We start from the raw sequence: 119,927 nt of genomic DNA on the forward strand, positions 1-119,927 counted from the left end.
CCAGTGCTCTGCACACTGTAAGCGCTCAATAAATACGATTGAATGAATGAATTTGAGGAATAATCCCAATAGCTGTGGGGCTTTACACGGGATTTATGAAAACGCAGAGAGAGAATGAGTTCAAAATGAGTTTATTTTGTAGCTAGTGGTGGCCCCCCCACCCCCGTACCCTGAAATTTCAACCCCTCCCCGACTACTGTGATGACAACCTCCCCTCGCCCCCAACCCATCCAGAAAAGTGACCCCCCGACGAAGTTCCCAGGCTCCATCATCCGTGTTGGATATCGGCCCCGAACAGCAGGAAGTTCTGGGGAGAAATCAGAGCGAGGAGTCAACCCCTGGACCGGAGTCGGAATGATGATAATAACAACCGAGCTATCTGTTGAGTGCTCACTACGTGCCAGGCACTGTACTAGGCACCGGTGTAGATCCAAGATCAAATCATCATCATAATAAGAACTCTGGTGCTTCATTCAATTCGATCGTATTTATCGAGTGCTTACTGGATGCGGAGCACTGTACTAAGCACTTGGGAGAGTACTGTTAAGCGCTTACTACGTGTGCTGTACTAAGCGCTGGGGTAGATAATAATAATAATTATGGTATTTGTTGAGCGCTTACTGTGTGCCAAGTGCTGTTCTAAGGGCTGGGGTAGATAGAAGACGTGGGGCTCACAGTCTTCATCCTCATTTTCCAGATGAGGTCACTGAGGCCCAGAGAAGTGAAGTGACTGGCCCAAGGTCACACAGCAGACGAGTGGAGGAGCCGGAATTAGAACAATAATAATAATAATAATAATGGCATTTATTAAGCGCTTACTATGTGCAAAGCACTTTTCTAAGCGCTGGGGAAGTTCCAAGGTGATCAGGTTGTCCCACGGGGGGCCCACAGTTTTAATCCCCATTTGACAGATGAGGTCACTGAGGCACAGAGAAGTGAAGTGACTTGCCCAAAGTCACACAACTGACAACTGGCAGAGTCAGTTGAACCCACAACCTCTGACTCCCAAGCACAAGCTCCTTCCACTAAGCCACGCTGCCAAGATAATAGTCAATAATCCGTGGTGGGGATTGTGTCTACTAACTCTACTGGCCTCTCCCAAGCGTTCAGTACAGTGCGCTCCACACATAGTGGACGCCGAGCTCCTTGTGGACAGGAGTCACGTCTAACTGACTGGAATGGACCCTTCCAGCGGCCCTGGGCCCCGAGGAGGGTCTCTGGGTGTTGGCGGGGAGTTTGGGGGACGGTCAGAAAGGGGGAACGGACGGATCCCGTCCGGATCCCCCCGCCTCGGGGTGGACGGAGTCTGCCTCACCTGCCGCGGCTGAAGGACGAGGTTGGACAGTCGGAGCTGACGGAACAGAGGTAACGGGAAGCCCTTCTCCAGCCTCTCTGTGGAGGGAGACATGGCGGCCCGTGGTGAGGAATGGCTGACTGAAAGGGAGAGGACTGGGGGGGCGGCCAGTACAGGGGCGAGCGGCCCCCCAACCCACCCCTCGGGGGGCTAGCTTGGCCTTCTCATCTCCCGCTGCCCCTCAGCGGCCTCGCTCTCCTCCTTTCTCTGCCTCTTTCTCCCTCTGTCTCTCTCATCTTCCCTTTTCTCTCCTCCATCTCTCCTTTCTCTGTCTTTCCCCCTCAGTCTCTCTTCCCTTTCCTTTTCTCTCTCTCCTCTCTCTCTGGGCCTCTTTGTCACTCCCTCTTTCTCCCTCAGTCTCCCCTTTCCTTTTCTCTCTCTCTCTTCTACTTCTCCTCTCTCTCTCTGGGCCTCTTTGTCTCTCTGTCTTTGTTCCTCAGTCCCTCTCTTTCCTTTTCTCTCCTCCACCTCTCCTTTCTCTCTCTGTCTCTCTCATCTTTCCTTTTCTCTCCTCCATCTCTCCTTTCTCTGCCCTTCCCCCTCAGCCTCTCTCCCCTTTCCTTTTCTCCCTCTCTTCTATCTCTCCTTCCTCTCTGGGCCTCTTTGTCTCTCTGTCTTTCTTCCTCAGTCCTCCCTTTCCTTTCCTCTCTCTCTTCTACCCCTCCTCTCTCTCTGGGCCTCTTTGTCTCTTTCTTCCTCAGTCCCTCTCCTCTTTCCTTTTCTCCCCTCCACCTCTCCTTTCTCTCTCTGTCTTTCTCCCTCTGTCTCTCTCGTCTTTCCTTTTCTCTCCTCCAACTCTCCTTTCTCTGTCTTTCCCCCTCAGTCTCTCTCCCCTTTCCTTTTCTCCCTCTCTTCTATCTCTCCTTTCTCTCTGGGCCTCCTTGTCTCTCCCTCTTTCTCCCTCAGTCTCCCCTTTCCTTTTTTCTCTCTCTCTCTCTCTTCTCCTCCTCTTCTCTCTCTGGGCCTCTTTGTCTCTGTCTTTCTTCCTCAGTCTCTCTCCTCTTTCCTTTTCTCTCCTCCACCGCTCCTTTCTCAATCTCTCTCCCTCTGTCTCTCTCCCCTTTCCTTTTCTCCCTCTCTTCTATCTCTCCTTTCTCTCTGGGCCTCTTTGTCTCTCCCTCTTTCTCCCTCAGTCTCCCCTTCCCTTTTCTCTCTCTCTCCTACTCCTCCTCTATCTCTGGGCCTCTTTGTCTCTCTTTCTTCCTCAGTCTCTCTCCCCTTTCCTTTTCTCTCCTCCACCTCTCCTTTCTCTCTCTTTCTCCCTCTGTCTCTCTTGTCTTTCCTTTTCTCTTCTCCATCTCGCCTCTCTCTCTGTCTTTGTCTCTCTTGTCTTTATTTTCCTCCATCTCTTCTTTCTCTTTCTCCCTCTCTCTCCTCTTCCCTTTTCTCTCTTTCATCTCTCCTTTCTCTCTCTGTCTTTCCCCCTCAGTCTCTGTCCCCTTTCCTTTTCTCTCTCCTCTCTCTCTCCTTTCTCTCTGGTCTCTTTATCTCTCCATCTATTTCCCACCCCTTTTCTTTTCTCTCTCTCCTCTAGCTCTCCTTTCTCTCTGGGCCTCGTTGTCTCTGTCTTCCTCCCTCTGTCTCTCTTATCATTCCTGTTCTCTCCTCCACCTCTCCTTTCTCTCTCTTTCTCCCTCAAGTCTCCCTCCCCTTTCCTTTTCTCTCTCTCCTCTATTTCTCCTTTCTCTCTGGTCTCTTTGACTCTTCATCCTCTTCCCTCAATCTCCCTCTTCTTCCCTTATCTCTCTCTCCTCTAGCTCTCCTTTACCTCTGGGCCTCTTGGTCTCTCTGTCTTTCTCCCTCTATCTCATCTTTCCTTTTCTCTCCTCCATCTCTCCTTTCTCTCTCTGTCCTTCTCCCTCAATCTTTCTCCCTGCGTGGCAGGGCGAGGAGGAAATGTGGTTGTGTGTCCTTTTCCCATTCCCCCTTGAGGAGCTGGATTGGAGAGGCCTGGCGGGTCTGGAGGAGGGATGGGGGTTGGGGGTGCATTGGAGGGGGGTAGGATTTGGGGGGAAAGGGGCAGGAGGGGGTGGGGGAAGCCTTGACCCCCTCGACTGGTTCCCAAGGGATGCCTCACCATTGGCCTTCGGAAGCAGAACAGAGGAGACATAGTAGTTGATGATGGCTTCCAGGAGGGTCACCTGTCGGGAGGACCAAATGGGGGAGGGGGGTCAGAGGGGGTCAGAGGATGAGAGAAAAGGTGGGAAGGGGTGAGGAGCAGGGGTGACATCACCAGGGGCCACCCAGGGACAGTGAACGTGACATCCACCGCTTAGAACGGTGCTTGGCACATAGTAAGTGCTTAACAAATACCAACATTATTATTATTATTACAACCATGGTGACCCATGACCTTCCCAGACTGATCCCCCTTTTTCCTCTCCTCCTCCCCATCCCCCTGCCCTACCTCCTTCCCCTCCCCACAGCACCTGTATATACGTTAGTACAGATTTATTATTAATAATAATCATCATCAATCGTATTTATTGAGCGCTTACTATGTGCAGAGCACTGTACTAAGCGCTTGGGAAGTACAAATTGGCAACATATAGAGACAGTCCCTACCCAACAGTGGGCTCACAGTCTAAAAGGGGGAGACAGAGAACAAAACCAAACATACTAACAAAATAAAATAAATAGAATAGATATGTACAAATAAAATAAATAAATAAATAATAATAATTAATAATAATAATGATGGCATTTATGAAGCGCTTAACTATGTGCAAAGCACTGTTCTAAGCGCTGGGGAGGTTGCAAGGTGATGAGATTGTCCCACGGGGGGCTCACAGTCTTAATCCCCATTTTGCAGATGAGGGAACTGAGGCCCAGAGAAGTGAAGTGACTCAGCTGACAATTAGCGGAGCCGGGATTTGAACCCCTGACCTCTGACTCCAAGGCCCGGGCTCTTTCCACTGAGCCATTTGTACATATTTACTATTCGATTTATTTTGTTAATGATGTGCATCCAGCTTTAATTCTATTTGTTCTGAAGACTTTGACACCTGTCTACGTGTTTGGTTTTGTCGTCCGTCTCCCCCTTCATTCATTCATTCATTCAATCGTATTTATTGAGCGCTTACTGTGTGCAGAGCAGTGGACTAAGCGCTCCGGAAGTCCAAGTTGGCAACATATAGAGGCGGTCCCTACCCAACAGTGGGCTCACAGTCTAGAAGGGGGAGACAGAGAACAATTCAAAACATATTAACAAAACAAAATAAATAAATATGTACAAATAAAATAAACAAATAAATAGAGTAATAAATCTGTACAAACTTATATACATATATCCAGGTGCTGTGGGGAGGGGAAGGAGGTAAGGCGGGGGGGGTGTGGGGTGGAGATAAATATTATTATTATTATTATTACTATTATTATTATTGGGGGTTACTTCCCGCCCTCTGACCCCTGCCCACGAACCTCGAAACTCCCACCTCCTCCCCCCCGAACCCCGAAACTCACGGAAAAAGGGCCCACGGCCGATTGTTTCAGCTCCAGATTCACCCTGCAATGAAAGAAATCAAGAGGCGAGAAGGATGAAAGGAGATTTCTCCTGAAATATCGCTCTCCGCCCCGCTGGCCTCTCCAATCAATCAATCCATCGATGGTATTTCGGCTCTCAGTGGAAAGAGCCCGGACTTTGGAGTCAGAGGTCGTGGGTTCAAACCCCGGCTCCGCCAATTGTCAGCTGGGTGACTTTGGGCGAGTCACTTAGCTTCTCCGTGCCTCAGTTCCCTCATCTGGAAAATGGGGATTAAGACTGTGAGCCCCCCAAGGGACAGCCTGGTCACCCTGTAACCTCTGCAGCGCTAGTAAGCACTTAATAAATGCCATTATTATTATTTATTGCATGCTCACCGTGCCGAGCACTGTACTGGGCACCAGGGAGAGGACACTAGAACAGAGTGGGTAGACACATTCCCTGCCCATAATAATAATAATAATAATAATGGTATTTATTAAGTGCTTACTATAAGAAGCTGACAATCTAGAGAAGCGGTGTGGCTAAGTGGAAAGAGCCCAGGCTTGGTAGTCAGAAGTCATGGGTTCTAATCCTGCCTCTGCCACTCATCAGCTGTGTGATTTTGGGCAAGTCACTTCACTTTTCTGGGCCTCAGTTCCCTCATCTGTCAAATGGGGATAATAATAATAATGATGGCATTTATTAAGTGCTTACTATGTGCAAAGCACCGTTCCAAGCACTGGGGAGGTTACAAGGTGATCAGGTTGTCCCACATGGGGCTCACAGTCTTAATCCCCATTTGACAGATGAGGGAACTGAGGCACAGAGAAGTTAAGTGGCTCGCCCAAAGTCACCCAGCTGATAAGCGGCAGAGGTGGGATTTGAACCCACGACCTCAGACTCCCAAGCCCGGGCTCTTTCCACTGAGCCACGCTGCTTCTCATCCATCTAGACTCATCTAGACTGATGGATAACAATAATAATAATAATGGCATTTATTAAGCACTTTCTATGTGCCAAGCACTGTTCTAAGCTCTAGGGAGGTTACAAGGTGATCAGGTTATCCCACGGTGGGTGGCTCACAATCTTAATCCCCATTTTCCAGATGAGGGAACTGAGGCCCAGAGAAATGAAGTGACTTGCCCAAAGTAACACAGCTGACATGCGGCGGAGCAGAGATTTGAACCCATGACCTCTGACTCCAAAGCCCGGGCCCTTTCCACTGAGCCACGCTGCTTTGGAGTAAGCAGTCAATTAACGCACCTGATGGATTGATAGACAGTCAGCTCCTCAAAGACAAGGGATCATGTCTACTGACTATTGGCCTCTCCAAGCGCTCAGTACAGTCCTCTTCTGCACACACTAGGCGCTCATTAAATACCATGATGGATAACAATAATAATAATAATGATGATGGAATTTATTAAATGCTTACTATGTGCAAAGCACTGTTCTAAGCACCGGGGAGGTGATCAGGTTATCCCACAGGGGGGCTCACAATCTTAATCCCCATTTTACAGATGAAGGAACTGAGGCCCAGAGAAGTGAAGTGACTTGCCCAAAGTCACACAGCTGACGTGCGGCGGAGCAGAGATTTGAACCCATGACCTCTGACTCCAAAGCCCGGGCTCTTTCCACTGAGCCACGCTGCTTTGGAGTAAGCAGTCAATTAATGCATCTGATGGATTGATAGACAGTCAGATCCTCAAAGACAAGGGATCATGTCTACTGACTATTGGCCTCTCCCAAGCGCTCAGTACAGTGCTCTTCTGCACACAATAGGTGCTCATTAAATACCATGATGGATAACAATAATAATAATAATAATAATAATAATGGCATTTTTTAAGTGCTTACTATGTGCCAAGCACTGTTCTAAGCACCGGTGAGGTTACAAGGTGATCAGGTTATCCCACAGGGGGGCTCACAATCTTAATCCCCAATTTACAGATGAAGGAACTGAGGCCCAGAGAAGTGAAGTGACTTGCCCAAAGTCACACAGCTGACGTGTGGTGGAGCACAGATTTGAACCCATGACCTCTGACTCCAAAGCCCGGGCTCTTCCCACTGAGCCACGCTGCTTCTCAACTCTCGCAACTCCTGCTCCCGGGACGCGAGCGACGTCTATGACCGTAAGCTCGCGCGGGCAGGGACCGTCCTCCCCCAAGCGCTTAGTACAGTGCTCTGCACACGGAAAGCGCTCAATAAATACGACAACGAATGGATAAGATCCGTCTCACCTGCCCACCGTGGACGTCCCGAAAATGGTCACTCCTCTCACGCCCACTTCGATGGAGGCGTTGGTGGACTGAAACGACACGGCAACGTGGGAGGATGCTCGGGCTCCTCCCTCCCCATCCCAGACCGACCCTCCCCCTCTAGACCGTCAGCTCCACGAGGAGCTTAGTCCAGTGCTCTGCACACAGAAAGCGCTCAATAAATATGACTGAAATAATAATTCATTCATTCATTCATTCAATCGTATTTATTGAGGGCTTACTGTGTGCAGAGCACTGGACTAAGCACTTGGGAAGTACAAGTTGCCAACAGATAGAGACGGTAATGGCATCTGTTGAGCGCTTACTACATGCCAAGCACCGTTCTAAGCACTGAGGGGACACAAGGTGATCAGGTGGTCCCACGGGGGGGCTCACGGTCTTCATCCCCATTTTACAGGTGAGGGAACTGAGGCACGGAGAAGTGAAGTGACTGGCCCAAGGTGGCGGAGCCGGGATTAGAACCCACGACCTCTGACTCCCAAGCCCGGAGTCTTTCCACTGGGCCATGCTGCTTCTCTCGAAAGGACGGATGAACCCGGGTCCTTCTGATTCCCAGGCCCCGGCTCCTCCTGCTAGGCAGCACTGCTTCTCTAAGAGAAGAGAAACGACTTGCCCAAGGTCACCGGGCAGGCAGAGCTAGGATTCTAGACTGTGAGCCCACTGTTGGGTAGGGACCGTCTCTATATGCTGCCAACTTGGACTTCCCAAGCGCTTAGTACAGTGCTCTGCACACAGTAAGCGCTCTAAAAATACGATTGAATGAATGAATGAATTCTAATAATAATAAATATGGTATTTATTAAGCACTTACTATGTGCAAGGCACTGTTCTAAGCACTGGGGAGGATACAAGGTGATCAGCTTGTCCTACGGCAGGCTCACAGTCCTCATCCCCACTTTACAGATGAGGGAACCGAGGCCCAGAGAAGTTGTGACTCGCCCAAAATTCTAGCCTGTGAGCCCGCTGTCGGGTAGGGACCGTCTCTATATGTTGCCAACTTGTACTTCCCAAGCGCTTAGTCCAGTGCTCTGCACACAGTAAGCGCTCAATAAATATGATTGAATGGACGAGAACCCGGGCCAGGGCTCTAGCCACTGCATGTTTACTATTCTATTTATTTTATTTTGTTAATATGTTTTGTTTTGTCATCTGTCTCCCCCTTCTAGACTGTGAGCCCGTCGTTGGGTAGGGACTGTCTGTAGATGTTGCCGACTTGTACTTCCCAAGTGCTTAGTCCAGTGCTCTGCATGCAATAAGCACTCAATAAAGATGATTGAATGAATGTATATATATATATATATATATGTATATATATATGTACATATGTTTGTACATATTTATTACCCTATTTACTTTACTTGTACATATCTATTCTATTTATTTTATTTTGTTAATATGTTTGGTTTTGTTCTCTGTTTCCCCCTTCTAGACTGTGAGCCCATTGTTGGGTAGGGACCGTCTCTATATGTTGCCGACTTGGACTTCCCAAATGTATATATACATATATATATATATATATATGTATATATGTTTGTACATATTTCTTACTCTATTTATTTATTTTACTCGTACATATCTATTCTATTTATTTTATTTTGTTAATATGTTTGGTTTTGTCATCTGTCTCCCCCTTCTAGCCCGTGAGCCCGTCGTCGGGTCGGGACCGTCTCTAGTTGTTGCCGACTTGGACTTCCCAAGCGTTTAGTCCAGTGCTCTGCACGCAGTAAGCGCTCAATAAATGCGATTGATTGATTGATTGATTGATTGAACGAACGGGCCGCACCGCGACAGTCGTGCCAATCGCCCCTTCCCCGAGCCCAAGAGGAGAAGCAGCGTCCGCCCGTCCACCCCCCTTGCCGCGGGCAAACTGACCAGGCCGAGGACGAAGAGCGGAACTTGGGCAGCGTTGGGCGGGAGGGCCAGGGCCTCCAGGTTGAATTCCGGCCGGAGGGTCACGCTTCCCGGCCGGATGGTCAGCGACGGAGCCGTGGCGGTCGACACGACGAGCTTCATGGCCGTGTTGGGGTACATCCTCGCCAGCTGAGGGAGAGAGGGAACGCGGCCCCCGGGGGGATGCTGGGAACGCTCGCGGTCTTAATCCCCATTTGACAGATGAGGAAACTGAGGCCCAGAGAAGTGGGTTTTTTCATAATAATAATGATGGCATTTACTAAGCGCTTACTACGTGCAAAGCACTGTTCTAAGCGCTGGGGAGGTTACAGAGTGATCAGGTTGTCCCACAGGGGTCTCACAGTCCTCATCCCCATTTTCCAGATGAAGAAACTGAGGCCTGGAGAAGTGGGTTCTTTAAATAATCATAATAATCATCATCATCATAATAATGAGCCCACTGTTGGGTAGGGACGGTCTCTATATGTTGCCAACTTGGACTTCCCAAGCGCTTAGTCCAGTGCTCTGCACACAGTAAGCGCTCAATAAATACGATTGATTGATGAATTGATGGCATTTATTAAGCGCCGACTATGTGCAAAGCACTGTCCTAAGCGCCGGGGAGGTTACAGAGTGATCAGGTTGTCCCACAGGGGGCTCACAGTCTTCATCCCCATTTGACAGATGAGGAAACTGAGGCCCAGAGAAGTGGGGTTTTTTAAAATAATCATCATAATAATAATGATGGCTGGGTTTTTTTCATAATAATAATAATAAGTGCTTAACAAATACTAACATTATTAATATTATTATTATGTTGGACGGAGTCCATCTCCTAGACTGTGAGCCCACTGTTGGGTAGGGACCGTCTTTATATGTTGCCAACTTGTACTTCCCAAGCGCTTAGTCCAGTGCTCTGCACACAGTAAGCGCTCAATAAATATGATTGAATGAATGAATGTCCTATGTGGAGCTCTCAGTCTTAATCCTCATTTTACAGATGAAGGGACTGAGGCACGGAAAAGGTTTTTTTTTCAGTGGTATTTGTTAGTGCTTACTATGTGCCAGGCACTGTACTAAGCGCTGGGGGAGATACAAGGTCATCAGATTGGACACAGTCCCCGAACCATGTGGGGCTTGCAGAATTCATCCCCATTTGACAGAGGAGGGAACTGAGGCCCAGAGAAGCTTTTTTTTTATTATTATTTTTATGGTATTTGTTAAACACTTACAATGTGCTGAGGTGGATACAAGCTGATCATCATCATCAATCATCATCAATCATATTTATTGAGCACTTACTGTGTGCAGAGCACTGTACTAAGCGCTTGATCAGGTTGAACTCAGTCCCTGTCTCATGTGGGGCTCAGAGTCTTCATCCCCATTTTACAGACGAGGGAACTGAGGCCCACGGAAGCTTATTTTTTTTTAACGGTGTTTGTTAAGCGCTAATTATGTGCCAGGCACTGTACTAAGCGCCGAGGCAGACACAAGCTGATTGGGTTAGACAGAGTCCCCATCCCCCGGGGGCTCATGCTCCTACTCCCCATTTACAGTTGAGGAGAATGGGGACCTGTATATATGTATATATGTCCTGTATATATGTATATATGTTTGTACATATTTATTACTTTTTATTTATTTATTTTACTTGTACATATCTAGTCTATTTGTTTTATTCTGTTAATATGTTTTGTTTTGTTCTCTGTCTCCCCCTTCTAGACTGTGAGCCCACTGTTGGGCAAGGACTGTCTCTATATGTTGCCAACTTGGACTTCCCAAGCGCTTAATACAGTGCTCTGCACACAGTAAGCGCTCAATAAATATGATTGAATGAATGAATATACGTCCTGTATATATGTATATATGTTTGCACATATTTATTACTCTATTTATTGATTTATTTTACTTGTACATATCTATTCTATTTATTTTATTTTGTTAGTATGTTTGGTTTTGTTCTCTGTCTCCCTCTTCTAGACTGTGAGCCCACTGTTGGGCAGGGACTGTGTCTATATGTTGCCAACTTGGACTTCCCAAGCGCTTAGTACAGTGTTCTGCACACAGTAAGTGCTCAATCAATACGATTGATTGATTGATTGATTGATTGATTGACCGGAGAAGAGAAGTGACTTGCACAAGGTCACTCCTCCCTCCGGCGGGGGTCTTCCCCAATTCATCCTCTAGACCATGAGCTCCTCGTGCGCTCGTTGTGGGTTGGGGTCCTTACCTGAGGGATCAGCCCCCCAAAAGACGCCGTGTTCAAACGGACTTTGAATTCCTTCGGAATCTGCAAAAACAGAGACACAAGAACAATCCAGGAAGCGTCTTCCGCCCCGATCCGCCATCCCTCCCTCACCCACTTCCTCTTCCTCAGAGCAGCAGCTGGAGTCTAAAGGAAAGAGCCCGGGAGTCGGGAGACCTGGGTTCTAATCCTGCCTTCGCCACATGTCTGCCGGGTGACCTTGTGCCAGTCACTTCCCTTCTCTGAGCCTCAGTTCCCTTATCTGTAAAATGGGGATTAAGACTGTGAGCCCCATGTGGGACAACCTGGTAATAATAATAATACTGATGGCATTTGTTAAGCGCTTACTATGTGCAAAGTGCCGTTCTGAGCGCTGGGGGGGATACAAGGTGATCAGGTTGTTCCACGTGGGGCTCACAATCTTAATCCCCATTTTCCAGATGAGGGAACTGAGGCCCAGAGAAGTTAAGTGACTTAATAATAATAATAATGGTATTTGTTAAGCGCTTACTATGTGCAAAGCACTGTTCTAAGCGCTGGGGGGGGGATACAAGGTGATCAGGTTGTCCCACTGGGGGCTCACAATCTTAATCCCCATTTTCCAGATGAGGTAACTGAGGCACAGAGAAGTTAAGTGACTTGCCCAAAGTCACCCAGCTGACAATTGGCGGAGCCGGGATTAGAACCCATGACCTCTGACTCCAAAGCCCGGGCTCTTTCCACTGAGCCACGCTATTTTAGTTCGTTAATCTGTTTTGTTTTGTTGTCTGTCTCCCCCGTCTAGACTGTGAGCCCGCTGTTGGGTAGGGGCCGTCTCTATAGGTTGCCGACTTGGACTTCCCAAGCGCTTAGTCCAGTGCCCTGCACACAGTAAGCGCTCAATAAATAGGATTGAATGGATGGATGAACTCACCATGTCGTCGGAGAGGGAGAGCGATAAGGCCCCGGCCTCCTGGTAGACGGAGAAGGCGGTGTTGAAGAAGTAATCCGAGACTCCGAAGTAGGCCATGCGGTCCGAAGCCGGAGGGATATTCAGCTCAGGGGGAGCGAAGGACGGAGCGGACCGGCGGTTCAGATTGAAGAATTCACCCTAGGGAAGGACCAGGGGGAGGAGAGGGTCACGCTGGAGTTCCTCGAGGACAGGGAATGTGTTGGACTCCCCCGAGCGCTTAGTACAGTACTCTGAACACGGTAGACTGAAAGCTCCTTGAGGGCAGGGACTGTCTCTACTGACTCTATCGGACTCTCCCACATCCAGTGCGCTGCATATAATGATAATCAATCATCATCAATCGTATTTATTGAGCGCTTACTATGTGCAGAGCACTGTACTAAGCGCAATCAATCATATTTATTGAGCACTTACTGTGTGCAGAGCACTGTACTAAGCGCTTGGGAAGTCCAAGTTGGCAACACATAGAGACGGTCCCTACCCAACAGTGGGCTCACACTCTGGAAGTGGGCTCACAGTCTGGATAATAATAAAGATGGTATTTGTAAAGCGCTTACTATGTGCGAAGCGCTGTGCTAAGCGCTGGGGGGAATGTAAGGTGATCTGGTTGGGGCTCACAGTCTTCATCCCCATTTTACAGATGAGGGAACTGAGGCCCAAAGAATAATAATAATAATGGCATTTATTAAGCGCTTACTATGTGCAAAGCACTGTTCTAAGCGCTGGGGAGGTTACAAAGTGATCAGGTTGTCCCACGGGGGGCTCACAGTCTTAATCCCCGTTTTACAGATGAGGGAACCGAGGCCCAGAGAAGTGAAGTGACTCGCCCAAAGTCACCCAGCTGACAAGTGGCAAAGACCTCCCAAGCCCTGGTTCTTTCCACAGAGCCACGTTGCTTCTCTAGTTGATTGTCAGCTCCTTGAGGGCAGGAAATGTATCTACTGACTCTACTGGACTCTCCCAAGCGCTCAGTACAGAGCTCTGCACTCAGTAAGTGCTCAATAAATTCCACCGTTTGATTGTTAGAGCTGAAGCTCCCTGTGGGCAGGGAACATGTCTATCAACTCTGCTATACTGTATTTTCCCAAATCCGGGGTCCCCCCGGCCCGGCCCGCTCCCCCCTGGAGGAACCCCGCACCTTCAGCTCGGCGTCCAGGGTGTTGGCAGAGCTCCTGGGTGGGTTGATCAGGGCATAGTCGATGCCGGCCACCTGGTCGATCTTGGCTGTCACTGGGTGACGAGAGGAGGCCTGTTGGATTGACTGATCGATCGCCCGTTCGATCCCGGGCCGGAGGGGGAAAGGAGGAGGAGGAGGAAAGGAGGAGGAGGGGAGGAGAGGGAGGAGAAAGGGAAGGAGGAAAAGGAGGAAACAAGGAGGAGGGGAAAGAGAAAAGGGAGGAGGAGGAGAAAAGGAAGAAGCGAAGGATGAGGACGAAGAGAAGAGGGAGGAGGAGGAGAAAGAGAAGAGGGGGGCAGAAGAGGAGGAAGAGCAGAGGAGAAGGAAGAGGAGGAGAAAAGGAGGAAACAAAGGAGGAGGAGGAAGAGAAGGGGGGAAGAGGAAGAGAGGAGGAGGAGGAAGAGAGAGGAGAAGGAGGAGATGAGGAGGAGAAAAAAGGAAAAGGAGGATGAAGAGGAAGAGAAGAGGGAAGAGGAGTAGAAGGAAGAGAAGAGGGGGAGGAGGAGGAAGAGAAGAGGGGAGGAGAAGAAAGAGGAGGAGAAAAAGAGGACATGAAGGAGGAGGTGGAGGAGGAGAAGAGGGAGGAGTGGAGGAGGAGAAGAGGGAGGAGAGGAGGAGGAAGAGGAGGAGGAGAAAGAGAAGAGGGGAGAGGAGGTGGAGGAAGAGAAGAGGAGAGAGGAGGAGGAGGAAGAGAGGAGGAGAGGGAAGAGGAGGAGAAAAGGAGGAAATGGAGGAGGTGGAAGAAGAGAAGAGGGGAGAGGAGGAGGAGGAAGAGAGGAGGAGAAGAAAGAGGAGGAGAAAATGAGGAAATGAAGGAGGAGGTGGAGGAAGAGACGAGGGGGAGGAGGAAGAGAGGAGGAGAAGGAGGAAAGGAGGAGGGGAAAAAGGAAAAAGAAGGAGGTTGAGGAGGAAGAGAAGAGGGAGGAGGAGGAGGAGGAAGAGGAGGAGGAAGGGAAGAGGGGAGAGGAGGAGGAGGAAGAGAGGAGGAGAGGGAAGAGGAGGAGAAAAGGAGGAAATGAAGGAGGAGGTGGAGGAAGAGAAGAAGGGGAGGAGGAAGAGAGGAGGAGAAGGAAGAGATGAGGAGATGAGGAGGATGAGGAGAAAAAAAGGGAAAAAAAAGGAGGACGAGGAAGAAGAGAAGAGGGAGGAGAAGGAGGAGGAAGAGGCTATAAGAAAACTTGAAAAGAGGAATTGAGTGGTGTGTATGTGGGGTGTGTGGGGCAGAGGCCGGAGGTGGGGGGAGGCTAGAGAGGAAGGAAGCGATTGCTCTGTGTGCAGCCCATGTGGCAGCTGCGGTCAGCGGTCAGTGGGGAGAGGCCGGAGGGAGGGTGGCCAGGGTGGAGTCACGCCAGCCCGCGGGAACAACCCGCGGCAGGCGGCAACCCGGCCCTAGACCATCAGCTCGTCGTGGGCAGGGAATGGCTCTCCTTATTGCTCTATTGTTCTCTCCCCAGGGCTTAGTCCAGTGCTCTGCACACAGTAAGTGCTCAAGAAATAGGATGGAATGAGAGGAATGAATGAATGAGACCTGGGGGAGGCCCGGGAGAGGGCCCTCTCTCCCTGCTCTCCGGCTTTCCTGCCCCCTACCCGCTTGCCCCTTCCCCATCTGCCCCCTGCCCACCTGGCAGAGTCTGCAGGTAGGGTTGGAGTTTGGAGCGGGCCGCTGACACCAGTTTTTCGCAGATCTGAGGAAGCAAAGAGAAATTCCGAGCCTCGGGCTTCCCGTCCCCTGCCGCCCGGCGGGGACACCCCTTTCCCACAGTCCTCCTGGGGAACCGAAGTGGACGCTCAGCGACTATTACCAGTGGCGGGATCCACCGGAAGCTCCTTGAGGGCAGGAATTGTACCTACCGACCCTGTTGGACCCCTCCCCCAGGGCTCAGTACAGTGCTCTGCACACACTAAGCGCTCAATAAATATGGGTACTGAGGAAGAGGAGAGGGAGAAGGGGGCGACCAAGACCCATGTGATGTCACCCACTCTCCCCTGGGCCCACAGCTTCACGGGATGGTGTCCTGCAGCTGCCATGTTGCGGCGGTTTCCCACTCGCCCCCCACGACGGCCCCGGGGACACAGGCGGGCGCCGTCTCCGAGCCGAGAGGGGGGCCGGGAGCTGAGGATTGGGAAGGGGGTGGGTTGGATGGAGAGGGGTCCGGGGTCCCAGCGGGGGAGAGGGAGGGGAAGGGGAAGGGCATTGACGGCCCCTCACCTTGCCTTCCATGGAACTGCGGAACCTGGACTCGATTTTTCGGTGGAAAAGATTCAGGATCCAGCTGCGGGGAGGGTGGGAGAGGGGTGGTCAGTGCCTCCTCCGGCCCCCGCCACCCCTTCCCACCGGTGTCCCCCACTGCCCCCCCGCCATCCCCCTAGACTGTGAGCCCACTGTTGGGTAGGGACCATCTCTATATGTTGCCAACTTGTACTTCCCAAGCACTTAGTACAGTGCTCTGCACACAGTAAGTGCTCAATAAATGCGATTGATTAATTGATTGATCCCCCAAAACCTCACGGGGACACTGGAGTGGATACAAGATCATCCGGTGAGACCCGATCCCGGTCCCACGCGGGGCCCCCAGTCTAAGAGGGAGAGATGAGGCAACCGAGGCCCAGAGAGGTGGAGCGACCGGCCCACGGTCACACAGCAGGGAAGAGGCAGAGCCAGGATTAGAACCCGGGTCCTCTGACTCCCAAGCCAGGCTCTTTCCACCAGGCCACACTGTTTCCCTGACTAGACTGGGAGCCCACTGTTGGGTAGGGACCGTCTCTATATGTTGCCAACTTGTACTTCCCAAGTGCTTAGTACAGTGCTCTGCACACAGTAAGCGCTCAATAAATACGATTGATTGATTGATTGACTAAGCAGAGCACGGAGTTGGTCCTAATCCCGGCTCCACAGCTTGTCTGCTGTGGGACCCTGGGCAAGTCACTGAACTTCTCTGTGCCTCAGTCACCTCATCTGTAAAATGGGGATGAAGACTTTGAGCCCCACGTGGGACAACCTGATGACCTTGTATCTACCCACCTTGTAACCTCTTCAGCACTTAGAACAGTGCTTTGCACATAGTAAGTGCTTAATAAATGCCATTATTATTATTATTATTATTACCCCAGCACTTAGAACAGTGCTTGGCACATAGTAAGCGCTTAACAAATACCATCATCATCATTATTATTATTACCGCTACTACTACTGTTGCTATTACTACTACTACCATTCACCTCTGACGCCCTCAGGCCCCTCCACCTCTCCCAACATTCATTCACTCATTCAACCGTATTTATCGCGGGCTTACTGTGCGCAGAGCACTGTACTAAGCATTTGGAGGAGTCCAATACGACAAAAAAAAAGGATGCATTCCCTGCATTCAGACATCTCATACCCCAAGCGAGGACCCCGGGAAGGGGGATGTGAAAGAATTCTGAGCCCCACGTGGGACAACCTAATGACCTTTTATCTACCCCAGCGCTTAGAACAGTGCTCGGCATATAGTAAGTGCTTAACAAATACCATCATCATCATTATTATTATTACCGCTACTACTACTGTTGCTATTACTACTACTACCATTCACCTCTGACGCCCTCAGGCCCCTCCACCTCTCCCAACATTCATTCACTCATTCAACCGTATTTATCGCGGGCTTACTGTGCGCAGAGCACTGTACTAAGCATTTGGAGGAGTCCAATACGACAAAAAAAAGGATGCATTCCCTGCATTCAGACATCTCATACCCCAAGCGAGGACCCCGGGAAGGGGGATGTGAAAGAAATCTGAGCCCCACGTGGGACAACCTAATGACCTTTTATCTACCCCAGCGCTTAGAACAGTGCTCGGCATATAGTAAGTGCTTAACAAATACCATCATCATCATTATTATTATTACCGCTACTATTACTGTTGCTAATATTACTACTACTACCATTCACCTCTGACTCCCGCAGGCCCCTCCACCTCTCCCAACATTCATTTACCCATTCAACCGTATTTATCGTGGGCTCACTGTGCGCAGAGCGCTGTACTAAGCGTTTGGAGGAGTCCAATATGACAAAAAAAGGACGCATTCCCTGCCCGCAGACACCTCATACCCCACGCGAGGATACCGGGAAGGGGGATGTTAAGGAATTCTGATACCCTAAGCGTCCGGAGATATGCACTTTGACTTTGGAGATGTGGCTTCTACAGCCAGAAGCTGAGACCGTAGGACGACCGCCCTGGTCACTGCCCAGCTGGACGTCAGTCGCGATGGATAAGCCTTCCACTTTCAGATCGAAGGAACCTTTGAGCTTGCTGGAGACAGGAGATGGAGACGTTTATTAATAATAATAATAATGATAATGATGGCATTTATCAAGCGCTTACCATGTGCAAAGCACTGTTCTAAGCGCTGGGGAGGCTACAAAGTGATCAGGTTGTCCCGCGGCGGGGGCTCACAGCTTTCATCCCCATTTTCCAGATGAGGGAACTGAGGCCCAGAGGAGTGAAGTGACTTGTCCAAGGTCACACAGCTGACAATTGGCGGAGTCGGAATTTGAACCCAGGACCTGCGACTCCAAAGCCCGGGCTCTTTCCACTGAGCCACCCTGCTTCTCATTTCCTAGGTGCTCGGTAATAATCATTCATTCATTCATTCAGTCGTATTTATTGAGCGCTTACTGTGTGCAGAATACTGTACTAAGCGCTTGGAAAGTACAATTCAGTAATAGAGACAAAGACAATCCCTGCCCACAATGGGCTTACAGTCTGGGGCGGGGGGGGGAGACAGACATCAAAGCAAGTAAACATGCTGTGTGTCCTGCACACAGCGTGGCTCAGTGGAAAGAGCCCGGGCTTTGGAGTCAGAGGTCATGGGTTCAAATCCCAGCTCTGCCAACTGTCAGCTGTGTGACTTTGGGCAAGTTGCTTCACTTCTCTGGGCCTCAGTGACCTCATCTGGACAATGGGGATGAAGACTGTGAGCACCCCGTGGGACAACCTGATTGCTTTGTAACCTCCCCAGCGCTTAGAACAGTGCTCTGCATGTAGTAAGCACTTAATAAATGCTATTATTATTATTATTATTATTATTGTTATTATTACAGCAGACACTCAATAAATCTGACTGACCAGTCGATTGATTACTGAGCACTCACTACCTGTAGAAGAGTGACGGAGCCAGAATTAGAACCCAGATCCTCTGTAGACTGTGAACCCACTGTTGGGTAGGGACCGTCTCAATATGTTTCCAACTTGTACTTCCCAGGCACTTAGTACAGTGCTCTGCACACAATAAGCGCTCAATAAATACGATTGAATGAATGAATGATTTCCAGGCCCCGAGCTCTTTCCACTAGGCCGCAATGCTTCAGCCCAGCGCTCTGCATCCACTGAGTGCTCAATAAATCCATCCTTTCACTCATTCAGCAGTATTTATCGAGCGCTCACCATATGCAGAGCACCATAATAATAATAATAATGCAGTCAATCGTATCTACTGAGCGCTTACTGTTTGCAGAGCACCGTACTAAGCGCTCGGAAAGTCCAAGTTGGCAACATATAGAGACGGTCCCTACCCAACAACGGGCTCGCAGACTAGAATGGCATTTCTTAAGTGCTTACTATGTGCAAAGCACTGTTCTAAGCGCTGAGCTCTCCGTAATGAGCTTTTGGGAGAGTCCAATTCAACAATAAACGGACACGCCATCAATGGACCGATTGGAAACCAAGCTGGGAATGGCCCAGCAGAGAAGGACTCACGTCTCCTCCTCTGGGTCCCCCCCATCCTCGGTCCCCCCCGGACTCCCTTCTCGGCCCCCCTCTCTGACGTGGACCCCCGGCGAGGGGGGTGAAGAGACATACATGAAGTTCTTGCGTGCTTTCCAGTGGCCGGAGACCTGGATGAAGGCGTTGGACATGGCCACCCTCAGCCCCAGCCCGGGCAGCAAGCTAATCTGAGACGTCGGCAGGCGGAAGCTGGTAACCTCCAGTCTGCCGAAAAAGAGAGAGAGAGAGATTCATCCGTTCATTCAATCGTATTTATTGAGCGCTTACTGTGTGCAGAGCACTGGACCAAGCGCTTGGGAAGTCCAAGTTGGCAACATCTAGGGACGGCACCTACCCAACAACGGGCTCATAGTCTAGAAGGGGGGAGACGGACAACAAAACAAAATATATTAACAAACTAAAATAGTATTCAAGATGTCTCTCCTTGGATGTCCTCCCGTCACCTCAAGCTTAGAGCGTCCAAAACAGAGCTCCTCATCTTCCCACCCAAACCCCGCCCTCCCCCTGACTTTCCCATCACCATAGACGGCACGGCCGTCCTTCCCATCTCTCAAGTCCGTAACCTTGGCCTTCTCCTCGACTCCTCTCTCTCGTTCAACCCGCATATTCAATCCGTCATTAGATCCTGTGGGGAACCTGCCCCGGGACCCCCGCCTCCTCCCACCCCCCAATCCAGGGAGGCGGGGGGCTCCTGGGAGGTGGCGGGGATCGTGGCTACTCAAGCAGTCCTATTTATTGAGCGCTTACCGTGCGCGGGGCACTGGGCTAAGCGCGTGGGAGAGGACAACCGAACAATAAAGGGATGCATTCCCTCCTCACCACTGGACTTCCAGGGGTGGTCAGTACAGCGCTCTGCCCCGCACGGGAGACTGGAAGCTCCACGTAGGGGCGGGGATTGTGGCCACTCACTCTACTGGATTCTCAGGAGCACTTAGTACAGAGCTCACCTCCTCCAGGAGGCCTTCCCAGACTGAGCCCCCTCCTTCCTCTCCCCCTCCCTATTCCCCACGCATTCCCCTCCCCACAGCACCTGGATATATGTATATATCAGTCAATCAATCAATAGCATTTATTGAGCACTTACGAGCACTGTACTAAGCACTTGGGAAGTCCAAGTTGGCAACATATAGAGACGGTCCCTACCCAAAAACGGGCTCACAGTATATATGTTTGTACGTATTTATTACTCTTATTTGTTTATTTTATTTGTACATATTTATTCTAATTACTTTATTTTGTTAATATGCTTTGTTTCGTTCTGTCTCCCCCTTCTAGACTGTGAGCCCGCTGTTGGGTAGGGACTGTCTCTAGATGGACTTCCCAAGCGCTTAGGACAGTGCTCTGCACACAGTAAGCGCTCAATAAATACGATGGAATGAATGAATAGTAGGTGCTCAGCATTTTTGGTGGTCCTTGCTTGGGAGGCCCACCCACAGGGTAGCTCTCTCCGGCCCCCTGGAAGTCCCGTTTCCTCCCCTCAAGGTACCTCACATCCAGGAAACCCCACCCCACAGGGAACTCCACTTCCAGGATGTGCCACCGCCCCCCCAGATACCCCATTCCCAGAAAGTCTTGCTCCCGGGAGCCCCTTCCCAAGATCGTCTCTGTACCCCACGACACCCTGCCCATACCTACTCAATCAATCAATCAATCATATTTATTGAGCGCTTACTGTGTGCAGAGCACTGGACTAAGCGCTTGGGAAGTACAAGTTGGCAACACATAGAGACAGTCCCTACCCAACAGCGGGCTCACAGTCTAGAAGGGGGAGACAGAGAACAAAACCAAACATACTAACTAAATAAAATAAATAGAATAGATAGGTACAAGTAAAATAAATAGATTAATAAATATGTACAAACATATACATATGTACTGGTGCTGTGGGGAGGGGAAGGAGGTAAGACGGGGGGATGGAGAGGGGGACGAGGGGGAGAGGAAGGAGGGGGCTGAGTGTGGGAAGGCCTCCTGGAGGAGGTGAGCTCTCAGTAGGGCCTTGAAGGGAGGAAGAGAGCTAGCTTGGTGGATCAATCAATCAATCAATCAATTGTATTTATTGAGTGCTTACTGTGTGCAGAGCACTGTACTAAGCGCTTGGAAAGTACAAGTTGGCAACATATAGAGACAGTCCCTACCCAACAGTGGGCTCACAGTCTAAAAGGGGGAGACAGACAACAAAACCAAACATACTAACAAAATAAAATGAATAGAATAGATATGTACAAGTAAGATAAATAAATAAATAGAGTAATAAATATGTACAAACGTATATACATACATACAGGTGCTGTGGGGAAGGGAAGGAGGTAAGACGGGGGATGGAGAGGGGGACGAGGGGGAGAAGAAGGAGGGGGCTCAGTCTGGGAAGGCCTCCTGGAGGAGGTGAACTCTCAGTAGAGCCTTGAAGGGAGGAATCAATCAATCAATCAATCGTATTTATTGAGCGCTTACTATGTGCAGAGCACTGTACTAAGCACTTACTGTGAGAAGAGAGCGAGCTTGGCGGATGTTGGGAGGGAGGGCATTCCAGGCCAGGGGGAGGAATCACCCATAGCCAAGCGCTTAGTACAGTGCTCTGCACACAGTAAGCGCTCAATAAATACGATCGATGATGATGATGATAGCCGGGCTCAGGGATCAGTTCTCTTTCCTCCCTGGCCTCCTTGCCTCCCATCCTGGCCACACTGACCTAAGCTTTAGGCCTTTAGATCTCTGCTCACTCTGCTTCCCCCACTGCATTTTCACCTTCGCCAAGCTGCCAGTTCTCCCACCCGGGAGCTCCCTGAACTTATCAGAAGTGACAGCCGAGTTGGGGCAAGCTTTTACTTTATGGGTCGGGATATTCCAGTCAGGTAACGTATTTCCTAAAGTGCAGAGAGGAACGAGTTCTGAACCAAACATTGTCTCTGAAGTTGTTGTACCCATTTTCCTCGGATGTTCAAGTGTATTTTATTTGCAAAAAGGATGCCTTTAGAAATCTGGCCTAGCCCTTATTTAACCTAATCAAGGATATTAGGCAACTCTGGAAACTATATATGTTGCCGACTTGGACTTCCCAAGCGCTTAGTACAGTGCTCTGCACACAGTAAGCGCTCAATAAATACGATTGAATGAATGAATGATGGGGGAAGTAGGGACTCCGGCTGCCGTCCCCCCCACCAGGCCGATGTGACCCCCCCTCAGAGGGACGAAGGGGCTCCCCCAGTCCAGCCCCCCGCCCCCAGCCGCCCCCCGGCCCGGCCTCACCTGTTGAAATCATAGTGGCCTTTCCCAAAACGCTTGACCTTGAAGCTGCCCGAGAAGTCGGGTAAACTGATCTTCGACAGCTCCTTCTCCAGCGCCACGATGCCCTCCTGGCGGGCTGCCGGGACATAATAATAATAATAATAATAATAATAATAATGGCATTTATTAAGCACTTACTATGTGCAGAGCACTGTTCTTAGCGCTGGGGAATTTACAAGGTGATCAGGTTGTCCCCCATGGGGCTCACGGTGTTAATCCCCATTTTACAGATGAGGGAACTGAGGCCCAGACAGGACATGGAGGGGGGCCGCCGTCACACAGGCCGACACCCCGTCACCCCCTTCACCTGGCCCCGGGGGGGCCCTGAGAGCAGGAACCTTATCTACAACTACTGCTACTACTAATAATAATGGCATTTATTAAGCACTTACTATGTGCCAAGCACTGTTCTAAGCGCTGGGGAGGCTACAACGTGATCAGCTTGTCCCACGGGGGGCTCACGGTCTTAATCCCCATTTTACATATGAGGTAACTGAGGCCCAAAGAAGTGAAGTGACTTGCCCAAAGTCACACAGCTGACAATTGGCAGAGCTGGGATTCGAACTCACACCCTCTGACTCCAAAGCCTGTGCTCTTTCCACTGAGCCATGCTACTAACCCTATTGGACTCTCCCAAGTGCTCAGTACAGTGCTCTGCACACAGTAGACTGGACGTTCCTTTAGGGCAGGGATCGTGTCTTACTATGACCCAGGAACTGTACTAAACACTGGGGGAGGTACAAGCTAATCAATTTGGACAAAATCCCTGTCCCTAAAGGGGTTCACGATCTTCATCCCCATTTTCCAGATGAGGGAACTGAGGCCCAGAGAAGTGAAGTGACTTGCCCAAGGTCCCACAGCAGACAAGTGGCAGAGCCGGGATAATAATAATAATAATAATAATAGTAATGACATTTATTAAGCGCTTACTATGTTCAAAGCACCACTCTAAGCGCTGGGGAGGTTACAAGATGATCAGGTTGTCCCACAGGGGGCTCACAGTCTTCATCCCCATTTTCCAGATGAGGGAACTGAGGCCCAGAGAAGTGAAGTGACGTGCCCAAAGTCACCCAGCTGACAAGTGGTGGAGCCGGGATTTGAACCCATGACCTCTGACTCCAATGCCCGGGCCCTTTCCACTGAGCCACGCTGCTTCTCCGATGAGAACGCAGGTCCTCTGATTCCCAGACGCGGGCTCTTTCCCCTAGGCCTCCTTCACGGCATAGATTTTACCTGTCACTTCTGTATGATTCTAGACAGGGATCTCTAATGAGATCCCGAATCTCATTAATTATTATTAATTATTATTAATATTTAATTTAAAATAATTTAATTTAATTTAAATTAAATATTAATATAATAATTATATTATTATAATAATATTTATTATTAATTATTAAGAATAATAATGTAATAATGACATTTATTAAGCACTTACTACGTGCAAAGCACCGTTCTAAGCGCTGGGGAGGTTACAAGGTGATCAGGTTGTCCCAGGGGGGACTCACAGTTTTAATTTCCATTTTCCAGATGAGGTAACTGAGGCCCAGAGAAGTGAAGTGACTTGCCCAAAGTCACACGGCTGACAACTGGCGGAGTCGGGATTTGAACCCATGACCCTGACTCCAAAGCCCGGGCTCTTTCCACTGAGCCACGTGCCTAATGAATTACAGTATTCGTTAAGCGCTACTTTGTGCCGGGCACTGTACTAGACGCTGGGCCACATAGAAGCTACTCAAGTTGGACACAGTCTCCGTCCCAAAAGGGGCTCACGGTCTTCATCCCCATTTTCCAGATGAGGGAACTGAGGCCCGGAGAAGTGACGTGACTCGCCCAAAGTCACATAGCTGATAAGTGGCGGAGCCAGGATTAGAACCCAGGCCTGGCTCTACCCACTAGACCAGCTCAATAAATAGCTCAATAAATGCATTGGTGAGCCACATGTCTGCTGTGTGGCCTTGGGCGAGTCACTTAACTTCTCTGAGCCTCAGTTCCCTCATCTGTAAAATGGGGATTAAGACTGGGAGCCCCACGAGGGACAACCTGATCACCTTGGGAAGCAGCGTGGCTCGGTGGAAAAGAACACGGGCTTTGGAGTCAGAGGTCATGGGTTCAAATCCCGGCTCCGCCAATTGCCAGCTGTGTGACTTTGGCAAGTCGCTTAACTTCTCTGGGCCTCAGTTCCCTCATCTGTAAAATGGGGATTAAGACCGGGAGCCCCCCGTGGGACAACCTGATCACCTTGTAACCTTCCCAGTGCTTAGAACAGTGCTTTGCACAGAGTAAGCGCTTAATAAATGCTATTATTATTATTATTGTATCCCCCCAGCGCTTAGAACAGTGCTTTGCACATGGTAAGCGCTTAACAAATGCCATCATCATCATCATAAATGACTATAGTTTACCCTTGAAGTTCTGCCGTGGCGTGGTTCAAAACAGCTGTTAAATGTAAACATTAGGACAAGTGTTTGATGGTGTTTTAGACGCTTTGGGGAAAGCGCTATGTAAATAGGGCAGCTTTCTATGCAAAAGTTCAAAGCAGTCACTACTGACACTTTTGTGTTTTCAAATCTCCCGTCTAATTGAAAGTTTATCAAGCGGAGATAAAAGACTTGGGAGACGTCAGTTCTAGCTGATAATCCTGATGGGAGGCTTTAGATAAAGCTCTGGAATAACAATAATAATGGTATTTGTTGAACGCTACGATGTGCCAGACATTGTACTAAGCGCTGGGGTGGTTACAAGCAAATCGAGTTGGACACAGTCCCTGCTCCGTGTAATAATAGCCAAGCTAGCTCTCTTCCTCCCTTCAAGGCCCTGCTGAGAGCTCACCTCCTCCAGGAGGCCTTCCCAGACTGAGCCCCTTCCTTCCTCTCCCCCTCGTCCCCCTCTCCATCCCCCCATCTTACCTCCCTCCCTTCCCCACAGCACCTGTATATATGGATATATGTTTGTACATATTTTTTTGCTCTATTTATTTATTTATTTATTTTATTTATTTGTACATATCTATTCTATTTATTTTATTTTGTTAGTATGTTTGGTTTTGTTCTCTGTCTCCCCCTTTTAGACTGTGAGCCCACTGTTGGGTAGGGACTGTCTCTATATGTTGCCAATTTGTACTTCCCAAGCGCTTAGTACAGTGCTCTGCACATAGTAAGCGCTCAATAAATACGATTGATGATGATGATAATAAAAATAATAGTAGTGATGGCATTTGTTAAGCGCTTACAATGTGTGAAGCACTGTGCTAAGCGCTGGGGTAGATACAAGGTGATCAGGTTGTCCCACGGGGGGCTCACGGTCTTCATCCCACCCTTCTTCTCGACTGTGAGCCCGCTGTTGGGCAGGGGCCGTCTCTAGATGTTGCCAACTTGGACTTCCCAAGCGCTTAGTACAGTGCTCTGCACACAGTAAGCGCTCAATGAATACGATTGACTGAATCCCCATTTTCCAGATGAGGGAACTGAGGCCCAGAGAAGTGAAGTGACTTGCCCAAAGTCACAGAGCTGACGAGTGAGAAGCAGCGTGGCTCAGTGGAAAGAGCCCGGGCTTTGGAGTCAGGGGTCATGGGTTCTAATCCCGGCTCCGCCACTCGTCAGCTGTGTGACTTTGGGCAAGTCACTTCACTTATCTGGGCCTCAGTTTCCTCATCTGTCAAATGGGGATTCATTCATCATCATCATCATCATCAATCGTATTTATTGAGCGCTTACTGTGTGCAGAGCGCTGCACTAAGCGCTTGGGAAGTACAATTTGGCAACATATAGAGACAGTCCCTACCCAACAGTGGGCTCACAGTCTAAAAGTGAATTCATTCATTCAATCGTATTTATTGAGCGCTTACTGTGTGCAGAGCACTGTACTAAGCGCTTGGGAAGTACAAGTTGGGATGAAGACTGGGACAACCCCCCACCGTGGGACAACCTGATCACTTTGTAACCTCCCCAGCGCTTAGAACAGTGCTTTGCACATAGTAAGCGCTTAACAAATACCATCATTATTATTAAGTGGTGGAGCCAGGATTGGAACCCACGTCCTTCTGACCCCCGGGCCTGGGCTCTACCCACTAGGCAACTCTGCTTCAATAAACGCATTGGTGATAAATGACTATAGTTTACCCTCGAAGCTCTGTCATCGGGTGGTTCAAAACAGCTGTTAAACGTAAACATTAGGACATGTGCTTGATGGTGTTTTAGACGCTTTGGGGAAAGCGCTACATAAATAGGGCACCTCTCTAAGCAAAAGTTCAAAGCAGTCACCAGTGGCACTTTGCCATTTGAAAATCTCCCGTCTAATTGAAAGTTTATCAAGCGGAGTTAAAAGACTTGGGAGACATCAGTTCTTGCTGATAATCCTGACGGAGGGCTTTCGATAAAGCTCCGGAATAATAATAATAATGGTATCTGTTTAACGCTGAGAAATGCCAGGCACTGTATTAAGCAGCGTGGCTCAGTGGAAAGAGCCCGGGCTTTGGAGTCAGAGGTCGTGGGTTCATCATCATCATCATCAGTCGTATTTATTGAGCGCTTACTGTGTGCAGAGCACTGGACTAAGCGCTTGGGAAGTCCAAGTTGGCAACATCTAGAGACAGTCCCTACCCAACAGTGGGCTCACAGTCTAAAAGGAGGAGACAGGGAACAAAACCAAACATACTAACAAAATAAAATAGAATAGATATGTACAAGTCAAATAAATAGAGTAATAAATATGTACAAAAACGTATATCCATATATACAGGTGCTGTGGGGAAGGGAAGGAGGTAAGATGGGGGGGATGGAGAGGAGGATGAGGGGGAGAGGAAGGAAGGGGCTCACACCCCGGCTCCGCCACTTGTCAGCAGTGTGACTTTGGGCAAGTCACTTCACTTCTCTGGGCCTCAGTTACCTCATCTGTAAAATGGAGATGAAGACTGTGAGCCCCCCCGAGGGACAACCTGATCACTTTGTATCCCCCCGGCGCTTAGAACGGTGCTTTGCACATAGTAAGCGCTTAACAAATATCATTATTATTATTACAAGCAAATCACTGGACGCTGTCATTGTCCCGTGTGGGGCTCCTTGTCCCAATCCCCATTTTCTAGATGAGATAACCGAGGCCCGGAGAAGTGAAGTGACTTGCCCAGGGTCACCTAGCAGACAAGTGTTGGAGGCAGGATTAGAACACATGACCTTTTGATGCCCAGGCCCAGGCTCTATGCACTACACTGTAATAATAATAATCGTATTTGTTAAGCACTTACTATGTGCCACGCACTGTTCTAAGCGCTGTGGTAGATACAGGGTAATCAGGTTGTCCCCTGTGGGGCTCAAAGTCTTAATCCCCATTTAACAGATGAGGTAACTGAGGCCCAGAGAAGTGAAGTGACTCACCCAAGGTCACACAGCAGACAAGTGACGGAGGTGGGATTAGAAACCACGACCTCTGACTCCCAAGCCCGGGATCTTTCCACCGAGCCACGGTATCAATCAATCAGTGGTATTTATTGAGCGCTTACTGTGAGCAGAGCACTGTACTAAACTCTCAGGAGAGTCCAGTGGAAACAGAGTCGGTAGAGATGTTCCCTGCCCACAGCGAGCTGCACGTCTACAGGAAAGTCAGTGGTATTTTTTGAGTGCCTATTGTGTGCTGAGCACTGTACTGAGTGTTTGGGAGAGTCCAGTATGATAGAGTCGGTTAAGACACGTTCCCTGCCCGCAAAGAGCTGACGGTCCAGGGGGCAGTCGGTGGTGCTTCTTGAGCGCTTACTGTGTGCAGAGCACTGTACTAAGCGCTTGGAAGAGTCCAAGGGAACAGAGTTGGTAATAATAATAATAATGATGGCATTTATGAAGCGCTTACTCTGTGCAAAGCACTGTTCTAAGCGCTGGGGAGGTTACAAGGTGATGAGGTTGTCCCACAGGGGGCTCACAGTCTTCATCCCCATTTTACAGATGAGAGAACTGAGGCACAGAGAAGTGACTTGCCCAAAGTCACACAGCTGACAATTGGTGGAGCCGGGATTTGAACCCATGACCTGTGACTCCTAAGCCCATGCTCTTTCCATTGAGCCACGCTGCTTCTCTGATGAGCTTACAGTCTAGGCGGGGAGACAAGTCAGCAACGGCACATAGTAAACGCTTAATAATTGTGCTATTTGTTGAGCGCTTTCTACGGGTCAGGCACTGCATTAAGCCCTGAGAAAGATGCACAACAATCGGTTGGACACAGTCCTCGTCCCAAATGGGGCCACTTTCTAGATGAGGGAACTGAGGCCCAGAGAAGTGAAGTGCCCTGCCAAAGGTCACCCAGCAGATAAATGGTGGAACCAGGATTAGAACCCAGGTCCTCTCACCCCCGGGCCTGGGCTCTATCCACTGAGCCACGTTGCTTCTCTAAGGGAAGCGAAGTGACTGGCCCAAGGTCTCACAGCAACCAATCGACAGAGTCGGAATAAGAACCCAGATCCTCTGACCCCAGGCCCGGGCTCTATCCATCATCATCATCATCAATCGTATTTATTGAGCACTTACTGTGTGCAGAGCACTGTACTAAGCGCTTGGGAAGTATCCACTAACCCACGTTGCTTCTCTGAGAGAATAATGATAATAATAATAATAATAATGGTATTTGTTAAGCGCTTACTATGGGCCAAGCACTGTTCTAAGCGTTGGGGTAGATACAAGTTTACCGGGTTGTCCCCCGTGGGGCTCCCAGTCTCCATCCCCATTTTACAGATGAGGGAACTGAGGCCTGGAGAAGTGAAGTGACTTGGCCCAAATCACTCATTCATTCGATCGTATTTATTGAGCGCTTCCCAAGTGCTTAGTACAGTGCTCCGCACACAGTGAGCGCTCAATAAATACGATTGATGATGATGATGCAGAGCACTGTACTAAGCGCTTGGGAAGTCCAAGTTGGCAACATATAGAGACGGCCCCTACCCGACGGTTGGCTCACAGTCTAGAAATCACCCAAATGATGAGTGGCGGAGCGGGATTGGAACCCGTGACCTCTGACTCCCAAGCCCGGGCTCTTTCCGCCGAGCCACGCAGCTTCTCAAGCTGCGAAGCGACCGGCCCAAGGTCTCACAGCAACCAACGGGCAGGGCCGGGATTAGAACCCAGATCCTCCGAGTCCCAGGCCCGAACTCTACCCACTAGGCCGAGCCGCTCGACGAAAACCCCAAGAGAAAGAGACGACGGGCCCAGAGAGCCGGGCCGAGACAGGGAGAGCCAGAGAGACGGGGAGAGGAGATGGACTGGACGCATTTTCCTTTACCATAATCCAGTCCCTTCTGGGAGATCCTGACCACAAATCCCGGATTCCTCGCCTCGACCCCGGCCGCGCCGAGGAGCAGCACGAGGGCCGCCCAGGTCCGTAGCGGAGCGACCATCCCGTCCGTCGTCCGTCTAGGCCGGCGATCCGTCCCCGGCTCTGAGGAGGCTCAGGGCGAGCGGATTTTATAACCGGCAGGGAAAAAGGGAAGTGAACCGGGCCCGGAAAAAGAGAGGAATCCTGTTTCGGCAATATCCAACGTGGATCTGGGGGGAGGCTTAATTATTAATGCTTAAATCAACAGCAGACGGTCAGCGTCCAGCCCAGTGGACCAACGGGGAGGGTGTCTTCGCCCATGGACGGGGAGGAGCGGTCGGGGCTCCAGCCTCCTCCCTCAGGGGGTCCTCCGGGCTGTGTCGGTCCATCACAGCTGACCGCTTCTCCTCCACCTGGGCCGACCTCGCCGGTTTCCCGGGAGACGGGCAGTGGTCCGGAGAAGGGAGCGGAGGTGGGGGTCACGGTAGCCCGGCTGAGGGGGATGATCGGGCCCGGGGACGGACGCAAAAATGCCTCGAATCGTGATGACGACGGAATCGGTTGGGCCCCGTCTACGTGCCGGGCCCTGTGCTTGTTGTACTTGTTGCCAACTTGTACTTCCCAAGCGCTTAGTACAGTGCTCTGCTCACAGTAAGTGCTCAATAAATGCGATTGATTGATTGATTGTACTGAGCGCTGGGGGCGGTTCATTCAGCCATTCTCAGGGCTCTCAGGCCCTGCTGAGAGCTCACCTCCTCCAGGAGGCCTTCCCAGACTGAGCCCCTTCCTTCCTCTCCCCCTCGTCCCCCTCTCCATCCCCCCCATCTTACCTCCTTCCCTTCCCCACAGCACCTGGATATATGTATATATGTTTGTACATATTTATTACTCTATTTATTTTACTTGTACATATCTATCCTATTTATTTTATTTTGTTAGTATGTTTGGTTTTGTTCTCTGTATCCCCCTTTTAGACTGTGAGCCCACTGTTGGGTAGGGACTGTCTCTATATGTTGCCAATTTGTACTTCCCAAGCGCTTAGTACAGTGCTCTGCGCATAGTAAGCGCTCAATAAATACGATTGATGATGATGATGATGATATTTACTGAGCGCTTACTGCAGGCAGAGCGCTCTACTGAGCGCTTGGGAGAGCCCCATAAACAGACACGATCCCTGCCCACAACCAGCTGGCCGGCTAGATGAAAGAAACTCAGGTCGGACACTACTGGGTAGGGACTGTCTCTATATGTTGCCAACTTGTACTTCCCAAGCGCTTAGTACAGTGCTCTGTGCACAGTAAGCGCTCAATAAATACGATTGATTGATTGATTGGTTGAACCATAATAATAGAAATGGCACTCGCTAAGCGCTCACTGCATGCCAAGCATTAATAATAATAATAATAGTGGCATTTATTAAGCGCTTGCTATGTGCAAAACACTGTTCTTAGCGCTGGGGAGGTTACAAGGTGATCAGGTTGTCCCATGGGAGGCTCACAGTCTTAATCCCCATTTGACAGATGAGGTCACTGAGGCCCAGAGAAGTGAAGTGACTTGCCCAAAGTCACCCAGCTGACAATTGGCGGAGCCGGGATTCGAACCCACGACCTCTGACTCCAAAGCCCCGGCTCTTTTCCATTGAGCCACGCTGCTTCTCTAAGCACTGTTCCAAGCTCCGGGGTGGATGCGAATTAATCAGGTTGGACACAATCCGCCCCCTCAAGGGGCTCCCACTCTTAATCCCCGTTTTCCAGATGAGGGAACTGAGGCCCAGAGAAGTAAAGTGACTTGCCCAAGGTCCCACAGCAGAGATGGGGCAGAACCAGAATTGGAACCCAGGTCCTTCCAACTCCCAGGTCCATATTCTATCCACTAAGGAACGCTGCTTCGTCCCACAGTCTAAGGGGGAGGGAGAGTAGGGATTGAATCCCCATTGGAGAAGCAGCCTGGCTCAGTGGAAAGAGTCGGGGCTTGGGAATCAGAGGTCGTGGGTTCTAATCCCGACTCCGCCACTTAGCTGTGTGACTCTGGGCAAGTCACTTCACTTCTCTGGGCCTCAGTTCCCTCATCTGGAAAATGGGGATTAAGTCTGTGAGCCCCATGTGGGACCACCTGATTACCCTGTATCCACCTCAGCGCTTAGAACAGTGCTTGGCATATAGTGAGCACTTAAAAATGCCACCATTATTATATGGAGGAGGAAATCGGGGTCAGGAGAAGGGAAGGGACTGGCCCAAGGTCTCACGTCGGGTTATTCGGACAGGTTGTTCTCCTAGACTGTGAGCCCAATGTTGGATAGGGACCGTCTCTATATGTTGCCAACTTGGACTTCCCAAGCGCTTAATACAGTGCTCTGCACACACTAAGCGCTCAATAAATATGATTGAATGAAGGAAAGACTTCAGGAAAGTTTAACCTGGGTTTTGATCCCCGCTCCGCCTCTTGTCTCCTGGGGGACCTTGGGTAAGTCACTTTATTTCCTTGGCCTCAGTTCCCTCATCTGTAAAATGGGGATGATGCCTCAGACCCCCATGAGGGGCAGGGATTGGGTCTTTTAGGTTTCTTTTGGGGGGGCATTAATGGCATTTATTAAGCGCTTACTCTGTGCCAGACATTTTACAAAGCACTGGGGTAGATTTACGCTAATCGGGCTGGACACAGTCTGTGTCCCACATGAGGTTTAGAATCAATCCCCATTTTACGAGCGGGGATCATCGTAGACTGTAAGCCCACTGTTGGGTAGGGACCGTCTCTATATGTTGCCAATTTGTACTTCCCAAGCACTTAGTCCAGTGCTCTGCACACAGTAAGCGCTCAATAAATACGATTGATTGATTGATTGAGTGAGGGAACTGAGACACAGAGAAGTGAAACGACTTACCCAAGGCCACTCATCAGACAACCGATATGAGAAGCAGTGTGGCTCAGTGGAAAAGAACCCGGGATTTGGTGTCAGAGGTCATGGGTTCAAATCCCGGCTCCTCCAATTGTCAGCTGTGTGACTTTGGGCAAGTCACTTTACTTCTCTGGGCCTCAGGTCCCTCATCTGTAAAATGGGGATGAAGACTGTGAGCCCCATGTGGGACAACCTGATTGCCTTGTAACTTCCCCAGTGCTTAGAACAGTGCTTTGCACATAGTAAGAGCTTAATAAATGTCATTATAAATGTCATTATAAAGTCACTTAACTTCTTTGTGCCTCAGTTCCCTCATCTGTAAAATGGGGATGAAGACTGTGAGCACCACGTGGGACAACCTGATCACCCTGTATCACCCCCAGAGCTTAGAACAGTGCTTTGCGCATAGTAAGCGCTTAATAGATGTCATTATAAATGTCACTATAAAGTCACTTAACTTCTTTGTGCCTCAGTTCCCTCATCTGTAAAATGGGGAAGAAGACTGTGAGCCCCACGTGGGACAAGCTGGTCACCCTGTATCCCCCCCAGCGCTTAGAACAGTACTTTGAGCATAGTAAGCGCTTAATAAATGTCATTATAAAGTCACTTAACTTCTTTGTGCCTCAGTTCCCTCATCTGGAAAATGGGGATGAAGACTGTGAGCCCCACGTGGGACACCCGGTCACCCTGTATCCCCCCCCAGCACTTAGAACAGTGCTTTGCACATAGTAAGCACTTAATAAATGCCATTAAAAAAAAAAAACCGGCAGAACCAGAATTAGAACCCGGACTGTAGCGACAGGCCGCACTGCTTTACAATAAATTCCGGTTGTGGATTAAGTGCCTTGGCACTGATCTCCTTGAGGGAATTGTCTACACTTGCCGTCTCAATGTCCTCTTCCAATTCTCTCTTCGGCCCCCTCCAATCCGTCCTCCGTCCCCTTCGGGCCCCAGATAACGCGCTCTCAAAGGTCACCGACGAGCTCCTTCTTGCCAAATCAAACAGCCGCTGCTCCACTTCAATCCTCCTCCACCTCTCAGCCGCCTTCAATCAATCAATCAATCAATCAATCAATCGTATTTATTGAGCGCCTTGACAGTGCGGCCCACCCCCTTCTCCTGGACACTTACCCAACTTCGGCCTCACGGACGCTGACCGCTCCTGGCTCTCCCCTCCTATCTCTCTGGCCGCTCGTTCCCACCTTGATTAATAATAATAACGATAATGATGGCATTTATTAAGCGCTTACTATGTGCAAAGCACTGTTCTAAGCACTGAGGGGGATACAAGGTCATGAGGTTGTCCCATGGGGGGCTCGCAAAGCCTGGTGGTTCTGCTAAGGTTCTGGAATGAACCAGGGCCTTAGCGGTAGGTTAATTTTTTTAATTTTGGAGCTGATCAAGTTGTCCGATCCGTCCCCACGAAGGAACTAGCAGGGCAGCGGTGGGCAGAACCGCCAACTTTTCCCTGGGACACTAGAGCCAACTTGCAGCAGGAATAGAGGGAAGATCAATCAATCAATCAATCAATCAATCAATTTTATTTATTGAGCGCTTACTGTGTGCAGAGCACTGTACTAAGCGCTTGGGAAGTACAAGTTGGCAACATAAGATGAGAGGCCTTCGACATGCTCTGCACACAGAGAGTCCAGTGCTCTGCACACAGTAAGCGCTCAATAAATATGATTGGCTGACTGACTGCTAAGCACCTACCGTGTGCAGAGCATTGTGCTAAGCACTTGGGAGAGTCTAGTAGAGTTAGAAGACTCTTCCCCTGCCCTCAGGAAGCCGACAGTCCGCCACGTGCAGAACATTCATTCATTCAATCCATCGTATTTGCTGAGCGCTTACTGTGTGCAGAGCATTCATTCATTCAATCGTATTTACTGAGTGCTTACTGTGCACAGAGCACTGGACTAAATGCTTGGGAAGTTCAAGTTGGCAACGTGTAGAGATGGTCCCTACCCAACAGCGGGCTCACAGTCTAGAAGAGCACTGTACTAAGCGCTTGGGAAAGTACAATACGACAATAAACAGTGACATTCCCCCCCCCACAATGAACTTCATTCATTCATTCAATCGTATTTATTGAGCGCTTACTGTGTGCAGAGCACTGTACAGTCTAGAGGCGGGGAGACACATCAATGCAAATAAATAAAATTACAGACATGCACATAAGAGAAGCAGCGTGGCTCAGTGGAAAGAGCTCGGGCTTTGGAGTCAGAGGTCGTGGGTTCAAATCCCAGCTCCACCAATTGTCAGCTGTGTGACTTTGGGCAAGTCACTTTACTCCTCCGGGCCTCAGTTACCTCAGCTGGAAAATGGGGATGAAGACTGTGAGCCCCTCGTGGGACAACCTGATCACCTTGTAACCTCCCCAGAGCTTAGAACAGTGAGCCCACTGTTGGTTAGGGGCCGTCTCTATATGTTGCCAACTTGTACTTCCCAAGCGCTTAGTACAATGCTCTGAACACAGTAAGCGCTCAATAAATACGATTGAATGAATGAATGAATGAACAGCGCTTTGCGCTTAATAAATGCCATTATCAGTAGCAGAAGCAGCTTGGCTCAGTGGAAAGAGCACAGGCTTTGGAGTCAGAGGTCATGGATTCGAATCCCAGCTCCACCACGTGTCTGCTGTGTGACCTTGGGCAAGTCACTGAACTTCTCTGAGCCTCAGTTCCCTCATCTGTAAAATGAGGATTAAAAAGACTGTGAGCCCCTTGTGGGATAACCTGATCACCTTGTATCTCCCCCAGCGCTTAGAACAGTGCTTTGCACATAGTAAGCGCTTAACAAATGCCATCATTATTGTTATTACTATTATTATTATCAGTATTATTATTAAGTGCAGTGGGGCCGGGAGGTTCCAGACCAAAGGCAAGACGTGGGCTAGGGGTTGGCGGCGAGACAGGCCAGATGGAGAAGCAGTGGAAAGAGCCTGGGCTTTGTAGTCAGAGGTCATGGGTTTGCATCCCGGCTCCGCCCCATGTCTGCTGTGTGACCTTGGGCAAGTCACTTAACTTCTCTGAGCCTCAGTGACCTCATCTGTAAAATGGGGATTAAAACTGTGAGCCCCACGTGGGACAACCTGATCACTTTGTACCCCCGCCCCAGCGCTTAGAACCGTGCTTGGCACATAGTAAGCGCTTAACAAATACCATCATTATTAATAATGTTGGCATTTGTTAAGCGCTTACTATGTGCCAAGCACTGTTCTAAGCGCTGAGCACTGTTCTAAATTTATTATTATTTATGGAGGCCCAGTGAGGAGCACTTGGGGGAGTCCAGTAGAGCTGGAAAACTCAATCCCTGCCGTGGAGGACATTGCGGTCAGCTTCTTCCTCCTGTCCCTCTCCTCCCTGTTCCCCCAGGGGTCACAACCCCAACGCCCCAAGTGGGAAGTCGCAATCGGAAAACAAGGCCATTACACCACAGTCCCTGAATCGTCCGGGGCGGGACCGTTGCTCAATGGCGGATGAAGAAACGCCCGCCCTTGCTGCCCTCAACTTCCCCGTGGTGGTGGGGTGGACGGTTGTCCCTCAGAGAAGGCACCAGGGTAGAGACGAGGTCATCTGGTTGGACACAGTCCCTGTCCCACATGGGGCTCGAAGTCTTAATCTCCATCTTCAGATGGGGAAACTGAGGCTCAGAGAATAATAATAATAATAATAATAATAATAATAATGGCACTTGTTCATTCATTCATTCGGATTTATTGGAACTGAGGCCCAGAGAAATGACTCCCTCATTCATTCATTCATTCATTCATTCAATCATATTCATTGAGCGTATTTATTGGAACTGAGGCCCAGAAAAATGACTCTCTCATTCATTCATTCATTCAATCATATTTATTGAGCGTATTTATTGGAACTGAGGCCCAGAGAAATGACTCTCTCATTCATTCATTCGTTCAATCATATTTATTGAGCGTAGTTATTGGAACTGAGGCCCAGAGAAATAACTCTCTCATTCATTCATTCATTCATTCATTCATTCATTCAATCATATTTATTGGGAGTATTTATTGGAACGGAGGCCCAGAGAAATGACACTCTCATTCATTCATTCATTCATTCAATCATATTTATTGAGAGTATTTATTGGAACTGAGGCCCAGAGAAATGACTCTCTCATTCATTCATTCATTCATTCAATCATATTTATTGAGAGTATTTATTGGAACTGAGGCCCAGAGAAATGACTCTCTCATTCATTCATTCATTCAGTCACATTTATTGGAACTGAGGCCCAGAGAAATGACTCTCTCATTCATTCATTCATTCATTCAATCGTATTTATTGAGCGCTTACTGTGGGCAGAGCACTGGACTAAGCGCTTGGGAAGTGCAACTTGGCAACATATTGAGACGGTCCCTACCCAACAGCGGGCTCACAGTCTCCACTTAATGATGACAGTATTTGTTAAGCACTTACTATAATAATAATAATGATGGCATTTATTGAGCGCTTACTGTGGGCAGAGCACTGTACTAAGCGCTTGGGAAGTGCAAGTTGGCAACATATAGAGACGGTCCCTACCCAACAGTGGGCTCACAGTCCTCACTTGATGATGACAGTATCTGTTAAGCGCTTACTATAATAACAATAATGATGGCATTTATTAAGCACTTACTATGTGCAAAGCACTGTTCTAAGCACTGGGGAGGTTACAAGGTGATCAGGTTGTCCCACGGGGGGCTTACAGTCTTAATCCCCATTTTCCAGAGGAGGGAACTGAGGCCCAGGGAATAATAATAATAATAATGATGGCATTTATTAAGCGCTTACTATGTGCAAAGCACTGTTTTAAGCGCTGGGGAGGTTACAAGGTGATCAGGTTGTCCCACGGGGGGCTTACAGTCTTAATCCCCATTTTCCAGAAGAGGGAACTGAGGCCCAGAGAAGTGAAGTGACTTGCCCAAAGTCACATAGCTGACAGTTGGCGGAGCCGGGATTTGATCCCATGACCTCTGACTCCAAAGCCTGGGCTCTTTCCACTGAGCCACGCTGCTTCTTCTTCTAATAATAATAATAATAATAATAATAATGGCATTTATTAAGCGCTTACTATGTGCAAAGCACTGTTCTAAGCACTGGGGAAGTTACAAGGTGATCAGGTTGTCCCATGGGGGGCTTACAGTCTTAATCCCCATTTTCCAGAGGAGGGAACTGAGGCCCAGAAAAGTGAAGTGACTTGCCCAAAGTCACACAGCTGACAGTTGGCGGAGCCGGGATTTGAACCCATGACCTCTGACTCCAAAGCCCGGGCTCTTTCAACTGGGCCACGCTGCTTTTTCTAATGAAATGTGTGTGGTCACTACCCTAAACATGATGAACTGATAAGCCAGTGAGTCAGTCGGTCAGTTAGTTGTATATATTGAGCGCTTACTGTGCGCAGAGCACTGGACTAAGCGCTTGGGAGAGGACAGTATAACAGCAAGCAGGCACGTTCCCTGCCCACAAGGAGCTGACAGGCTAGAGGGAGAGACAGAGGCAAATAAAAATCAATAAAATGACAAATATGTATATGAGGGCTGAGCAGTTGGGAGGGAGGATTCATTCATTCATTCATTCATTCAATCGTATTTATTGAGCGCTTACTGTGCGCAGAGCACTGGACTAAGCGCTTGGGAAGTACAAGTTGGCAACATATAGAAACGGTCCCTACCCAACAGTGGGCTCACGGTCTAGAAGAAGCGCTTACTTTGTGCCAAGCGGAGTTTACTAAATCAATCAATCAATCGTATTTATTGAGCGCTTACTGTGTGCAGAGCACTGGACTAAGCGCTTGGGAAGTACAAGTTGGCAACATATTCATTCATTCATTCATTCATTCAATCGTATTTCTTGAGCGCTTACTGTGTGCAGAGCACTGGACTAAGCGCTTGGGAAGTACAAGTTGGCAACATATAGAGACAGTCCCTACCCAACAGCAGGATGAGTAAAGGGAGAAAGTCAAGGTGACGCAGAAGGGAGCGGGAGAAGAGGAAAGGATGGCGCAGTCAGGGAAGGCCTCCGGGAGGAGGAGATGGGCCTTCGATAAGGCTTTGAAGGGCGAGAGAGTCATCGTCCGCTTAGTACAGTGCTCTGCACACAGTAAGCGCTCAATAAATACGATCGATTGATTTGAGGAGGGAGGGCGTGCCGGGCCAGAGGCGGGACGTGGGCGAGAGCGATGAGACGGAGGCGCAGGGAGAAGGATGGCGTTAGAGGAGCCAAGTGTGCGGGCCGGACTGGAGTAGACGACCGGCGAGGTGAGGTTGGAGGGGGCGAGGGGACGGACGGCTTTAAAGCCGACGGCGACGAGTTTCTGTTTGATGCCCAGGAGGACGGGCAACCCCCGGAGCGTCTTGAGGACGGCCCGAACGTTTCTGCAGAAAAATGATTCGGGCAGCAGGGTCAAGTCTGGACTGGAGTGGGGAGAGACCGGAGGCCCGGAGGTCAGGGAGGAGGCTGATACACTCATCCGGGCAGGATCGGATAAATGCTTTTAGACTGTGAGCCCACTGTTGGGTAGGGACTGTCTCTATATGTTATATATATAGCACCTGTATATATCTGTATATGTTTGTACGTATTTATTACTCTATTTATTAATTTTACTTGTACATATCTATTCTATTTATTTTAATTTGTTAATGTTTGGTTTTGTTCTCTGTCACCCCCTTCTAGACTGTGAGCCCACTGTTGGGTAGGGACCGTCTCTATGTGTTGCTAACTTGTACTTCCCAAGCGCTTAGTACAGTGCTCTGCACACAGTAAGCGCTCAATAAATACGACTGATGATGATGATGATGATGCTGATGATGCTCAGATTAACGAGGTAGCAGTTCAGATGGAGAGGAAAGGATGGACCTTAGCGATGTTGTTAGCCCCTTGGCCTCCACAACTAACCAGCTTCCACCTCCCCCCGTACCTTTCTTTTTTTAAAACAATGGTATTTGTTAAGCACTTTTTAGCAGACACTGTACTAGGAGCTATAGATAATAATAATAATAATAATAATGGTATTTGTTAAGTGCTTACTAGGTGCCAAGCACTGTTCTAAGTGCTGGGGAGGTTACAAGGTGATCAGGTGGACCCACGGGGGACTTATAGTTTTAATCCCCATTTTTCAGTTGAGGTAACTGAGGCCCAGAGAAGTGAAGTGACTTGCCCAAGGTCACACAGCTGACAGTTGGCGGGGCCGGGATTTGAACCCATGACCTCTGACTCCAAAGTCCGGGCTCTTTCCACTGAGCTACGTTGCTTCTCATCCAGCCAGGTTGGATACAGCCCCGGTCCCGTATGGGGTTCACAGTCTTCATCCCCATTTTCCAGATGAGGGAACTGAGGCCCAGAGAAGTGAAGTGACTTGCCCAAGGTCACACAGCAGACAATCGGTGGAGCTGGCATGGGAATCCAGGACCTCTGCCTTCCAATCCTTGGTTCTTTCCACTAAGCCACACTGCTTCTCTAAGAGAAGTGAAATGACTTGCCTAAGGTCACACAGCAGGTCCTCTGATTCCAAGACCCAAGCTCCTCTGATTTCCGGGCAGGGACTCTACCGTGTTACTAGTCTGTTATAATAATAATAATAATAATAATAATAATGGCATTTGTTAAGCGCTTACTATGTGCAAAGCACTGTTCTAAGCACTGGGGAGGTTACAAGATGATCAGGTTGCCCCATGGGGGGCTCACAGTCTTCATCCCTATTTTACAGATGAGGTCACTGAGACCCAGAGAAGTGAAGTGACTTGCCCAAAGTCACACAGCTAAGTGGCGGAGGCGGGATTAGAACCCATGACCTCTGACTCCCAAGCCCGGGTTCTTTCCACTGAGTCACGCTAGGTCTGTTGTAGCGTGGGTACAGCAGGGTGGCTTAATGGACAGACCATGGGGCTGGGAGCCAGAAGGACCTGGGTTCTAATCCTGGCTCTGCCATATGTCTGCTGTGTGATAATAATAATAATAATGGCATTTATTAAGTGCTTACTATGTGCAAAGCTCTGTTCTAAGTGCTGGGGAGGTTACAAGCTGATCGGGTTGTCCCACGGGGGGCTCACAGTCTTCATCCCCATTTTACAGATGAGGTCACTGAGGCACAGAGAAGTGAAGTGACCTGCCCAAAGTCACACAGCTGACGAGGCAGAGCTGGGAATTGAACCCACGACCTCTGATTCCAAAGCCCGGGCTCTTTTCCACTGAGCCATGCTGCTTCTCAGTAATAATAATATTGATGGCATTTATTAAGTGCTTACTATGTGCAAATCACTGTTCTAAGCGCTGGGGAGGTTATGGGGTGATCAGGTTGTCCCACAGAGGGCTCAAGTCTTCATCTCCATTTTACAGATGAGGTAACTGAGGCCCAGGGAAGTGAAGTGACTTGCCCAAAGTCACCCAGCTGACAAGTGGCAGAGTCGGGATTTAAACCCATGACCTCTGACTCCAAAGCCCGCGCTCTTTCCACTGAGCCACGCTGCTTCTTGACCTGGGTTCTAATCCCAGCTCTGCCACTTGTCAGCTGTGTGACCTTGGGCCTGTCACTTCACTTCTCTGGGCCTCAGTTCCCTCACCTATAAAATGGGGATTGAGACTGTGAGCCCCACAGGAGACAACCTGATGACCTTGTATCTACCTCAGCGCTTAGAACAGTGCTTGGCACCTAGTAAACGCTTAACAAATACCATTATTATTATTATTATTAAGCAGCGTGGCTCAGTGAAAAGAGCCCGGGCTTGAGAGTCAGAGGTCGTGGGTTCTAATCTCAGTTCCGCCACTTGTCTGCTGTGTGACTTTGGGCAAATCAATTCTCCGGTCCTCAGTTCCCTTGTCTGTCAAATGGGGATGAAGACTGTGAGCCCCCCGTGGGACAACCCGATCACCTTGTAACCTCCACAGCGCTTAGAACAGTGCTTTGCACATAGTAAGCGCTTAACAAATGCCATTATTATTATTATTATTATCATTATTAACGCTCCTGCCCTGAACGTGTAATAATCCAGTGTACCCGCCAGGTGGCGCTGCTTCTCCAAATTATCTTCATTCATTCATTCAATCGTATTTAATAATGATGGCATCTATTAAGCTCTTACTATGTGCAAAGCACTGTTCTAACCGCTGATGAAGATGCAAGATGATCAGGTTGTCCCACGGGGTGCTCACAGTCTTCATCCCCATTTTACAGATGAGGTAACTGAGGCCCAGAGAAGTGAAGTGACTTGCCCAAAGTCACCCAGCTGAGAATTGGCGGAGCCGGGATTTGAACCCATGACCTCGGACTCCAAAGCCCGGGCTGTTGCCACTGAGCCACTGCTGCACTAAGCGTTGGGTTCGTTCGGGGGGGAGGTACAAGCTAATCAGGTTGGACCCAATCCCTGTCCCCCGTGGGGCTCACAGTCTTCATCCCCATTTTGCAGATGAGGGAACTGAGGCCCAGAGATATGAAGTGTCTTGCCCAGAGTCACACAGCAGACAAATGGCAGAGCAGGGATTAGAACCTTCGGATTCCCAGGCCAGGGCTCTATCCACTAAGTGGCCCTGCTTCTTATTTCCTTTCAATCATTCAGTCGTATTTATTGAGCACTTACTGTGTGCAGAGCACTGTACTAAGCGCTTGGGAAGTACAAGTTGGCAACATATAGAGACGGTCCCTACCCAACAGTGGGCTCACAGTCTAGAAGGGGGAGATCACAGTCTTCCCCGCTGCTGCCTTTTCCAACTCGCTACCCTCAGTCCTGCCACTTTTTCACCCAGAATCCAAGAAAGGTCACTCTCCTCAGTCAATCAACCCATCATTCGTATTTATTGAGCGCTGACTGTGGGCTAGAGCACTGTACTGAATGCTTGGGAGAGTACAACGTAAAACTATAACACCCTCCTTGCCCACAGTGAGCTTGGAGCGGAGAGGGGGAAACAGACAACTAATGGAAATAAATAAATAACGGAGATGGACGTAAGTGCTGTGGGGCTGGGAGGGGGATGAGTAAAGAAGCAGTGTGGCTCAGTGGAAAAAGCCCGGGCTTTGGAGTCAGAGGGCATGGGTTCAAATTCTATTTATTTTATTTGGTTAATATGTTTTGTTTTGTTGTCTGTCTCCCCCTTCTAGACTGTGAACACGCTGTTGGGTAGGGACCGTCTCTAGATGTTGCCAACTTGGACTTCCCAAGCGCTTAGTCCAGTGCTCTGCACACAGTAAGCGCTCGATAAATACAATTGAATGAATGAATGAATGAATGAACATTTATTTTACTTGTACATATTTATTCTATTTATTTCATTTTGTTAATATGTTTTGTTTTGTTGCCTGTCTCCCCTTTCTAGACTGTGAGCCCACTGATGGGTAGGGACCATCTCTATATGTTGCCAACCAGTACTTCCCAAGCGCTTAGTACAGTGCTCTGCACACAGTAAGCGTTCGATAAATACAATTGAATGAATGAATGAACATTTATTTTACTTGTACATATTTATTCTATTTATTTCATTTTGTTAATATATTTTGTTTTGTTGCCTGTCTCCCCCTTCTAGACTGTGTGTCCGCTGTTGGGTAGGGACCGTCTCTAGATGTTGCCAACCTGGACTTCCCAAGTGCTTAGTCCAGTGCTCTGCACACAGTAAGCGCTCAATAAATACGATTGAAAGAATGAGTGAAGCGCTTACTATGTGCAAAGCACTGTTCTAAGCGCTGGGGAGTTTACAAGGTGATCAGGTTGTCCCACGTGGGGCTCACAGTCTTCATCCCCATTTTCCAGATGAGGTCACTGAGGCCCAGAGAAGTGATGTGACTTGCCCAAAGTCACCCAGCTGACAAGTGGCGGAGCCGGGATTTGAACCGATGACCTTTGACTCCAAAGCCCGGGCTCTTTCCACTGAGCCATGATAAATGTTTGGATTAACGTGGTAGCAGTTTGGAAGGAGAGGAAAAGCCAGGCTTTAGTGACGTTGTGAAGGTTGAACAGACAGGATTTAGTGATAGACTAAATATTTGGGTTGAATGAGAGACCGATCCCATCCCTTCTCACCTTAACCAAAGCCTTGCCCGCTCCCTTCTTCCCTCCCTGATCTCCGTCTTTAGAGAAGCAGTGTGGCTCAGTGGAAAAAGCACGGGCTTTGGGGTCAGAAGTCATGGGTTCAAATCCCGGCTTCACCAATTGTCAGCTGGGTGACTTTGGGCAAGTCACTTAACTTTTGGGCCTCAGTTACTTCATCTGTAAAATGAGGATTAAGACTGTGAGCCCCCTGTGGGACAAGCTGATCACCTTGTAACCTCCCCAGTGCTTAGAACAGTGCTTTGCACATAGTAAGCACTTAATAAATGCCATTATTATTATTATTATTATTATTATTATTATTACTACACCACAGGTGACGTCGACCCTTCCCAACCAAACCCAGTTGTGGGTTCTAATCTGATCTCACAGCTTCTAGACTGTGAGCCCACTGCTGGGTAGGGACCGTCTCTATATGTTGCCAACTTGGACTTCCCAAGCGCTTAGTACAGTGCTCTGCACACAGTAAGCACTCAATAAATACGATTGAATGAATGAATGAATGAATAATCCCGGCTCCACCACTTGTCTGCTGTGGGACCTTGGGCAAGTCACTTCACTTCTCTGTGCCTCAGTTCCCTCATCTGGAAATCAATCAATCAATTAATCAGTCGTATTTATTGAGCACTTACTGCGTGCAGCGTACTGTACTAAGCGCTTGGGAAGTACAAGCTGGCAACATAATGGGGAAAATGAGGGTGGTGCCGTCTACAGCGATGGGAAAATCAGGGGGAGGACAGGGTTCGAATGGAAAGATGTGGAGTTCTGTTTCGGACACGTTAAACTTGAGGTGACAGGAAGACGTCCAAGTAGAGATGTCTTGAAGGCCGGGGAAAACGTGAGACTGTGGAGAGGGAAGGAAATCAGGGCTGGAGTTGGAGATTTGAGGTCTGCATAGAGGTGGGAGTTGAAGCCGTGGGAGAGAATGAGTTTTCCAAAAGAGTGGGTGCAGATGAAGAAGAGAAGGGGACGCGGGACTGAATCTTGAGGGTCTCCACAGTAAAGGGGTGGGAGGCGGAGGAGGAGCCTGCAAAAGAGACGGAGAATGAGCGGCCAGAGAGATAAGAGGAGAACCAAAAGAGGACGGTCTCAGTGAAGCCAAGGTTGAATAATGTTTCCAGGAGAAGGGGGTGGTCCGCAGTGTCCTAGGCGGCGGAGAGGTCGAGGGGGATGAGGATGGAGGAGAAGCTGTTGGACTTGGCAAGAAAGAGATCATCGGTGACCTTTGAGAGGGCGGTTTCTGGGGAGGGAAGGGGACGGAAGCCAGATTGGAAGGCGTTAAGGAGGGAATTGGAGAAGAGGAGCTTGAGACAGCCAGTTTGGACAACAAGTGTCCAAGGAGTTTGGAAAGCCATGGTGGGAGAGTGACGGGGCGATAATCGGAGGGAGGCGTGGGGTCAAAGGAGGGGTTTTTTAGGCTAGGAGAGACATGGGCCTGTTTGAAAGCAGTGGGGAAGAAGCCACTGGAGAGCCAACAGTTGAAGATGGCAGTCAGGAAGGGAAGAAGGGAGAGGGCAAGGGTTCGGATAAGATGCAAGGGAATGGGATGGGGTGTGCAGGTGGATTTTGAGAGCAGGCAGGAGATGGCCTCTGGAGATACCGCTGGGAAGGATGGGAGAGTTGAAGAGGGGGCAGGAAGGAGGAGGGAGACTGATAGTGTCAATTTTCCTAATAAAGGAGGTGCCCAGGTCACTTGGGGGCAAGGGATGGGGGTGGCGGGAAACAAGGGGTTTGAGGAGGGAGTTAAATGTCTGGAATAACTGGCGAGGGTGATGGGCATGGCTGTCAAATAAAGATGGAGAAATAATTTTGCCGGGCAGAGGACAGGACAGAGATAAAGCCCGCAATGATAAACTTGAAGTGGACAAAGTTGACCTGATATCTAGATTTCCGCCAGCAGCGGAAATTGTGGTGTCACAATAATGGCTGTGGTACTTGTGGAGCGCTTACGATGTGCCGAGCCCTGGGGTAGACAACCGATCGTATCTATTAAGCGCTTAATGTGTGCAGAGCACTGTACTAAATGCTGGGGAGAGTTCACTAGAACAGAGTTGGAGACATAGTCTTTGCCCACAGTGAGCTGACAGTCTAGAGGGGGAAAAAGACATTAATATAAATCAATCCATTCATGGTACTTATTGAGCAATTACGGTGTGCCGAGCACTGTTCTGAGCACTTGGAAGAGCAAAATATAGCAGAATTGGTAGACACTTTCCCTGCCCACAGTGAGCTGACAGTCTAGAGAGGGACACAGACATTAATATAAACAAATTATGATTAATCATTCATTCATTCAATCAATCGTATTTATTGAGCGCTTACTGTGGATAGAGCTCTGTACTAAGCGCTTGGGAAATACAAGTCGGCAACATATAGAGACGGTCCCTGCCCAACAATGGGCTCACAGTCTAGAAGGAGGAGACAGACAACAAACCAAAACATGTGGACAGGTGTCAAGTCAGAACAAAGCTAAATGCGCACCATTAACAAAATGAATAGAATAGTAAATCAATCAATCAATCGTATTTATTGAGCGCTTACTATGTGCAGAGCACTTGTAAATATGTACAAGTGAAATGAATAGAGTAATAAATCTGTACAAATATATATACAGGTGCTGTGGGGAGGGGAAGGAGGTAGGGCTGGGTGGAAGCAGCATGGCTCAATGGAAAGAGCCCGGGCTTTGGAGTCAGGTGATGGGTTCAAATCCCGGCTCCTCCAATTGTCAGCTGTGTGACTTTGGGCAAGTCACTTCACTTCTCTGGGCCTCAGTTACCTCATCTGTAAAATGGGGATGAAGACTGTGAGTCCCACGTGGGACAACCTGATCACCTTGTATCCTCCCCAGCGCTTAGAACAGCGCTTTGCACATAGTAAGTGCTTAACAAATGTCATCATTATTATTATTATTATTAGGGGGAGGAGGAGAGGAAAAAGGGGGCTCAGCCTGGGAAGGCCTCCTGGAGGAGGTGAGCTCCCAGTAGGGCTTTGAAGGGTGGAAGAGAGCTAGCTAGATTATGGACATAAGTTCTGTGGGGGTGAAGGAGGGGGTAGGGACCGTCTCTATATGTTGCCAACTTGGACTTCCCAGGCGCTTAGTACAGTGCTCTGCACACAGTAAGCGCTCAATAAATACGATTGAGTGAATGAATGAATATGAAGAGGGTGGGCATTCCAGGACAGAGGCAGGATGTGGTAAAGCCTGTCAGCAAGAGGTGAGATTTAAAATTCCTCGTCATCACTCCTCCCTGGTTCCGTGAAATGAGAGTTTCAAGTCTTGTTCCCCTCAGAGAATGTGGGCGAGGGGTTGGAGCTGGGAAAAGACTCGTGTGCTATTTCCTGCCCTGGCCCTTGACAGCTGTGTGACCTTGGGTGAGTCACTCAACCTCTCTGGGCTCAGTGGAAAGAGCCCGGGCTCTGGAGTCCGAGGTCATGGGTTCAAATCCTGGCTCCGCCAATTGCCAGCTGGGTGACTCTGGGCAAGTCACTTCACTTCTCTGCAGCTCAGTTCCCTCATCTGTCAAATGGGGATGAAGACTGTGAGCCCCCCGTGGGGCAACCTGATCACCTTGTAACCTCCCCAGCGCTTAGAACAGTGCTTTGCACATAGTAAGTGCTTAATAAATGCCATCATTATTATTATTATCCATAATATGCGGACTATCGTTCCCGTCCCACCAGGATGTGGTGACGAGAAAATGAGATAGTTGAAGTGACTGAGGAGCAGTGTGGCCTAATGGATAGAGCCCAGGACTGGGAGCCAGCTGACCTTGGTTCATTCATTCAATTGTATTTATTTATTCATTCATTCATTCGTATTTATTGAGAGCTTACTGTGTGCAGAGCACTGTACTAAGCGTTTGGGAAGTACAAGTTGGCAACATATAGAGACGGTCCCTATTTATTGAGCTTGGAGCTTGGAGAAGCAGCGTGGCTCAGTGGAAAGAGCCCGGGCTTTGGAGTCAGAGGTCATGGGTTCAAATCCTGGCTCCGCCAATTGTCAGCTGAGTGACTTTGAGTGAGTCTCTGTCTCCCCCTTCTAGACTGTGAGCCCACTGTTGGGTAGGAACCGTCTCTATATGTTGCCAACTTGTACTTCCCAAGCGCTTAGTCCAGTGCTCTGCACACAGTAAGTGCTCAATAAATACGATTGAATGAATGAATGAGTCATTTCACTTCTCTATGCCTCAGTTCCCTCATCTGTAAAACGTGGATGAAGACCGTGAGCCCCCCGTGGGACAACCTCATCACCTTGTAACCTCCCCAGCGCTTAGAACAGTGCTTTGCACATAGTATGCACTTAATAAATGCCATTATTATTATTATTATCCCTCCTCCCAGCCCCACACCGCTTATGTCTCTCTCTGAAATTTATTTCTATTAATGTCCATCTCCCCTTCTAGACCGTCAGCTCATTTTGAGCAGCGAATGCGTCTGTTTATTGTTCTACTGGACTCTCCCAAGCACTTAGTCCAGTGCTCTGCACAGAGTAAACACTTGATAAATATGATTGCACTTCCCAAGCATTTAGTCCAGTGCTCTGCACAAAGTAAGCACTCAATAAGTACGATTGAATGAATGAATGATTGTCTGACCGACTGACCCCACGATTTTGAATCCATCCTCCTGTGTCCTGTCCACACAGTTTAAAAGGAAGCAGTGTCACCTAACGGATAGATCCCGGGTCCGAAAGTCAGAATAATAATAATGACATTTGTTAAACACTTACTACGTGCAAAGCACTGTTCTAAGCGCTGGGAAGGACCTTGGTTTCTAATCCTGGCTCCACCGTTGGTCTGCCGTGTGACCTTGAGCAAGTCATTTCACTTCTCTGGGCCTCAGTTCCCTCCTCTGTAAAATGGGGATGAAGATTGCGAGCCCCAATCACCGTGACCAACCGGATCAGGTCGCTAAGCGCTGGGAAGGACCTTGGTTTCTAATCCCGGCTCCACCGTTGGTCTGCCGTGTGACCTTGAGCAAGTCATTTCACTTCTCTGGGCCTCAGTTCCCTCCTCTGTAAAATGGGGATGAAGATTGCGAGCCCCAATCACCGTGACCAACCCGATTAGGTCGCCTCTACCCCAGCGCTTAGTACAATTCCTGGCCCGTTGTGGCGCTTAACAAATACCGGTGAGAAAGACACACATCACCAGCTCAGACTTACGCTTTGCATAAGCTGATCCCCACCTGGGTTTTGCTCTTTCTCTTGTGACTTGGAAGAATTTGCTTTTTCAGATATTAATCTTCTCCAAATGTTTGCCCAAGGCGGAAACTAATTCGGGCTTTATTGGGATTTGCAGAGACCTTTGGAAACCTCTTGGGCTTAGCCTTGAAACAACTGTTTTGTGTGTGTGTGCATGTGCGTGTGTGTGTTTGTGTGTGTGTGTGTGTGTGTGTCCCCACACATGTACAGTTTATGGACACTTTGGGAGAGTACAATATAGCAGAATTAGCAGGTATGCTCTCTGCCCATAATGAGTCTACAGTCTGGAGGGGGAGACAGACATTTATATGAACAAATAATTGCTAATAAATACGTTGGATTTCCTCCCTTTATTCCCCCTTCCCTCAGCCCCGTAGCACTTTTGTCCAAATCCATCATTTATTTATTTTTATTAATACTAGTAATAATGGCATTTATTAATCAATCGTATTTATTGAGCGCTTACTGTGTGCAGAGCACTGTACTAAGCACTTGGGAAGTACAAGTTGGCAACGTATAGAGACAGTCCCTACCCAACAGTGGGCTCACAGTCTAAAAGTATTAAGCGCTTACTATGTGCAAACAGCACGAAGCACTGTTCTAAGCTTGTCCATCTCCCCTTTTAGACTATCAGCTTGTTGTGGGCAGGGAATGTATCGACCTCCTCTTTTATATTATCCTCTCCCAAGCGCTTAGTCCAGTGCTCTGCGCAGAGTAAGTGCTCAATAAATACGACTAATGGATTGATTTACAGTGATGTCTTTTTCCCCCTTTAGACCGGCAACTCTTCGTGACCAAGGAACAGGTCTACCAAGAACAAGAGAAGCAGCGTGGCTTAGTGGAAAGAGCCTGAGCTTGGGACTCAGAGGTCATGGGTTCTAATCCCGGCTCCGCCACTTGTCAGTCGGGCAAGTCACTTCACTTCTCTGGGCCTCAGTGACCACATCTGTAAAATGGGGATGAAGACTGTGAGCCCCACATGAGACAATCTGACTGATATTACCTTGTATTTACCCCAGTGCTTAGAGCAGTGCTTGACACATAGTAAGTGATTAAAAAGTGCTATAATTATTATTATTATAATTAACTAAGTCACTTCCCTGTGCCTCAGTTACCTCATCTGGAAAAGGGGGATGAAGACTGTGAGCCCCACGTGGGACAACCTGATTACCTTGTATTTACCCCAGTGCTTAGAACAGTGCTTGGCACATAGTAAATGATTAAAAAGTACTATAATTATTATTATTATAATTAACTAAGTCACTTCCCTGTGCCTCAGTTACCTCATTTGTAAAAGGGGGATGAAGACTGTGAGCCCCACGTGGGACAACCTGATTACCTTGAATCTATCCCAGAGCTTAGAACGGTGCTTGGCACATAGTAAGGGCTTAACAAATACCATCATTATTATTCTATTTATTTTATTTTGTTAATATGTTTTGTTTTGTTGACTGTCTCCCCCTTCTAGACTGTGAACCCGCTGTTGGGTAGGCACCGTCTCTATAATGTTGCCAACTTGTCCTTCCCAAGCGCTTAGTACAGTGCTCCGCACACAGTAAGCGCTCAATAAACACGATTGAATGAATTATCATCATTATTACTAGCAACTCTGTGAGATTGGACTCTCCCAAGCACTTAGCACTCTGCACACACAGTAAGCGCTCAATAAACACGATTGAATGAATTATTATCATTATTACTAGCAGCTCTGTGAGATTGGACTGTGAGCCCACTGTTGGGCAGGGACTGTCTCTATATGTTGCCAATTTGTACTTCCCAAGTGCTTAGTACAGTGCTCTGCACACAGTAAGCGCTCAATAAATACGATTGATGATTGGACTCTCCCAAGCACTTAGCACTCTGCACACACAGTAAGCGCTCAGTAAATACGATTGCTTGCTTGGTTGAGTGACTGATTATCCCAGCAGTGGCAAAGAGGAAGGGGGCTTGGCCTCTCTGATCCATTGTCCAGACAAGAATTTTTTTAGCGGGTTCCTCATAACGGGTCAGTTTGAGGGCAGGAACCACTATTGTGTAGACAGAGTCGCACCCATTGACGGTTGTGCGTTGAGTAGTCGACTTCCTTCCCAGTTTCTCGAAAAAACTTTGTGTTGTCCTCCTTTGTGAGTCACCCAAAGTGCACAACCAGGTTTCCCGAAGGGTTCAGAGAAAGAGGAATCCCGGAGCTGCATCCCCCCTCTCCGTCGACCCTTCCTTACCTCCTTCCCCTCCCCACAGCACCTGTATACATGTATATATGTTTGTATGTATTTATTACTCTATTTTATTTGTACATATTTATTCTATTTATTTTATTTTGTGAATATGTTTTGTTTTGTTCTCTGGCTCCCCCGTCTAGACTGTGAGCCCGCTGTTGGGTAGGGGCCGTCTCTCTATGTTGCCAACTTGGACTTCCCAAGGGCTTTTCATCTGTGTGACTTTGGGCGAGTCACTTCACTTCTCTGGGCCTCAGTTCCCTCATCTGTAAAATGGGGATTAAGACTGTAAGCCTCCCGTGGGACAATCTGATCACCTTGTAACCCCCAGCGCTTTGCACATAGTAAGTGCTTAATAGATGCCAGTATTATTATTAGAGGAGCAAAGTGGGCCAGCTGGGTTATAGTTGAAAAGTAGCGATGTGAGGTAGAGACAGGCAAGGTGATTGAAGATAGACGGTGAGCCCACTGTTGGGTAGGGACTGTCTCTATATGTTGCCAATTTGTGCTTCCCAAGCGCTTAGTACAGTGCTCTGCACACAGTAAGCGCTCAATAAATGCGATTGATGATGATGATGATGAAGGCTTTAAAGCTAACGGTGAAGAGTTTCTGTTTGATGAAGAGGTGGATGAACAACCACTGGAGTTTCTTGAGGAGTGGGGAAACACGGCCCGCATATTTCTGTGGAAAAACGATGCTGGCGGCAGAGTGAAGTCTGGACTGGAGTAGGGAGAGACGGGAGGCCGGAAGGTCAGGGAGGAGGCTGATGCAGTCATCAAGGAGGGAGAGGAGAATCAATCAATCAATCAATCGTATTTATTGAGCGCTTACTGTGTGCAGAGCACTGTACTAAGTGCTTGGGAAGTACAAGTTGGCAACATATAGAGACGGTCCCTACCCAACAGTGGGCTCACAGTCTAGAAGGAGGAGACAGAGAACAAAACCAAACATATTAACAAAATAAAATAAATAGAATAGATATGTACAAGCAAAATAAATAAATAAATAAATAAATAAATAAATAAATAAATAAATAAATAGAGTAATAAATATGTACATATATATATATATATATATATATATATATATATATATATATATATATATATATATATATACAGGTACATAAGAGGAGTGTTGTTGGTTTATGAATTTGTCTGGGCGGCCTATTCCAAGGCAGCACCAATTCCAAGGTGAAGGGACAGTTGAGCAACTACAACCAAACACAATAAATAATAATCATAATAACTGCGGTGTATATTAAGTGCTTACTATGTGCCGAGCACTGTTCTGACCGCTGAGGTTGTTCTGAACGCTGAGGAGAAGTGCTTGGAATGACGTGGGAGCCATTTGGATGGAGGGGAAAGGACGGGTTTTAGCGATGCTGTGAAAGTGGAACCCACAGGATTTAGTGAGGGACTGAATATGTGGGTTGGATGAGAGGGAGTCAAGGATGAGTCAAGGTTCCTGCCTTGTGAGACGGGAAGGGTGGCGGCACCGTCTACGGTGATGTGAGCTCACTGTTGCGTGGGGACCGTCTCTATATGTTGCCAACTTGTACTTCCCAAGCGCTTAGTACAGTGCTCTGCACACAGTAAGCGCTCAATAAATATGATTGAATGAATGAATGGGGAAGTCAGGGGGAGGACAGGGTTTGGGTGGGGAGATGAGGAGCTCTGTTTTGGACGTGTTGAGCTTGAGGTGATGGGAGGACCTCCAAGGAGAGACGTCCCGAAGGCGGGAGAAGATGTGAAATGGCAGAAAGGGAGAGAGATCAGGGCCGGAGATGGAGACTGGGGAATCATCCGCATAGAGGTGGCAGTTGAAGCCATGGGAGAGAGAGTTCTCCGAGCGAGTGGGTGGAGATGGAGAAGAGAAGGGGACTCCCACAGTTAGGGGGTGGGAGGCAGAGGAGGAAGAGACCCCAAGAGGGACGGAGAATGAGCAGCCAGAGCGATGGGAGGGGATCCGGGACAGGCCCCTCTAGCCTGTCAGCTCATTGTGGGCAGGGAACGTGTCTGTTTATTCATTCATTCATTCATTCAGTCGTATTTATTTATTTATTTATTCTATTCATTTTATTTCATTAATATGTTTTGTTTTGTTGTCTGTCTCCCCCTTCTAGACTGTGAACCCACTGTTGGGTAGGGACCGTCTCTCTATGGTGCCAATTTGTACTTCCCAAGCGCTTAGTACAGTGCTCTGCACATAGTAAGCTCTCAATAAATACAATTGATGATGATCCACCCCAGAGCTTAGTACAGTAGAGAAGCAGCATGGCTCAGTGGAAAGAGCGCGGGCTTGGGAGTCAGAGGTCATGGGTTCTAATCCCATTTCTGCCACTTATCTGCTGTGTGACTTTGAGCAAGTCACTTCACTTCTCTGGGCCTCAGTTACCTCATCTGTAAAATGGGGATTAAAACTGTGAGCCCCATGTGGGACAACCTGATTACCCTGTATCGACCCCAGTGCTTAGAACAGTGCTTGGCACACAGTAAGCACTTATTTTTTTTTTTTGAGAAGCAGCATGGCTCAGTGGAAAGAGCCCAGGCTTTGGAGTCAGAGGTCATGGATTCAAATCCTGGCTCCGCCAACTGTCAGCTGTGTGACTTTGAACAAGTCACTTCACTTCTCTGGGCCTCAGTGACCTCATCTGTCAAATGGGGAGGAAGACGGTGAGCTCCCCATGGGACAACCTTGTAACCTCCCCAGCGCTTAGAACAGTGCTTCGCACATATAAGCGCTTAATAACTGCCATTATTATTATTATAGTGCCTGGCACATAGTAAGCGCTTAACAAATGCCAGAATTATTCCAATTATTATTATTATTATCAGCCGCCTCCAACGTCCCCGCCGGGCTTGGAGACGGGGTAGAGGTTCTCCCCGAGATCACTCCCCATTTCTAGCCAGAGTCAGAGCCTTAAGGATGATGATTATGGTATTTGTTAAGCGCTTACTATGTGCCAAGCACTGTTCTAAGCGCTGGACACTGTTCTTGTGGAAACATAGTGCTCAAAGTCCTGCATTTGCCCCCTTTCAGCCGTAGGTCTGCCTCTGGCTATTCAGTTCATTCACTTATTCAATCGTATTTACTGAGCGCTTACTGGGTGCAGGGCACTGTACTAAGCACTTGGAAAGTACAATCGAGTTCACAACACATCTTCACTCTGTTTCTGCTCGAGCAGTCGATAACAAGACAAAGGGTTTTGAGTGGGTTTAATCACCTGGAGAACGAGGTTGAAAACCCCACTCAAGGGATCTTGTATTTATCACACTTAGCTGTGTGACTTTGGGCACCTCACAACTTCTCTGTACCTCAGTTCCCTCATCGGGAAAATGGGGATGAAGACTGTGAGCCCCCCATGGGACAACCTGATCACCTTGCAACCTCCCCAGCGCTTAGAACAATGCTTTGCACACAGTAAGCGCTTAATAAATGCTATCATTAGAAGGGGGAGACAGACAACAAAACAGAACATGTGGACAGGTGTCAAGTCATCAGAATAAATAGAAATAAAGCTGTCCCACATGGAGTTCACATTCTTATCCCAGTTTTACAGATGAGTAACTGAGGCATAGAGAAGTGAAGTGACTTGTCCAAGGTCACCCAGCAGCCGAGTGGTGGAGCCGGGATGAGAACCAACTTGTACTTCCCAAGCGCTTAGTACAGTGCTCTGCACACAGTAAGTGCTCAATCAATATGACTGAATGAAACCAGGTCCTCCTGACTCCCGGGTCTGGTCTATTCCCTCTCAGCCATGATGAACGAAGGCATTTAGTAATTAATAGCTTTAATTCATTCTCGACGAATAAATACTACGATTACTATGACGTCCTTTCCCACACAGGGGGTTCATTCATTCATTCATTCATTCAATCGTATTTATTGAGCGCTTCCTGTGCGCAGAGCACTGTACTAAGCGCTTGGGAAGTACAATTCGGCAACAGAAAGAGACAATCCCTACCCATTATTACCCATTATTACCCATTACTCTATTTATTTATTTATTACTCTATTTATTTATTTATTACTCTATTCATTTATTTATTTATTTTCCTTATACATATCTATTCTATTTATTTTATTTTGTTAGTATGTTTGGTTTTGTTCTCTGTCTCCCCCTTTTAGACTGTGAGCCCACAGTTGGGTAGGGACTGTCTCTATATGTTGCCAACTTGGACTTCCCAAGCGCTTAGTACAGTGCTCTGCACACAGTAAGCGCTCAATAAATAGAATTGATGAACAACGGGCTCACCGTCTAGAAGGGGGAGACGGACAACAAAACAAACCATGTGGACGGGTGTCCAGTCGTCAGAATAAATAGGTTCTCAGTCCGAGGGACGGAATCAGGAATAGCCTAATGGAAAGAGCCCAGACTTGGGAGTCGGATGACCTGGGTTCTAATCCCGGCTCCACCACACCCCGGCTGTGTGACCTTGGGCAAGTCCCCTCCTTTCTCTGCCCCTCCATTGCCCTCGCCGTTAAATGGGGATTCGCTCCCTGTTCTCCCCCCAACTTGGTCTGTGATCTCCACGTGGGACAGGGACAGGGTCTGACCTGATGATCTTGGATCCCCCCCAGCGCTTAGCACAGTGCCTGGCACAGAACTAGCAACAACAAATGCCGCAGTTGTTACACAATTACTGGGAAATCAGCGTGGCCTAGTGGAAAGAGCCCAGGCCTGGGAGCCAGATTTCCTAAGCCAAGCTCCATCACTTGTTTCCTGAGTAACCCTGACCTTGGGCAAGTCGCTTCACTTCTCTGGGCCTCAGTTACCTCAACTGTAAAAAATGGGGATTAAGAGCGGGAGCTCCATGGAGGGGACAGGGACGGAGCCCCACTCAATCCCGGCTCCACTACTTGTCAGCTGTGTGACTTTGGGCAAGTCACTTAACTTCTCTGTGCCTCAGCTCCCTCATCTGTAAAATGGGGATTAAGACTGTGAGCCCCCCGTGGGTCAACCGGATCACCTTGTAACCTCCCCAGCGCTTAGAACAGTGCTCTGCACATAGTAAGTGCTTAACAAATGCCATTATTATTAATTAACCTGTGTCTCCCCCAGCGCTTAGAAAAGTGCTTGGCACCTACTAAGCGCTTAACCGGTATTATTAGTCCTCTTTACCTCCATTTCCTCTGCAAATTGGAGATTTAATCTTTGTCTTCCCCCCTCCTTAGATAGGGATCCCCATGTGGGACAGGAGCCTGTATTTGCACCTGATGATCTTCAATCTCTCCCAGAGTTTAGATCAGTGCTTGGCACGTAGTAAGCGCTTAACGGAAAACACAGTTATCAATACTGTTATTATTGGCTTTGGTCTGGGTGTCACTCTCTCCACCGTAAACAAGTCGGGAGCCTCACACTGGATGTGGAAGACAAGAATTCAAGGGGTCAAGGGGGTTGAGAGCTTGGAAGAAGAGGAAATAGCCTTAGAGCGTGAAATTCCCGGGAAGAACTCTAGCCCGGACTGGCCTCCAGCCTCACATCTGGTTTTTGGGCTGAATAAATAAAGATGGAGCGCAGTGTGCCACCTTGGGCAAGTCACTTCACTTCTCTGGATCTCCGGATTTGAACCCCTGACCTCTGACTCCAAAGCCCGGGCTCTTTCCACTGAGCCACGCTGCAGGTTCCCAGATGGATCCAGATGGTGTGGTGGTCTAGTGGGTAGAGCCCAGGCTCGGGGGTCAGAAGGACCGGGGTTCTAATCCCGACTCCACTACTTCTATGTTGTGTGACCTTGGACAAGTCACTTCACTTCTCTGTGCCTCAGTTCCCTCATCTATAAAATGAGGATGGAGACTGTGAGCCCCACATGGGACCACCAGGTTACCTTGTATCTATCCCAGCGCTTAGAACGGTGCTTGGCACTTAGTAAGCACTTCACAAATGCCACAATTAGACAAAGTCTCTGCACAAGACTCGGGAAGCAGCGTGGCTCAGTGGAAAGAGCCCGGGCTTGGAAGTCAGAGGTCATGGGTTCAAATCCCAGCTCCATCACCCGTCAGCTGTGTGACTTTGGGCAAGTCACTTCACTTCTTTGGGCCTCAGTTCCCTCATCTGTAAAATGGGGATTAAGACTGTGAGCCCCCATGGGACAACCTGATCACCTTGTAACCTCCCCAGCGCTTAGAACAGTGCTTTGCACATAGTAAGTGCTTAATAAATGCCATCAAAAACAAAACAAACAAAACACAAATGCTTCACGAGAAATGATTTCCTTTTGGTTTGGGGCAAACCCTTTAAATAGCTGAGTAGTCTTTTCTGCTCCACCAGTTCGCATTTTTATTTTCTGGTTCCTTCTTCCTCCTCTCTGTAATTTACAACAAACTGAGCCCCCTCATTCCTCTCCCCCTCCCCATCCCCCCTGCCCTACCTCCTTCCCCTCCCCACAGCACCTGAATATATGTTTGTACAGATTTATTACTCTATTTATTTTACTTGTACATATTCAATTTATTTTACTTTGTTAATATGTTTTGTTTTGTTGTCTGCCTCCCCCTTCTAGACTGTGAACCCGTTGTTGGGTAGGGATCGTCTCTATATGGTGCCAACTTGTACTTCCCAAGTGCTTAGTACAGTGCTCTGCACACAGTAAGTGCTCAATAAATACGCTTGAATGAATGAATGAATCAATAACAGTGTCTGTCTCCCTCATAATAATTGTGGTACTTTTTAAGCGCTTACTATGTGCCAAGTACTGTTCTAAGCACTGGGGTAAATACGAGTTAGTTAGGTTGGACCCAAGCCCTGTCCCACATAGGGCTCACATTCTTAATTCTCGTTTTCCACATGAGGTAACTGAAGCCCAGAGGAATGAAGTGACTGGCCCAAGGTCACACAGCAGACATGCGACGGAGCCAGGATTAGAACGCATGACCTTTAGATTCCCAGGCCCGGACTCTATCCACAAAGCCACACGGCTTTTCCGTGAGACTGAATCCCATCAACTAACTCTCCTGGACTCTTCCAAGTGCTTAGTTCATTCATTCATTCATTCATTCATTCATTCATTTATTGAATCGTATTTATTGAGCGCTTACTGTGTGCAAAGCACTGGACTAAGCGCTTGGGAAGTACAGGTTGGCAACATATAGAGACGGTCCCTACCCAACAACGGGCTCACAGTTTAGTTCATCCTTGCCTGCTTTAATTCTGCCCTCTCTTCTACCCGACAAAGTAATTTCTCCATCCTTATTGCCCTTATTGGTTCTTCCATATGTTTAACTACTTTCTCAAACCCCCGGCCCCCGGGTCTTCCCTATCTCTTACATCTCATGACCCCCCACCTCCCTTATTGAGAAAATTGACACTATCACGCATGATCTCCCAAAAATCTCCCCTGTTTCCAGTCCCCCCTCCTTCCCCTCTTTCAACTCTCCCATCTTTCCCAGCAGGATCTCTAAAGCAGATCTCCTGCCTCCTCTCAAAATCCACCCCATCCACCTGCCCATGATGATGACTTGATGATGATGATGGCTTCTGTTAAGCGCTTACTATGTGCCAAGCACTGTTCTAAGCGCTGGAGTAGTTACAAGGTGACCAGGTTGCCCCCCGTGGGGAATCACAGTCTCCATCCCCATTTTACAGATGAGGTAACTGAGGTTCCAGGTTTGGCTTCCTGTCCCAAAAGCCTCTGGGATAAGATTTTCTGTCCCACCGTTACTGTCCTGGTGCCTTAGAAAACACCACCTGTCCCAGAAGCCTCTGAGTAAAGGCTTCCTGCTCAGTGAGAGAAATTAGGGGATCTCCTGCGCTTTGTTCTTTTAGAAACCAGGGCTTGAGAAGGAAACAGAAAGAGATTTTAATTGTCGTTGGAGGAATGGGCTATGATCTTATAGTGAGGCCCCATGACAATTTTGGAATCTCCATCAATCAATAGTATTTATTGAGCGCTCTCTGTGCACAGGGCCCCAGATTAAGCACTCGGGGGAGTCTGATATAACAGAGTTGGCAGACGCGCTCCCTGTCCATGGAGAGTTGATGGTCCAGGCAGGGAGACGGCATTAATAGAAATAAATAAATGACGGATTGTGGACATAAAAGTTGTGAGGCCGAGGGTGCGGTGAAGAAAGGATGCAAAGTGGCGATTAGACTGAGCCGGGTTGGGCGTGCGAGGACACTCTATCCGATGCCTATGATAACAAACAACGGTGCATGTTTTGGTTGTCTTAGGGTATTTGTTAAACTCTTACTATGTGGCAGGCACTGTACTGAATGCTGAGGTAGATATAATAATAATAACGGCGTTTATTAAGCGCTTACTATGTGCAAAACACTGTTCTAAGCACTAGGGATGTTACAAAGTGATCACGTTGTCCCACGGGGGACAGTCACAGTCACAGTCTTCATCCCCATTTTTACAGATGAGGTCACTGAGGCCCAGAGAAGTGACGTGACTCGCCCAAAGCCACACAGCTGACAATTGGCGGAGCCGGGATTAGAACCCATGACCTCTGACTCCAAAGCCCGGGCTCTTTCCACTGAGTCACGCTGCTTCTCATAAGTTAGTCAGGTTGGACACAGTCCCTTATCCTATATGGGGCTCCCGGGCTTAATCCCCATTTTACCGTTGAGGTAACCAAGGTGCAGAAAGGTGGGATGATTTGTCCACGGTCAAACAGGAGACAAGAGGAGGAGCTGGAATTAGAACCCAGCTCCTTCTGATTCCCAAATCCCGGGCTCTACCCACTAGGGTTCTCATCCCGGCTCTGCCACTTGTCTGCCTCAGTTTCCTCATCGGTAATAATAATAATAATAATAATGGCATTTATTAAGCATTTACTATGTGTAAAGCACTGCTCTAAGCGCTGGGGAGGTTACAAAGTGATCAAGTTGTCCCACAGAGGGCTCACAGTCTTCATGAGAAGCAGCGTGGCTCAGCGGAAAGAGCCCGGGCTTTGGAGTCAGAATTCAAGGGTTCAAATTCTGGTTCTGCCAATTGTCAGCTGTGTAACTTTGGGCAAGTCACTTAACTTCTCTGTGCCTCAGTTACCTCATCTTTAAAATGGGGGTTAAGACTGTGAGCTCCATGTGGGATAACCCAATCACCCTGTAATCTCCCCAGCGCTTAGAACAGTGCTTTACACATAGTAAACACTTAATAAATGCCATCATCATCATTATTATTATTAACACCATTTTCCAGATGAGGTCACTGAGGCCCAGAGAAGTGAAGTGACTTGCCTCAAGTCACACAGCTGACAAGTGGCAGAGCTGGGATTTGAACCCCTGACCTCTGACCCCAAAGCCAGGGCTCGTTCCACTGAGCCACGCTGCTTCTCACGCTGTAATAATAATGGTGGTATTTGTTAAGCGCTTACTATGTGCAAAGCACTGTTCTAAGCGCTGGGATAGAAAGGGCTTTCAATCCCTGTCCTCCCTCCTGCTTCGACCGTGAGCCCCGCGGGGGACCTGATGATCTGGTCTCTCCTCCCAGCGCTTAGTACAGTGTCTGGCACGTAGTGAGCGCCTAAAAAAGGAGGAGTCCAGTAGATGGAGCTGTTGTTTCAAGCAGGGAGCCCCCCCAACCCAGAGCCAACACTCCCCCTCGTCCCCCCCTAAGCCACCCACCCCCAGGCCTCTCTGTTCTTCGAGGAGATAAATCAAACCAGGACAACAACTAATGCCAAGTTGAGAAAGTGGTTGGTTTTCCTGGAAGACAGAGACCTCCCTCTCTGTGTCTCGGTCTGCCTCTCCTCTTCCTCTTCTTCCTCCTCCTCCCCTCGAGTGGGATGGCGGGGGAGGGAGGGCGGAGGCTGTCAGGCTGAAGGTTTATAAACCCGGGCTCCCCGAAGGCGTCACCTCAGTTTCCCCCTCAGCACCAAAGAGAGACAGGAGTGGTCACAGCTCAGTGTCAGAGGCGTCCAGATGACTGAGGGTGAGTTTGGGAGATGGGGGGGTCCCCAGGAGGCAGCGGGGTGGGGGGGGTCTGTCTGGCCACCGGTGGATGGAGGGTATTTATTGGGGTCACACTTTTTTGGTCCGGATGGGGAAGGGTCCCAGGCTAGGCCCAGTCAGGACCTGAAGCAGAGCTGGGGTTTGCGGGACAGAGGCCGGGGTGGTGAGAGGAAGGACTCGGGGTAGGGAGGGTGTCTGTCATTTTGGGGGGGTTCTGGAGGGGGGCTGGTGGGGGGTCGAAGGCTGAAGTCGGAGCTGGGGTGGGGAGGAAGAGAGGGGAAGAGACACAGAGAGAGAAAGGGAAAGGGGGAGAGAGGTAGAGAAAGAGACTGGAAGGGAGAGAGAGAGAGAGGGAGAGGGAGAAAGAGGGGGGAAAGGGAGAGATGGGGAGAGACGAGCAGAGGGAGACAGGGAGGGAGGAAGGGACGGAGAGAAAGAGTGGAAGGGAGAGAGAGAGGAAGAGAGGGAGAGATAGGGAGAAAGAGGGGGGAAAAGGGAAAAGTGGGGAGAGGGAGAGGGAGAGAAAGAGAGTGGAAGGGAGAGAGAGAGAGGAAGAGAGGGAGAGACAGGGAGAAAGGGGGGAATGGGAGAGATGGGGAGAGAGAGACAGGCGGAGGGAGACAGGGAGGGAGGGAGAGAAAGAGAGAGAGGGAGAGAGGTTGGGAGAGACAGAGGAAGAGAGAGGAAGAGATGGGGAGAAAGGGGGGGAAGAGAGAGATGGGGAGAGAGAGACAGGCAGAGGGAGACAGAGGGAGTGAGAGAAAGAGAGAAAGGGGGGAGAGAGGTAGAGAAAGAGACTGGAAGGGAGAGAGAGAGGAAGAGAGGGAGAGATAGGGAGAAAGGGGGAAGGGAGAGATGGGGAGAGAGAGACGGGCAGAGGGGGAGAGGGAGAGGGAGAGAAAGAGAGAAAGGGGGAGAGAGAGAGGGAGAGAAAGAGAGAGGAAGGGAGAGACAGAAGAAGAGAGAGGGAGAGGTAGGGAGAAAGAAGGGGAAAAAGAGAGATGGGGAGAGAGAGACGGGCAGAGGGAGACAGGGAGGGAGGGAGAGAAAGACAGAGAGAGGGAGAGAGGAAGGGAGAGACAGAGGTAGAGAGAGGGAGAGATAGGGAGAAAGAGGGGAGAAAGAGAGAGATGGGGAGATAGAGAGGAAGAGGGAGACAGGGAGGGAGAGAGAAAGGAGGAGAGAGAGAGGGAGAGAAAGAGAGAGGAAGAGAGAGGGAGAGATAGGGAGAAAGGGATAGATTCATACATTCATTCAATCGTATTTATTGAGTGCTTACTGTGTGCAGAGCACTGGACTAAGAGCTTGGGAAGTACAAGTAGGCAACATATAGAGACGGTCCCTACCCAACAACGGGCTTAGAGAGAGACAGGCAGAGGGAGTCACAGAGGGAGGGAGAGAGATAAAGGGAGGGAAGGAGGGAGAGGGAGAAATGGAGAGAGGGAGGGGAAAAGGAGAGAAAGACGGACTGAGAGAGGGAGACGGGGAGAGATACAGACAGCCAGAGAGAGGGACAAGGGAGAGAGAAAGAGAGAGAGAAGGAGAGACAGACAAAATGAGAAAGAGAAAGAACAGATCGAAAGACAAAACGAAGAGAAGCAAAGCGGGGAGAAAAACAGTCAGGCAATTTCTCATTCAAGCGTTTCTCCCTGTTCTTGAACGGACCAATGAACCAATTAGCCAACAGCATTGACTGTCTCCTGTGGGCTGTATTAGAGTACAAAGTACTGTTCTAAGCACTGGGCGGGGGAAACAAGGTGATCAGGTTGTCCCACATGGGGCTCACGGTCTTCATCCCCATTTTCCAGATGAGGTCACTGAGGCCCAGAGAAGCAAAGTGGCTTGCCCAAAGTCACACACTGGAGAAGCAGCATGGTTCAGTGGAAAGAGCCCGGGCTTGGGAGTCAGAGGTGGTGGGTTCTAATCCTGGCTCCGCCAACTGTCAGCTATGTGACTTTGGGCGAGTCACTTAACTTCTCTGTGCCTCAGTTCCCTCATCTGTAAAATGGGGATTAAGACTGGGAGCCCCCCGAGGGACAACCTGATCACCTTGGAACCTCCCCTGCGCTTAGAACACTGCTTTGCACATAGTAAGCGCTTAATAAATGCCATTATTATTATAAGTGGAAGAGCAGGATTAGAACCCATAACCTCTGACTCCCAAGCCCAGGCTCTTTCCATTGAGCCACGCTGCTTCTCTAAATTCATCAGTTCAGTGATCTGCATTCAACAGGCACCCAGGAGAGCACCCTGCACCCAGTGGGCATCCAGTACAGCGCTCTGCCCAGAGCAGGAATCCAATGCCATGCTCTGCACACGGCAGGACCCGGCATAGAGCCCTGGTCACGGCGGGCATCGAGTACAGCACTCTGGTCATGGAAGGCATCCAGTACAGAGCTCTGGTCCCAGCAGGCAATCAGGACAGCGCTCTGCACATCTTAGGCGATGGACAAGCACTTTTGCTGATTTTTGAGATGTCAGGAGAGAGCATTCATTCATCCATTCTTTCAGTGGTATTCACTGAGTGCTTACTGAGTGCAGAGCACTGTACTAAGCGCTTGGGAGAGTACAATAGAACAATAAACAATAAATAGAGAGAAGCATCGTGGCTCAGTGGAAAGAGCCCGGGCTTTGGAGTCAGTGGTCATAGGTTCAAATCCCGGCTCCGCCAATTGTCAGCTGTGTGACTTTGGACAAATCGCTTCACTTCTCTGGGCCTCAGTTACCTCATCTGTAAGATGGGGATGAAGACAGTGAGCCCCCCGTGGGACAACCTGATCACCTTGTAACCTCTCCAGTGCTTAGAACAGTGCTTGGCACATAGTAAGCGCTTAATAAATACCACCATAATAATTATTATTATTAAACAGACACATTCCCCGCCCACAACGAGCTGACGGTCTAGAGGGGGAGACAGACATGAATAGAAATAAATAAATGAAGGATGTGGATTGAAGTGATAATAATAGTAATGGTGGCATTTGTTAAGCGCTTACTATGTGCCAAGCACTGTTTTAAGCGCTGGGGAGGATACAGGGTGATCAGGTTGCCCCACGTGGGGCTCAATCCTCACTCCCATTTTCCAGATGAGGTCACTGAGGCACAGAGAAGTGAAGTGACTTGCCCAAAGTCACACAGCTGGCAATTGGTGGAGTTGGGATTTGAACCCATGACCTCTGACTCCAAAGCCCGGGCTCTTTCCACTGAGCAATGCTGCTTCAGTGTTAAGCTCTTAGTATGTGCCCAGCACTGTTCTAAGCACTGGGGAGGATACAAGGTGATCAGGTTGCCCCCCGTGGGGCTCACAGTCTTCATCCCCGGCTCCACCACCTGTCAGCTGTGTGACCTTGGGCAAGTGACTTAACTTCTCAGAGCCTCAGTTACCTCATCTGTAAAATGGGGATGATGACTGTGAGCCCCACGCGGGACAACCTGATCACCTTGTATCCCCCCAGAGCTTAGAACAGTGCTTTGCACATAGTAAGCGCTTAAAAAAATACCATTATTTGACAGATGAGGGAACTGAGGCCCAGAGAAGTGAAGTGTCTTGCCCAAAGTCACAGAGCTGACTGGGAGGGGCCCGTGGGGCTCACAGTCTTCATCCCCGTGTTACAGATGAGGGAACTGAGGCCCAGAGAAGTGATTTGCTCAAAGTCACCCAGCTGACAAGCAGCGGAGCTGCCCCGGATGGGGGGGGATGAAGAAAGGGAGGGAATTAGGGTGACACGGAAGGGAGGGGGAGAAGAGGAAAGGGGGTTTTGGTCCCCACTGTTGGGTAGGGACTGTCTCTATATGTTCCCAACCTGTACTTCCCAAGTGCTTAGTGCAGTGCTCTGCATGCAGTAAGTACTCAATAAATACGATTGATGATGATGATGATGAGGGAAGGCAGGCCTCCGGATGTGGGGGCCCCCAGGAGGAGCCTCCCTTGACTCTCCACTGTCTCCGTCCCTCATCAGAACTGCAGCTGCAGAGATGCGACCTGGAGGTGGCCAACAATGGTCAGTGCCACCATACGTCCGAGCTGTCGGCTGACCGGCTGGTGGTCCGCAGGGGTCAGTCCTTCTGCCTCACCCTGCACTTCGAAGGCCGCAGCTACCAAGAAGGGGTGGACAACCTGACCTTCACCGTGGAGACCGGTAAGGACCGAAACCGGTCTTGGGTCCAACAGGTGGTGGGATTCGTCGGACTGACAGTTCGGGAGGGTCCGGCGTGACCTATTTATCATCATCATCATCATCAGTCAAATTTATTGAGCGCTTACTGTGTGCAGAGCACTGGACTAAGCACTTGGGAAGTCCAAGTTGGCAACATATAGAGACAGTCCCTACCCAATAGTGGGCTCACAGTCTAAAAGGGGGAGACAGAGAACAAAATCACACATACTAACAAAATAAAATAAATAGAATAGATATGTACAAGTAAAATAAATAAATAAATAGAGTAATAAATATGTACAAACACATATACATATATACAGGTGCTGTGGGGAAGGGAAGGAGGTAAGATGGGGGGATGGAGAGGGGGACGAGGGGGAGAGGAAAGAAGGGGCTGAGTGTGGGAAGGCCTCCTGGAGGAGGTGAGCTTTCAGTAGGGCCTTGAAGGGAGGAAGAGAGCGAGCTTGGCAGATGGGCAGAGGGATTGGGAGCATTCCAGGCCCGGGGGAGGACGTGGGCCGCGGGTCGATGGCGGGACAGGCGAGAACAAGGTACGGTGAGAATATTTATTCTATTTTGTTACTACGTCTAGACTGTGAGCCCGCTGTTGGGTAGGGACCATCTCTAGATGTTGCCGACTTGGACTTCCCAAGCGCTTGGTCCAGTGCTCTGCACACGGTAAGCGCTCAATAAATATGACTGAATGAATGAATGATGGAGCTGGTAATAGTGGGTAGGGACTGTCTCTATATGTTGCCAACTTGTACTTCCCAAGCGCTTAGTACAGTGCTCTGCACACAGTAAGTGCCCAATAAATATGATTGATTGATTGATTGATTAATAATTGTGGTATTTGCTAAGTGCTTATTACATAACAATGGTATCGATTAATCAACCAATCGTATTGATTGAGCACTTACTGTGTGCAGAGCACTGTACTAAGCGCTTGGGAAGTACAAGTTGGCAACATATAGGGACGGTCCCTACCCAACAGTGGGCTCACAGTCTAGAAGAAGCGCTTACTATGTGCCAAGTGGAGTTTACTAAATCAATCAATCAATCGTATCTATTAATAATAATAACAATGATGGCATTTATTAAGCGCTTACTATGTGCAAAGCACTGTTCTAAGCGCTGCGGAGGTTGCAAGGTGATCAGGTTGTCCCACGGGGGGCTCACAGTCTTCATCCCCATTTTACAGATAAATTTTACAGATTTATTGAGCGCTTACTGTGTGCAAAGCACTGGACTAAGCGCTTGGGAAGTCCAAGTTGGCAACATATAGAGACGGTCCCTACTCAACAGTGGGCTCACAGTCTAGAAGGGGGAGACAGAGAACAAAACCAAACATATGAACAAAATAAAATAAATAGAATAGATAGGTACAAGTAAGATAAATAAATAGAGTAATAAATATGCACAAACATATATACATATATACAGGGGCTGTGGGGAAGGGAAGGAGGTAAGATGGGGGGGATGGAGAGGGGGACGAGGGGGAGAGGAAGGAAGGGGCTCAGTGTGGGAAGGCCTCCTGGAGGAGGTGAGCTCTCAGTAGGGCCTTGAAGGGAGGAAGAGAGCGAGCTTGGCGGATGGGCAGAGGGAGGGCATTACGGGCCAGGGGGATGCCGGGGGTCGACGGCGGGACGGGCGAGAACGAGACCCGGTGAGGAAATTAGCGGAGGAGATTATATGCTGCCAACTTGTACTTCCCAAGCGCTTAGTCCAGTGCTCTGCACAAAGTAAGCACTCAATAAATACGATTGATTGATTGATTGATTATCGGTGGAGGAGCGGAGGGTGCGGGCTGGGCTGGCGCTGGTACAGAGGGATCCTTGGTAGGGGGTGAGGGGGAGTGGTCTTGGTGGGGGAGAGGGAAGGAAAAAGTTGGGTGGGAGAGGGGAAGGGGAAGGGGAGGAATGGGAATGGCAGTTGGGAGCAAGGGAATTGAAAGTTCATGGTGAGGTCCGCAGGGCGAGTGACCGTAGAGCGGGAGGTTAACAACTGAGGTGCAGAAGCGATAAAACAGTAGCAATGATGTTCATTCATTCATTCAGTCGTATTTATTGAGCGCTTACTGTGTGCAGAGCACTTAAGTAGGCGATGGCATCCCAGGGGCTAGTTAAACGATTAACATGGTATGGCAATAATAAAATTGGCAGTTAATGATGTCACAGAGAGCAGATACAAACTATTATGTGCTGAAGTAGGGTGGACCTGTTTAGGGGGTCCCCCTGGAATGCCCAGGGCCTGGAATGCCCTCCCTCTGCCCATCCGCCAAGCTAGCTCTCTTCCTCCCTTCAAGGCCCTACTGAGAGCTCACCTCCTCCAGGAGGCCTTCCCACACTCAGCCCCTTCCTTCCTCTCCCCCTCCTCTCCCTCTCCATCCCCCCATCTTACCTCCTTCCCTTCCCCACAGCCCCTGGATAAATGTATATATGTTTGTACAGATTTATTACTCTATTTATTTATTTATTTATTTTACTTGTACATATCTATTCTATTTATTTTATTTTGTTAGTATGTTTTTGTTTTGTTCTCCGTCTCCCCCTTTTAGACTGTGAGCCTACTGTTGGGTAGGGACTGTCTCTATATGTTGCCAACTTGTACTTCCCAAGCGCTTAGTACAGTGCTCTTCACAAAGTAAGCGCTCAATAAATACGATTGATTGATTGATTGGGGTCAGGGAGCACAGATACCTGGGGAGAGGAGGGAACAGCCAACTAGCATGGGAGGGCTGAGGAGGTGCCAATGAGGTTGTCGTTAATGTAACTTGGTGATAAAAAGGGCCTTTTTCCTAGGGGAAGGCGGCGGGGGGGGGGGGGTTGGGAATGAGTCAGTCAGGCATATCCGGACCGGGAATGGGCTGGGGGGCACTTTAAGGAAGGTCGCTTAAGTGGGGGGCGGTGGAAGTTATTACCGTTACATTACCAGTATTACGCAGCTGACAATCCCAGCTCTGGCAATTGTCAGCTGTGTGACTTTGGGCAAGTCACTTAACTTCTCTGGGCCTCAGTTACCTCATCTGTCAAATGGGATTTCATTCATTCATTCATTCAGTCGTATTTATTGAGCACTTACTGTGTGCAGAGCACTGTACTAAGCGCTTGGGAAGTCCAAGTTGGCAGCATATAGGGACGGTCCCTACCCAACAATGGGCTCACAGTCTAGAAGATGAAGATTGTGAGCACCCCGTGGGAAAACCTGATCACCTTGTAACCTCCTCATTCATTCAATCGTATTTATTGAGCGTTTACTATGTGCAGAGCACTGTACTAAGCGCTTGGGAAGTACAAGTTGGCAACAAGTTGACGGTCCCTAACCAACAACGGGCTCACAGTCTAGAAGATGAAGACTGTGAGCCCCCCATAGGACAACCTGATCACCTTGTAACCTCCCCAGCGCCTAGAAAGGTGCTTTGCACATAGTAAGTGCTTAATAAATGCCATCATTGTTATTGTTGTTGTTGTTGTTATTCGTTAAGCGCTTCCTATGCGCCAAGCACTGTTCTAAGCTCTGGGGGAGATACAAGCTAATCAGGTTGGACGAAGTCTCTGTTCCGTGTCACGTATAGAGATGGTCCCTACCCAACAGCGGGCTCACAGTCTAGATTCAATCGTATTTATTGAGCGCTTACTGTGTGCAGAGCACTGGACTAAGCACTTGGGAAGTACAAGTTGGCAACATATAGAGGCGGTCCCTACCCACAACGAGCTCATGGTCTAGAGAGGGAGGTGTATATACGTACATCCATAAATTAAGTAAATTGGATTAAGATTAGAACCCAGGTCCTCTGACTGCCATACATTCATTCAATCGTATTTATTGAGCGCTTTCTGTGTGCAGAGCACTGTACTAAGCACTTAAAGGTCTGGGCCCCCATGCCACGCTGCTTGCGTAAAGGCACGTGACATGTGAAAAAAGAAACCAAGAATTTAATGGTCTGGGATGAAACGGGAAGTGGGAGACAGGAAGCCAGACGTTTTGAGGGAAGTGGGTTTTTTTGTTTCTCTGCCCTTCCACCCACATTCTCCTCGCCCGGCTAGTCTGAGAGAGCGTCCAGGACAGCAAGCAGGGTGGCCTATCAGACAGTCAGCCCATTCATTCGTTCATTCACTCATATTTATTGAGCACTTACTGTGTGCAGAGCACTGTACTAAGCGCAAGTTGGCAACATCTAGAGACGGTCCCTACACAACAATGGGCTCAGAGTCTAGAAGGGGGAGACGGACAACAGAATCAATCAATCAATCAATCGTATTTATTGAGTGCTTACTGTGTGCAGAGCACTGTACTAAGCGCTTGGGAAGTCCAAGTTGGTAACATATAGAGACGGTCCCTACCCAACAGTGGGCTCACAGTCAGAACAAAACAAAATAAAGTGTCTATCCTGTGCAGAGCACTGTGCTAAGCACCCGGGAGAGTCCAATGCAGTAAAGGAGAAGCAGCGTGGCTTAGTGGTAATAGCCCGGGATTGGGAGTCAGAGGTCATGGGTTCTAGTCCCGGCTCCGCCGCTTGTCAGCTGTGTGACCTTGGACAAGTCAGTTCACTTCTTTGGGCCTCAGTTCCCTTATCTGTACAATGGGGATGAAGACCGTGAGCCCCACGTGGGACAACCTGATCACCTTGCATCTCCCCCAGCGCTTAAAACAACATTTCATTCATTTCATTCATTCAATTGTATTTATTGAGTGCTTCCTGTGTGCAGAGCACAGGACTAAGCACTTGGGAAGTCCAAGTTGGCAACATATAGAGACGGTCCCTACCCAACAGAGGGCTCACAGTCTAGAAAGGGGGGACAGACAACAAAACAAAACACATTAATGAAATAAAATAAATAGAATAAATATGAACAAGTAAAATAAATAGAGTAATAAATATGTACAAACATATATACATTCATTCAATCGTATTTATTGAGTGCTTACTGGGTGCAGAGCACTGGACTAAGCGCTTGGGAAGTCCAAGTTGGCAATGTATAGAGACGGTCCCTACCCAACAGCAGGCTCACAGTCTAGAAAGGGGGGACAGACAACAAAACAAAACACATTAATGAAATAAAGTAAATAGAATAAATATGAACAAGTAAAATAAATAGAGTAATAAATATGTACAAACATATATACATTTATTCAATCGTATTTATTGAGTGCTTACTGGGTGTCTGTTCATTGTTCTACTGGCCTCTCCCAACCACTTAGCACAGTGCTGTGCAGCTTTGGAGTCATGGGTTCAAATCCCGACTCCGCCAATTGTCAGCTGTGTGACTTTGAGCAAGTCACTTCACTTCCCTGGGCCTCCGTTCCCTCATCTGCAAAATGGGGATGACGACTGGGAGCCCCCCGTGGGACAACCTCATCACCTTGTAACCTCCCCAGCACTTAGAAGACTGTTTGGCACATAGTAAGCACTTAATAAATGCAATCATTATTATTAAGTGCTCCATCTCCCCCTCTAGACTGTCAGCTCGCCGTGGGCAGGCAATGTGTCTGTTTATTGTTCTATTGGACTCTCCCAAGAGCTTAGTACAGTGCTCTACACGCAGTAAGCGCTCAATAAATATGATTGAATGGAAGAAATTTTCAGTCCCACTGAAATGAAGACGGCCTCCAGGCCCCAGGGCCAATGAAGGAGTTCATTCATTCATTCAATCGTATTTATTAAGTGCTTACTGTGTGCAGAGCACCGTACTAAGCGCTTGGGAGAGTCCAATAGAACAATAAACAGAAACAGTGTCTGCTAGGTTATGTTTGCTGTGTGGACCCCCGCCAAATCAATCAATCAATCACATTTATTGAGCGCTTACTGTGTGCAGAGCACTGTACTAAGCGCTTGGGAAGTCCAAGTTGGCAACCTATAGAGACGGTCCCTACCCAACAGTGGGCTCACAGTCTAGAAGGGCTCACAGCCTTCATTCATTCATTTATTCATTCATTCATTCATTCATTCATTCAATTGTATTTATTGAGCGCTTACTGTGTGCAGAGCACTGTACTAAGCGCTTGGGAAGTACAAGTTGGCAATCTATAGAGATGGTCCCTACCCAACAGTGGGTTCACTGTGCCTTATCACTAGCAGGGACCCCCGCCCCTTTGCCCCCCACCCCCCCAGCGGGATCTCAGGGCCCAGGCAGAGATGGTCTTATCTCCCTACCTCAGGCCAACTGGTTTCAGGCCTAAGGCAACAGAAGCAGAAGAATTCTGCCCATCTTGGGGGGCGGGAGGTGCTGGGTGAGGACTGGGGGGACTGGGAGAGGACTGGGAAAGGGCACGGAGCACTGGGGAAGACTGGGAGGAACTGGGGGTGCTGGGGAGGGAAAGAGAAAGAGGAAGAAAGTGGTGTGAGCCCCCCTTCTAGACTGTGAGCCCGCTGTTGGGTAGGGACCATCTCTATATGTTGCCAACTTCTAATAATAATAATAATGATGGCATTTATTAAGCGCTTACTATGTGCAAAGCACTGTTCTAAGCGCTGGGGAGGCTACAAGGTGATCAGGTTGTCCCATGGGGGTTCACAGTCTTAATCCCCATTTTACAGATGAGGCTCAGAGAAGTGACTTGCCCAAAGTCACACAGCTGACAATTGGTGGAGCCGGTATTTGAACCCATGACCTCTGACTCCAAAGCCCATGCTCTTTTCACTAAGCTATGCTGCTTCCCTACTTGTACTTGTACTTCCCAAGCGCTTAGTCCGGTGCTCTGAACACTGTAAGCGCTCAATAAATACGATTGAATGAATGAATGAATGAATGACTGAGAGAAGCCAAGTATGGTCCAAAGTCGAACTTCTGGGAATGGCCTCCTGGGAATGGCAGGAAACGGTGGGGGTACGAACAGATGGACGGACGGACGGAGAAAAGGCCTCCACCCTGCCCCCTTTTTATGTATTTATTAAACGCTTTCTGTGTGTCAGGCACTGTACTAAGGGCTGGGAAGCAGCATGGTTCAGTGGAAAGAGCGCGGGGTTTGGAGGCAGAGGTCATGGGTTCAAATCCCGCCTCTGTCAATTGTCAGCTGGGTGACTTGGGGCAAGTCACTTCACTTCCCTGTGCCTCAGTTCCCGCATCTGTAAAATGGGGATTAAGACTGTGAGCCCCCGTGGGACAACCGGATCACTTTATAACCTCCGCAGCATTTAGAACAGTGCTTTGCACATAGTAAGCGCTTAATAAATGCCATTATTATTATTATTATCATACCAGTAAAATGGCATCTGTAAAAGGGGAGTTAAGACTGTGAGCCACCCGTGGGACAACCTGCTCACTTTGTAACCTCCCCAGTGCTTAGAACAGTGCTTGGCACAAAGTAAGTGCTTAATAAATGCCATTATTGTAATTATTATACCAGCAAATCGGGTTGGACACAGTCCCTGTCAAACCTGGGGCTTACAGTCTGCACCCCATTTTACCAATGAGGGAACTGAGGTCCAGAGAAGTGAAGTGACTTGCCCAAAGTCGCACAACTGACACAGCTGACAAAGTCGCACAGCCATATATTTGTGTGTGTGTGTGTGTGTGTTTACACATGTAGACATACATTCATTCATTCATTCAATCGTATTTATTGAGCGCTTACTGAGTGCAGAGCACTGGACTAAGCGCTTGAGAAGTCCAAGTTGGCAATATCTAGAGACGGTCCCTACCCAAAAGTGGGCTCACAGTCTAGAAGGGGGGAGACAGACAACAAAACAAAACATATTAACAAAATAATATAAATAGAATATGTACAAGTAAAATAAATAGAGTAATAAATCCGTACAAACATATATCCATATATCCAGGTGCTGTGGGGAAGGGAAGGAGTATGATGGGGGGGATGGAGAGGGCGAGAAGGGGGGAAGGAAGGAGGGGGCTGAGTGTGGGCAGGCCTCCTGGAGGAGGTGAGCGCTCAGTAGGGCCTTGAAGGGTGGAAGAGAGCTAGTTTGGCGGATGGGCAGAGGGATTGGGGGCATTCCAGGCCCAGGGGATGACGTGGGCCGGGGGTCGATGGCGGGACAGGCGAGAACGAGGTACAGTGAGGAGATTAGCGGTAGAGGAGCAGAGGGTGCGGGCTGGGCTGGAGAAGGACAGAAGGGAGGTGAGGTAGGAGGGGGCCAGGGGATGGATGGACAGCCTTGAAGCCCAGGGTGAGGAGTTTCTGCCTGATGCGTAGGTTGATTGGTAGCCACTGGAGATTTTTAAGGAGGGGAGTAACATGCCCAGAGTGTTTCTGGACAAAGACAATCGGGCAGCGGCATGAAGTATGGATTGAAGTGGGGAGAGACACGAGGATGGGAGATCAGAGAGAAGGCTGATGCAGTAGTCCAGACGGGATAGGATGAGAGCTTGAACGAGCAGGGTAGCGGTATGAATGGAGAGGAAAGGGCAGATCTTGGCAATGTTGCAGAGCTGAGACCGGCTGGATTTGGTGACGGCTTAGATTACAAGGTGATCAGGTTGTCCCATGGGGGGCTCACAGTCTTCAACCCCATTTGACAGATGAGGGAACCGAGGCATAATAAGTTAAGTGACTTGCCCAAAGTCACCCAGCTGACAATTATCTAGTGACCTCTGGTATGTACTGAGCACTCGCTTGGCAGGCCTGTGCTCTATCCCTCTGCCATACTGCTTATCTATCAATGGTTATCTAGTGATCTCTGGTATGTACTGAGTACTCGCTTGCCAGGCCCGTGCTATATCCCTCTGCCATACTGCTTATCTATCCATGGTTATCTAGTGATCTCTGGTATATACTGAGCGCTCGCTTGCCAGGCCCGTGCTCTATCCCTGTGCCATACTGCTTATCTATCGATGGTTATCTAGTGACCTCTGGTATGTACTAAGCGCTCGCTTGCGAGGCCCGTGCTCTATCCCTTTGCCATACTGCTTATCTATCAATGGTTATCTAGTGATCTCTGGTATGTACTGAGCGCTCACTTGCCAGGCCCGTGCTCTATCCCTATGCCATACTGCTTATCTATCGATGGTTATCTAGTGACCTCTGGTACGTACTGAGCACTCGCTTGCCAGGCCCTGTCCCACACGGGGCTCACAGTCTTAACCTTGTGACTCCCAGGCCCCTGCTCTATCCCTATGCCATACTGCTTATCTATCGATGGTTATCTAGTGATCTCTGGTATGTACTGAGCGCTCACTTGCCAGGCCCGTGCTCTATCCCTCTGCCATACTGCTTATCTATCGATGGTTATCTAGTGATCTCTGGTATGTACTGAGTGCTCGCTTGCCAGGCCCGTGCTCTATCCCTTTGCCATACTGCTTATCTATCGATAGTTATCTAGTTATCTCTGGTATGTACTGAGCGCTCGCTTGCCAGGCCCTGTCCCACACAGGGCTCACAGTCTTAACCTTGTGACTCCCAGGCCCATGCTCTATCCCTATGCCATACTGCTTATCTATCGATGGTTTTCTAGTGATCTCTGGTATGTACTGAGTGCTCGCTTACCAGGCCCTGTCCCACACGGGGCTCACAGACTTAACATTGTGACACCCAGGCCCGTGCTCTATCGCTATGCCATACTGCTTATCTATCGATGGTTATCTAGCGATCTCTGGTATGTACTGAGCGCTCACTTGCCAGGCCTGTGCTCTATCCCTATGCCATACTGCTTATCTATTGATGGGTATCTAGTGATCTCTAGTATGTACTGAGCGCTCGCTTGCCAGACCCTGTCCCACACAGGGCTCACAGTCTTAACCTTGTGACTCCCAGGCCCGTGCTCTATCCCTATGCCATACTGCTTATCTATCGAGGGTTATCTAGTGATCTCTGGTATGTACTGAGTGCTCACTTGCCAGGCCCGTGCTCTATCTCTATGCCATACTGCTTATCTATCAATGGTTATCTAGTGATCTCTGGTATGTCCTGAGCGCTCATTTGCCAGGCCCGTGCTCTATCCCTATGCCATACTGCTTATCTATCGATGGTTATCTAGTGGTCTCTGGTGTGTACTGATTACTCGCTTGCCAGGCCCGTGCTCTATCCCTATGCCATACTGCTCATCTATCGATGGTTATCTAGTCATTTCTGGTATGTATTGAGCGCTCGCTTGCCTGGCCCTGTCCCACACAGGGCTTACAGTCTTAACCTTGTGACTCCCAGGCCCGTGCTCTATCCCTCTGCCATACTGCTTATCTATCAATGGTTATCTAGTGATCTATGCTATGTACTGAGCGCTCGCTTGCCAGACTCATGCTCTATCCCTATGCCCTACTGCTTATCTATCGATGGTTATCTAGTGATCTCTAGTATGTACTGAGCGCTCACTTGCCAGGCCCTGTCCCACACAGGGCTCACAGTCTTAACCTTGTGACTCCCAGGCCTGTGCTCTATCCCTATGCCATACTGCTTATCTATCGATGGTTATCTAGTGACCTCTGCTATGTACTGAGCGCTCGCTTGCCAGGCCCGTGCTCCATCCCTATGCCCTACTGCTTATCTATCGATAGTTATCTAGTGATCTCTGGTATGTACGGAGAGCTCGCTTGCCAGGCCCTGTCCCACACGGGGCTCACAGTCTTAACCTTGTGACTCCCAGGCCCGTGCTCTATCCCTATGCCATTCTGCTGATCTATCGATGGTTATCTAGTGGTCTCTGGTATGTACTGAGCGCTCGCTTGCCAGGCCCGTGCTCTATCCCTATGCCATACTGCTTATCTATCGATGGTTATCTAACGATCTCTGGTATGTACTGAGTGCTCGCTTGCCAGGCCCTGTCACACGGGGGCTCACAGTCCTAGCCTTGTAACTCCCAGGCCCGTTGTCTACCCCTATGCCATACTGCTTATCATCTATCGATGGTTATCTAGTGATCTCTGGTATGTACTGAGTGCTCCGCTCATTTGCCAGGCCCGTGCTCTATCCCTATGCCATACTGCTTATCTACCGATGGTTATCTAGTGACCTCTGCTATGTACTGAGCGCTCGCTTGCCAGGCCCTGTCCCACACGGGGCTCACAGTCTTAACCTTGTGACTCCCAGGCCTGTGCTCTATCCCTATGCCATACTGCTTATCTACCGATGGTTATCTAGTGACCTCTGCTATGTACTGAGCGCTCGCTTGCCAGGCCCGTGCTCTATCCCTATGCCATACTGCTTATCTATCGATGGTTATCTAACAATCTCTGGTATGTACTGAGTGCTCACTTGCCAGGCCCGTGCTCTATCCTTCTGTCATACTGCTTACTATCGATGGTTTTCTAGTGATCTCTGGTATGTACTGAGCGCTCGCTTGCCAGGCCCGTGCTCTATCCCTATGCCCTACTGCTTATCTATCGATGATTATGTGGTATGTACTGAGCGCTCGCTTGCCAGGCCCTGTCCCACACGGGGCTCACAGTCTTAACCTTGTGACTCCCAGGCCCATGCTCTATCCCTATGCCATACTGCTTATCATCTATCGATGGTTATCTAATGATCTCTGGTATGTACTGAGTGCTCGCTTGCCAGGCCTGTGCTCTATCCCTATGCCATACTGCTTATCTATCGATGGTTATCTAGTTATCTCTGGTATGTACTGAGTGCTCGATTGCCAGGCCCTGTCTCACACAGGGCTCACAGTCTTAACCTTGTGACTCCCAGGCCCGTGCTCTATCCCTATGCCATACTGCTTATCTATCAATGGTTATCTAGTGATCTCTGCTATGTACTGAGCGCTCGCTTGCCAGGCCTGTGCTCTATCCCTATGCCCTACTACTTATCTGTCGATGGTTATCTAGTGATCTCTGGTATGTACTGAGTGCTCGCTTACCAGGCCCTGTCCCACATGGGGCTCACAGACTTAACATTGTGACACCCAGGCCCATGCTCTATCACTATGCCATACTGCTTATCTATCGATGGTTATCTAGCGATCTCTGGTATGTACTGAGTGCTCACTTGCCAGGCCCGTGCTCTATCCCTATGCCCTACTGCTTATCTATCGATGGTTATCTAGTGATCTCTAGTATGTACTGGGCGTTCGCTTGCCAGGCCCTGTCCCACACGAGGCTCACAGTCTTAACCATGTGACTCCCAGGCCCGTGCTCTATCCCTATGCCATTCTGCTGATCTATTGATGGTTATCTAGTGATCTCTGGTATGTACTGAGCGCTCACTTGCCAGGCCCGTGTTCTATCCCTATGCCACACTGCTTATCTATCGATGGTTATCTAGTGATCTCTGGTATGTCCTGAGCGCTCATTTGCCAGGCCCGTGCTCTATCCCTATGCCATACTGCTTATCTATTGATGGTTATCTAGTGGTCTCTGGTGTGTACTGATCGCTCGCTTGCCAGGCCCGTGCTCTATCCCTATGCCATACTGCTCATCTATTGATGGTTATCTAGTCATCTCTGGTATGTACTGAGCGCTCGCTTGCCTGCCCCTGTCCCACACAGGGCTTACAGTCTTAACCTTGTGACTCCCAGGCCCGTGCTCTATCCCTCTGCCATACTGCTTATCTATCAATGGTTATCTAGTGATCTCTGCTATGTACTGAGCGCTCGCTTGCCAGACTCATGCTCTATCCCTATGCCCTACTGCTTATCTATCGATGGTTATCTAGTGATCTCTACTATGTACTGGGCGCTCGCTTGCCAGGCCCTGTCCCACACGGGGCTCACAGTCTTAACCTTGTGACTCCCAGGCCCGTGCTCTATCCCTATGCCATTCTGCTGATCTATTGATGGTTATCTAGTGGTCTCTGGTATGTACTGAGCGCTCGCTTGCCAGGCCCGTGTTCTATCCCTATGCCACACTGCTTATCTATCGATGGTTATCTAGTGATCTCTGGTATGTACTGAGCGCTCACTTGCCAGGCCCGTGCTCTATCCCTATGCCATACTGCTTATCTATCAATGGTTATCTAGTGATCTCTGGTATGTCCTGAGCGCTCATTTGCCAGGCCCGTGCTCTATCCCTATGCCATACTGCTTATCTATTGATGGTTATCTAGTGGTCTCTGGTGTGTACTGATCGCTCGCTTGCCAGGCCCGTGCTCTATCCCTATGCCATACTGCTCATCTATTGATGGTTATCTAGTCATCTCTGGTATGTACTGAGCGCTCGCTTGCCTGCCCCTGTCCCACACAGGGCTTACAGTCTTAACCTTGTGACTCCCAGGCCCGTGCTCTATCCCTCTGCCATACTGCTTATCTATCAATGGTTATCTAGTGATCTCTGCTATGTACTGAGCGCTCGCTTGCCAGACTCATGCTCTATCCCTATGCCCTACTGCTTATCTATCGATGGTTATCTAGTGATCTCTAGTATGTACTGGGCGCTCGCTTGCCAGGCCCTGTCCCACACGGGGCTCACAGTCTTAACCTTGTGACTCCCAGGCCCGTGCTCTATCCCTATGCCATTCTGCTGATCTATTGATGGTTATCTAGTGGTCTCTGGTATGTACTGAGCGCTCGCTTGCCAGGCCCGTGTTCTATCCCTATGCCACACTGCTTATCTATCGATGGTTATCTAACGATCTCTGGTATGTACTGAGCGCTCACTTGCCAGGCCCGTGCTCTATCCCTCTGCCATACTGCTTACTATCGATGGTTATCTAGTGATCTCTGGTATGTACTGGGCGCTCGCTTGCCAGGTCTGTGCTCTATCCCTGTACCATACTGCTTCTCTATCGATGGTTATCTAGTGATCTCTGGTATGTACTGAGTGCTCGCTTGCCAGGCCCTGTCACACGGGGGCTCACAGTCTTAGCCTTGTAACTCCCAGGCCCGTTGTCTATCCCTATGCCATACTGCATATCATCTATCGATGGTTATCTAGTGATCTCTGGTATGTACTGAGCACTACGCTCATTTGCCAGGCCCGTGCTCTATCCCTATGCCATAGTGCTTATCTATCGATGGTTATCTAGTGACCTCTGGTATGTACTGAGCGCTCGCTTGCCAGGCCCTGTCCCACACAGGGCTTACAGTCTTAACCTTGTGACTCCCAGGCCCGTGCTCTATCCCTATGCCATACCGCTTATCTATCGATGGTTATCTAGTGATCTCTGGTATGTACCGAGTGCTTACTTGCCAGGCCCGTGCTCTATCCCTATGCCCTACTGCTTATGTATCGATTGTTATCTAGTGATCTCTGGTATGTACTGAGAGCTTGCTTGCCAGGCCCTGTCCTACACGGGGTTCACAGTCTTAACCTTGTGACTCCCAGGCCCGTGCTCTATCCCCATGCCATACTGCTTATCTATTGATGGTTATCTAGTGACCTCTGCTATGTACTGACTGCTCGCTTGCCAGGCCCGTGCTCTATCCCTATGCCATACTGCTTATCTGTTGATGGTTATCTAATGATCTCTGGTATGTACTGAGTGTTCGCTTGCCAGGCCCGTGCTCTGTCCCTCTGCCATACAGCTTACTATCGATGGTTATCTAGTGATTTCTGGTATGTACTGAGCGCTCGCTTGCCAGGCCCGTGCTCTATCCCTATGCCATACTGCTTATCTATCGATGGTTATCTAGTGATCTCTGGTATGTACTGAGCGCTCGCTTGCCAGGCCCTGTCCCACACGAGGCTCACAGTCTTAGCCTTGTGACTCCCAGGCCCCTGCTCTATCCCTATGCCATACTGCTTCCCATCTATCGATGGTTATATAGTGATCTCTGGTATGTACTGAGTGCTCACTTGCCAGGCCCGTGCTCTATCCCTATGCCATACTGCTTATCTATCGATGGTTATCTAGTGATCTCTGGTATGTACTGAGCGCTCACTTGCCAGGCCCTGTCCCTCATGGGGCTCACAGTCTTACCCTTGTGACTCCCAGGCCCGTGCTCTATCCCTATGCCATACTGCTTCTCTATCGATGGTTATATATCGGTCTCTGGTATGTACTGAGCGCTCGCTTGCCAGGCCCGTGCTCTATCCCTATGCCATACTGCTAATCTATCGATGGTTATCAAGTCATCTCTTGTATGGTAGGTACAAGCCGTCACCAAAACATGCCGGTCTCAGCTCCGCAACATTGCCCAGATCCGCCCTTTCCTCTCCATCCACACCGCTACCCAGCTCATTCAAGCTCTCATCTTATCCCATCTGGACTACTGCATCAGCCTTCTCTCTGATCTCCCACCCTCGTGTCTCTCCCCACTTCATTCCATACTTCATGCTGCTGCCTGGATTGTCTTTGTCCAGAAACGCTCTGGGCATGTTACTCCCCTCCTCAAAAATCTCCAGTGGCTACCAATCAATCTGCGCATCAGGCAGAAACTCCTCACCCTGGGCTTCAAGGCTGTCCATCCCCTCGCCCCCTCCTACCTCACCTCCCTTCTCTCCTTCTCCAGCCCAGCCCGCACCCTCCGCTCCTCCGCCGCTAATCTCCTCCCTGTACCTCGTTCTCGCCTGTCCCGCCGTCGACCCCCGGCCCACGTCATCCCCCGGGCCTGGAATGCCCCCAATCCCTCTGCCCATCCGCCAAGCTAGCTCTCTTCCTCCCTTCAAGGCCCTACTGAGAGCTCACCTCCTCCAGGAGGCCTTCCCAGACTGAGCCCCTTCCTTCCTCTCCCCCTCGCCCCCCTCTCCATCCGCCCCATCTTACCTCCTTCCCTTCCCCACAGCACCTGTATATATGTATATATGTTTGTACATATTTGTTACTCTATTTATTTATTTTACTTGTACATATCTATTCTATTTATTTTATTTTGTTAGTATGTTTGGTTTTGTTCTCTGTCTCCCCCTTTTAGACTGTGAGCCCACTGTTGGGTAGGGACTGTCTCTATATGTTGCCAACTTGTACTTCCCAAGCGCTTAGTACAGTGCTCTGCACACAGTAAGCACTCAATAAATACGATTGATGATGATGATGATGACAATTGACAGAGCCGAGATTTGAAACCATGACCTCTGACTCCAAAGCCCAGACTCTTTCCACTGAGCCACTCTGCTTCTCGATAAATATGGTTGAATGAATAATAGTAATAGTAGTAATAATAATAATATTGATGGTATTTGCTAAGCGCTTACTATGTGCAAAGCACTGTTCTAAGCACTGGGGGGGGTACAAGGTGATTAGGTTGTCCCACGTGGGGCTCACAATCTTAATCCCCATTTTACAGATGAGGGAACTGAGGCACAGAGAAGTGAAGTGACTTGCCCAAAGTCACACAGTTGACAACTGGCGGAGCCAGGATTTGAACCCATGACCTCTGACTCCAAATCCCGGGCTCTTTCTGCTGAGCCACGCTGCTTCTCTGGCCAGGTCTCCCTTGGTTCCCCTGTTGCTGAATTGTACTTTCCAAGTATTTAGCACAGTGCTCTGCACACAGTAAGCACTCAATAAGTACGATTGAATGAATAGTAATAGCAACAGCAGCAGGAGTAGCATTTTATTAATTTATTGCATCTATGTCAGTGCTTGGCATATAATAAACGCTTCATAGATGCAATGGTGATTAATTATGATAATAATAATAATAGCGTGGCTCAGTGGAAAGAGCCCGGGCTTTGGAGTCAGAGTTCATGGGTTCAAATCCCGGCTCCGCCAATTGTCAGCTGGGTGACTTTGGGCAAGTCACTTCACTTCTCTGGGCCTCAGTTCCCTCATCTGTAAAATGGGGATTAAGACTGTGAGCCCCCTGTGGGAAAACCTGATCACCTTGTAACCTCCCCAGCGCTTAGAACAGTGCTTTGCACAGAGTAAGCGCTTAATAAATGCCATCATTATTATTATTATGATTATTATGATTTCAGAATTACACAGTGACATAGTCCCTGCCCACAAGGAGCTTCCATGGTAACGGCGGGGACAGACGTAGAAATATTTAAGAATCAAATGGTCATGATGATTGAGCAGAAATAAATCTGGGAGGTTCTCTACATCTCCACCGACTCTGTCGTATTGAACTCTCCCAAGCGTTCAGTACAGTGCTCTGCACACAGTTGGCGCTCAATAAATACCACCGAGCGATTCTCTGGCCTCGGGCTCGCCCTCTCAGACGGCCCTGATTCTTTGCCCTCTAGGTGTTTATAATAAAGTGTAATGAATGGACACTAAAGTAATTGAGGGAGGGAGGAAAAAGAGATTGGAAAAATGGTTTATGTGGATGAGTAAGTCGTTAAATGAGAGAGCGAGTGAGTCAATCTGTCCGGCCTTGTCTGGTGGAAAGAACCCGGGTTGGGAGTCAGACGACCTGGGTTCTCATCACCGCTCCACCCCTTGTCTGCTTGAGGGACCTTGGCCAAGTCATTTCAATTCTAAGAGAAGCAGCGTGGCTCAGTGGAAAGAGCCCGGGCTTTGGAGTCAGCGGTCATGAGTTGAAATCCCGGCTCCGCCAACTGTCAGCGGTGTGACTTTGGACAAGTCACTTCACTTCTCTGGCCCTCAGTTCCCTCATCTGGAAAATGGGGATGAAGACTGTAAGCCCCCCGTGGGACAACCTGATCACCTTGTAACCTCCCCGGCTCTTAGAACAGTGCTTTGCATGTAGTAAGCATTTAATAAATGCCATTATTATTATTATTATTATTATTATTATTATTATTCTCTGGGACTCGTTGATCTCATTTGTAGCGGCAAGAGAAGCAGTGTGGCTCAGTGGAAAGAGCCCGGGCTTTGGAGTCAGCGGTCAGGGGTTCAAATCCTGGCTCTGCCAACTGTCAGCTGTGTGACTTTGGGCAAGTCACTTCACTTCTCTGTGCCTCAGTTCCCTCATCTGTAAAATGGGGATTTTTTTTTAAGATGGCATTTATTAAGCACTTACTATGTGCAAAGCACTGTTCTAAGCGCTAGGGAGATTACAAGGTGATCAGGTTGTCCCACAGAGGGCTCACAGTCTTCATCCCCATTTTCTAGATGAGGTAACTGAGGTACAGAGAAGTGAAGTGACTTGCCCAAAGTCACACAGCTGACAATTCGCGGAGCCGGGATTTGAACACATGACCTCTGACTCCAAAGCCCGGGCTCTTTCCACTGAGCCATGCTGCTCCTCATTAAGACTGTGACCCCCTGTGGGACAACTCAAGCACTTTGTAACCTCCCCAGTGCCTTGCACATAGTAAGTGCTTAATAAATGCCATTATTATTATTATTCCCCCTTCAAGACTGTGAGCCCACTGTTGGGTAGGGACCGTCTCTACATGTTGCCAACTTCCCAAGCACTTAGTCCAGTGCTCAGCACACAGTAAGCGCTCAATAAATACAATTGAATGAATGAATGAATTATTATTAATTAAGACTGTGAGCCCCCTGGAATCGGGGACCGATTCCAAACCGTGTTCTTCCTCCTCCGCACCGTCTCCTCCTCAAATGTCCCTCCTCCAAGTTCTCCTTCTCCCCTTTTCCTTCTCCCTCTCTCCTTCCTCCTCCTCCCCCTCTCCTTTGCCTTCCTCCCCTCTGGACCCCCGTCCCCCCCGTCCTCCCTACAGCCCGGCTGGATGCTCCGGGATCCGAACCCCGATTCTCCCGCTCCGTCTGCTTGGGGTGGGGGGCTCCTCTCCCCCAGGGCCATTGTGAGGGTGGGGTCTGCTGTTAGCTGTCTGGCCCTGAGCCCCCCATTCATTCATTCATTCATTCATTCAATTGTATTTATTGAGCGCTTACTATGTGCAGAGCACTGGACTAAGCACTTGCGAAGTCCAAGTTGTCAACATATAGAGACGGTCCCTACCCAACAGCGGGCCTTTTAGACTGTGAGCCCACTGTTGGGTAGGAACTGTCTCTAGATGTTGCCAACTTGGACTTCACAAGCGCTTAGTCCAGTGCTCTGCACACAGTAAGCGCTCAATAAATATGATTGATTGATTGATTGATTGATTGAGAAGGGGGAGACAGAGAACAAAACGAAACATATTAACAAAATAAAATAAATAGAATAAATATGTACATTCCCTCCTGGCCCGTCTGCCCACTCCTCGCCCCGACCATCTGGCTCTTCTGGATCCCGGCCAGCCAACCCTCTCCCCAAGGACTCCTGTGAAAAGCAAACTGCTACAGCTATTTAAAGATGGAGTAGAGGCCCCCTCCCCTCTTCCTGACCGCCCTCCTCCTACCCAGGAGGGTGGGTTTCGGGGAGCAGCGCCTGTCCGGGTTTGAGGGGGCGGACGGGGCGGGGAACACATGGTCACAGCCAGTCGTTTCCAGACTGGGGCCGGCCCGCGGTCAGTTGACCAACCTGGGCAATGGGAAGCTCGGCGTCACTGACCCGAGGTCACGGCTATTCTGGGCCGGCCGCTGGCCACTCACCCACACAGCTTTGGGCCGAGGCCCAGAGCTGGACGGAGAGTTACTCGGGCCCCGTCTGACACCGGACAGGGAAGGAGCAGGATTAGGGGACGGGCAGGGGCCATGGTAATAATAATAATAATAATAATAATAATAATAATAATAGCATTTATTAAGCGCTTACTATGTGCAAAGCACTGTTCTAAGCACAGCAATAATAATAATAATAATGGCATTTATTAAGCGCTTACTATGTGCAAAGCACCGTTCTAAGCGCTGGGGAGGTTACAAGGTGATCAGGTTGTCCCACGTGAGGCTCACGGTCTTAATCCCCATTTTACAGATGAGGTAACTTAGGCTCAGAGAAGTTAAGGGACTTGCCCAAGGTCACACAGCAGACATGTGGTGGGAGTCGGGATTCGAACCCATGACCTCTGACTCCAAAGCCCGCGCTCTTTCCACTGAGCCATGCTGCTTCTCTAGGGGGAGAAGGGGGAGACAGAGAACAAAACGAAACGTATTAACAAAATAAAATAAATAGAATAAATATGTACATTTATGTACATAAATATATACATAAATATGTAATATGTACAGTAGCCACGCTGCCCCGGGCCGAGGCCCAGAGCCCAACGCACCGTTACTCAGACCCTATCTGAGGCAGGGCAGGAAGGGGGCAGGGTTACCCCAACCACTCCACCCATCTGCCGTGTGACATTGGGCCATCATCATCATCATCATCAATCATATTTATTGAGCGCTTACTATGTGCAGAGCACTGTACTAAGCATTCAGGAAGTACAAATTGGCAACATATAGAAACAGTCCCTACCCAACAGTGGGCTCACAGTCTAAAAGGGGGAGACAGAGAACAAAACCAAACATACTAACAAAATAAAATAAATAGGATAGATATGTACAAGTAAAATAAATAAATAAATAAATAAATAGAGTAATAAATATGTACAAACATATATACATATATACAAGTGCTGTGGGGAAGGGAAGGACGTAAGATGGGGGGAGGACGTAAGATGGGGGGGCTATTCTTGGGGAGAGGTGTCGGGGGGGGGCAGTCACTTCATTCATTCATTCAATCGTATTTATTGAGTGCTTACTGTGTGCAGAGCACTGGACTAAGCGCTTGGGAAGTACAAGTTGGCGACATATATACTTCACTTCTCAGGGCCTCAGTTGCCTCATCTGTACCTCATCTTTTAGACTGTGAGCCCACTGTTGGGTAGGGACTGTCTCTATATGTTGCCAACTTGTACTTCCCAAGCGCTTAGTCCAGTGCTCTGCACACAGTAAGCGCTCAATAAATACGATTGATGATGATCATGTAAAATGGGGATAGTAATAATGGTATGTGCAAAGCACTGTTCTAAGGGCTGGGGAGACTGTGAGCCCCACGTGGGACAGGGACGGTGTCCAACCCAATTTGCTCGTATCCACCTCAGCGCTTAATACAGTGCCTGGCACACGGTAAGCACTTAACAAATACCACAATGATTATTATTATTACTTACAGGGCACTTGGGAGAATTCACTAGCCAGTCTATAATGTCCCAAGCACGATACTGAACTCCTGCTTACGCAGCATGGCCCAGCGTCAAGAGCCCGGGCTCGGGAGTCGGAGGACGTGGGTTCCAATCCCGGCTCCACCGCTCGTCTGCTGAGTGACACCGGGCAAGACACTTCACTTCTCTGGGCCTCAGTTCATTCATTCATTCATTCAATTGTATTTATTGAGCGCTTACTGTGTGCAGAGCACTGTACTGAGCGCTTGGGAAGTACATCTACAGACGGTCCCTACCCAACAGCGGGTTCACAGCCTAGAAGGGGGAGACAGACAACAAAATAAAATGTATTAACGAAATAAAATAGAGTTCCTTCATCTGAAGACCGTGAGCCCCATGTGGGACGGGGACTGGGTCCAACCCGATGACCCTGTATCTCCCCCAGGGCTTAGAACAGTGCTCAGCACATAGTCGGCGCGTAACATTTTTATGATTTTTATTAACCCACCTCTCTTTCCCCATGGCAGGGCCCGAGCCCAGCCCGGAGACGGGTACCAAGGCCCGCTTCGCCCTGTCGGCCGACGATCCCGTGGGCTGCTGGTCGGCCTTCCTGATGAACCAAGACGACGCCAGCCTCTCCGTGGCCCTCTGCTCTCCACCGGACGCCCCCGTCGGGCAGTACCAGCTGACCCTGGAGACGGACATCGGGTCCCAGGGGAGCCGCTTCCAGGCCGGAAAGTTCATCCTCCTCTTCAACTCCTGGTGTCCCGGTCAGCTGGTCTCCCCTTCTCCCCCGAAAAACCACAACTCCCCTCTGATTTCAGATAGGATGGGGGCGCTTAGAGCAGTCCCTGGCCCACTGGGTGACCTTGGGCCGGTCCCTTCACCTCTCTGGGCCTCAGTTTCCCACCCTGTACGATGGGGGTAGGAGGGACTGGGTGACGAGGCCCTGTCTGAGCCTTGTATCCCCCCACACCCTGCTCAGGGTTTAGCACATAGTGAGTGCGGGATCCGTGCTGTAATTGTCCAACTTGGACTGGGCGTCCCGTGTGGGACGGGGCCTGTGTCTGACTAGATAGACTCATGTCTACTCCAGCGCTTAGTACAGGGCTTAACAAGTACTATTAAATAAGGCAAGTCACTTATCTTCTCTGTGCCTCAGTTCCCTCATCTGTCAAATGGGGATTAAAACTGTGAGCCGCCCGTGGGACAACCTGATCACCTTGTAACCTCCCCGGTGCTTAGAACCGTGCTTTGCACATAGTAAGTGCTTAATAAATGCCATTATTATTATTATTATTATTAAATTAGGCAAGTCACAACTTCTCAGTGCCTCAGTGACCTCATCTATCAAAAGGGGATTAAAACTGTGAGCCTCCCATGGAACAATCTGATCACCTTGTAACCTCCCCCGCGCTTAGAACAGTGCTTTGCACATAGTAAGCACTTAATAAATGCCATCATTATTGTTATTATTAAATAAGGCAAGTCGCAACTTCTCGGTGCCTCAGTGACCTCATCTGTCAAATGGGGATTAAAACTGTGATCACCTTGTAACCTCCCCAGCACTTAGAACAGTGCTTGGCACATAGTAAGCGCTTAATAAATGCCATCATCATCATCATCATCAAATAAGAATTGGGGGGCGAAGGGGCTCCCCAAGACCTTTGACCCACCCTCGGTCTCAGGGTTTCAGGCTGGGGGACAACTCTGTCTCTTCCCCTGCAGATGGGGGTGGCTCTGGAGGTTTAGGGGGTCTCCCACAGTCCCTCCAGTGACCTCAACCTGTCCATGGATGCTTTCCGTGGGGTCCCGTCAGGGGATGGACAGGAGGGTCACCCCCGGGGGGAGACCACAGGGGCAGGCCGGAGGCCTTCCAGGCTGGGCCCCTTCCTTCCTCTCCCCCTCGTCCCCCTCTCCATCCCCCCCATCGTACCTCCTTCCCTTCCCCACAGCACCTGTATAGATGTCTATATGCTTGTACATATTTATTACTCTATTTATTTATTTATTTTACTTGTACATATCTATTCTATTTATTTTATTTTGTTAGTATGTTCGGTTTTGTTCTCTGTCTCCCCCTTTTAGACTGTGAGCCCACTGTTGGGTAGGGACTGTCTCTATATGTTGCCAACTTGTACTTCCCAAGCGCTTAGTCCAGTGCTCTGCACACAGTAAGCGCTCAATAAATATGATTGATGATGATGATGATGATGATGATTATTATTATTAATTATTATTATCCAGAACAGACTTGGGGTCCCTGAAAAGACCTCCCCACCCAAAAACTCCAGAGCAGACCCTGGGGCTCGAGGATAGACCGCTCTCCCACCCCTCGGTTCTGTCCCGGCCCTGAGCATTTAGAGGTCCGGGGTTTAGCGGGTCAGCGCACTCACCACCCGTCTCAGACGGTCACCACGGTCACTCGGTCTGGGGGCCAGAATGATCGGCAAATGTTTTCCCAAATTCATTCATTCAGTCATATTTTTGAGCACTTACTGTGTGCAGAGCGCTGTACTAAGCGCTTGGGAAGTACAGGTTGGCAACATATAGAGACGGTCCCTACCCAACAGTGGGCTCACAGGCTAGAATGGTGGCCAGGCCTCCCAGACTCAGCTCCCCGAGGGAGGAGGGGAGGAAGGGGCCCTTGCTGACCCCTCCCTTCCCCCCCACACATAGAGGACTCAGTTTACCTCGAGGACGAGAAGGAGCGGGAGGAGTACGTGCTCTCTCAGTACGGCGTCATCTACCAGGGCTCGCACAAGTTCATCAACCCCACGCATTGGAACTTCGGCCAGGTGAGCCCCCCACCCCATCCCGCCACCCCTCTCTGAGCCCCTCTAGATACCAGAGAGACCCACCCCCTGGGCCAAGCGCTGTGCTGAACGCTGGGAGAGATACGAGACCATCAGGTGGGACATAATTCCTGTCCCTCTGGGACTCCCAGCTAAAGGGGGCTGAGGAATCAGGGCTGAAAGATGGTCCACAGCCTGGATAACCAGGAGAATAATAATAATGATGATGGCATTTGTTAAGCGCTCACTATGTGCAAAGCACTGTTCGAAGCGCTGGGGAGGTTACAAGGTGATCATGGTTGTCCCACGGGGGGCTCACAGTTTTAATCCCCATTTTCCAGATGAGGTCACTGAGGCACAGAGAAGTGAAGTGACTTGCCCAAAGTCACCCAGCTGACAGTTGGCGGAGCTGGGATGGAGAGGCAGTGTAGTTTAGAACAGTGCTTTGCACATAATAAGCGCTTAACAAATGCCATCATGATTATTATTAGTGGATAGAGCCCGGGCCCAGGAGCCAGAAGGTCGTGGGTTCTAATCCCGGCTCTGCCCCATGTCTGCTGTGTGACTCCGGGTGAGTCATTTCACTTCCTTTTAGAGAAGCAGCGTGGTTTAGTGGCTACAGCCCGGGAGCCAGAAGGTCGTGGGTTCTAATCCCAGCTCTGCCGCATGTCTGCCGTGTGACCTTGGGCAAGCCACTTCACCTCTCTGGGCCTCAATTACCTCATCTGCAAAATGGGGATGAAGACTGTGAGCCCCATGTGGGACAGGGACTGCATCCAACCCGATTGTCTAGTAATTGCCCCAGTGTTTAGAACAGTGCTTGATACATAATCACTTAAGTACTATGATAACAATAACAATGATAATAATAATAATAATAATGGCATTTATTAAGCACTTACTATGTGCAAAGCACTGTTCTGAGTGCTGGGGAGGTTACAAGATGATCAGGTTGTCGTGCTTGATACATAATCCATCCTTTCCTGCCTTAACTCAGCCCTCTCTTCTGCCAGACAAAACTATTTCTCCTCCCTTATTGACACCCATGCCCATCACCCCCGCCAGCTCTTCCGTACATTCAACTCCCTTCTCAGGCCCCCGGTTCCTCCCCCTCCTCCTTCCCTCACCCCCAACGATCTGGCCTCCTACTTCATTAACAAAATTAAATCCATCAGGTCCGACCTCCCCAAAGTCTCTTCCCCCCTTTCTCCAACCCCCCGGCTCTCAACATTCTCTGCTACTCTCCCATCCTTCCCAGTGGTATCCTCAGAGGAACTCTCCTCCCTCCTCTCAAGTGCTACTCCGGCCACCTGTGCTTCTGACCCCATTCCCTCTCATCTTATGAAATCTCTCGCTCCATCCCTTCTCCCCTCCTTAACTTCCATCTTCAACCGCTCACTCTCCACTGGTTCCTTCCCCTCTGCCTTCAAACATGCCCATGTCTCTCCCATCCTAAAAAAACCCTCTCTTGACCCCACCTCACCTTCTAGTTATCGTCCCATATCCCTCCTACCATTCCTTTCCAAACTCCTTGAACGAGTTGTCTACACGCGCTGCCTAGAATTCCTCAACAACAACTCTCTCCTCGACCCCCTCCAGTCTGGCTTCCGTCCCCTTCATTCCACGGAAACTGCGCTCTCAAAGGTCACCAATGACCTCCTGCTTGCCAAATCCAACGGCTCATACTCTGTCCTAATCCTCCTCGACCTCTCAGCTGCCTTTGACACTGTGGACCACCCCCTTCTCCTCAACACGTTATCTGACCTTGGCTTCACAGACTCCGTCCTCTCCTGGTTCTCCTCTTATCTCTCCGGTCGTTCTTTCTCAGTCTCTTTTGCAGGCTCCTCCTCCCCCTCCCATCCTCTTACTGTGGGAGTTCCCCAAGGTTCAGTGCTTGGTCCCCTTCTGTTCTCAATCTACACTCACTCCCTTGGTGACCTCATTCGCTCCCACGGCTTCAACTATCACCTCTACGCTGATGACATCCAGATCTACATCTCTGCCCCTGCTCTCTCCCCCTCCCTCCAGGCTCGCATCTCCTCCTGCCTTCAGGACATCTCCATCTGGATGTCCGCCCGCCACCTAAAGCTCAACATGTCGAAGACTGAGCTCCTTGTCTTCCCTCCCAAACCTTGTCCTCTCCCTGACTTTCCCATCTCTGTTGACGGCACTACCATCCTTCCCGTCTCACAAGCCCGCAACCTTGGTGTCATCCTCGACTCCGCTCTCTCATTCACCCCTCACATCCAAGCCGTCACCAAAACCTGCCGGTCTCAGCTCCGCAACATTGCCAAGATCCGCTCTTTCCTCTCCATCCAAACCGCTACCCTGCTAATTCAAGCTCTCATCCTATCCCGTCTGGACTACTGCACTAGCCTTCTCTCTGATCTCCCATCCTCGTGTCTCTCTCCACTTCAATCCATACTTCATGCTGCTGCCCGGATTATCTTTGTCCAGAAACGCTCTGGACATATCACTCCCCTCCTCAAAAACCTCCAATGGCTACCGATCAATCTGCGCATCAGGCAGAAACTCCTCACCCTGGGCTTCAAGGCTCTCCATCACCTCGCCCCCCTCCTACCTCACCTCCCTTCTCTCCTTCTACTGCCCAGCCCGCACCCTCCGCTCCTCCACCACTAATCTCCTCACTGTACCTCGCTCTCGCCTGTCCCGCCATCGACCCCCGGCCCACGTCATCCCCCGGGCCTGGAATGCCCTCCCTCTGCCCATCCGCCAAGCTAGCTCTCTTCCTCCCTTCAAGGCCCTGCTGAGAGCTCACCTCCTCCAGGAGGCCTTCCCAGATTGAGCCCCTTCTTTCCTCTCCCCCTCGTCCCCCTCTCCATCCCCCCGCCTTACCGCCTTCCCCTCCCCACAGCACCTGTATATATGTATATATGGTTGTACATATTTATTACTCTGTTTATTTATTTATTTATTTATTTATTTTACTTGTACATTTCTATCCTACTTATTTTATTTTGTTGGTATGTTTGGTTCTGTTCTCTGTCTCCCCCTTTTGGACTGTGAGCCCACTATCGGGTAGGGACTGTCTCTATGTGATGCCAATTTGTACTTCCCAAGCGCTTAGTACAGTGCTCTGCACATAGTAAGCGCTCAATAAATACGATTGATTGATTGATTGATTGATTGATTGATAATCACTTAACAAGTACTACGATAACAATAACAATGATAATAATAATAATAATAATAATGGCATTTATTAAGCACTTACTATGTGCAAAGCACTGTTCTAAGCGCTGGGGAGGTTACAAGGTGATCAGGTTGTCCAACGCACTGTTCTAAGCGCTGGGGAGGTTACAACGTGACCAGGTTGTCACATGGGGGGCTCACAGACTTAATCCCCATTTTACAGATGAGGTAACTGAGGCCCAGAGAAGTTAAGTGACTTGCCCAAAGTCACACAGCTGACAAATATAATAATAATGATGGCAGTTGTTAAGCGCTTACTATGTGCAAAGCACTGTACTAAGCGCTGGGGAGGATATAAGGTGATCAGGTTGTCACAGGTGGGGCTCACAATCTTAATCCCCGTTTTACAGATGAGGTAACTGAGGCACAGAGAAGTTAAGCGACTTGCCCTTACACAGCAGACTTGTGGTGGGGCCGGGATTCGAACCCATGACCTCTGACTCCAAAGCCCGGGCTCTTTCCACTGAGCCACGCTGCTTCTCTATAGTAATAACCTACAACTTGGAAAGCCACAACCTGGACAGTCCGTAACCTGGAAAATACACAACCTGGGTAACTCGCACTCTGGATAATCCACCACTTGAAGGGCCCATTCTCTGGTGATTCAGGGCCCGGCTCCCGCCAGTCAGGCTAATCACAGTTTCCAGCTCCTCCCTGCGTCTGCCGGCCCGGGTGTTTTCCATATTTTCGTGCCTGCTGGGCACGAGTGGTATGGGTTGGGGCAGTGCCAAGTGTGTTTGCCAGCTGCCTCTGAGTTATTGGCCAGCATGTTGCTCAAAGGTGGATTATCCGCGGACCTTTCTACGACTCTACATCAGCCTCCCCACAGAGGAGGGAGAGGAAGAGGAGGAGAAAGAGAAGGTGGAGGGAGAAGAGGAAGAGGAGGAGAAATAGGAGGAGGAAAATGAGGAGAGGAGGAGGGAGAGAAGGAGGGGGAGGAAGAAAATGAGGAAGAAGGAGGGGAGGAGGAAGAAGAAGTGTGGCTCAGTGGAAAGAGCACGGGCTTTCCCACAGTTGGGTAGGGACCGTCTCTATATGTTGCCAACTTGTACTTCCCAAACACTTAGTAAAGTGCTCTGCACACAGTAAGCGCTCAGTAAATACGATTGATTGATTGGAGTCAGAGGTCGTGGACTCAAATTCCGGCTCCGCCAATAGTCAGCTGTGTGGCTTTGGGCAAGTCCCTTCACTTCTCTGGGCCTCACTTGCCTTATCTGCAAAATGGGGATTAAGGCTGTGACCCCCCATGAGGCAACCTGATAATAATAATAACAATAATAATAATAATAATGGCATTTATTAAGCGATTACTATGTGCCAAGCACTGTTGTAAGCACTGGGGCAGTGACAAGGTGTTAAGGGTGTCCCACGGGGGTCTCACAGTCTTAATCCCCATTTTACAGATAAGGTAACTGAGGCACAGAGAAGTTAAGTGACTTGCCCAAAGTCACACAGCTGACAAGTGGTTGAGCCAGGATTTAAACCCATGACCTCTGACTCCAAAGCCCATGCTCTTTCCACTGAGCCACACTGCTTCTCTGCTGATCACCTTGTAACCTCTCCAGCACTTAGAACAGTGCTTGGCACATAGTAAGTGCTTAATCAATGTCATTATTAATATTATTATTATTAAGAAGAAAATGAGGACGGGGGAGAGGAAGAGGAGGAGAAAAGGGAAGAGGGGGAGGAGGAAAATGAGAAGGGGAAGAGGAGGAAGAGAGGGAGGAGAGGAGGAAGATTAGGAGAAGAGAAGAAGGGGAGGAGGAGGAGGAGAAAGGAATGGGAGGAGAAACAGGAGGAAGAAAATGAGGAAGGAGGGGCTGGAGGAGGAGAAGAAGAAGGAAAATGAGAGGGGAAAGGAGAAGGAGGAAAAGAAAAGAGGAGGAAGAGGAAGAGAAGGAAGAGGAGGGGAAGGAAGCCTGCAGGAACTGAAGCTGCAGACCGTCTTGGATGTCCCCATAATGAGGATCATGAGAGAGCCATTGGCACCTATCAATAATCATGAGTTTGGCTCCCTCAGATTGAATCGGTCCCAAACGATTCCTAGGGGATCGTGGGGGTCGGGAAGGAGGATAGTGTCGGGGGAGTTGAGGAAGAGATCTCTGCAGCAGGGCGATCTCTCCCGCGGTCTCACCCATGTGGCCTCCCTTCCTGTCCTTCTCACCCTTCCTTCTCGCCCTTCCGTCTTGTCCTTCCCACCCTTCTCACCCGTCCTCCTCCCGGTCCTCGCCCTTCCTTCCCGGCCTTCCTTCCCTCCGGGCTCCAGTTTGAAGACGGGATCCTGGACATCTGTCTGCACGTGCTGAACCTCACCCCCAAGCCGCGCCAGGACACGGAGGGGAACGGCTTCTGGAGACAGAGCCCTGTCTACGTCAGCCGGGTGGTCAGCTCCATGGTGAGGCACGACGTCCCCTCTCCCCCCTCCACCCTGGCTGGACCTCCCTGGGGCCCACCGACCTCCTCCTCCTCCCCGCTCTCCCCCACCCAAATGTGGCTGCGATGGAGTGTACTGAGCTCCCCCCGGGAGATGGGGTGTGTAGATGTCCCACTTGGAGTTCACAGTTTATTTGAAACCCACCTTTACTGATGAGAAAACAGAGGCCCAGCTGCTTAGAGAAGCAGCGTGGCTCAGTGGAAAGAGCCCGGGCTTTGGAGTCAGTGGTCATGGGTTCAAATCCCGGCTCCGCCAATTGTCAGCTGTGTGACCTTGGGCAAGTCACTTCAGGTCTCTGTGCCTCAGTTACCTCATCTATAAAATGGGGATTGACTGTGAGCCCCCTGTGGGACAACTTGATCACCTTGTATCTCCCCAGCACTTAGAACAGTGCTTTGCACATAGTAAGTGCTTAATAAATACCATCATTATTATTATTATTATTATTAAGAAGGACTCCATTCGCTGCCCACTAGAAGCTTCCAATCTAACTGTCTAGTAGGAGTGATGAGATTTATTGAACACCCCCTTGGGGAGGGAAGCAGCATGGCCTAGTGGCTAGAGCGCGGGCCTGGAAGTTGGAAGGACCTAAATTCTAATCCTGGCTCCTCCGGCTGACCTTGGGCAAGTCACTTCACTTCTCTGAGCCTCGGTGACCTCCTCTGCAAAACGGGGATGAAGACTCTGAGTCCCATGTAGGACAGGGACAGTGAACAACCCGATTAGGTTGGATCTTCCCCAGCGTTTGGTACAGTTATAAATAATAATAATAATAATAGTAATAATGTTGGTATGTGTTAAGCACTTACTATATGCCAAGCACTGCTCTAAGCGCTGGGGTAGATGCAAGGTAATCAGATTGTCCCACGGGGGGCCCAAAGTCTTCATCCCCACTTTACAGATGAGGTCACTGAGGCCCAGAGAAGTGAAGCGACTTGCCCAAGGTCACACAACTGACAGGTGGCACAGCCAAGATTAGAACCCACGACCTCTGACTCTCAAGCCCGGGCTCTTTCCCCTAAGCCACACTGCTCTTCGTGCCTGGTGCATAGTGAACGCTTAACAAATACCATCATTATTCTTTCATTCAATGGTATTTATTGAGCACCCACTGTGTGCAAAGCACTGTACTGAGCTCTCAGGAGAGTACCACAACAAGCAGACATCTTCCTGCCCACAACGAGCTCACAGTCTAGCCGATACTATCATTATTTGTTATTATTACGGGGCCCAGTTGATGAAGAGAATAAAGGGGGGCCCACAAGGAACTCCCGCTCTGACCATCCGGTAGGGGTGATGGGATTTATTGAGGACCCCCCCAGGGGTGTCCGGTCACCGAGCCGATCGGCCCAGTCCCCCCGGAAATCCCAGAGTGAACGGCGGCGACCTCTCCCCGGCCTCTGGTTCCAGATCAACAGCAACGACGAGGACCATGGGGTCCTCCTGGGCCGCTGGAAGGATCCCTACGACGACGGGACCAATCCCAACTTCTGGACCGGGAGCGTCGCCGTCCTGCGGAAGTGGATGGAGTCGGGAAACCAGCAGGTCCGATACGGCCAGTGCTGGGTCTTTGCCGCCGTCGCCTGCACGGGTGAGGAGGCCCCCGCCCCTCCTCACCTCAATCCCTCCTCGAACGATCAATCAATCAATCAATCAATCGCACTGTACTAAGCGCTTGGGAAGTACAAGTTGGCAACATATAGAGACGGTCCCTACCCAACAGTGGCCTCACAGTCCGGAAGAATGGTACTAATTGAGCGCTTACTGTGCGCAGAGCACTGTACTGTTAGGAAAAGTCCAACGAATGGCGTTAGAAGACGCACTTCCCGCCCACGACTAGCTTAAGGTCGACCCATCAATCGGTGGTACTGATTGAACGCTTACCGTGTGCAGAGCATTGTACTGAGCGCTCGAGAGAATACAACAAAGATGGTAGACATGTTCCCTGCCCTCAATGAGCTTACAGTCTAAGAATAATAATAATGATGGCATTTATTAAGCGCTTACTATGTGCAAAGCACTGTTCTAAACGCTGAGGAAGTTACAAGGTGATCAGGTTGTCCCACGGGGGGCTCACAGTTTTAATCCCCATTTTACGGATGAGGGAACTGAGGCCCAGAGAAGTGAAGTGACTTGGCCAAAGCCACCCAGCTGACAATTGGCAGAGCCGGGATTTGAACCCAAGACCTCTGACTCCAAAGCCCGGGCTCTTTCCGCTGAGCCACGTTGCTTATGCTTAACAAATACCATGATTATTATTATTATTAGCTTGTATCTGCCCCAGTGCTTAGAACAGTGCTTGATACATAGTAAGCGCATAATAAGCACAGTCTTCTAGACTGTGAGCCCACTGTTGGGTAGGGACCGTCTCTATATGTTGCCAACTTGGACTTCCCAAGCGCTTAGTACAGTGCTCTGCACACAGTAAGCGCTCAATAAATACGATTAAATGAATGAATAAATGCTATTATTATTATTATTGTTATTATTATTATTATTATTATTATTATTATGAATCCAATTGACTCACTGTTCCGTTGCTCCGTTCCTTGCTCCCACAGTGCTCCGGGCCTTGGGGATTCCTACTCGTGTGGTAACCAATTTCAATTCGGCCCATGACACCAACAGGAATTTAGTCATTGACTTTTACTACGACGAGTCGGGCAAGCGGCTGGAAGGCCAGAGAGACTCCATCTGGTCAGTAGCTGTCTTCCGTCCCAGAATTTCCTTGCAGATATGGTATTTGTTAAGCGCTTACTATGTGCCGAGCATTGGATATTGATTTTGTCTCCCTCTTTTAGACTGTGAGCCCACTGTTGGGTAGGGACTGTCTCTATATGTTGCCAATTTGTACTTCCCAAGCGCTTAGTACAGTGCTCTGCACACAGTAAGCGCTCAATAAATACAATTGATGATGATGATGATGATGACTTTACTTGTACATATTTATTCTATGTATTTTATTTTGTTCATATGTTCTGTTTTGTTGTCCGTCTCCCCCTTCTAGACCGTAAGCCCGCTGTTGGGTAGGGACCGTCTCTATATGTTGCCAACTTGGACTTCCCAAGCACTTAGTACAGTGCTCTGCACACAGTAAGCGCTCAATAAATATGACTGAATGAATGAATGAATGGATACAGACCCTGTCCCAAATAGGGCTTACCATCTTAATAATTGGCAATTAACTTCCCAAGCGCTTAGTACAGTGCTCTGCACACAGTAAGCGCTCAATAAATACGATTGAATAAATAATGATAATTATTCATTCATTCATTCAATTGTATTTATTGAGCGCTTACTGTGTGCAGAGTACTGTACTAAGCGCTTGGGAAGTACAAGTTGGCAACATATAGAGACAGTCCCTACCCGACAATGGGCTCACAGTCTAGAAGGGGGAAAAATAGTATGTGCCAAGCACTGTTCTAAGCACTGGGGAGGTTACAAGGTGATCAGGTTGTCCCATGGGGGGCTCACAGTCTTCATCCCCATTTTACAAATGAGGTCACTGAGGCCCAGAGAAGTGAAGTGACTTGCCCAAGGTCACACAGCTGACAAGTGGTGGAGCCGGGATTCAAACCCATGACCTCTGACTCCCAAGCCCGTGCTCTTTCCACTGAGACACACTACTTTTCTGTTTAGTAGTAGTAGTAGTAGTTCAAGTGCTTAGTACAGTGCTCTGCACACAGTAAGCGCTCAATAAATACGATTGAATGAATGAATGAATGAATGAATGGTATAAGTAGCTCACAGTCTAGAAGGGGGAGACAGAGAACAAAACAGAACATATTAACAAAATAAAATAAATAGAATAGATATGTACAAGTAAAATAAATAGAGTAATAAATATGTACAAACATATATACATATATACAGGTGATATACATATATACAGGTGATATACTTATATACAGGCTAATAATAATAATAATAGCATTTATTAAGCACTTACTATGTGCAAAGCACTGTTCTAAGCACTGGGGAGGTTACAAGGTGATCAGGTTGTCCCACGGGGGGTTCACAGTCTTAACCCCCATTTTCCAGATGAGGGAACTGAGGCACAGAGAAGTCGGGTGACTTGCCCAAAGTCACACAGCTGACAATTGGCAGAGCCGGCATTTGAACCCATGACCTCTGACTCCAAAGCCCGGGCTCTTTCCACTCAAGATGACTGTGAGCCCCACACGGGACAAGCTGATCGCCTTGTATCCCCCCAGCGCTCAGAACAGTGCTTGGCACATAGTAAGCGCTTAACAAATGCCGTCATTATTATTATTATCCCGGGGGGGTCCATCTCACCCTCCTCTCTCTCCCCAAGGAACTACCACTGCTGGGTGGAATCGTGGATGACCCGGCCGGACCTCCGGCCCGAATACAACGGTTGGCAAGCCATCGACCCCACGCCTCAGGAGAGGAGCGACGGTAGGAGGACGACGCCCTCGCCCTCCCCACCCTGGTGCCCGCCGGCGGGCGCTCAGTAGGTAGGCCCCGAGGGGTGAAGCCAGCGCCCGCTCTCTCTCCCACAGGCATCTACTGGTGCGGGCCGGCCTCGGTCAACGCCGTCAAGGAGGGCGACCTGTCGGGCGGGTTCGACGTGCCCTTCATCTTCGCCGAGGTGAACGCGGACGTGGTTCACTGGTTCCAGGAGAGCGATGGCAGCCGCCGGAAATACTCGTCCGACCCCCGCTTGGTGGGCAAGAGCATCAGTACCAAGAGCGTGGGCACAGACCAACGCCAAGACATCACCCACTGCTACAAGTACCCGGAGGGTGGGTGCCCAGTCCGCGGGGACGGGCTCCCGGTAGGCCCCTGGGCAACTTGGTGGCCTCTTTTCGGAGGGGAGGGGCGGTTCTCCTAGTGGGGAAGGCACTTGGTATAGCAATAATCATCATCATCATCATCAATCGTATTTATTGAGCGCTTACTATGTGCAGAGCACTGTACTAAGCGCTTGGGAAGTCCAAGTTGGCAACATATAGAGACGGTCCCTACCCAACAGTGGGCTCACAGCCTGAAAGGGGGAGACAGAGAACAAAACCAAACATACCAACAAAATAAAATAACCATCATGATAACGGCGTTTATAAGCGCCTAGTACGTGCCAAACACTGTTCTAAGCACGGGGTAACAATAATAATGGCATTTGTTCATCCTCATCAATCATCAATCGTATTTATTGAGCGCTTACTGTGTGCAGTGCACTGTACTAAGCGCTTGGGAAGTCCAAGTTGGCAACATATAGAGACGGTCCCTACCCAACAGTGGGCTCACAGGCTAAAAGGGGGAGACAGGGAACAAAACCAAACATACCAACAAAATAAAATAACCATCATGATAACGGCGTTTATAAGCGCCTAGTACGTGCCGAACACTGTTCTAAGCGCGGGGTAACAATAATAATGGCATTTGTTCATCCTCATAAATCATCAATCGTATTTATTGAGCGCTTACTGTGTGCAGTGCACTGTACTAAGCGCTTGGGAAGTCCAAGTTGGCAACATATAGAGACGGTCCCTACCCAACAGCGGGCTCACAGTCTCAAAGGGGGAGACAGAGAACAAAACCAAACATACCAACAAAATAAAATAACCATCATGATAACGGCGTTTATAAGCGCCTAGTACGTGCCAAACACTGTTCTAAGCGCGGGGTAACAATAATAATGGCATTTGTTCATCCTCATCAATCATCAATCGTATTTATTGAGCGCTTACTGTGTGCAGTGCACTGTACTAAGCGCTTGGGAAGTCCAAGTTGGCAACATATAGAGACGGTCCCTACCCAACAGTGGGCTCACAGGCTAAAAGGGGGAGACAGGGAACAAAACCAAACATACCAACAAAATAAAATAACCATCATGATAACGGCGTTTATAAGCGCCTAGTACGTGCCGAACACTGTTCTAAGCGCGGGGTAACAATAATAATGGCATTTGTTCATCCTCATAAATCATCAATCGTATTTATTGAGCGCTTACTGTGTGCAGTGCACTGTACTAAGCGCTTGGGAAGTCCAAGTTGGCAACATATAGAGACGGTCCCTACCCAACAGCGGGCTCACAGTCTCAAAGGGGGAGACAGAGAACAAAACCAAACATACCAACAAAATAAAATAACCATCATGATAACGGCGTTTATAAGCGCCTAGTACGTGCCAAACACTGTTCTAAGCGCGGGGTAACAATAATAATGGCATTTGTTCATCCTCATCAATCATCAATCGTATTTATTGAGCGCTTACTGTGTGCAGTGCACTGTACTAAGCGCTTGGGAAGTCCAAGTTGGCAACATATAGAGACGGTCCCTACCCAACAGTGGGCTCACAGGCTAAAAGGGGGAGACAGAGAACAAAACCAAACATACCAACAAAATAAAATTATCATCATAATAACAGCGTTTATAAGCACTTAGTACGTGCCAAACACTGTTCTAAGCATGGGGTAACAATAATAATGGCATTTGTTCATCCTCATCAATCATCAATCGTATTTATTGAGCGCTTACTGTGTGCAGTGCACTGTACTAAGCGCTTGGGAAGTCCAAGTTGGCAACACATAGAGACGGTCCCTACCCAACAGTGGGCTCACAGGCTCAAAGGGGGAGACAGAGAACAAAACCAAACATACCAACAAAATAAAATAAATAGAATAGATATGTACAAGATAAATAAATAAATAGAGTAATAGTAGTAATTTGTTAAGCGCTTACTATGTGCAAAGCACCCTTCTAAGCACTGGAGAGGGATACAAGGTGATCAGGTTGCCCCACTGGGGGCTCACAGTCCCCATTTTACAGTTGAGGGAACTGAGGCACGGAGAAGCCATGTGACTTGTCCACAGTTGGTGGAGCCGGGAGCTGGGGTAGATACAAAGTAATCAATTTGCCCCACGTGGGGCTCACAGACTTCATCCCCATTTTACAGATGAGGGAACCGAGAAGCGGAGTGACTTGCCCAAAGTCGCCCAGCTGACAAGTGGCGGAGCCGGGATTTGAACCCACGACCTCTGACTCATTCATTCAATCGTATTTATTGAGCGCTTACTGTGTGCAGAGCACTGGACTAAGCGCTTGGGAAGTCCAAGTTGGCAACATAGAGACACGGTCCCTACCCAACAGCGGGCTCACGGTCTGGAAGGGGGAGACAGACAATAAAACAAAACCTATTAACAAAATAAAATAAATAGAATAAATATGTACAAGTAAAATAAGTAAATAGAGTAACAAATCTGTACAAACATATATACAGGTGATGTGGGGAGGGGAAGGAAGTAAGGTGGGGGGGATGAGGAGGGGGAGGACTTTGAGCAAGTCGCTTCACTTCTCTGGGCCTCAGCTACTTCATCTGTAAAATGGGGATTAAGATTTTGAGCCCTCCATGGGACAACCTGATCACCTTGTAACCGCTCCAATGCTTAGAACAGTGCTTTGCACATAGTAAGTGCCTAATAAATGCTATTATTATTATTATTATCCCCCCGACCCTACCTCCTTCCCCTCCCCACAGCACCTGTATATAGCACTTCACTTCTCTGTGCCTCAGTTCCCTCATCTGTCAAATGGGGATTAAGACTGTGAGCCCCACGTGGGACAACCTGATCACCTTGTAACCGCTCCAGTGCTTAGAACAGTGCTTTGCACATAGTAAGTGCCTAATAAATGCTATTATTATTATTATTATTATTATCCCCCCCACCCTACCTCCTTCCCCTCCCCACAGCACCTGTATATAGCACTTCACTTCTCTGTGCCTCAGTTCCCTCATCTGTCAAATGGGGATTAAGACTGTGAGCCCCACGTGGGACAACCTGATCACCTTGTAACCGCTCCAGTGCTTAGAACAGTGCTTTGCACATAGTAAGCACCTAATAAATGCTATTATTATTATTATTATTATTATTATTATTATTATCCCCCCCACCCTACCTCCTTCCCCTCCCCACAGCACCTGTATATAGCACTTCACTTCTCTGTGCCTCAGTTCCCTCATCTGTCAAATGAGGATGAAGACTGTGAGCCCCCCGTGGGACAACCCGATCACCTTGTAACCGCTCCAGTGCTTAGAACGGTGCTTTGCACATAGTAAGCGCTTAACAAATACCATCATCATCCTGAGAGTAGGCCCCGGGTGTCCTCCGCAGGGTCAGACGAGGAGAGGGAGGCGTTCCGCAAAGCCGACCGGCAGCTGGCGGAGCCGGAGCCGGAGCAGGCGAGCGTGTCCGTGAGGATCAAGGGGTCCGAGCACATGGACAAGGGCAGCGACTTCGACGTGTCGGCCCTGGTGACCAACGGCACCGACGGAGAACTGCACGCCCGCCTCCGCCTCTGCGCTCGCACCATCTCCTACAACGGCATCCTCGGGGCGCCCTGCGGCTTCATCGACCTGCAAGACTTCAGTCTCCCCGCCGGCACCGGTAATAATCATCATCATAATAATGATAACCCTTCAAAGCCTTCTAGACGTGACTTGCCTTCCTTTTAGACTGTGAGCCCACTGTTGGGTAGGGACCGTCTCTATCTGTTGCCAACTTGGGCTTCCCAAGTGCTTAGTATGGTGCTCTGCACACAGTAAGCGCTCAATAAAGACGATTGAATGAATGAAAGCCCTACTGAGAGCACACCTCCTCCAAGAGGCCTTCCCACACTGAGCCCCCTTTTTCCTCTCCTCCTCCCCATCCCCATCTTGAGAAGCAGCGTGGCTCAGTGGAAAGAGCCCGGGCTTTGGAGTCAGAGGTCGTGGGTTCAAATCCCAGCTCCGCCACTTGTCGGCTGTGTGACTTTGGGCAAGTCACTTCACTTCTCTGGGCCTCAGCTACCTCATCTGTAAAATGGGGATGAAGACTTTGAGCCCCCCGTGGGACAACTTGATCACCTTGTAACCTCTCCAATGCTTAGAACAGTGCTTTGCACATAGTAAGCACTTAATAAATGCTACCATTATTATTATTATCCCCCCAACCCTACCTCCTTCCCCTCCCCACAGCACTTGTATATATGTTTGTACAGATCTATCACTCTATTTATTTGACTTGTACAGATTGACTATTCTATTTATTGTGTTGATTCATTCATTCATTCATTCAATCGTATTTATTGAGCACTTACTGTGTGCAGAGCACTGTACTAAGCGCTTGAGAAGTACAAGTTGGCAACATATAGAGACGGTCCCTACCCAACAACAGGCTCACAGTCTAGAATGGGGAGTAATGATGTGCATTTTTAGCTTTAATTCTCTTTGTTCTGACGATTTGACACCCGTCCACATCAATCAATCAATCAATTGTATTTATTGAGCGCTTACTGTGTGCAGAGCACTGTACTAAGCGCTTGGGAAGTACAAGTTGGCAACATATGTTTTGTTTCATTGTCCGTCTCCCCCTTCTAGACTGTGAGCCTGCTGTTGGGTAGGGACCGTCTCTAGATGTTGCCGACTTGGACTTCTCAAGCGCTTAGTCGAGTGCTCTGCACACAGTAAGCGCTCAATAAATATGATTGAACGAATGAATGATACCGATAATAATAATCATTCATTCACTCAATCGTATGAATGAATGAAGAAGCAGTGTGGCTCAGTGGAAAGAGCCCAGGCTTTGGAGTCAGTGATCATGGGCTCAAATCCCGGCTCCGTCAATTGTCAGCTGTGTGACTTCGGGCAAGTCCCTTCACTTCTCTGGGCCTCCAGTTCCCTCATCGGGAAAATGGGGATTGAGACTGTGAGCCCCCTGTGGGACAACCTGATCACCTTGTAACCTCCCCAGTGCTTAGAACAGTGCTTTGCACATAGTAAGCGCTAAATAAATGCCATCATTGTTATTATTATTATTATTTATTGAGCGCTTACTGTGTGCAGAGCACTGGACTAAGCACTTGGGAAGTACAAATTGGCAACATATAGAGATGTTCCCTACCCAACAACGGGTTCACAGTCTAGGAGGGGGAGACAGACAACAAAACAAAACAAGGAGACAGGCGTCAATACCTTCAGAATAAATAGAATTATAGCTATATACACATCATTAATAAAATTGAGTAGTAAATATGTACAAATAAAATAGAGTAATAAATACGTATAAATATATAATAATATAATAAGCCAGGTGTTTGGTAAGCACTTATTATGTACCGGGCATTCTACTAAGTGCTGGGGTGGAATAATTAGGGAATTTGGGAAGCACTTACTATGTGCCAAGCAAGTCGGGTTGGACGCAGTCCCTGTCCCACGTGAGACTCACAGTCTCCATCCCCATTTGTCAGATGAGGGAACTGAGGCCCAGAGAAGTGAAGTGACTGGCCCAAGGTCATATATACACCCCCCAACTTCCCCCTCTAACGCCAACCTTCTCGCTGTTCCTTGATCTCATCCATCTCCTCTTCCTCTTTCTCCTCCTCCTCCCAATCCTCCTACTCTTTCTCTGCCTCCTCTTCTTCCCTCCTCTCCTTCTTCTCCTCTTCTTCCTCCTCCCCCTTTACCCTCTTCCCCCTCCTCCCTCTCTTCCTCCTCCTCTTCCCCTCCTCCCCCTCTTCTTCCCCCTCCACCTCCTCCTCTTCCTCCTCCTTCTCCTCCACCCCCTCTTCCCCTTCTTCCACCTCTTTTCCCTCCTCCTCCTTCTCCTCCTCCTCCTCCTCCCCCCCTCTTCCCCTTTGTCCTCCTATTTTCCCTCCTGCTCCTTCTCCTCCTCTTCTTCCTCCTCTCCCTCTTCCCCCTTCTCCTCCTCTTCTTTTCCCTCCTCCTCCTCCTCCTCCTTCTCCCCCTATTCCTCCTCCTCCTCCCCCTCTTCCTCTCCTCTTCTTTTCCCTCCTCCTCCTCCTCCTTCTCCCCCTATTCCTCCTCCTCCTCCCCCTCTTCCTCTCCTCCTCTTTTCCCTCCTCCTCCTTCTCCTCTTCTTACTCCTCTCCCCCTTCTCCTCCTCTTTTTCCCTCCTCCTCCTTCTCCTCCTCCTCCTCCCCCTCTTCTCCCTCCTCTTCTTTTCCCTCCTCCTCCTTCTCCTCCTCTTCTTCCTCCTCCTCCTCTTCTTTTCCCTTCTCCTCCTTCTCCTCCTCCTTTTCCTCCTCCTCCTTCTCCCCCTCTTCCCCCTTCTCCTCCTCTTTTCACTCCTCCTCCTTCTCCTCCTCCTCCCCCTCTTCCCTCTTCTCCTCCTCCTTTTCCTCCTCTTCCTCCTCCTCCTCCTCTCCCTCTCCCCCTCAGCAGAGCTTGATTCAGGGATTCGCCATGTATGGTATTAGTGACTTTGGGGATTGAATTTATGCTCAGCAGACCCTGCCACCCTCCTCCCCTCCCTTCCCAGCCTCCTCCACCGCCCAGGGAAGACCCAGGCCCAGGCCCCAGAGACCTTCTGGGTGGGGATGAGGGGGAGGGTCTGCAGGCCAGGCTGGGCCCTGGGGAAGCCACTGACAGCAGGAGGGAGAGATGAAGGAGGGGAGGGGTCTCTGACCCATCTCTGGGGGCTCAGAGAGCTCAGCCTGGGTCTGAGGAGGGCAGCTCTGGGGACCCCTCAAAGCCAAGATCATCCCTGGACCAGAAGCCGGGTGACCCCCACCCCTTGGCCGCACAGGATTTCCAGTGTCTTTAGGCCAAGTCCAACCGGGGTTGTTTTGAAACTGTGTGCTTTCTTGTGTAAATATTTTGGAAGGCCGGCCCAGGGCCCAGCCAAGGCTGGACGGGACATCAGGAGCTGGATGGACCGAGGCTGGCCAGCCGGAGGGCCCGGGAGGAGGGGACACCGGCCCTCTCCCTCCCCCGAGAGACAGCGGGCCAAAGTCCGTGGCGTTCTCTGCGCCTGACTCAGTCGGTCAGCCGGTCAGTCCTCTTTATTGAATGCTTACTATGTGCAGAGCACTGTACTAAGCGCTTGGAAGAGGACGACGGAACAATATTGGACTCTGAGGATGAAAGAGAACATTTGTAGAATGGGGGAGGGGGGTCTGCCTGGGGGAGACTTGGGGTTGGGGGGCGGACTGGGGGGCAGAGAGAGAGAGGTTGGAAACAGCTTGGCTTTAACCTCAATGAGGGGCACAAAACATGCTGTGGATTTCAATCAATCAATCAATAGTATTTATTGAACGCTCATTAGAGCCCACGGGGGACATGGACTGCATCCAACCTGATTAATTTGCATCTACTCCAGTGCTCAGAACAGTGCTTGACACATAGTAAGCACTTAATAAGTACCATTATTACTGTAATAATAATAGTAATTATTATTGTTATGTGTAGTGACTTGCCCAGGGAAATAGAGGCAGGGAAATAGAGGAGCCGGGATGACTCCCGGGCCTGGGCTCTAGCCACTAAGCCACACTGCTCCTCTCCCACCGTATCCCAGTTCACATTCTTTGCTCCTGTAACCCCAGTCTATTCTCTGTGCGCTGATCTTGTCTTTCTCACCCATGCCCTCTCTGGGCGAGGAACTCCCCCTTCACATCCTCTAGACTCTAAGCTCGTTGTGGGCAGAGAATGTGTCTATTTATTGTTGTATTGTACTCTCCCAAGCGCTTAGTACAGTGCTCTGCACACAGTAAGCTCTTAATAAATACGATTGAATGAATGAATGAATTAATTAATTAATAATAATAATAATGGTATTTGTTAAGCCCTTACTATGTGCTGGGCACTGTAATAATAAGAATGATGGTATTTGTTAAGCGCTTACTATGTGCAAAGCACTGTTCTAAGCGTGGGGAGGTTACAAAGTGATCAGGTGGTCCCCCGGGGGGCTCACAGTCTTCATCCCCATTTTCCAGATGAGGGAACTGAGGCCCAGAGGAGTGAAGTGACTTGCCCAAGGTCACACAGCTGACCATTGGCGGAGCTGGGATTTGAACCCATGACCTCTGACTCCAAAGCCCGGGCTCTTTCCACTGAGTCATGCTGCTAAGCGCTGGGGTGGATACAAGCAAATCGGTTTGGACACAGTCCCCGTCCCGGGGCTCACCGTCTTCATCCCCATTTTCCAGATGAGGTCACTGAGGCCCAGAGAAGTGAAGTGGCTCGCTCAAGGCCACACAGCAGACAAGTGGCGGAGCCGGGATTAGAACCCATGACCTTCTGACTCCCAGGCCGGTGGTCTATCCACTACATTGTGCTATATGTGCGGAGCACTGGACTGAACGCTTGGGAGAGTCCATTAGAGAAGCAGCGTGGCTCAGCGGAAAGAGCCCGGGCTTTGGAGTCAGAGGTCATGGGTTCAAATCCCGACTCCGCCGATTGTCAGCTGTGTGACTTTGGGCAAGTCACTTCACTTCTCTGGGCCTCAGTGACCTCATCTGGAAAATGGGGATGAAGACTGCGAGGCCCCCGTGGGACGACCTGATTACCTTGTATCTGCCCCAGTGCTTAGAACAGTGCTTTGCACATAGTAAGCGCTTAATAAATGCCATCATAATTATTATTATTATTAGTCCCCATTTGACAGATGAGGGAACTGAGGCACAGAGAAGTGACTTCCCAGTAAGGGCTCAATGCAGTCCATTGAGCGATTGAGACAGCCCGCTCCTGCAGGACAGGCCCGCCCGGCCCCCCGTTGTCTCCACGGGGGTCCGCGGCCCCTCACCCACACCGGCCCCCTCCCCTTCCAGACAAGATGGTCCCCCTGCGCATCCTCTACGATGAATACAGCCCCTACCTGACCGAATCCAACCTGATCAAAGTGGTGGCCCTCCTCTCCGAGCCCCAGAGCGACAGATACCTGATGGCCGAGAGGGACGTCTACCTCAAGAACCCGGACATCAGAGTCAGGGTAAGGCTCCCGGGGGGCAGCGGGGGAGGTGGGGGCGGAGAAGTCGCGGGGAGGGGGACCCTGGTAGCCGAGAGGGAAGGTCATCTCCAAAACCCAGAAGTCAGGGTCAGGATAAGGCCCTGGGGTGGGAAGAGGTGGGGGGCACAGCGGTAGGGAGTTTGGGCAAGTCACATCACTTCTCTGGGCCTCAGTTGCCTCATCTGTAAAATGGGGATTATGTCAGGGTCAGGATAAGGCCCTGGAGTGGGAGGAGGTGGGGGGCACAGCGGTAGGGAGTTTGGGCAAGTCACATCACTTCTCTGGGCCTCAATTGCCTCATCTGTAAAATGAGGATTAAGACTGTGAGCCCCCCGTGGGACAACCTGATCACCTTGTAATAATAATAATGGCATTTATTAAGCGCTTACTATGTGCAAAGCACTGTTCTAAGCGCTGGGGAGGTTACAAGGTGATTAGGTTGTCCCACGGGGGGCTCACTGTCTTCATCCCCATTTTCCAGATGAGGTAACTGAGGCCCAGAGAAGTGAAGTGACTTGCCCAAAGTCACCCAGCTGATGGGTGGAGGCGGGATTTGAACCCCTGAGCTCTGATTCCAAAGCCCGGGCTCTTTCCACTGAGCCACGCTGCTTCACCGTAACCACTGTACCCTCCCCAGCGCTTAGAACAGTGCTTTGCATATAGTAAGCGCTTAATGGGAAGCAGCGTGGCTCGGTGGAAAGAGCCCGGGCTTTGGAGCCAGAGGTCATCTGTTCAAATCCCGGCTCCGCCACTTGTCAGCTGTGTGACTTTGGGCAAGTCACTTCACTGCTCTGTGCCTCAGTTACCTCATCTGTAAAATGGGGATGAAGACTGTGAGCCCCACGTGGGACAACCTGATCACCTTGTAAACTCCCCAGCGCATAGAACAGTGCTTTGCACATAGTAAGCGCTTAATAAATGCCATTATTATTATTATTATTATTATTATTTGGGAGGGGGGCTCTGGTAGCAGAGACTGACGTTTACTTCAAGAACCCAGATGTTAGGGTCAGGGTAAGGCCCAGGCGTGGGGAAGGTGAGGCGGAGGGGCACAAAGCCACAGGAAGGGGGGCTCTGGGGGCCGAGAGGGACGCCTACCTTAAGAACCCGGATGTCAGGGTCAGGGTAAGGCTCTGAGGGCAGCAAGTTGGGGGCGAAGCCGTGGGGAGGGAGACCCTTGTAGTGGAGGGGGAAGTTTACCTCAAGAACCCAGATATCAGGGTCAGGGTAAGGCTCAGATGGCGGAAAGTTGGGGGCAAAGCCGAGGGGAAGGAGACCCTCATAGCAGAGGGGAAAGTTTACCTCAAGAACCCGGTTGTCAGGGTTGGGGTAAGGCCCAAGGGGTGGCAAGTTGGGGGCGAAGTCGTGGGGAGGGAGACCCTCGTAGCGGAGGGGGTAGTTTACCCCAAGAACCCGGATTTCAGGGTCGGGGTAAGGCCCAGGGAAAAGTGTGGGAGACAGAGCTGTGGGGAGGGGGTCACTGGTAGCAGAAATTGACGTTTACCTCAAGAAATCCAATGTCAAGGTCAGGGTAAGGCCCAGGGCGAGGGGGTGGGGGGCAAAACTGTGGGGAGTGGGGGGCCCTGGTAGCCAAGAGGAACATTTACCTCAAGAACTCGGATGTCAGGGTCAAGGTAAGGCTCAGAGGGTGGCAAGTTGGGGGTGAAGCCGTGGGGAGGGAGACCCTCATAGTGGAGGGGGAAGTTTACCTCAAGAACCCAGATGTCAGGGTCAGGGTAAGGCTCAGAGGGCGGCAAGTTGGGGACGAAGCCATGGGGAGGGAGACCCTCACGGAGGAGGGGGAAGTTTACCTCAAGAACCCGGTTGTCAGGATCAGGGTAAGGCCCAGGGGGTGGCAAGTTGGGGGCGAAGCCGTGGGGAGGGAGACCCTCGTAGCAGAGGGGGAAGTTTACCGCAAGAACCCAGATGTCAGGGTAAGGCCCAGGGGGTGGCAAGTTGGGGGTGAAGCCGTGGGGAGGGAGACCCTCGTAGAGGAGGGGCAAGTTTACCTCAAGAACACGGATTTCAGGGTCGGGATAAGGCCCAGGGAAAAGGGTGGGGGGCAGAGTCGTGGGGAGGGGGGCACTGGTATTCTGACATTTACCTCAAGAACCCCGATGTCAAGGTCAGGGTAAGGCCCAGGGCGAGGGGGTGGGGGGGCAAAACCGCAGGGAGTGGGGGTCCCTGGTAGCTGAGAGGAACTTTTATTCATTCATTCATTCAATTGTATTTATTGAGCGCTTACTGTGTGCAGAGCACTGTACTAAGCGCTTGGGAAGTCCAAGTCGGCAACATAGAGAGACGGTCCCTATCCAACAACGGGCTCACAGTCGAGAAGTACAGCCGCCCCCGTGACTCCAGAGGGGGATTAGGAGGGATTTGGGGGATTTCTGTCCAGATTTGATACACTCTTACCCACTCACATACCTCCTTTTACGCCCACCTCTACACATCCACACCCCCTTTTATTAATAATAATAATAATGGAATGCCATTGTTGAGCACCTACTATGCACAAAGCACTGTTCTAAGCGCTGGGGAGGATACGAGGTGATCAGGTTGTCCCACGGGGGGTTCACAGTCTTCATCCAATTGTCAGCTGTGTGACTTTGGGCAAGTCACTTAACTTTACCTCAAGAACCCGGATGTCGGGGTCAAGGTAAGGCCCTGGAAGAGTGGGGTGGGGGGCAGAGCCATGGGGAGGGGGGCATTGGAAGCAGAGACTGACGTTTACCTCAAGAAACCGAAAATCAAGGTCCGGGGAAGGCTCGGGGGCACGGAGAAGTGGGTGTCCGGGAGCTGAGCGAACAGATGTCCTCCTAGACGGTCGGCTCGTTGTGGGAAGGGAACCAGCTCGGTTGGGTTGGACTTTCCCTGGCACTTAGTACAGTGTTCTGCAATCAATCAATCAATCAATCTTATTTATTGAGTGCTTACTGTGTGCAGAGCACTGTACTAAGCGCTTGGTAAGTACAAGTACTGCACACAGTAAGTGCTCAATAACTAAAAAAAATAAATAAATAAATGAGAAGCAGTGTGGCCACACAGTAAGCGCTCAGTAAATAAATAAATAAATGAGAAGCAGCATGGCTCAGTGGAAAAGAGCCCGGGCTTTGGAGTCAGAGGTCATGGGTTCAAATCCCCGTTCTGCCAACTGTCAGCTGTGTGACTTTGGGCAAGTCACTTCACTTCTCCGGGCCTCAGTTCCCTCATCTGGAAAATGGGGATGAAGACTGTAAGCCCCCCGGGGGACAACCTGATCACCTTGTAACCTCCCCAGCGCTTAGAACAGTGCTTTGCACATAGTAAGTGCTTAATAAATGCCATAAAAAAATAAATAAATACCACCAATGAATTGCTGTATATTAATGTCTGTCTCCCCCTCTAGACCGCCAACTCGCTGGAGGCAAGGGACGTTTCTACCCAACTCTTTTGTATCGGACTCTCCCAAGGGCTTAGTACAGTGCTGTGCACACAGTAAGCGCTCAGTACATCCTACTGATGGAGTGATTGCAGGTTGGCCATCAGCAAGTTTCATCCTCTGAGCTCCACAGAGCACTGTACTAAGCGCCAGGGAGAGTACAATAGAGTTTGTAGATATAATAATAATAATAATAATGGCATTTATTAAGCGCTTACTGTGTGCAAAGCACTGTTCTAAGCGCTGGGAGGTTACAAGGTGATCAAGTTGCCCCACGGGGGGCTCACAGTCTTAATCCCCATTTTCCAGATGAGGTAACTGAGGCCCAGAGAAGTGAAGTGAGTTGCCCAAAGTCACACAGCTGACAATAAGCGGAGTCGGGATTTGAACCCATGACCGTTGACTCCAAAGCCCGGGCTCTTTCCACTGAGCCACACTGCTTCTCTGTCCTCAAGAAGCTGATGGTCTACTGTGTGCAGAGCACTGCACTAAGTGCCTGGGAGCGTCCAATAGCTTTAGTAGATACTATCCCTGCCTTCAAGCAGCTGAGGGTCTACTATGCGCATAACACTGAACTCAGCACCTAGGAGTGACACGATCTCTGCTCTCAAGGAGCTGACAGTCTAGCGTGAAGGATGCACAAGAAACGTACAGAGGAGGAAGGGACCGGGAGAGATGGTCTGGAATCCCAACTCCATCACTTGTCTGCTGTGTGACCTTGGGCCAGTCACTTCCTTTCTCTTAGAGAAGCAGCGTGCTTTGCACATAGTAAGCGCTTAATAAATGCCACCATTATTATAGAGCCCGGGGCCTGGAGTCGGAAGGCCCTAGGTTCTCATCCTGGCTCTGCCACTTGTCTGCTGGGTGACTTTGGGCAAGGCACTTCACTTCTCTGTGCCTCAGTTCCCTCATCTGTAAAATAGGGATTGATTGTGAGCCCCCCCCAGAGGGACAACCTGATCACCTTGTATCCTCCCCAGCGCTTAGAACAGTGCTTTGCACATAGTAAGCGCTTAATAAATGCCATCATCATCATCAACTCGGGCGAGTTGCTTCACTTCTCTGTTCCTTCATCTGCGAAATGGGGATGAAGACTGTGAGCCCCATGCGGGACAGGGACTGTGTCCGACCCGATTGGCTTGTATCCACCCCAGCGCTTAGTACAGTGCCCGGCACATAGTAAGCACTCAACAGATACCACAATTATTATCAGTAGTGTTATTATTAGGGGCGGGGGTGGACCGGGGGTGGGGGGGAGACGGTCCTTGGGGGCCAGGGGCTCAGACTGGGTGTGCCGTCCATCCTAGATTCTGGGGGAGCCCAAGCAGTACGAGAAACTGGTGGCTGAAGTGTCTCTGAAAAACCCCCTGAAGACCCCCCTGCTGGACTGCTGTTTCACCCTGGAGGGAGCCGGACTCACCCTCGGTCAGCAGGTCATCCACCTGTAAGTCCCCCCAGTGGGAGGTCTAACCCAGCTCCCTCTTGCTGCAGGGCTAATTCATTCATTCATTCATTCAATCGTATTTATTGAGCGCTTACTGTGTGCAGAGCACTGGACTAAGCCAAGGAGCTGACGATTCCTGAAAAATCGGGGAGTCCTTAGAGCTAGGATTGAGATAGGGTTTGGGGGTGGGGTCTCTGGGATCATCTTTACTCTCTCCCTCTCTCACATCTCCCTCCCTCTCTTTCTCTCTCTCCATTCCTCTCCCTTTTTCTTCTTCCTCTCTTTCTCTCTCTCCATTCCTCTCCCCTTTTCCTCTTCCTCTCTCTCAATCTCCTCTCTCCTTCCCTCTTTCTCTGTCCTTCCCCAATTTCTTCCTTTTTCCCTTACCCTTCTTCTTTCTTCCTTTCTCCCTCCCTCCCCCCCGTTTCTCTTTCTCTACCTCTCCCTCTGTCCTCCTTTCCCCTCCCTATCTCCCCATCTATCTCCCTCTTTCTCTCCGTTCCTTTTTCTCTCTCCCTCCTTCCTTTTTTCTCTCTGTCCTTTCTCTTTCTCTCTCCCTCCTTCTCCCTACCTCCCTTTCCCTCTCCCTCTATTTCTTTCTCTACGTCCCTTTCTTTCTTCCCCTTCCTCCCTCCCCATTTCTCCCCTCTGTCTCCCCACATCCCTTTCTCTTTCTCTCCCTCCCTCTCTTTTCTTATCTCTCCCTCCTTTTCTTTCCCTTCCACTTTCTCCCTTTCTCTCTCCCTCCTTCCCCCCCCCCTTTCTCTCCCTCTTCCTCCCTCCGTTTCCCCACCTCGCTCCCTCTTTCCCTTTCTCCCTTACTTTCTCCCCCCCCTTTCTTCCCACTTCCCGTGTCTCCCTCCCTCCCTCTCTCCCTCCTTCTCTCCCTCTCTCCCTCATCTTTCTCCCTTTCTTTTTCTCCCTCCTCTCTCCCTCTTTTCTTCCCTCCCTCCCTCTGTCTCCCCCGGTTTGTTTCTCTCCCTCCCTTTCTCCCCTTCCCTCCCACTTTCTCCCTTTCTTTCTCCCTCCCTCCCTCTCTTTCTCTCCCTCTTCCTCCCTCTGTTCCCCCACTTCGCTCCCCCTTTCCCCTTCTCTCTCCCTTACTTTCTCCCTCTCCCTCTTCCTTCCCACTTCCTGTGTCTCTCTCCTTCCCTCCCTTTCTCCCTCTCTCCGTGCTTCTCTCCCTCTCTCCCTCATCTTTCTCCCTTTCTTTTTCTCCCTCCTCTCTCCCTCTCTTTTTTCCCTCCCTCCCTCTGTCTCCCCCCACCCCATCTGTTTCTCTCCCTCCCGTTCTCCCCCTCCCTCCCACTTTCTCTGTCTCTTTCTCTCCCTCCCTTTCTCCTTTTCTCTCTCTCCCTCCCTTTCTCCTTTTCTCTCTCTCCCTCCTTCTCCCTCTTCCTCCATCCCTCCCTCCCTGTCTCTCTCCCTCTGTGTGTCTCTCCCCGGGGCCATCCCCGTCTCTCCCCTCCCTAGCCCGGACCCAGTGGCAGCGGGAGAAGAAGCCAAGGCACGCTTAGCCCTGTTCCCTCAGCAGTCAGGCCTGCGTAAGCTCGTGGTGGATTTTGAGAGTGACCTGCTGAAGGCCGTGAAGGGCTTCCGGAATGTGATCGTGGCTCCCGTGCCCAAGTGAGCCAGGCGGGGAGGGGAAAGGGCCACGAGGGTGGGTCCGGGGTCCCCCGCCGTCCTCCCTCATGCCCCCCACCGAAGCTCGGCCACCCAGAGACGACGCCAGGCCTCAGCAAGGCCTCCAGGCCTCAGAAACGCACGAAGCCTCTTTCTCACGAATCCTCTTTCTGGGCATCACCTGTCGCCCGCACTCTCTGCTGCCACACTGAGCCACCACACGGGACAAAGACTGACCGTTTGCCCCAGTTTGAACGGGCCCTTCCACCCGTTTTCCCCCCACCCCAATCCGGGCCACCTCCTCCTCTCAACCTCTGAGACCCATTGTCCACGCTCCTTGGACTCCTCCAAACCGACTCCCTGAGGTGTTTCACCTCAGGCCAACCCTCCTCTGGCTTCCATCTAGCCGGGCGGTGCCCACCGGGATTCCACCCTCACTGGGTCATGGGGTCCCGTCTTTCCCCCGTGACGTGCCCTCCGACCCAGGGCCCCTCAGAGGCCTAGGTGGGTGCCAGGCAGATAGCCAACCCAGCCCTAAAAATAAGCACCAGCCCACGGGACAGAGGCCAAATGAAGATCAGTCTGCCCCCGATAAGAAACAGCAAGTATTGCTTCCCTCCAACCGCCTCCTCTCCACTCAGTCCTGTTTGGCCTCAGTCTGTGGACCAGGAGTCAGGGTGGGTGAGGCTGGAGGGCGGGAGGACTTGCTTTAATTCATTCATTCATTCATTCATTCAATCATATTTATTGAGCACTTACTGTGTGCAGAGCACTGGACTAAGCGCTTGGGAAGTACAAGTTGGCAACATATAGAGACAGTCCATACCCAACAGCAGGCTCATAGTCTAGAAGGGGGAGACAGACAACAAAATAAAACATGTGGACAAGTGTCAAGTCATCAGAATAAATAGATCCTCCCTACACATGCTGTGCCAAGAGAAATCACATCCTCCCACCCCCCAACCCCAATTTCCAGCTCCAACAATGAGCTGGAGGATTTGCTAAAAGCTCTGTGGAGGCCCTGGGGTCGTGGAGAGGGCAGATTGACAGAGGGAGGCAGAGGAAATAGACAGACAGAGGAGGGAGAGACAGAGAGAGAAAGGAGGGAGACAGAGGGAGAGATAGAGAGACAGAGGGGTCCCTTCCCACACCCATTTTCCATGCCCTGGCACACACTTACGCATACACGCGCACTGACAAGCACACACTTCCACACCCCCCGCCCCCCCCCCCAAGTTCCCCACAATGTCCCAATGACCTTTCACCTGCAGACGCCCCTCAAATATTGATGCGGACAGTTCCCGCCCATTTTCCGGATCCTGGGGAACTGTGGGCTGGGGCCTAAAAGGATCCCAGGGAACCATGGGAGACAGCAGGGAGACCAGGAGGACCAGGTGTGAGGGGATGGAAGAGAATGAATGTCCCCCGGCAGAGGTGGTTGGGGGGAGAAGGACCCCCCCCAAAGACTGGTGGAGCCCCCGCTCTGCCCGCCCATCGTCTCAGACCCCCAAATCTGGGGAGCCGGGGCCCGGCGAGGGGAGGCCGCCTGCCGGTAGGAGAAAACCAGCCCCGATCCCTCAAGATCCAGATGTCATCCCGGAAAGCACCAAAGACTCCAAAGCAGCCCCCTCTTCCCTGCGGTCCCCCACCCCTGGGTCAGCTTCCTCAATGAGGAGGGGAGATCCCATGCCCAGTAGCCCTGGGGAGTTTTCTGTCGGTCACTCTGGGCATGGGGGTCCAGCGGGGGCCCAGAGGGTCCAGAGGGGGTCTGTCACCCTGCAGCCGCTGCAATAAAGAGCCGTGATCTTTCACTCGCACAAACGTCGGTGTCGATCGATGGACCGGTCGGTGGTATTTCGTTCATTTTAGCGACGTCACGAAGGTAGAACCGGCACGGCTTAGTCGTGGACTGGATATGTGGGTTGAACGAGAGAGAGGAGTCGAGGACCATGCCAAGGTTACGGGCTTGTGAGGCGGGAAAGATGGAGGTGCCGGGTTCAGGGATGGGAAAGGCAGGGGGAAGGCGGGGTCTGTTTGGGAAAATGCGGTTTGCTGTGTTTAGTTTGAGGCCACGGGAGGACATCCAAGTAGAGATGTCTCGGTGTCAGGAAGAAATATGAGACCGCAGAGAGGGAGAGTGATCGGAGCTGGAGATCTGGGTGTCATCCTCATACAGCAGCCAAGTGGTGGAGCCGGGATTAGAATAATAATAATAATAATGGCACTTATTAAGCGCTTACTAAGCGCACTGTACTAAGCGCACTGTTCTAAGCGCTGGGGAGGTTACAAGGTGATCGGGTTGTCCCAAAGGGGGGCTCACAGTCTTCACCCCATTTTCCAGATGAGGTCAATGAGGCCCAGAGAAGTGAAGTGACTTGCCCAAAGTCACCCAGCTGACAATTGGCGGAGCCGGGATTTGAACCCACGACCTCTGACTCCAAAGCCCGTGCTCTTTTCCACTGAGCCACACTGCTTCTCATTTATTTATTGAGCGCTTACTGTGTGCAGAACACTGTACTAAGCGCCAGGGAAAGTCCAACCCAACTGAGCTGGTTCCCATCCCACAACGAGCCGAGCTCTTTTCCACTGAGCCACGCCGCTTCTAATTTAGAACCCACGTTCTCTGACCACCCCCAGGCCCAGGGTCTTTCCAGGCTGTTTCTCTGTTATCGTTAGTCAGGAGACGGAGAGACGGTGACTTCGATTCCGCCGAGCCCTCGGCCTTCTCAGAACGGCTCTCCGCCCTCCCCCTCACCCACTCCGGCCCCCGATTTCCTGCGTCAGGCCCCGGTCAGGGAGCGGATGCCCACATTCTTCGCAATCTCACTTCCCTTCGGGGCGGTCTGGCAGGAAAGCCGGGATTCCTGGCCTGGTCTTCCAAAACCCTCCAGAATCCTCCCCTGGGCTTTGAAGGCCCTCTGAGATCAATCGGCGATCAATACATCCATCCGCGGAGCCGGCGGCTGTCCTCCCGGACCCCCGAGTGGCCTCCCTCCGTGACTGCCCTAAAATAATGACGGTGCTATCTGTTAAGCGTTCCCTCTGTGCCGGGCACTGTACTAAGCACTGGGGAAGACCCAGTCTTAATCCCTTTTTTACGGGGCTGTCATCCTTAATCCCTTTTTTACGGATGAGGGAACTGAGCCATGGAGAAGTGACCTGACTTGCCCAGAGTCGTTGCTATTTGTTAAGCGCTTACAACATGCCAGGCACTGTGCTAATCATTGGGGGAGATCCAACTTCATTGGGTTGGACACGGTCCCTGTCCCATGGAAGACTCACAGTCTTCCCTTTTTTGAATCTCCATTTTGCAGATTCATTCATTCAATCATATTTATTGAGTGCTTACTGTGTGCACAGCACTGTACTAAGCGCTTGGGAAGTACAAGTTGGCAACATATAGAGATGGTCCCGACCCAACAGCGGGCTCACAGTCTAGAAGATGAGGAGGAGGAGGGGGACGATGGTATTTGTTAAGCGCTTACTATGTGCGAACTGAGGGGAACTGAGGCACGGAGAAGTCAAGTGACTTGCCCAAGGTCAAGCAGCTGACAGGTGGAGGAGGTGGGATTAGAACCCAGATCCTTACCACTCCTAGATCCCGGCTCTATCCATTGGGTCACGCTGCTTTTTTAAAAAATTGTATGACATTTGATGATGATGATGATGGCATTTATTAAGCGCTTACTATGTGCAGAACACTGTTCTAAGCGCTGGGGAGGTTACAAGGTGATCAGGTTGTCCCACGGGGGGCTCACAGTCTTCATCCCCATTTTACAGATGCGGTAACTGAGGCCCAGAGAAGTTAAGTGTCTTGTCCAAAGTCACACAGCCGACTAGTGGCGGAGCCGGGATTTGTTAAGCGCTTACTATGTGCCAGGCACTGTACTGAGCGCCAGAGTAGGCACAGGCTCATCAGGTTGTACACGGTCCCTGTCCCACTTGGGGTTCGCAGTCTTAATCCCCATTTTACAGATGAAGTAACTGAGGCCCAGCGGAGGGAAATGACTCACCCAAGCTCACAGAGCAGACATGTGGCGGAGCTGGAATTAGAACCCAGGTCCTTCTGACTCCTAGGCCTGGGCTCTACCCACTCAACCACGCTGCTTCCCTAGTATATAACAGAGTTAGTAGACACAGTCCCTGCCCACAATGAGCTGACAGTCTAGGCGGGGGAGACTGTTCAGTGGAAAAGAGCCTGGGCTTTGGAGTCAGAAGTCATGGGTTCTAATCCCGACTCTGCCAATTGTCAGCTGTGTGACTTTGGGCACGTCACTTCACTTCTCTGTGCCTCAGTTACCTCACCTGTCAAATGACGATGAAGACTGTGAGCCCCACGTGGGACAACTTGATCAGCTTGTATCCCCCCCAGCGCTTTGAACAGTGCTCTGCACATAGTAAGCGCTTAACAAATGTCAACATTATTATTATTATTATTATTATTATTTATACATTCAATCTTATTTATTGAGCACTTACTATGTGCAGAGCACTGTACTAAGCACTTGGAAAGTACAATTCAGCAACAGATAGAGACGATCCCTACCCAACAACGGGCTCACAGTCTAGAAGGGGGAGGCAGAGAACAAAACAAAACAAGGAGACGGGTGTCAATACCATCTAAATAGATAAATAGAATTAGAGCTATATACACATCATTAATAAAAATAAATAGAGTAATAAATTTGTACAAATATACACACCATTACTATTATGTAGGACAGGGTTAGCTTCTATCTCCCTCAGCGCTTAGAGCAGTGCCTGGCACGTCTTCTAGACTGTGAGCCCACTGTTGGGTAGGGACCACCTCTATACGTTGCCAACTTGTACTTCCCAAGAGCTTAGTCCAGTGCTCTGCACACAGTAAGCGCTCAATAAATACGATTGAATGAATGAATGAATGAACAAGTGCTTAACAAATACCACAATTTTTTTAAATGGCATTTATTAAGCGCTTACTATGGGCAAAGCACTGTTCTAAGTGCCGGGGAAGTTACAAGGTGATCAGGTTGTCCCACGGGGGGCTCACGGTCTTAATCCCCATTTTACAGATGAGGGAACTGAGGCCCAGAGAAGTTAAGTGATTTGCCCAAAGTCACACAGCTGACAAGTGGTGGAGCAGGGATTTGAACCCATGACCTCTGACTCCAAAGCCCGGGCTCCTTCCGCTGAGCCACGCTGCTTCTCAATTGTGATTGTTATTGTGTGAGCCCACTGTTGGGTAGGGACCGTCTCTCTATGTTGCCAACTTGTACTTCCCAAGCGCTTAGTCCAGTGCTCTGCACACAGTAAGCGCTCAATAAATACGATTGATTGATTGATTGATAGGGACCGTCTCTCTATGTTGCCAACTTGTACTTCCCAAGCACTTAGTCCAGTGCTCTGCACACAGTAAGTGCTCAATAAATACGACTGAATGAATGAATGAATGAATGAATGTGGGATGTGGACTGTGTCTAATCTGGATTCGCTT

At 49.7% G+C, this 119,927-nt stretch overlaps 2 protein-coding genes across 2 annotated transcripts; one reads left to right on the plus strand and one right to left on the minus strand.

Moving 5' to 3' along the window:
• Positions 1-201: 201 nt before the first annotated feature.
• On the minus strand, positions 202-29,899 carry BPI (bactericidal permeability increasing protein). The gene is made up of 15 exons (XM_038750450.1): positions 29,667-29,899; positions 22,368-22,482; positions 19,197-19,325; positions 17,493-17,648; positions 15,570-15,633; positions 14,982-15,045; positions 13,322-13,413; positions 12,145-12,321; positions 11,217-11,276; positions 8,969-9,136; positions 7,058-7,125; positions 4,817-4,859; positions 3,432-3,495; positions 1,316-1,392; positions 202-307 (listed from the first exon to the last, which is right to left on the minus strand). Exons 1-15 carry the CDS (start codon positions 29,779-29,781, stop codon positions 269-271), a joined length of 1,431 nt encoding a protein of 476 aa, XP_038606378.1. The 5' UTR covers positions 29,782-29,899; the 3' UTR covers positions 202-268.
• Positions 29,900-60,719: 30,820 nt separating this feature from the next.
• Positions 60,720-115,226, plus strand: TGM2 (transglutaminase 2). Its single transcript, XM_038750571.1, has 13 exons — positions 60,720-60,931; positions 64,911-65,090; positions 86,308-86,550; positions 88,460-88,578; positions 94,055-94,183; positions 95,633-95,813; positions 96,784-96,919; positions 98,538-98,641; positions 98,746-98,988; positions 102,357-102,629; positions 107,788-107,948; positions 112,695-112,831; positions 114,305-115,226. The coding sequence occupies exons 1-13, from the start codon at positions 60,922-60,924 to the stop codon at positions 114,459-114,461; spliced, it is 2,073 nt and encodes a 690-aa protein (XP_038606499.1). The 5' UTR covers positions 60,720-60,921; the 3' UTR covers positions 114,462-115,226.
• Positions 115,227-119,927: the final 4,701 nt, after the last annotated feature.

The sequence above is a fragment of the Tachyglossus aculeatus genome, chromosome 8, assembly GCF_015852505.1.
Source record: "Tachyglossus aculeatus isolate mTacAcu1 chromosome 8, mTacAcu1.pri, whole genome shotgun sequence".
NCBI lineage: Eukaryota > Metazoa > Chordata > Mammalia > Monotremata > Tachyglossidae > Tachyglossus > Tachyglossus aculeatus.

Bases quoted from the DNA above. Each gene is read 5' to 3' on its own strand.
- TGM2 (XM_038750571.1), top strand. The intron at 65,091-86,307 runs GTAAGGACCGAA...TCCCCATGGCAG, and splicing joins GACCTTCACCGTGGAGACCG to GGCCCGAGCCCAGCCCGGAG. The intron at 95,814-96,783 runs GTGAGGAGGCCC...TTGCTCCCACAG, and splicing joins TGCCGCCGTCGCCTGCACGG to TGCTCCGGGCCTTGGGGATT.
- BPI (XM_038750450.1), bottom strand. From the start codon at position 29,781: ATGGTCGCTCCGCTACGGACCTGGGCGGCCCTCGTGCTGCTCCTCGGC. The intron at 22,483-29,666 runs GTAAAGGAAAAT...ATGTCCCGGCAG, and splicing joins CCAGAAGGGACTGGATTATG to CCCGCCAGGAGGGCATCGTG. The intron at 1,393-3,431 runs GTGAGGCATCCC...CTCCCTCCACAG, and splicing joins TCTGCTTCCGAAGGCCAATG to AGAGGCTGGAGAAGGGCTTC.